Here is a 140,588-nt window from a genome sequence, read left to right as displayed (position 1 = left end):
GTAGGCAGCCAATGCCACCAACTGGCACAGGAGATACTCAACTTTTTTCCATTTTCCAATTCTATTCAGACTTTTCTGTCCCCAAATTCAGGGCCTTCTCTTGTGATTACAAATGTAATTACTCCCATTTCCCAAAGACAAGAGGTAGGCTATAGGTGAGTGGGTCATCAGAGTTAACTAAAGGTAAGGAAGGATAAAGCCTTCTAATGTCATCAGAACTCAAGTGAGCTCAACTCAACATCTACCTACAGTGGAGAGTTTTAAGGTCTTACTTTACACAGCTCAGTGTCCAGGTGCAGAAAAACAGATCATTTCAACTTAAAGAGAAGGACACACCCTGCAATTAATGCACACAGAATGCAAGGAACAAAACTTGAAGTCAGAGCTGCTGTATTACATTAGTTACAGTTTAAAAAGAATTTCCAATAGAACAATTACCTTTCCCATTCCTGAGCTGCTATGAATCATGGCACACTGCTCAACTGAGAGCTCTTTCTCTTCAGCCTTCTAGACAAGTTATAGACAGCGCTATCTGGTCCACCTAAACATGAGTCCAGATTTCGTGTATGTTTAAAAACAACAAAAATGAAACTCCTATACCCCCTTTTCACAGCTGTGGAAACAAGAGAGGTCTACAGAGTAAGAAACTACAGGTGTTGTTATGAGCCTCCAACAGCTCATTGATTTCTCCAGGCAAACTCTCCCGACTCTACCTTCCTCCACCATATGTAAACCAAACTGAAAAAACATACATACTTGCACACCTGTCTCCCTGATGCTCCGCCCATCAGGCATCTATTTTTAAGGAATCTGGGGTTAGAATGAGTCAAATGTTTTCTGCTTCTATTAGGGGCTAAAAGAAAATCTAAGTGGGTGGTCTACCCACGGGAGTGACTCAATCAACTAGAATGCAAGCCCTCCCAGAGTCTGAGCTCACTGTGGCTGAGATGGGGTGGCTCCCCCAGCCGTGACAGTGGGTCCTCCTGCCAAGGGACTCCTGTGACAAGGGATCCCAGCCGAAGACACCAGTCAGTTCCCTCTGCATCTTCAGGGCAGGGGCCTAGGTTCAAGAAGACTGAGCGTGATACTTCCCATAACACATACCCAAACTTAAAATACTTAAGTAGCTTTCCCTAAACATTCACATCACTGAAAACAAACTGTCCAACGTGGCAGTACCATTTATGTAAAACCCACTATCACTGCCCCACTGGAGGAAAAAACTCAAGCCTAACTTTTCCAAGGCAGGGCTGTAGAGTTACATAACAGGTCGGTTTCAGCAACAGGCAATGCAAGGAGGAAAAACAAAACGCAACCTGTCTCTCGAATAATCTCAGTAGTTATCGCGTATGAGCTTCTCCACTGGAGGAAAAAATTCCGTTTCTGCTCTGGGAGCTTCGACCCTCCCCTCTCCAGCGTCCCCGAGCCCGGGTAAATTTGAACCCGTGGCTCAACAGGCATGATTAGGGGGGGGGGGGAACCAGGGGGGGGGGGGGGGGCAGGGAGGACGAATCCGCCACAAGGGGAACGGGGCAGATCACCACCCCGGGAGCCGGCATGAGCAAGGCACGAACCCAGCAGGAGGGAAACCCGGAGAGAGATCACCTCCGACCTGGCCAGGGACAGACCGAGGGCAGGTCACCTCGGACACGCCCGGAAGGGACTTCGGGCTGGTGACCTAAGACGCGGCCTGAGATAGTCTTGAGCAAATCACCCGGACCGAACCAGAGCCGGACTCTAAACAGATCTACCTGGGCCCGGCTGAAGACCGAGAACCTAGGCAGGTTACTCCGGACCCGGCTGGAATGGGGGAACCCGGGGAAGGTCAGCCCGGGCCTGAGTGGAAGACCAGGGATAGGTTACTCCGGACCCAGCCAGAGTGTGGGACCCGGGGAAAGTTCCCGGGCGCCGAGGCCCGGCCCGGGCTTCCGGCGCCGCCATGTGCAGCTCACCTGCGCGTCCAGCTGTCCGGCCGCAGCTCCCGCGCCCGCGCCAACCGGGCCGCCCGCGCCACCTCCTCCGGGGCCGCCGGGGCCACCCGGGGGCGTCTGCGTCTGGCTAGGGAGAGTGAAGTCGGTGAACTCGAACTCTGAGCCCTGTGTGTCGGCGCCAAGCAGCTCGGCTTCCTCGGTGTCCAGGAAGGTGAGCGTCTGAGAACTGGGCCCGTACGCCTCCACGCTCATGGTGCCGCCGAGTAGGGCCCTCAGACCGGCTCCCCGCCGCACTCGAGCCCGCCGCCGCGCTGAGGCCTAGGCCGCAGGCTTCGAGCTGCTGCCGCCGCCGCGCCCACGCTCCTAAACCGGACTGAAACGCCTGCCGCGGCGCGAGCCGGGACAAAAGCCACGCGTGCCAAGGCGCCGCTGCCGCCGAGCCCCTCAGAGCCGCTTCTCCCCTCGGAGCCGCCCGCCGCTCGCAGCCCCCGGCAGGAACCGCCGCCGCCGCCGCCGCCGCCGCCACCGTCGTGCGCGTGCGCGAGCCCGACGCCGGCGAAGGTGCGCGTGTGCGAGCCCGACGCCGGCGCAGGCGCGCGCGCTCCTCGCGGACGCCTCCAACCGCGCCCGTACGCCCGCAGCCGAGTAGGCCGGCGGAACACCTAGCACGCACGCGCGGGGGGCGGGGCTTTTAACCGCCGTCTCGCCGGCCGCACGAGGACGTGGTCCCGCCCCAACCGCTGCTCAGTGGCGCCCGGCGGCGTGGCTGCGGTGGTTGCTTCCGTAGGGGCGGCGACTGTGCCTCGGCGTAATTGAGCACTATCTGGTTGATTTACAAAGGTGGTGTCGGAACACCCAGTTGAGGAGGCTTGGCAGGGACAATGTACCTCCATCTCTGAGAGAAGCTCCCTGCCTCAATTTCCCCATCTGTAAAATGGGGTTGCCTGGCACAGAACCAGTGCTCAGTATTTATTGCTTGAATAAAAGGAATGGGGATAGTCCTTAGTACGGAGCCTGGCTCAGGGTAATGGTGATTGCTGCTGCTTCCAACAATAATCATAATAATAATGTTAACTATTAATATAATAATTATATTAGCTATAATAACATGACATATTGTAATTATTAATTATAACTACATAACTTTTAATCTTACTATTCAGAGGCAGTATATAACAAAGTGATTGGGAGCACTTGTGCGGTGAAATTCAGACCTGGACACTTGCCAGCTGTGTGACTTTGTACACGTGACTTGTCCTCTCTGGCCTAGAATTTCCTTTAAGGAAATACTGTCCATTAAGATGGGATGAAGGGGGCATCTGGGTGGCTCAGTCGGTTAGGCCGTATGATTTCCACCCCAGGTCCTGATCCCTGGGACCTGGGATCCAGCCCAGTCTCCGGCTCTCTATTCAGTGGGGAGTCTGCTTCTCCCTCTCCATCTGCCATTCCTGGCTCCTGGTGTTCTTTCCCACTCACTCACTCTCTCAAATGGGTAAAATCTTAAAAAAAAAAAAAAAAAAAAAGTGGGATGAAGAGGGGCACCTGACTGGCTCAGTGAATGTCGCTTGTCACTCCATCTCCAGACTGTGAGTTCAAGCCCCATGTTGGGCGTAGAGATTGCTTAAAAATAGAATCTTAAAAAAATAATATTTTTAAAAATGGGATGTAGAATACATGAATTTATTCACTACCTTAAGTATTTATAAAGGAAAATTCCACATGGACAGAGGTTGGCTTTGTTCACATCACACACAGTCTTCCCCAAGGAGAGAATAATGCCACTGCACAGTAAGTGTTCAGTAAAAGTTTGTCCAAGTTCAGCTACTGATTTATGAACTTAACTCGAGGACTCAACTTCCTTTTTTATATAGCGACTCAGAGAACCTCCCCACCTCCGCTTCCCTTTTTGTAGCAAGATTCTGGGGCCCTCTAAATGCTTGAAGTCAGTTCACAGGGCTCCTGGGTTTGCACAGCTACACTAAAATTTCCTGACCCTATTTGGTTCCTCATTTTCCAATATTCCTGTCACTACATGATAAGCGGTTCCTTTTTCTTTCTTTACATCTTCTTCTGGCCTCTTACCATGCATTAAAATGTGGTAATATAGTAATTGAATAATTAGGTCCCCAGGAAGTCACAGTTTAAGAAGAAATTCCAACAAACCAATGGATGGTTTCAATAAAACACAAAGCCCTCTTTGGAAAATATTCAATTAGATTGATAGAAGCATTTAAACCCCACCTACTAACACCTATCAGTTTAAATGCCTCCTCCTCCCGTCCTTTGACCTAGCAATTCCACTTCTAGGAATTTCCTCCTTAATTTCTACATACAGTCACATTTGCAAAATGAAATTTTGGATAATACACTGAAACATTATTTAACATTTAAAAAGTTGATAATGGAGAAATTGTTGGCGGGGAAGACATAGACATATAAAAAAACAAATAGCAACAGGACAGCAATAAGCTCTTATCAGTAATTTCTTAAATGTAAATGGATTAAACTCTTCACATCAAAGGCAGTGATTGTCAGACGGCTTTTAAAAAAATGATCCAGGGGTGCCTGGGTGGCTCAGTGGGTTTAGCCTCTGCCTTCGGCTCAGGTCATGGTCTCAGGGTCCTGGGATCCAGCCCCGGATCGAGCCCCATGTTGGGCTCTCTGCTCTGCAGGGAGCCTGCTTCCCCTTCTCTCTCTGCCTACTTCTGATCTCTCTCTCTCTCTCAAATAAATAAATAAAATCTTTAAAAAAATGATCCAACTAGGGGTGCCTAGGTAGTTCAGTCAGTTAAGTGTTTGCCTTTGGCTTAGGTCATGATCTCAGGGTCCCTGCTTCTCCCTCTCCCTTTGCCCCTCCCCCTGCTCATGCTCTCTCTCTCAAATAAATAAAGTCTTTTTTTTTTAAGATTTTATTATTTATTTATCAGAGAGAGAGAGCACAGGCAGACAGAATGGCAGGCAGAGGCAGAGGGAGAAGCAGGCTCCCTGCTGAGCAACAAGCCCGATGCGGGACTCGATCCCAGGATGCTGGGATCATGACCCAAGCCGAAGGCAGCTGCTTAACCAACTGAGCCACCCAGGCGTCCCAATAAGGTCTTTTAAAAAAAATGGTCCAACTAGGGACGCCTGGGTGGCTCAGTTGGTTGGACGACTGCCTTCGGCTCAGGTCATGATCCCGGAGTCCCGGGATCGAGTCCCGCATCGGGCTCCCAGCTCCATGGGGAGTCTGCTTCTCCCTCTGACCTTCTCCTCGCTCATGCTCTCTCTCACTGTCTCTCTCTCAAATAAATAAATAAAATCTTTAAAAAAAAAAAAAATGGTCCAACTAGATGCTGTCTACAAGAGAGTCACTTTAGACTCAAAAACACAAATAGCTTGGGGCACCTGGGTGGCTGCCTTCAGTTCAGGTCATGATCCCGGGGTCCTGGGATCAAGTCCTGCATCAGGCTCTCTGCTCAGCAGGGAGCCTGCTTCCCCCTCTCTCTCTGCCTGTCTCTCTACCTACTTGTGATCTCTGTCTGTCAAATAAATAAATAAAATCTGAATATAAAAAAAAACACAAATAGCTTGAAAGTAGAGGGATAGAAAGAGATAGTCCATGCAAACAAAAACTAAAATAGAGCTGAATTGGCTATACTAATATCAGAAAAAATAAATGCAAGACAAAAATTGTTAAGACAGGGGCACCTGGGTGGCTCAGTGGGTTAAAGCCTCTGCTTTCAGCTCAGGTCATGATTCCAGGGTCCTGGGATCGAGCCCCGCATCGGGCTCTCTGCTTGGCGGGGAGCCTGCTTCCTCCTCTCTCTCTGCCTGCCTCTCTGCCTACTTGTGATCTCTCTCTGTCGAATAAATAAAATCTTTAAAAAAAAATTGTTAAGACAAAGAACATTATATAACAATAAATGTTTCAATGTATGGGATAAATAAATAAATGGGATAAAATCTAAAGGAGAAATAAACAATTTAACGTTAATTATAGTTTACAATAGAGAAAAGAAGTCAAAAACTTACCAGAGATCGGAATGTTAGAGTGGATTGCTGTTTAAGACCACCTTTAGAGGTTCCAGAGGACACAATTTTGTCTATGACTGTGAGAGGTGAATTTGTGGGAGCAGGGGTTGGGGAGAGCCCCAGCATCCTTGAGATGAGCTCTCTTATCACTCGTCTCTGTAGGCCAGAACTTAGAGTGGCAACTGTGGCCCCTGACTTGGGGAACCTAAATGTAAAGAGAGTAATTGGACTTTGGGGTGGTAGGGACCCGGTGGTGGCCCTCAATTACCAAAGACAAGGTAGGTGTGGTTACCATAACGGATAGCAGAGTCAAAGGAGCAATCAGAAAAGTCTGACCCACAGAATAGTGTGTGGTTTGGTCTAGTTGATCATGGTACTCTCACAGGTGAAATAGATGGGAAACTTACTAAATTCTTATTTGTTCTGTATAAGCAGAGGAACTCTAGATCCAGTGAACAAAAGTCTAACTTGAATCATAAAAACAGAGAGTCATAGCCCCTCAATCAACTTCTAGACGGACTTGAGTCAGTTCACAAACCTAAGTCCCTTGAATAAAAGGGAGGCAGGGTCACCTTGAGGAAAGACCCCAGTATACTACTGAAAATTTATACTATCAATCTTTTTCTCAGCCTCCCCCATGGGACCTATGGCCAGCCCTTTACCAGGGTTACTGTGCATTAGGGAAAAGGGAATAATCAGACTTCTCAGGGATTACTGGATGCTGGCTCTATTTATTTACTTACTTACTTACTTATTTTAAGATTTTATTTATTTGTCAGAGAGGGAGAGCACAAGCAGGGGGAGTGGCAGGCAGAGCAGGGAGGGGGAGAAGCAGGCTCCCCGCTGAGCAAGGAGTTCCATATGGGACTTGATCCCAGGACTCTGGGATCATGACCTGAGCCGAAGGCAGATGCTTAACCAACTGAGCCACCCAGGGATCCCTGGACACTGGTTCTAAACTGACACTAATTCCAGGAGACCCAAAACATCACTATTATCCGCCAGTCAGAGTCAGGCCTTCTGGAGGTGGGTCCAGGGGTCCCCAAACCCATCCTGTGGTTATTTCCCCAGTTCTGGAATACGGTTGGAATAAGTACACTTGGCAGAATCTTTCTATTGGTTCCCCGACCTGTGGAGTAAGGGTTATTATGGGGGGAGGGGGTATAGCAAAGGGAAAGCCACTAGAAATTCTTCCACCTAAGAAAATGGTAAACTGAAGAGACACTCTTGGAATTCCAGAGATCAGTGCTACAACCAAAGACTTAAAAGATGCAGGGGTGGGGATTCTCACTCTATTTCCATTCAACGCTTCTGTGAGGCTTGTGCAGAGGACGGATGGAGCTGGGGGCATGCTGATGGATTACTGCAAGCTCAACCAGGTGGTAACGCTAATTGCAACCGCTCTACCAATGTGGCTTCACTGCTGAAGCAAATGAACACACCCCTTGGTACCTGGTGGGCAGCTCTTGGGCAGGCAAATGTCTTTTTCTCCTATCCTATCCCTAAGGCCCACCAGAAGTAGTTTGCTTCCAGCTGGCAAAGCCAGCAGCAAACCTTCCTGGTCCTATCTCAGGGCTGTACCCACTCTCCAGCCTTTATGTCACAATTCAGGTATCAGGCATCCTTCCACGAGATACCACGCGGGGCCATGACATAAGTAGCCTTATGTTGATTGAGCCTAGCAAGGAAGGAGAAAATCCTCTAGGCTTATTGGCAAGACATTCACATACAGGAAGATGGGAAGTCAATCTGACAAAATTTCAGGGACCCTCTATCTCAATGGAATGTCTTTTTTTTTTAAGATTTTATTTATTCATCTGACAGACAGAGATCACAAGTAGGCAGAGAGGAAGGCGGGGGTGGAGGGGGAAAAGCAGGCTCCCCGCTGAGCAGAGAGCCCGATGCGGGGCTCGATCCCAGGACCCTGGGATCATGACCTGAGCCGAAGGCAGAGGCTTCAACCCACTGAGCCACTGAGGCACCCCTCTAAGTGGAATTTCTAGAGACCCGGCAGTGTGGGGAAATGCCAAGATACCCCTTCTAAGGCGAAGGTTAAGTTGTTGCATCTGTCCCCTACCACAACCGAAAAGGAAGCACAATGCTTAACGGGCCCTTTGATTTTGGAGACAACAGATCCCTCATTTGGGTGTGCTCCTCTGGCTTGTTTACTAGGTGACTCAAACAACCTAGCTCAAGTTTTGCCACTTGAGCCACGAGGCCGAGCAGTTACGATGGCGCTCAAAGTGGCCGTGGCTGGATGGAGAGCTGTAAGAGAATCACAGCACAGGCCCTTAGGATTTCGGTGCAAAGCCTGGCCCTCCTCTGCAGATAAGTCCCCTCCTTTCATGAAACAGCTCTAGGCCTGCTACTGGGCCTTAGTGATGACTGAATACTACACCACGAGCCACGAAGTTACCACGTGAACCAAGCTACCCACCATGAAGACGATATCGTCTGACACGGCAACCCAGAAAGGTGGATAGGTTTCACAGTAGCCCTCTACCATCAAAGGGACGTGGTGTATATACAAGATCTGGCCCAAGCAGATCCCAGAGGCTCAGGTAAGCCACATGAAGAAGTAAGCCACATGGGGAACCCCATGGTCCCCACGTGTCCTCTGCTGCCTTCTCTCTTCTGTATCTGTGGCCTCCTGTGAAGGTCATTATGACGGGCTCACAGAGGAAGCCATCTGAGGCCGGGATTCTATAATAGGCAGTCACCCTCGGAAGGGGACAACTGCAACACTACCATCCCTCTGGGGACATCCCAGAAGGGCAAGGGTGAAGGGAAGTGCTCCCAGCCAGCGGCGTTTCAAGCAATGCACTTAGTTGTTCATTTGCTTGGAAGGAGAAATGGCCAAACAGGGAACTTTATACTGATTTATGGGCTGTTGCGGATGGTTTGTTTGGACAGTCAGAGAATTGGAAGGAAGGCGATTGGAAAATTCATGACAAAGAAATCTGGGAAAGCGGTATGTGCATGGACCTCCCGGAATGGGGGTGTGTGTGTGAAGATATTTATGTCCTGAGTGAATGCTTACCAAAGAATGACCTCAGCAGAGGAGGGTTTTCAGTCAAGCGGATAGGATAATGGGTTCCATGGATTCCAGGCAGCCCCTCTCCCCAGCCACCCCTGCTATTGCCCAGTGGGCTCGTGAAACACGTGGCCATGCGGCAGGAATGGAGGTTATGCGTGCGCTCAGCAATATGGACTTCCACTCACCAAGGCTAGTCTGGCTGCAGCCATGGCTGGCTGCCATGTAGCCGAGACCCACATTGAGCCCTCAGTATGGCCCCATTCCGGGACATCATCAGCCAGCCACCTAGTGGTAGGTTGATTAAGGTGGTTCCATTATGGGAAGGATCCACCATCATAGTGTTCCCCACAGCGTTCCTTCAGGCCAAGGAACTTGCTTCCCTGCAAAGAAAGTGTAGCAAGGGACCCATGCATATGGAATTCACTGGTTTTCCCATGTTCCCCACCGCCCTGAAGCAGCTGGTTCAGTAGAGCAGTAGAAGAGCCATAGGAAGACTCAGGTACGGGTGGCACTACACTGTAGGACTGGGGCACGTTTCTCTGCTTGGGCTCAGAATCAGCGTTCAGTATCTGGGGCTGATTTCCCCCCAACCAGGTTCAAGGATCCAGGAATCAAGGATCTAGGAACTATTACCCCTAGTGACCCACTAGTGAAGTTTCTGCTTCCTGTCCCTGTGACTTCATGCTCTCCCAGCCTAAAGGTCTTCATTCCAAAGGGAGGAATGCGTAGATCAGGAGAAACAATGATCCCACTGAACTGGAAGTTAAGAGGGTCACCTGGCCACCCCAGATTCCTCATGCCTTGAAATTAATAGGCAAAGAAGGGAGTTATTGTGCCTGGAAGGGGTGACTGATCCTGGCCACCAAGGGGAAATGGCCAGCAACTAGCAATGCAGGTAAGAAGGAGCACGTCTGCTCTGGAATATGGGAGGTCCATGAAGTTATCTCTTCGAATTACCATACCCTTAGCATGACCATTAAGGTCAATAGAAAACTGCAACGCAATTCAGCCAGGACCGCTCATGGCCCAGACACTTCAGGAATCAAGATTTGGCTCACCCCATGAAGTAAAAAACTATGACCCCTCAGGAGCTTGCTGAGGGCAACGGGAATATGGAATGGGTGGTGGGAGAAGACAGTTAAAACCAGCTATGCCCATGAGACCAGTCTCAGAGAGGAGGACTAGAATGGGCATGAGTATTTCTTCCTTCTTTCGTTACGAAGGTGTGTGGATAATGTAAATAGCAAATAGCTTTGTTTCCTTCCTTCTTTGCTCCTCTTCTCATGTGACGTGATTGATATATTGACGTTATATCATAGCATTTAAGTGTTGTCAGTTTCACATCATAGTATTTAACCTACAGGATATCAAGGTCAAGAATAAACATCACCCACGTTCCCTTGCCTTCGTTCTGGAGAAAGGATTAGTGCATTTCTGGTTGTACTCAGAAGATTTGTATCATGTTAGGTGAAATTATGACCTTGTTAGTGTCTTTATTTGAAGATTAAATATGATTTAGGACATGTGTATGATTGCCCAGCTGAGAAGAGGTGGGCTTATGATAGTTAATTTTCTGTGTCAACTTCATTAGGTCACAGTACCCACGTGTTTGCTCAAACATTGTTTTAGATGTCTCCATGAAGGTATTTTTTAGATGAGATGAACTTAAATCAGCAGACTTTGAGAAAAGCAGATTCGTCTCCATAGTATGGGTGGGCCTTATCCAATCAGTTGAAGGAGTTAATAGAAAAAGATTGACCTCAAGAAAAAAGGAATTTTGCCAGGAAACTGCCTTTGGACTCAAAGTGCAACCTTCCCTGAGTCTCTAGCCTGGTGGTCTACCCAGAAGATGTTGAATTGGCCAAGTTTCTATAATCATGTGAGCCAGCTGTCTGAAATAAATTCTCAATCTCCCTCCTTTCTCCCTTGTTCCTTCTCCCTCTCCTGCTTCTCCTCTCTCTCACTTTCTGTTCTGTTGGTTCTATTTTTCTGGAGAATCTTGACTTTTGTACCATGATATGGGGGAAAATATTCTTTTCAGTAAATGATGCTGGGACGACTGGATATCCACAGGTAAAAGAGAGAAGAGAGAGAATTCAGAGCACCACCTCACATCATACACAAAAATTCATTCAGAATAGATCCAAGATTGAAATGGAAGAGCTAAAAACATTTAACTCTTATAAGAAAACACAGGGGCTAATCTGTGTGATCTTGAAATAGACAAAGGTTTCTTAGACATTGACAGTAAAAGCATCAGCAGCCAAAGGAAAACTAGACCACTGGACTTGATGAAAAGTGCCAATTTTTCTGTATCAAAGGACATATGAAGAAAGGGGAAAGATCATGAACAGCATGGGTTGAACCCCGAACCTCCAATGCAATGGTATTGGAGGTGGGGCCTTTGGGAGGTAGTGAGGGGTAGACAAGATCATGAGGGCGGGGCCCTTATGACAGGATTCGTGCCCTTATAAGAAGAGACACCAGAGCGTGTCGTCCCCCCTCCTGCCAGGCAAGGGCACAGCAAGAAGGTGGCCATCTATAAGCCACAAAGAGCTCTCACCAGGAACCGCATTGTCTGGCACCTTGGACTTGGACATCCAGCCCCCAGAACAGAGAGAAATGGATGTCTGGTGTTTAATCCCACCCCCTCAAAGTCTATAGGATTATAGCAGCTCAAGCAGATTAAGATAGGGCCCTTCTTGAAAATCAACGGATTGTGAATGTCAGGCTTGACTTCTTGATTCCCAATTCCATTTGTCTATGCTCATGCTAGTATCACTCCATCGTAATTACTGTGAGTGGGAGTGATTTCCAAAATCAGGAAGTATGAGTCCTCTGATTTTGTTCCTTTTTTTTTTTTTTTTTAAGGTTGTTTTCTGGAGGAAAACTGCCTGTTTGAGTCCTTTGTCCCTTTTAAATTGTCTTTTTATTATTGCCCAGAAGGAGTTCTTTCTATCTTCTGGATACAAGTCCCTATCAGATGTATGATTCGCGAATGTTTTCTCCCAATGCGTGGGTTGTCTTTTTCAGTTTCTGGAGGGTGTTATTTGCAGAACCAAAGTTTTAAATTGTGATCAAGTCCACCTTATCTGTTTTTCCTGTTATCACCTGGTGCTTTCAGGGTCATTTCTAAGCGAATGTTGCCTAATCCAAGGTCGCAGAGATTTGTTCCTGTGTACAGTGGGGGTCCAACTTCATTTTTTTGTGTGAGGATGTCCAGATGCCCCAGGACCATTTGTCAAAAAAATTGTTCTTCTGCATTGAATTGCGTTGGCACTCTTGTCAGTGTTTTTGCCATACAGTATTTGGAATGTACTCAGGCTAAAAAATTACTCCGTCTATCTGAAATTCAAAGTTACTCCAGGCACCCTGAGTTTGTATGTGCTGAATCTGGCAGCTCTATATGGGCATCCAGCGGGTAGAGGCAATGGATGCTGCTAGAAGTCCTACAACACACAGGGCAGTCTCCTCCCCTCTCCCACCCCAGGGAAATCTGGCCCCAAACGTCGAAAGCGCTGAGGTTGAGAGACCCCTCCCATGAAACAAACACGGGGATAGCATCACCTGACAACTGTCACCATGGGAAGTCTGAGAGTAGGTGGCCCATTTTCCAAGACCGGAGACTGAGGCTCAGAGCAGTGAAACACACTACATTGAATCCAACACTGGGAGAGAAGAGGGTGGGATTCACCTGGATACTCTTTTTTTTTTTTTTAACATTTTTATTCATTTATTTGACAGAGGGAGAGAGAGCATGCGCACAAGCAAGGGGAGAGGCAGGCAGAGGGAGAGGGAGAAGCAGGCTCCCTGCTGAGCACGGAACCAATTTAGGGCTCAATCCCAGGACCCTGGGATCATGACCTGAGCCAAAGGCAGACACTTAACAGACTGATCCACCCAGGCACCCCCATAAGAGCTTTCTAAGGATATCACATGGAAAGGATGAGAAAGAAAATAATGCTAGGTCTGGCCAAATTCTCATCACTAGAGGTTCTATGACCACTTTTGTTTACTTGGTTACTAGTCATTTTTTAAAAACCTAACAAGCCGTAATTACCATTTGCCTCCTATACTAGGTCGATTGGTGGTCCTCCAATCTGGAGGTTCAAGTCCTGACCCCTAGAACCTCCAGATGTGTCCTCATTTGGGAAAAGGGTCCTTGCAAATGTACTTAAGTGAAGGACCTCAAGAGGAGATCATCCTGGTGGGCTCTGAATCCCACGCCAGGTGTCCATGTAAGAGACAGAAGAGGAGACACACACACAGGGAGAAGGCCATGTGGACACAGGGAGAAGGCTGTGTGGACACAGAGGCAGAGTTTGGAGTGATACGGCTGCAAGTCAGAGAATGCCTGGAGCCCCCCCAGGCTGTAAGAGGCCAGTAAGCACCAGACAGAGTTTTTTGCTGGGAACATTGTCCCTCTGATGCCTTATTCCAGGCTCCAGAACTGTGAGAGAATAAATTCCTGGTGTGAAAGCCACCCAGTCTGTGGTGACGTGTTTCAGCAGCCCCAGCGAACTAAGACCCCTACCAAGTAGTGCTCACCTCGAACCCCCTGTTCAGCCCTTATGCTCTAATTTTTTTGTACCCCTATTTGATACTAAAGAGGCAAATAGAGGCACCTGAGTGGCTCAACCAGTTAAGCTTCTGACTTTTTTTTTTTTTTTAAGATTTTTTGTATTTATTTGTCAGAGAGAGAGAGCACAAGCAGGGTAGTGACAGGCAGAGGAAGAAGCAGGCTCCTCGCTGAGCAGGAAGCCCAATGGGAGGCTCGATCCCAGGACCCTGGATTCATGACCTGAGCTGAAGGCAGACGCTCAGCTGACTGAGCCACAGAGGCGTCCCAAGTGTCTGACTCTTGATCTTAGCTCAGGTCTTGATCTGAGTCGTGAATTCAAGTCCCATATTGGGCTCCACACTGGGCATGAAGCCTGCTTAGAAAAAGAAATGCGTATACATTTTTAGTTGGATTGTGTCTCACTTTATAAAGGTGCTCATGCTAGCCTGATCTTAGGGAGCTTTACTCCTCTTCACATGGTGGTTCTATGTCTGAGCTGTGGCCGCTTTGGTGCCTGGCCCTCGGGGTGCACTTCCGGATGGCTCTCTGACCTCCTTTCGGCTAGAGGTAGATTTCAGGTTTGCCCGGCTGCGGACACCTCCAACACAGCCAGCAACTCCTCTTGGGCAAATTGCAGGGCGTGTGAATATTCCACTCCAGGAGGAAGAACCAGCTGGCTTTCACAGGGCCAGCGCCGTAACACACACCAGCAATGCGTCCCCCACCATCGGTGAGACTCTCTCTGGGGAACCCCATTCCCACCACTCTGGGTGTTGTCTCCCTTGGTCAATTTTCCCAAACAACTGGAGGCAAAGTGGTATCTCGTGGAGATACCAGGTTATTCTGATGCACCTTTCTAGAAAAATTGAATTTATTTATTAAAAAAAAATTTTTTAAGATTTTATTTTATTTTATTTGACACAGAGAGAGAGAGATCACAAGCAGGCAGAGAGGCAGGCGGGGGGTGGGGGGGTGGGGAAGCAGGCTCCCTGCTGAGCAGAGAGCCTGATGCAGGACTCGATCCCAAGACCCTGAGATCATGACCTGAGCCGAAGGCAGAGGCTTTAACCCACTGAGCCACCCAGGTGACCCGAAAAATTGAATTTAAAAAAATTGAATTAAAAAAAAATTCTCGTGACATAAAAGGTAAGACATTGGCTAAAGTTAGGCAATTCAGCGGTATTTAGTACATTCACAATGTTGTGCAACCATCAGCTCTCTCTAGTTCCAGAACATTTTCATCACCTTAAAAGGAAACTTTCTACCTTTAATGCGACTTCCGAGCAAAACTAAGCCGCTGTCTTATGAGCATTTAATGTTTGTGTGTTTCTCCTATTTGGGAAACACCCAGAAGGTTTGTGTGCAGGAGATGGAGTTGTCCACAACTATAAAAGTAACTTATTCTTGACGTTGGGAAAGAAAAAAAAAAAATCGGACAAAACAGAAAAGTAGAATATAAAACCTCACACCCCAGAACACTGTGTCAACCGCTGTGAACTCCTACCTCCAGGATAACAGGAAAAAGCTGACATGAACAAGTGCTGGTGAGGACGGGGAGGGACCCGGACTCTCGTCCAGGCTGCTGGAAATGTAGAAGGGCCCAGCCGCTTGGAAGGGCAGCTTGGCAGTTTCTGCCCATGTTCATGGGGGACCTACCATGGAGCCAGGCTTTCCCCACCTTGGTGTTTCCTGGAGAGAAATGAAAGCAGGTGCCCATTGAGGGCCGGGTACAGGACTGCTCACAGCAGCTGTGTCTGTAATCGTTCCCTGCTGGAACAACCTGAGTGTCTATCATCAGGATGATGGATGAATCCATGGATGAAATACTTCTCAACATTGAAAAGGCGGAAGCTGGCAACTCCCTCGGGGATGTACCTCCAGGGCATTATGCTGAGTGAGAGAAGCCGGACCATCACTCAAGATTCCATTCATCTGCCGTGGTAGAAAGTGTATTGTAAGTGCAGAGTATTGCAAATGGACAGAAAACGGATCACAAGTTGTCCTAGGGGAGGTAAGAGGGAGGGATGAGAAAGGGCAGGAGGGAACATTCGGGAGTGATGACTGTGCTCACTATCTTTTTTTTTTTTTTTTTAAGATTTTATTTATTTATTTGACAGACAGAGATCACAAGTAGGCAGAGAGGCAGGCAGAGAGAGAGAGAGAGGAGGAAGCAGGCTCCCTGCCGAGCAGAGAGCCCGATGCGGGGCTCGATCCCAGGACCCTGGGATCATGACTTGAGCTGAAGACAGAGGCTTTAACCCACTGAGCCAACCAGGTGCCCCTGTGCTCACTATCTTAATCCTGGTGACAGTTTCATAGGTATAGATGTAAGTCAAATGTATAAATTATACACGTCAGGGGCACCTGGGTGGCTCAGTCGGTTAAGCCTGATTTCAGGGTCCCAGGATCGAGCCCAGCATGGAGCTCCCTGCTCAGTGGGGAGTCTGCATCTCCCTCTCCTTCTGCCCCTCTCCCAGCTCATGCTCACTTGCTCGTTCCTGCTCTCTGTGTCAAATAAATAAACAAAATCTTTTTTAAAAATTGTACACTTTAGCCACAGAGGAGAGCCTATTGATGAGTTTAGGTTAAGTAGAACAGGCCTGGATTCACATCCTTGCCCTGCCATTGGCTTGCTGTGTGACCTCTCTCAGATGTCTTGACCTCTCTGTGCCTCAACCGTGAAATGGGATTCGATGGTCCCCAACGACCCACAGTGTGTGACTTAGGGCAGTGTCTGGCTCACAGCCATCAAGCACTGGCTTATACAAATGCTCAGCTCTGCTTTGTTTTGTCTGTATTTTAACAATTCATCATTGAAACTAAAAAAAAAAAAAAAAAAAATCATTTCAGACCATACCAAAGTCCCACGGGGCTTCCACCACAGGAGTGTGTGTGTGTGTGTGAGCCCAGGCTGGATCCCAGATACTTCTTGGCCAATCCCAGGCCCATCCCACTTGGTGACTTTCACCCAGCTCAGGTTGCACTTCGGAATCCACCCACCAGTCCCGAATTCACAGCTTCGGCCCACATCCTGGTCCAGCCCCTCCTGAGTTTCCCTGCCAGCCTCCAAGTCCAGGAAACTGGAATTCTTCTCTTGTACCAAGAGAGGTCCCTCAAGGGTAAGCAGCGGCTGTGGCTGCTGCAGGAAAGTTTCACGACTTTGGAGAAAGGAGATTTAGGATCGGGAAGCTGCTTTCTCCCAGACCTGCCACCAGCCTTTTTGAAACCCCCTCTCTTGGGGTCCTGGCTCCCACAGAGGTGGCCCTCTCTCCCTGCCCTTGCTGAAATGAAGCTAGTTCCTGCAAACCTAGATCCCATGTAGGGTCCCCCCGCAAGAACAGTGGGCTCTTGTAGGTTTTTGTGGGCACCCCACTGTGGCCCCATTCTTGCTTCAAAGGAGCCCTTTGTGGAACATGACTGTGTGGCCGAGTCCCCGGCGACACTGGTGGGGAACAGAAAAAGAGGCATGTGTGTATGTTTCATAGTCCATCTCCTCTCTCTGAACGGCCCCTTTGAAGGTGATGATGGGTCACAGCAGGTCTTGCGTGGGAGGACAGTGTGTGGTCACCTTAATTCTAATTTGACCATACGTTGCTCTTTTGGGGGATGCACTGGGGTGTCTGGAGAGGTGGGTTTTGGTGTGGCCTCAAAGCTCTGGTTCCCACAGAGACTCAAGGCTCCTATTGTGGGTGGCAGGGCTCTGAGGAGGAAGGCAGCCCCGGGGGATCCCCTTCTATTCCCACAGCGGGCTGCATGCCAGGATGTATTTTGGGTGAAATTCCACCATGGCTATTTTTGAAGGTGCTAGGGTGGGAAACTGAGTAACGCCTTCTTAGAGGCCCCGAGCCCATGTCACTGTCCCCCATTCACAGAGAGCTGTGTGGCCTCTTCCAGCAGTGGGACAGACGAAAAGCAAAGTCCTTGGAAACCAGTAACCAGCATAGTGTGTCAGGAGGTGAAGAAAAGAATCAAAAAGAAAAACAGACCATGTCACACCCACTAGGAGGACCGTTGTCCAAAATGGAAAATAACAAGTGTTGTCAAAGATATGGGGATGTTGGAACCCTTGCGCACCGGCAGCCGGAGTGTAGAATGGGGCCAGCCGCTGTGGGAAGAAGTTTGGCGGTTCCTTAAATAGTTAAACATAGAATTATTTTACAACCCAGAAATCCCACTTCTGGGTGTGTACCCAAAATAAGTGAAAATAGGGGGCACCTGAGTGGCTCAGTGGGTTAAAGCCCCTGCTCTCGGCTCAGGTCATGATCCCTGGGTTCTGGGATCAAGCCCCACGTCCGGCTCTCTGCTCAGCGGGGAGCCTGCTTCCTCCTCTCTCTCTGCCTGCCTCTCTGCCTACTTGTGATCTCTGTCTGTCAAGTAAATTAAAAAAAAATAAGTGAAAATAGGGTCTTAATGAGATTCTTGTACATGTACGATAGCAGCAGCATCACCCAAAGGTTGAGAGAACCCAAGCTTCCATGAACAAAGGAGTGGATAAACAATGTGGTCCATGTGCATTTGGAATATTACTGAGCCATGAAAAAGAACAGAGCCCGGATACACATCACATCACGGATGAACCTAGAAAACATCCTGTGGAGGGAAAGAAGCCAGACACAAAAGGCCACATCGTGTGCGATTCCATGTATATGAAATGTCCAATACAGGCAAATCCATGGAGACAGAAAGCAGATACTGTGGGTCCCAAGGACTGGGGGAGGGGGATGGCAAGTGACAGCTAATGGGGCTGGGGCCTTTGTGTGGGACTGATAAAAATTACTCGAGGTGGCTCCATTGGTGGAGTGGTCAACTCTTGATTTTAGCTCAAGTCGTGATCTCAGGGTCATGAGATCAAGCCCGGTGTCCGCTTGAGATTCTCTCTCTCTCTGTCCCTGAGCCCCTCCCCTGCTTCTGTGCTCTCTTTCTCTCTCTCTAAAGTAAATAAATATGTCTTTTAAAAAATGATTTGAAAGCGGAGAGGTGATGGTTGCCACATCATTGCAATTGTACTAAATGCCCCTGAATCGTCTGTTTTCAAATGGTGAATTTCAGGTCATGTAAATGTCACCCCGATGAAAAGAGGACAAACAGTGCTGGGAGAATTGATGAGCCATTACCTGCAGGATATGCTGTCAGTGGGAAAATCAGCACACGCTGGGGCATGGGAAGTGTACCCTCAGGACCCTCACACGTACAATGATGGGAGACTCGGTAGACATGCATCTTTCCAGACATGGATGATGTCTGTGGAAGGAGCTTACATCCAGGCACCCCTAGAAGGGAGTAGATGTGCTAAGGGGTTTGGGGGGAGCGCTGCTGATGGAGGCTGGCCAGGCCATCAGACCATGCAAGTACCACCCCGAGAAGGAGGGGAGGAAGGGGGATGGGGAGAGGCTTGGGAGTGGGAGCCATGAGAAGGTCCAGGCCTGGTGGAAGGAGTCCTCCGATTGGGCCCTGCCAGATTTCAGTGTTGCTGTCTGTGGCTGGTGCGCTGGACACCTCCAGAGCAGTGGTAGCTGGATCACTGTTGTAAGTGGGGTGCCTGCTGCTGGCTTATGTGTCGCCCCTTTTCAACCTCATGACTGCTCTGTTCGTGAGCCTGTCATGTGACAAATGACAAGACAGCCAACGTCACCCGGCCACGTCGTGTGGTCTGTGTGGTGCTTCCAAGTCCCTTCATGGCGGGTGCCTTCTGGAGGACATCGCTGCTAAGATAAGAATCCTCATGCTTAGTCCAGCCCCGTTGGCCCACAGGTGCCTCTACCCCTGATCTCCTTGTCCATGTCCTTTTCCTTGCAGCCTTGGACCAGGCATCCCTGCGCACTCTCATTCAAGGTCACATCCCCTCCCGACAAAGTGGGGGGCCACAGTCTCCCTCATAGCTCTGCTTGTGGGGAAGGATGTCCGTCCACTGCCCTTCAGCCTCCCTTCCGACGACCCCCCACCGAGCCACGCAGGAGGGACAACGTGCCCTGAGTGTCGGGGTGCCAGATTTATCGGCACAGACAAACACACACCCCGATGACACACCAAGCTTTTTAAAAAGCACACCCAGAATTTGAATTTGAATGTCACAGAAGCAGCAACAAATTTCACTTACGGTTTTTAAAAAATGTGGTAAAATATACACAACAGAAAGTTTGCCATTTTAACCTTTTTTTTTTTTAAGATTATTTATTTATTTGACAGACAAAGATCACAAGTAGGCAGAGAGGCAGCAGAGAGAGGAGGAAGCAGGCTCCCCGCTGAGCAGAGAGCCCGATGCGGGGCTCGATCCCAGGACCCTGGGACCATGACCCGAGCCGAAGGCAGAGGCTTTAACCCACCGAGCCACCCAGGCGCCCCCATTTTAACCATTTTTAAAGGTGCATTTAGTAGTGGGGTTTTTTAAAGATTTTTTTTTTTTTTTTAATTTATGAGAGAAAGAGAGAGAGGGGGCAAGCATGAGCCGGGGAAGAGGCAGATGGAGAGGGAGAGGCTGAGCAGGGAGCCCGTCACGGAGCTCCATCCCTGGAGTCGGGGATCATAACCTGAGCCGAAGGCAGACACTTAACCGACTGAGCTATCTGGGTGCCTCTGCCTTTGGTGTTCCTGATGGCAGCCCCTGGATGGGGATGTAGATAGCTCATTGTAGTTTGGGTTTGCATTTCCCTAACGATTAGTCCTGTTGAGCAACAGACACATTTGGGATATAGTTATCCTTAAAAAATTCATTGTTGATCTGAATTCAAATTCAGATTGAGCGTCCTGTATTTTTGTTTCTTTTTTCATGGCGGTAAAGAACACACAATATAAACTTTGCCATTTTAACTATTTTTAGGCGGACAAATCCTTTGGCTTTTAGTACATTTACGATGTTACATAAACACCACTGCTATCTAGTTCCAGAACTTCCCCCTACCCCCAAACAGAATAGGCATCTGTATCTTATCTGGTGATCCTAGCTCCGGGGCAAAAACTATAAATGCATATTCTTGTCCATCTCATGGGAATGTGAACTATTTCTCATCCCTTTTCCTTTCTTTCCTTTTTCCCGCCATCCTTCTTTCTCACAGGAATGAACGAGAAAAGAATGTGTTCACCCAGCCAGCAGCCATGAGCCCCGGGCACAGGCCACGTAACAGGGATGAGCTCTGGCAAGGCTCCCCACAATGGCCCAGCAGCCGGATGCCGGCAGCTACTCGCTCGGGCCTGTGGGGGTTCACGGTCATTCTCAGGGGCCCAGCTAGTGTCTGCAGACGCTGACTGGAGGAGTCACTTAAGAGGTACAGGGAATCACGCCTCCATTCTTTAGGCCTTTGATGGTGGCCTCTTGGCCAGTGCCATAGCAGTTATCTTTTACTGCTCTGGCAGGAGTTGGGGGGCAGTTTCAGAGACCTCCTCCAGCCTTCCCCACTCTCATGCCCCAGGCCAGGAGCTCCATGGTCAGTGGAAGTTCCGCCAGCTCTCATCAGCTCTAATCGCACACTGGGAGCCCAGTGAGCCGGTCCGCTGTGAGCCCAACCTTCTCCAGGACTCTGTCCATTACCCGGACCCCCAGCTCTCCGTCTGCAGATGGCTATAGGGACTTGTTGGTCTCTGGGGATCCATGTCAACTCAGCCTCTGCATCTGACCGTCCTTGAAATGTCTGGGCACCCCCTTCTGTGGTGAACGGTGACTCGAGATCAGTACTGCACACAGGTCATCGTGGGGAAGGACCTGGGGATGTCATGACCACCTCTTTTGTTTGGCCCAGGCCTAAGAAACAGGCTCTTTATTGGAGCACCCGGCAGCAACACCCTACTCCTCTCTTCTTCCTTTCTCAGATTCTGGATGTCGATTAAGAGACACCTTCAGGGCGCCTGGGTGGCTCAGTGGGTTAAAGCCTCAGGTCATATCTCAGAGACCTGGGATTGAGCCCTGCATCGGACTCTCTGCTCAGCGGGGAGCATGCTTCCCTCTCTCTCTGCCTGCCTCTCTGCCTACGGTGATGTCTCTCTGTCAAATAAATAAATAAAATCGTTGAGAAAAAAAAAACAACAACAACAAAAAAAGAGACACCTTCAGTGGCCGCCTGTCCATCTCATCTGGAGAGACATTTGTTAACCCTGTTCACCATCCCCATGACTCAGTGGGGACTTGACCACCTTGCCTGGCATGGCAACCAGGTTCTCCCAGAGAGGGAACCACCAGGATTTGCGTATATCAAGAGACTTAGTGCAAGGAGCTGGCTCATGCAGTCTCGGGGGCTCACCAGTCCGAAATTCGCAGGGCTGGCAGGCAGCCCAGAGACCCAGATAGAAGCTGCTGCTGTCGTCACAGGCTGGCAGAGACTCTCCAGAACCAAACTCAAGCCCAGCTCCTCTGAACCCACTTCTCAGCTAGGCCTGAACCTTGGCTTCTAAAGACTCGGACAGAAATTAACATGGTGTCTCAAGGCTCAAGGCCACATCCCTAGGATGGCCCTAGCCCCTCTTAGAGTACCTGCCTGAGGAAAATCAAAGCTGCTCAAAGAACTGCCCATTTGAGGGCCCCGTTTCCCAGCCTCGGGGGCCAAACTTTAAGAAGCACCTGTTAGCGAACCCGGATGGGATCCACAAGGACCAAGCCCTCCTTCCTTCCAGATTTTTTGGTATTTGTTCACGTTCCCTGACTCTGAAGTCCCCCTTACCCACCTCCCCGTTCCCCCATTCTCCCTGTAAAACGCCCAACTGAGGTGGAGTTCACTACCCCCACCCGGGCCCTTTGCCTAATGCAATAGTCCGTTACTGACTCAAGTCTGTCCCGACATCAGCGAGGGTCTGGCTTTATCTTGGACGAGCTGGACCTTGTTCCTCCTGAGGAAAACCTCAGTTTTGCTCTCAAGGCCTTTCAGCTGACTGGAGGAGGCCCCCCCAATTACTGAGGGTCCAATGGCGTAGATGTTAATCACGTGCACAAAAAGAACTCCACGGCAACACCTGGGCTGGTGTTTAATAGTTGACCGGGCGTTAGGGCTCAGCCGCGTTGACATATAGAACTCTCCACGGCACTGTCTTAGGACAATCAAGAGCTCTGGCAGGACGGGTCCCCTCTTGTCCCCACTGGGTCCCCAGCGCCCGACAGGGACGGGTGCACAGTGGGAGAATAGCAGGTGTTTGTTGAGTGAACACACGATGGAAAATACATTAGCCCCTGGCTGTAGCCCAAGCCTCTGGGGACTTCACCCCAGTCTGGGGGACAGGCATGAAGGGGATTTTGCTCAGGTAAAGACACTCTGCAGAGCCCAGACCTCCAAGGAGGGCAGAAGAGGGCGGGTGGGGTCCGAGCCCCTCTGTAGAAGAAAGAACAGCATGACGAGGCCTTTCCACTCTGCGGTCAGACTCCTGGTCCCGAGAGCCATAAAACAGCCCTGCTTGGACTGGAAACATTTTCCTTTAATATGTTCCTGGAGGCGTTGGCAGAGCCTGTAAGGAAAATTCCAGGGGAATAAGGAGAGAGGTCTTCGGCAACCATTGAGGGCTGGGAGGTGCTGGCCAGACCTGCGGCTTTGGGGGGACCCAACTGTCTTGAGGGGAGGCTGAGGGAGCTGGGAAGGGCCGGGCAGCTGTCAGGGAGTTATCCGGGTCTGGAAGGATCCTGAGGACTGACAGACCTCCCTGAGCTTTGTGGTGGCGGGGATGGCGGGTGGCCTCACCGGCCGGAGACGGTTCTCCACAAGTATTAGTATAAAGCTGCCTCTGCCTGGAGACGGTCTCAGCGAGCATGAGCATGTTGAACCCACAGGGTGCTGAGGTCTGGGGAGAGAGCCTCCAAGGGCCCGGCACAGGTTAGGGGGGTATAGGTCTGCTCGGTCTTCTGCCCCCTGACCTCCTAGGGCTCCCCATTTCCCTGGGATGGAATCCAGGTGCTGTCATCACATCCAGCTCTGTCACCTGTCTCCCCTCATCCCATGTGGGGCGGGCACCCCCAAACCCAGTTCTGAGAACACTGCCTGTTCTCATCGGGGGCCTGCTACCCCAAGCACCCTCTGTGGCCTCGGACCTGGCTTATTCTTATCTCTCCTTCAGCTGGAACTTAGACGTCCCATTTCCCGGCCCCCCATGGCTGCCTGTGCACCCCTCATCACAGCCGCAACCATCCTGGCATGTACTGAGAGCAGTTCTTGGTTTTATTTATTTATTTATTTATTTATTTTTAAAGGATAATATTCTCTTTCTTTTTTTTTTTTTTTTAAAAATTTTTTTTTTTTTTTTTTTTAATTTGACAGAGATCACAAGTAGGCAGAGAGGCAGGCAGAGAGAGGAGGAAGCAGAGAGCTTGATGTGGGCTTGATCCCAGGATTCTGGGATCATGACTTGAGCCAAAGGCAGGGGCTTTAACCCACTGAGCCACCCAGGTGCTCCTCTTTTTTTTTTTTTTTTAAGATTTTATTTATTTATTTGACAGACAGAGATCACAAGCAGGCAGAGAGGCAGGCAGAGAGAAAGGGGGAAGCAGGCTCCCTGTTGAGCAGAGAGCCCGATGTGGGGCTCCATCCCAGGACCCTGAGATCATGACCCGAGGTGAAGGCGGGGTCTGAGCCCCTGAGCCACTGAGCCACCCAGGCACCTCCCAGCGGTTCTTGGTTTTAAATCCCAGGGTGTTGGCGGGGGAGGTCAGGGAGCCTTGGAAAGATAGATGTTTCTCAAATGTTGTCATTGGGACTGGTATGTCCTTTTGTCCCCAAGAAGACACAACCCCACCTATTACGTGCCAGGCACCATGGTATGCAAACATAGTTTATATTTGGATGAACACAAGAAGATGGTAATTCCAAAGGTTGGAGAGTATCGGAAGAAAGTGGGAGGTATTTCTGCTCAGGGGTTGTGAGAGGCCCCCTGAGGGGCTAACATTTCAGGTGAGACTTGAAGTTGGAGAGAAAGGTATCATGTTGATGTGGAGGATGAGCATTCCAGACAGAACGGATGACTCGTGGGGCCCTGGGGCAGGAAAGGGCTTGGGTGCTGGGCGGACATGGAGGAGGCTGGCGCAGCTGCAGCTCAGAGAGCAAGGGAGGAGGAGACAAGCCAGAGGGATGGGCTGAGGCCAGATCACATGGGGCTCTGTAAGCCACAGAGAGAAAGTGGGTTTTATTCTGAGAGGAATGGGGAGCCATGAAGGGTGGGAGAGGGAGGGGAACATAATCTGATTTATGATTTTGAGACATCCCCTGTGGCTGCCGTGGGGAGGAGGCTGGGGCCGGCATCCAGGCAGGAGTCGGGAGGGCAGAGACCAGGGCTGGCGGGCAGGAGAGGAGAAGTGGTTGAACTTGGATATTTTGGAAGCTGAGAGGACAAGAGCTATTGATGTACTGGATGGAGGGGGCCAGGGAGGAGTCTCAGACACCACCCAGGTCTCGGGCCGGGCGCTGAGTGAATGGTGGGGTCATTGCCTGAGACAGGAAGACTTGGAGGGATGACGTCAGGGACCAACAGCCCCACCTTGGCCTTGTGCTTGTGGTGTCTGGTTGGACCCATGTGCCTGGGCTAGGATGGCCAGGCTCCAGATGGAGCCATGGGTTCTACAGGCAAAGAGTGGCCTTTGGTGGCCGGGCCTGGATGGGGTCCACCAGAGAGAGACAGGCAGGGGGCATGGGCCAAGCCCTTGACGCCCAACTTTTGTGCAAGAGGCAGGGCCCACCCAGGTCCTTTTGTTCCAGCTGGAAACCAGGACCAAATCAAAAAGTCCAGATGTGGAGTTGGATGCGGTCCTGTGACCGTGCGGTTTGAGGAGGCCCAGCGGCCAGGCGTCCAGTGGGTCAGGACTCCGTGTGGCCTCGCTGGCCACCGCCCGGCCGGGTGGGGGGGGGTGCAGGACGGCTTCGGCTTTGAGTCTCTGGCTGCAACAAAGGTTAAAAAAATAATCACCAGCCCTGAGACCTGGCCCCTCCCAGCATCAACCCCAGCGCCGTGTGGAAAAACAGGTCCCGGGACCCCCGCCAGCCCACAGGCCTGAGACTTGCCCAGGGGCCCCCATTCAAGAGCAGAGACAGGGGTCAAGAGGGCATAAGACTGGATCCCAGTTTCTCTCTACCTGGGTGACTCAGTTTCCCATCTGGACAATGGGGCATTGCTCTAGAATCACATCATGCTCAAGTTCTCCTGAAGCACATACTGGGCCCCAAGCCCCCCACCCACTACCTACCCCCTCTCCCCAGGTGCCAAGGACTGGAATGTCAGACATGCCAAGGCTGGCTCGGCCCTCACAGCCTCCCAGGCAGGTGTGATGAAAGGCAGGATTCGCTGGACAAGGGCTGTCCCATCCCCGAGCCTTGGTTTTTCCATCTCTGTGATGGGGAGAGAAAGTTACCTCTGAGAGTCATCATTATCCTGTGTAAGCTGCTTCTTACAGGACCGTTTAATGACCCAGCTTGGAGCACCGGTGGTCCCAAATCCTCCAGGCCACAGGGGCAAGTTGATTGATTAAAATCGGGTCTTCTGGGGCGCCTGGATGGTTCAGTGGGTTAAAGCCTTTGCCTTCGGCTCAGGTCATGATCCCAGGGTCCTGGGATTGAGCCCTGCATTGGGCTCTCTGCTTGGCAGGGAGCCTGCTTCCTCCTTTCTCTGTCTCTGCCTGCCTCTCTGCCTACTTGCAATCTCTGTCTGTCAAATAAATAAATAAAATCTTTAAAAAAATAAAATAAAATCGGGTCTTCTGGGTCTTCAGTTAAGTATCTACCTTTGGCTCAGGTTATGATCCCAGGGTCCTGCCCCTCCCTCCACATGTGCTCTCTCTCAAATAAATAAGTAAAATCTTTTTTTAAAAAAGAAAAAGGTGGCTTGGTGGGTTGAGCCTCTGCCTTCGGCTCAGGTCTTGGGGTCCTGAGATCGAGCCCCGCATCGGGCTCTCTGCTCAGCTGGGAGCCTACTTCTCCCTCTACCTGCCTCTCTGCATACTTGTGATTTCTCTCTCTCTCTCTGTCAAATAATTAAATAAAATCTTAAAAAAAAAAAAAAGAAAGAAAGGAAGGAAGGAAGGAAGAAAGAAAGAAAGAAAAATGGGTGCCTGGGTGGCTCAGTTGGTTAAGCCACTGCCTTTGGCTCAGGTCGTGATCCCGGGGTTCTAGGATGGAATCCCACATTGGGCTCCCCGAGCCACGGGAAGTCTGCTTCTCCCTCTGACCTTCTCCTCTCTCATGCTCTCTCTCACTCTCTCTCTGTCTCAAATAAATAAAATCTTTAAAAGAAATAGAAAAGAGCTCTGGAAATGACTGCACAAAATGTGAACTTGATGCCATTTAAAAACGATTAAGTTGGTAAATTTTATGTTAGTGTTTTTTACTACAAAAAAAGCTGATTTTTTTTTTTTTTTTTTTTTTTTTTAAGGGAGAAAAGGCTTGAGTTTGGAATCAGATCCCCGCCTTGTTTACTGTGTGGCCTGAGCAAATGTCTTACCCTCTCTAGGCTTCTGTTTGTTCCCAACCTCCCTTCCCCCACCACGATCTGGGTCACCGTCACCACCCTGATCTTACAGATTCCCTTCAATTCTGCCGTTTCTGCCCACTTCAGCCCTTTGGGGCTTGAAGCAGGGCTGGGAGCAAGGGAGCTGAACATCACTTGTGCTACCTTGGAACTGGCGGTGAACTGGCGGTGGGGTGAGGAGGCCCCTCCTGTGGGCTCCTCCACTACCCGCCAGCCATTTGGAAATAACAGGCGGCGGTAGCAGCCGTTCTGGGCAAAGCCTGTTTCCTGTGATGTTCAAGGTTGCCTGGTACCCAGGAGAGGTCAAGAGGCCACCAGAGTAGGGAATGGCTTTGGCTGGGCCTGCAGCCGCCCCCAGTGGCACCCTTCCAGGGAAGCCTGGGTCAGAGCCGGGATCACCACCACGCTTCCCAAGGGCAGAGGGCAGCAAGAAGGGCCTCTCTTAGTGTTTGGAGACAGAGGGGAGGATGGGGGCTTGGCACGCTGCCAGAATCACCCCCATGAAAGCAGGTCGGAAGTAAGAGCCTGCGATCCGGAAAGCCCATTGGAGCCCAAGAATGACGGGTGGGGGAATCCAGTCTCTACCATTTGCCTACTCACAGTAACATCCAGGAGGGGCTCACTACCACCACGGGCCCCCACCCGCCCCACCCGGAGAGGCAGGCTCGGGCCAGAGCACGGTGATTGGTCCTGGGAGGGGCGTGGGACCTGAGCTGAACCAATGAGAGTCAGCCCCGAGATCTCGGCTGGGCCTATCAGGGGAAAGGCGCTCAGTTTCCTTTAGACCTTGGCTTGGAGAAATAGGCACCCGGAGGGGCTGGAAGAGAGCTGAGCGGGGAGATGAAAATCAGATTCCACCTCACACCCACTAGGATGGCCGTCATCACAAGCCGAAAACGAGTGTTGGCCGGGTGGCGGAGAAGCCGGAACCCTCCGGAAGTGCTGGAGAGAGTGTCCGTGGCGTGGCCACCGTGGAAAACAGGGTGGCAGTTCCTCAGAAAGACAATCCAGTTACAGGATTCAGGGATCTCTCCCGCCAGTTACATACTCCAGAGACCTGAAGACAGGTCTTCAGACGACACTTGGCGCCGACGCAATCACAGCATTCATTACGCACAATCGCAAAAGGGTAGGAACAACCCAGGTTGTTGAATGAATACGCGAAGTGAGTACGCGAAATGTGGTCCGTGCGTCCAGTAAAATGCTAGTTAGGCATGAAAAAGAACGGAACTCCTATACCATCGGCAATGGCAATGAACCTTGAGGACACGCTCCGTGAGGGAAGCCAGACGCGAAAGGACACATGTTGTACGACTCTGTTTATATGAAACATTTAGAACAGGGAAATCCATAGAGACAGAAAACAGATTAGTGATTGCCAGGGCGTGGAGGAGGGGATGGGGAATGCCTGCTAATGGGGACCAGGTTTCCTTTTTGGAGAAGAGGAACATGTTCTGAGACAGAAGGGATTCCTGCAGGGCATCACAAATGCACTAAAAACCACTGAATTGTACACTTTATAATTGTTGAAATGATAAATTTATGTCATGGGTATGTTACCACAAGGGTTTTTTTTTTTGGTGTTTTGTTTTTTGTTGTTGTTTTTTGTTTGTTTGTTTGTTTTAGGAAGAAGAATGGGGCACTGGGTGGCTCAGTTGATTAGGCATCTGCCTTCAGCTCTGCTCATGATCCTAGGGTCGTTGGATTGAGCCCTGCATCAGGCTCACTGCTCAATGGGGAGTCTGCTTCTCCTTCTCCCTCTGCTGCTCTCCCTGCTTGTTTTCTCTCTCTCTCTCTCTGTGTGTGTGTGAAATGAATAATTTTTTTTTAAATATATTTTTTTTAAAAGTAGTTTTTAAAAAAATGTTAAAAATAAAGGAAGAAGAAGACAGCTGATGGAGAGACACATATCCTGGAGGCTTCATTTGAGGATCTGGATCCAGCCATGCCTGAAGGCAACCCTGCAATTGGGGTAAGGCAGTAAGAGATGGGCATTCTCTCCCTATAACTTGGCATTTCTGAAATTCAGCTGAAGTTTGTTCTTGCCCATGCCCCCATTGTGTCAGCCTCACTGAAGGTCCTGGGGCCCTCAGGAGTGTCCAAACTTCACTCTTTGGCTCTCTGCTTTCCCATCTGTAAGATGGGGGTGGGGCAAGGTCCCGCTATGCTAGCAATACCAGGTCCCAGTATGCCCTCACTAGGATGATGTTTCATTGCCTATCACAGGCCTGTGAGCAAGGTGCTCTGAGCTCTGCAAAGGGAAGAAATTGCCATGACCCCTGTTCCCACCTTCCGTGCTGTGCCACCTTCAAGCAAACTGCCAGGGCCTCAGGAGGAAGGTGGCCAGGGCTCTGAGAAGCAGCCCAGCTGGGTGCTGATGAGCTCACGCTTAGCATCTGATCAGTTTGGGTTCCCGTCTTGGCTCTGGCCCTCTGTGATTCTGGGCCAACTGTCTTCCCTTCTGGGCCTCAGTTTCCCCTCTCCAATACAGACTGGTTGTTCTGGGTGTCAGGTGTGGGGTCTGCTGGGTGAGCAGTTGCCGTTTCAGGAGAGCTCATTAAGACCTGGATGTGTCTGGGCTAGGACTGCTGGCATGGGCAGAGCTGGGTGCTGGGGGGGGAGGAGCAGCTTACCAGTTTACTGCCCCCTCCCCCAAGGGGGATGCAGCCAGGATACATCCTCCCCTCCGTGCCTTGTTGCTATTGGCTTCTGAAAGGATATGGATGTAGAAGTAACTCGTTGATTCTCTTTCCACTTGCTGCTGAGCACTCAGCGTCCTGGCGCGCCCAGCCGGAGGCTGGAACTGTTTCCAGGCACCTGGAGAGCCTCACTTGGCCCTGGCACAGGGACTCACTGAGTGTTTGGCGGCTGGCAGGCTCCAGGAGTCGGCACATGGCATGGTCTTTCTCTCCTGTGGCTGTTCCAGAGGTGGGGGGTGGTAACCGCCTCATAGCTCCCGCAGCCTCCGGGAGCCTCCCTGGGCAGCTGGCAGGCGAGGGTATGGCCAAGAGGGCAGTTCTGCTGGACTCGGGGATGCCCCCGGGCCTTGTCTCCAGCCTCCCTGGGGCCCTGTGGCTTCTACCATCCTACAGCTCTGGGTCCCTACTGTCTAACAGCCGCGTGACCCCAGGTCCGCGGCTCTGTAAGACCATGGTCTCTTGGCTCTAGGATCCCACAGTCCTGTGGCTTTAGCATCCTGTGGTCCTCTGGCCCCACTGACCCGTGACACTATGACTTTGTCATTCCTAAGTTCTGTGTCTCTTTGTTCTGTGGTCTCGTGACTCTTGGATTCCGTGGAACTTCATGACTCTAGAAAAGAGTAAGTCATTCACACCAGTGGGAAATAGAGTCAGGAAGCCTCATGGGCTGGGTGTTGAGGGACCCCTCCCCAGCAACACGTGGACCAACAGCAACAGTGACATCACCCCTTTTGCAGAGGGCCCCGTGGACTTGTCCTCATCCCACAGCTCCCTCTCAAGACTCCCCTGATAGCTGCTGTGCTTTGGCCATTCCTGAACGGTTTCATTAAACACCTCCGTCTCGCTCTGTGGTGAAAGAATATGGACACATGGGCCAGAAAGCCTGGTCTGGCCTGAGGGAGTAAAGTTTAAATTAGGGTAAGTAGGGGTCAGCCTGGTAAAGAGCAGGAGGAAGAGTGCTCCAGGCAGAGGGCAGCCTGTGCAAAGGTCCTGACATGGGGAGGAGCTGAAAGGTAAGAGGCCCAGAGAGGCAGCCAGTGAGGCTGTGGTGAGGGCCTAACTATTCACTGCCCTTTGTCTCAGGCAGGGCAAAGAGGACAGAGAATGGGCAAAAAACAACCACCGTATGCCTCAACTTCATTCTCTCATTGACTCCGTATAGTGATCTCTGAATGGGGTTCCCATCTTGCCAGAGAGGCTCCCAGGGGGTCCAGCCAGCCAGCCAGCCAGCCACCGACCCACCTAACCACTCACTCATCCATTCATCTGCCCAACCACCCGACTGTCCATCCATCCACCTACCCAGCCATCCCATCTGTCTGCCTATCCATCATTTATCTATCCATCCATCCATCTATCCATCCATCCGTGACCCATCCATCTAGCCACTCATCCCCAAACCATCCGGCAATAGAAACATCCATGATCCATCTACCCATCCAGTCACGCATCCACTCATCATCCTTCCCATCTGTCCACCCAGCCAGCCAGCCATCCACCTCCTCACCTGCGGAGCCCAAACACGGCTCATGGCTCTGTCCCTGCACAGGGCTTCTATCACCACACCCTGCTCTGGGCTCCGGCCCTCCTCCCTACTCCAGTGCTCCTCACCTCTCTGCTCCAGCCACACCTGCCTTCTCAGTGAACCCCCAATGTATCAGACACTTCTGGGCTCTTGCCTTTGTCATGCCCTCTGCCTGGGCTGCTCATCAGCCAGAACCCATTCACCTGCCTTGGTCTTGGCACCAACGTCCCCCCACAGTGGCCTCCCTGACCCCTGGGCTTCGTTTCCTGCAGACCAGCCGGCTCCTCCTTCCGAGTGGCAAGCCCTCCATGCCACCGCGTGCACCTGCCCACCTTTGAGATCACGCACCTCGGGGCTGAGACGCCAAGACCACCTCCTTCCTGTGGGCCACAAGGCAAGGGGTCTGTATGGTGGATGAAATGGTCTGATTTCATCCCACTGATCGATAATGGTTTCTTTGGCACCCATTGTATGCCAGTCCTCCTACATTGGGGCTGAGGCTCCTCCCTGCCCAGAACCCTCCCTCCCCTAACTGGCCCATGCCCTGGTCTGGGCCTCTGCCTGCCAGGCCGCCGGTGGGTAAACACACCCCGCCCTCGGTCTCCCGCGCCATCCATCCCTGGCCTGAACAAGGGCCTCCTGTTAATGAGCTGGGGTGGGGGACGGGAGAGGGGCGGGAGGAGGGAGGAGGAGGAATCAGGGTTGGGGCCCTGGTTCCTGCGCTCTCTGCTGCCCACCCACCCATCCTCTGGACAGCTGCAGAAGTCTGGGTGGGAGACCCTCTCCCTATGGCCTTCGTGGGGAGGGGAGTGGGTGACTTCCTTCTCTGAGCATCCAGTGCCCAAACCGAGGCAACAGGCTGAACCTGCCTCTCTGAGCCTCAGTTTTCCCATCTGTAGAGTGGGGACGTTCATGAGTGTCCCCACGGAAAAGTGCTCAGTGCACTTCTCATGGACTAACTTATTCCGTTCTCCTGACACCCCTACGATGTGGGGGCTCTTGTCCCCATTTCATCTCAGTTTTTACTGCTCCTGTTAATGTGCCCCAAACTTTAGCCATTTCTGTGCTTCACTTTGTTTAACAGAGAGAGAACAAAACTTGTGTAGTTAGCCCCATAGACTGTCTGTCCCCCTGTACCACAGACACAGGCTGGTTTTCCTATTACCCCACAAAACTCTCCTTCAGTGTGAGAGGCAAGGAGAGAGGACCAGGGTGCTCATTCGCTCTGCCACAGTTATCTCTGGAAAATTCTAACTTCTTTCTCCCAAATCAGTTCCTGCTGAATGTCACATCGGACTGGGTCAATTCCAGTACTTTCTCCCTGGCAGCGACTCTTCAGTACAACTCACAAATGTTGGGAATTCGAAATTTCCATGATAATAAACTTTTGAAGGTGCCTCTGCTCCTCCCTCCAAAAAAGAAAAAAGAAGAAACCAAGGCACAGAGAAGTTAAGCAACCTGCCTCAGGCCCCACAGCAGAGCTGGGCTACGTGGCCCACGGCCCCCATATTGGAAAACAAGACCTTCATGCTTGTGCCCTGCTCCCCACCCCTGGGGTGGAGGTTGGGGGAGCAGAAAGGGGAAAGCCACACATGCGGTATGGCAAGGTTTTGAGCACTTGGCACTTGCCCAATAAAATTGTAGCCACTATATTTATTGTTATCTCCTTTCTTTTTTTTTTTTTTTTTTTTTTTTTTTTAAAGATTTTATTTATTTATTTGACAGACAGAGATCACAAGTAGGCAGAGAGGCAGGCAGAGAGAGAGAGGAGGAAGCAGGCTCCCTGCTGAACTGAGAGCCCGATGCGGGACTCGATCCCAGGACCCTGAGATCATGACCCGATCCGAAGGCAGCGGCTTAACCCACTGAGCCACTCAGGCGCCCCTTTTTTTTTTTTTTTTAAAGATTTTATTTATTTATTTGACAGAGAGAGATTACAAGTAGGCAGAGAGAGAGAGGAGGAAGCAGGCTCCCCGCTGAGCAGAGAGCCCGATGTGGGACTCGATCCCAGGAGCCTGAGATCACGACCTGAGCCGAAGGCAGCAGCTTAACCCACTGAGCCACCCAGGCACCCTGTTATCTCCTTTCTTTATCAGCACCTTCCTAGGACCGGACTGGGACAGGGTTGGGGCAGACGGAAAATGGGAGTGTGGGCGGGGCTTCCTGAAGTTCACAGCGTAAGTCACGATGGGTGTGCCTGACTCCAGTGTCTGGGTAGCACCCTGGCACCCGCTCCCATACCCTCAGCTACTTGGTCCTTCTGGGTCCGATGGGTCCGGTGGGGCCGTGCGAGGCAGGCTGGGTCGGGATCTCAGCTACGGATGCAGCCGTGGCCAAGTGGCCTCCCTCATGGCCCTGATGAATTCCCCAGACCCGGGGCCTGTGGCCGGGCCCGCCCAGGGCAGGGCAGCTGCCTTCCCGACATACTTTCCCTCTGGATTCATGAGGAGAGGCGGCTGGCTAAGCTGGGGGCGCCCACATGTCTCCTGGCCCAGCAAACCCCTGCCAGGAAGGGCCCCGGGGCCCCATCATCACACAGGCACCAGCCCCTCTGCCCTATCCTGGCCGGGGTCCCAGAACCACTGGGTCTGGCGTGATGGGAAGGGGAGCTGGCTGGGGCGGCCAGCCAAAGGCTCAGGCCAGGCAGTCCTGGGCAGCAGAATCTTCACAGCTAATGAGGTGCTTGGGCCAGCATTTCTTCTGTCTAGATTCTGGGGCCAAGGGCAATGGGGGTGTGTGTGAAGGCCTTAGGGGTCCTGCCTTCCCCAGTTCTAATTCCTGCTGTGTGACCTCGAGCTGTCTCGTCTCCTCTCTAAGGAAAATGTGAATAAGGACAATCGGAGGTATAAGTGACACAGGGTATACGTTCCATATGGCATAACAAGGCTAACGCAGGAGCCAGACATCCAGTACAGGTTAGCTCCTTCAATTCTCACCACCATGGTCTCTCGACCCCCATTTTACAAGTGAGGCAACTGAGGCACAGAGAGGTCATGCAACTTGCCCGAAGTCACACAGCAAGACTACGCCCTGCCAACATTTGAACCTAGACCATGTAGCCCCCAAGTCCGTTGTAAAGTACAGTGGGGGCAGGTATTACTATTAGTAATAATAATGATGTCCCAGCAATAATAAGGAATAAGAAGTGATCTGCTAATCCCAATAGGTAATCTCACAGTTCACCAGCCTCCTCTCTCAGCACCGAGGGATCCCCAGGCTGTGAGAGACAGAACCAAACAAACAATCCCAGTTCCCTGAGTCAGGCCATCCCAACCTTTTCTGCCAGGAATATTCTGCCAGGGGTCCCAGAAGGCTGTCATACAGGCACCAGCCCCTGAGCCTGGCCCAGGAAGAGCATGGAGGGCTTCATGGAAGAGGAGGCATTGGATCCTGGACTTGAAGGATGGAAGAAGGTCCTCGGGGTGATGGGGAACAGTATCTGCAAAGACCGGGGAGGACACCTAGAGTAAGTTATTCTGTAATGTGAGCAGTGTGGTGTTCTCAAGAGAAGTCACTGGTTGGAAGGAGGATTTCATGGTCCTTGAGATCCAGGAGGCAGGATCCTGAAACCAGACTGCTCATCTGGGCCTCTGTTGTCTGATCTGCAAACTGGGACATCCTCAGGACTTCTGTCTTTGCCATTCCCCCTGCTTGGAATGCTCTTCCCTGCATCTCCCCATGGCCTGGCCTTGAACAAGGCCACGTGCATCCAAGTCCCAGCCTCGTGTCCAGCCTGTGGCAGAGGCTGGCTTCCATGCACTCTTGTTTCAGCTGCATGAGGCACACGCAAGCCCACAGGTCCTGCTGGAGTTTGTGGTTTTCCCAAGAATTCCAGTGCTAGCCGGGAGCGGCCCCCAGGTGTGCTGAAAGCCAAGGAAAACAGGAGGTGAGCTCATGGCCCAGCCACAGGCAGCAGGCAAGGTGGGCACTGTCAGGGCACAGGCTTCACTAGAAATGCCCAGGTTGGGGCTGACTGCTCCCACTCAGTCTCCTCGCCAGACCCATCCCCTCTTACTTACTCTCTGTGGCTCCCTATTGCTCTAGAAAACAGCCCAGCTCCACACCACTGGTACTGCATCTCCTGAGCCCCAACATCTTTCCACCCTAAGATCATTCCTTCTAATGGACCATGCTCGTTTCTGTCACAGGGCCTTTGCATATTCTGTTCCTCTACCTGAATGCCTACCACCATTATTTATTTATTTATTTTGGCCTGGCCATGTCCTCCTCACCTTCCTGCTCCTGGTTTCATGTTCCCTCTTCCTCTGAAAAGCCTACCTAGATCCTCCCCACCCCACCCCACCCCAGGCTAGGTCAGGCACCTCACTGGAGCTCCCACTGTTGCCTGTGTATTGCTGTCGCAGCTCCACCCTCTTTGGGGGATAATGCAGCTGCCTCCCTACCAACCTGGGCTCCCCTAGAGGGAGGGGCCCTATCTGTCTTGTTCATCCTGTGTCAAGAGTCCAGCCTAGGTCATGACACATAGTAGATGCTCAGTGTGTGTTTGTGGAAGAAATAAATGTGTCTGAAATTTCTCTACCTCCAAGCCATAGGTGCTTCCTCTGCTGGAGCTGTCCTCACCTTCCCTCTGTTGATCTGAGTCCTTCCTTTCCTTCAGGTTTCCTTTCCACCTCCGGGAAGCCCTCAGTGACTTCTCTGAAGCCTTCTGGCTATGACCCTACTCTGACTTCATTCTTGCCCCTTGCAGGGGCCTTAGGCTAGCCACTTCCCCTTCCCAGCCTCTGTTTCCTGATCTATACAATAGAGACTTCGAGCAGTTGGAGGGTGGGGTGGAGAGGGTTAATCCCAGAAAGTCGAAGTGTTTTGTAGCTCAGGAGCTGGGAGGAACGATTTTCCTGATTAGCAGTAATTCTTATTTTTATTTCAGGCTGTTCCCACAGCAGCTGGAGCGGAGCTCGGAAGGTATGGCAAGGTCTCCACAAACAGAAGCCCTGGCCACCCCCCGCAGACCTCCTCCAGCTGGAGCCCTTGAATTTGTGCACTCCCCTGCTGAGGATGGATCTGCACACAGCCCATTACACAGATTGGGAAACTGAGTGGGCTCACCACCAGGCTGTCCCCCAGCACTCACCAGCCAGAGAACCACAGACAGAGAAGACCATAAAGCCGATCGGGGACCCACTTGCAACTCTCTAGACCTGGGCAGGGAACCCAAGAGTCCCCACTCTCACTTGAGCCCCCATTTTCCTGTTATAATGATAATCATCAACAATGAAACTTATTACCTCCATGGTACAGAGGAGGAAACTGAAGCACAGAGACGTCATTGGCCGCATTTTGAAGCAAGTGAGGAAGGAGTGGAGGGCCAGTCAGCCTGACTTAAAGCAGAGTCGGGGGGTGCAGGCCCTAGTCTTTAGCCTGCCTTGACTCTGTTTCCCCAAGTGTGAGCTGAGGGGAGCAGCCATAGGAATCGCCTGGTACTCAGCTATGTCCCAATCTTGGCATACAGCAGGCACTCAATAAATAAGTTAAAGAAGGCTAGAGGGTGGTCCCACCTGACGACCCGCGCCACCGATCTCTACACTCAGTTTCCCCCGTGACTCAGTTTCCCTGTCGTGTCCAGGTTCAGTAACACCGGGCGGGCCCTTGAACGCTGAGACTAGCGCCGTCTGTTTACCTTGCGGCTGGACTCTGGGCAGGGCCGCGGGTGGGCCGTCCCGGGAGCCGGCTGCGCCGCCGGGATAAATAGGCCCCGCGGGCCTCGTGGGCAGCAGAGAGCGAGCTGCAGTCCAGCTCCCCGCCGCCGCCATGGTTCCTGCCGCCGCCTGCGTTCTCTTTCTCTCCCTGGCTGCCCTCGGCGCATCGGGTCAGGGCCAGATACCACTAGGTAAGCCGCCCCTTCCCCACGCGTGGCCTCGACCCCTAACCATACCGGAGGACCCAAGAGGCCTGGGGTCGAGGCTCCTAGGGGCTCGGGGACTGTTCATCGGGACGTGCAGGACAGAGAAAGCAGGCAGCAGGGCGGACTTCAAGGAATGAGGGCGTCCCGGGTCCCTGCCGCGTTGCGGTGAGGATTGATGGTGGGGGGGGGGGGTCCCCAAACCCCCATGCCCCATCAGCGCCTCCTGTCGGCGCAGGTGGAGATCTGGGCCCGCAGATGCTTCGGGAACTTCAGGAGACCAACGCGGCGTTGCAGGACGTGCGGGAGCTGTTGCGGCAGCAGGTGCGGGCCAGGGTGGGGACACAGGGAGCGCGGAGGAGGGGAGAGGCTTGAAAGAGGAGCGTGGGGAGGAGGATAGGAGAAGCAGGTCCCGGTGGAGAGGGAGAGGGTTCTGGGTGCCAAGATCGGGGAAGAAGTTGTAGAAAGGGGGGAAAGGGGAGTCCCAGGGGTAGAAGTTTCCCCGGGAGAAGACAGGGGTTCGTGAGGGGTTGAAGGAAGTCCCTGGGAAAGAGGGGTGGAGCGGGGAGGATAGGGAGTACGGAGCGGGGGGGGGGGGCGGTGTGCAGGGGAGAGGGAGGATCCGAGGGTGGTGAGTGGGCCTGTGGAAAGGGAGTCTGGGGGAGGGGGAGGGGAGACCCAAGGGAGGAAGAGAAGGATGGGGCCCCGCTGACTACACTCCATCCTCCTGCACCGCAGGTCAAGGAGATCACGTTTCTGAAAAACACTGTGATGGAGTGTGATGCGTGCGGTGAGCGCCGCTGGGGCGGCAGAGACGTGGCAGGCGGGAGATGGAGAAGAGATGGGGAGACAAAGGCAGAGACAGCGAAGGAAAGACCGGGAGGAAAAGAGGAAGAGACAGAGAGAGACAGAGATGGAGAGACTGGACGAGGGATGGAGAGAGGCGAACAAGGAGCGGAGACAGAGATTATGGGAAGGGACACACGAAAAGAAGCAGAGGCCGTGCGAGAGATGCAGGGAGATGCAGAGACGCAGAGGGAGAAGCCGAAAACGGACGGGCGCCGAGATACAGTGACTGAGAAAATCTGGCGGGCGGGGAGCGTGGTCCGGGGCGGGGTCTTAGAGGGCCCAGGACGGGGCGTGGTCCCATAGACTCCGCCCCGGGGCGTGGCCCTGACCTGCCCTGTATCCCTGCCCGCAGGGATGCAGCCTGCGCGCACACCGGGTCTGAGCGTGCGGCCCCTATCCCAGTGCGCGCCCGGCTTCTGCTACCCCGGCGTGGTCTGCACTCAGACCTCAAGCGGCGCGCGCTGTGGACCTTGTCCCGCGGGATTCACTGGCAATGGCTCGCACTGCGTGGACGTCAACGAGGTGCGCTCGCCCCCCCCGCCCCCCACCGCCCGGACGATCCCCCTAACGCCTGCCTCCGCAAATACCCACCTCCCCAGCAATCTCCTCCCCAGCTGAGGGTTCTCACCCAGAGGACCCCTTCACCTCTGGGGGCGCAAGTCCAGACGACCTTGCCGGCAGGGGGCCCTCACACCGACCGGTTCCCTCACCACCAGTGACGCCGGTCCCGCCAAACCCCTCTGTGGCCAGTGACGCCCGCCCCGACCACTCTCCTACCTCCGAGAGTGGTCCGCCCCAACGACCCCCCTCACCTCCCGGGCTCACAAGCCCCAACGGCCCTTGCACCACCGCGAGGCCCCCGCCGGGACGACGCTTCCACCGCCGGGCACGCACGCCCCGACGACCACTTCCCCCTTCTGCTGGGGACGCCCGCCCTCGCAATTCCTTCCCCCATCCTTCAACACCCAGCTCATCTGCTCCCGGGAACAGCCCCCTCCAGGCACTCCCCTCTCCCCGCCAGGTCGCTCCCCTGGCCCCATCAAGGCAAAGTCGTGTCTGACCGCTGGGACGATGGCCTCTGCCCCACAGGGCACCCCCGACCCCAAGTGCTGGCTGATGGTCCCTGAATTTTCTAAGTTTAAGCCCAAAAGATCCTGAGGCTCCGCTCTCGAGGGGGCCCACCACCTGCATCTTCTGACCCTACGTGGCTCTTCCTCCCCCAGTGCAACGCCCATCCCTGCTTCCCTCGCGTCCGCTGCATCAACACCAGCCCGGGCTTCCGCTGCGAGGCTTGCCCGCCGGGGTACAGCGGCCGGGCTCACGAGGGCGTGGGGCTGGCCTTCGCCAAGGCCAACAAGCAGGTGAGGGCCCTGGAGGGGTGGACTCCAGGAGGGAATGGGGGATTCGTTTTGTTTAATAAACTGGTCCTACAGTCTTGCGGCCATTTTCCTGCCTCGCTTCAGCGGGAAGGGGTGGGGGTCCGGGGCCTGGGGGACTGATGGGGGAAGGGTCCTCATCAGGATGGTTGAGGTTGGGGGAGGAATAAAGGGGAGACGTAGGATGCAGAGGAGACATGAACTGGAAGGGAGGTCTGAGGGTTTTGTGCGTGTGGGCGGTGACCTCTGCGCTCCCTGCCATCCAGGTTTGCACGGACATTAACGAGTGTGAGACCGGGCAGCATAACTGTGTCCCCAACTCCGTGTGTGTCAACACCCGGGTAAGGCCCGGGAGGAGTGGATAGGATCGAAACACGGGGTGGGTGCGAAGTGGCAGGCAGCCCAAGCTCACTGCCCGCCGTCCGGGCCCAGGGCTCCTTCCAGTGCGGCCCTTGCCAGCCTGGCTTCGTGGGCGACCAGACATCTGGCTGCAAGCGGCGCTCAGAACGCTTCTGCCCCGACGGCACGCCCAGCCCGTGCCACGAGAAAGCCGACTGCATTCTGGAACGCGATGGCTCGCGATCGTGCGTGGTGAGTGCAGGGGGGCAGGGAGGGGTGTGGCGTGGGTATGCAGGAGTGAGGCGGGGTGGCTATCACGCCGGGGCACCTACTCACTATCCCACCCGCAGTGCGTCGTTGGCTGGGCGGGCAACGGGCTCCTCTGCGGCAGAGACACGGATTTGGACGGCTTCCCAGACGAGAAGCTTCGCTGCTCAGAACGCCAGTGCCGTAAGGTGGGCGGGGTCTGAAAGGCGTGAAATGGACGATGGTGGGCGGGGTTCCCCGACCACGCCCCTCATGCCGGCTGTGCCCGCCCCTAGGACAACTGTGTGACGGTGCCCAACTCAGGGCAAGAGGACGTTGATCGCGACGGCATTGGAGACGCCTGTGATCCGGATGCCGATGGGGACGGGGTCCTCAATGAGCAGGTGGGGCCAACGTCGAGTCCTAGGCAAGGCTGTTGGGGGTGTGTGTGTCTTGGGTGAGGGAAGCGGCCTCAGAAGGTGTGGCTACGGGGGCTCAGGAGGGATGGGGCGTCTCTGCGGAGGAGGGGGGTCCTCGGAGATGGGCTGGACAGGGGAGTGACATTTGCCCCTCCAGGCCTATCCCCCCTCCTTAACCGGCCCTGTTCCCCAGGACAACTGTAAGCTGGTGCGGAATCCAGACCAGCGCAATGCAGATGGCGACAAGTGGGGTGATGCTTGCGACAACTGCCGGTCCCAGAAGAACGACGACCAAAAGGACACAGATCAGGATGGCAAAGGCGACGCCTGCGACGACGACATCGACGGCGATCGTGAGCGCTGCAGCAGGGGGAGGGGCTGGCACCGAGGGCTGGCAGGGCTTGCCTGAGGGCGGGGCTCCGCTAGTTTTGGAAGCAGCAGCGGGTGAGCCTGTCCTGCGGTCCAGGGACGGTGGACTGTGCTCTGGTGGGCAGAGAAAATGCAACCCGGGACACAACGCAGAGGGTGAAAGGCAGGAACATTTGGAGGAGGGGGAGGTGGGCCCTTTGTCAGATGCTGCCGGGAATAAGTAGAACAGGGACGCGAACTTGGGGTTTAGGGCCAGGGACATGCCAGTTTTACACCTGGCACCCTAAGTGTCTTCACACTCAGGGTGCATTCACAGTACCAGTGGAGGGTGCCCCTGAGCTTCCCCTGTGAAAGCCTGTTCCCTGACCCCCTGTCCATCATTAAGTCTCTGAGACGTGGGTCCCTGCAGGAGCACTTGTATCTACTGAAGAGGTGTGCTTTGCATCTGCCTTCCTGGTCAGCCTGGCCCCGCCCCCATCTTGGGATCCTGTGCTGTACCCCCGCTTCTCGCAGGGATCCGAAATACGGTGGACAACTGCCCAAGGGTGCCCAACTCAGACCAGAAGGACAGAGATGGTGATGGTGTAGGGGATGCCTGTGACAACTGTCCCCAGAAAAGCAACCCAGACCAGGTGAGCACAGGCCACACCCCAGCGGAGTCAGATCCCTGAGATGAGCTCCACGCTAGTTAAGGAGACTGAACTCTAGTCTAAGTATGGTGGTGGTGGGTTGTTCCGTGGGGTCAGGATGACTTTGGCTCTGGAACTGGGGGTGGGTGGGAGGCTTCTGAATTTTCCTGCCCTGATTTTGGACTCCTGCATTCTTCCTCCCCAGAGGGATGTAGACCACGACTTTGTGGGAGACGCTTGTGACAGCGACCAAGACCAGTAAGGAAACCATCTGGGGTGGGAGTGGGACCGACGGTGGGCGGCCCTGACCCAGCACTCTGGGAAATCTCACTTTGTGTCCCACCCACCAATTTTAGGGATGGGGATGGGCACCAGGACTCACGGGACAACTGCCCTACAGTACCAAATAGTGCCCAGCAGGACTCGGACCACGATGGCCAGGGTGATGCCTGTGACGAGGATGACGACAACGACGGAGTCCCTGACAGTCGGGACAACTGTCGCCTGGTGCCCAACCCAAACCAGGAAGACGCAGACCGTAAGGCAGAGGGCACAGGCCCCCTGTGGTGGGATTGCGGCTGGTGTGGGGACCTTGGCAGGTGTGGGCGTGGCTAGGTCTTGGGCGGGGCTGCCGCTGACCCCACCGTCCGGGTCTTTCAGGGGACGGAGTGGGCGACGCGTGCCAGGGCGATTTCGACGCGGACAAGGTGGTGGACAAGATCGATGTGTGTCCGGAGAACGCCGAGGTCACCCTCACCGACTTCCGGGCCTTCCAGACCGTCGTACTGGACCCCGAGGGTGACGCGCAGATAGATCCCAACTGGGTGGTGCTCAACCAGGTTGGGACCTGGCCCTGGCAGAAGGCGATGGGAGAGGGTTCTAAGCTGGGGGCGGGGGAACCGAGGGCCCCCGCGGCCAGCCTGAGGCCCTTCTTCCTTTGACCCCTTCAGGGTATGGAGATAGTGCAGACGATGAACAGCGATCCTGGCCTGGCTGTGGGTGAGACACGGAGAAGGGCAAGGCGGTGCCGCGAGCGGAGTAGAGGGTGGGGTCAGAGGAGGGCGGTGCGGGGGCGGGGCTGAACTCAGGAAAGGCGGAGCCAGGTTGGGACTGGGCTCAGGGGCCAGACAGCTCTGGACTCTGAACGAGCATGGTCCTCGGCGGTTGGGGCAGGCTTAGGGGAGTGGTCATGGCTGGTCTTGGGGAGTGGGGACCCGGGTCTAGGAGGCGAGTGGAAATCCAGGGTGTGGGGGGGGTGACAGGGCGCCGGTTTAGGTAGGGCTGGGTGGGGGCAGGGCTAGCGTCCCGGAGCCCCACCGCTCCCCTCTCTTTGCCCAGGTTACACGGCCTTCAATGGAGTGGACTTCGAAGGCACATTCCACGTGAACACGGTCACGGATGACGACTACGCAGGCTTCATCTTTGGCTACCAGGACAGCTCCAGCTTTTATGTGGTTATGTGGAAGCAGATGGAGCAGACATACTGGCAGGCCAATCCCTTCCGGGCGGTGGCTGAACCTGGCATTCAGCTTAAGGTGTCTGTGGCCCTACCTGACCTCTAGGTCCCTGTGGTCCTTCCTTAGGAGGCCCCAAGTCCTTCGCTGGACTCCCAAAGCCTTTGCAGCCCCCCAGCATCATTCTATGGATCTCAGAGTCCTCCCAGACCTCCTCTGGATTCCCACAGGCTGATCACACACTCCCTGAGGTCCCCCAGTCTGCCTTTAGGCCCCCAAACCTACTCATGGAGCCTAAACTTTCTCTCAGATTCCAAATCCTCCTGCAGAACCTCTAGACCCCAGTATATCACAAAACCCTGCAGTAAATCCCCCAAATCCTCCAGCCCCCAGTTAATCCCATGGACACCCAAGACTTTCTGTAGGTCACTAAGTCTTCTTGCAGACCCTTCCAAATCCTTTCAGAGCCCAAACCTGTCCATGGACTCCCACATCCTCTCATGAGATCCTGGACCATTCCTGCCCCCTGTATCCCACCTATGAATCTCCACGTGACCCTCAAGAAAGCTTTCTTGCTGGTCTCCCATCCAGGAACCCTAAGCCCCCACCCCCACCCCACTGCCAAGACTTGCAGCTCCCCACCTGTTCTGGCAGGCAGGGTTCTGGGGGTCTCCAGTAGCTGGTGCGGTCTCTGACTCTGTTCCCCCATTGCTGGGCTCCGCAGGCTGTGAAGTCCTCCACAGGCCCTGGGGAACAGTTGCGGAATGCACTCTGGCACACTGGGGACACAGCATCCCAGGTGCGGCTGCTGTGGAAGGACCCCCGCAACGTGGGTTGGAAGGACAAGACATCCTACCGCTGGTTCCTGCAGCACCGGCCCCAAGTGGGCTACATCAGGTGGGGTCCCCACCCCTTGCTGGTGGACCAGGAGTCCCTTGCTCTGTCCTGGCTCCTGGAGGTTCAGGGGGCCTCAGTCCCCTGATCTGTAAAATGGGAATGATATGCGCCATTAGATTCACTGTGTCTGGCTCAGGGACATGGCACACATCCTAAGATCCAGGGCACAGCAGATCATCAGATAGAAGGTGGGGTCCCACTCACTCTGTTCTTGGTTCCCACTCCGCATGGCCAGCAAGTCCGGGCATTCTGCTTTAGCAGGTGCTGTATCCATCCTCTCACACCGAGAAACAGGCTCAGCTCAGCAGCCCCACCTGCCCTAAATGTGGCCCAGGCACGGGGGAGGCACAGGGCCCCCCACCCTGGGATAGGAGGGGACCCATCTTCCAAGGCAGACGCCAAGGCCTCAGAAGGGAGGGCCTAGCCCAGGACCCTGACTCACCAGCCCGTCCTCCTCACAGGGTGCGGTTCTACGAGGGCCCTGAGCTGGTGGCCGACAGCAACGTGGTCCTGGACACAACCATGCGGGGTGGCCGCCTGGGGGTCTTTTGCTTCTCCCAAGAGAACATCATCTGGGCCAATCTGCGCTACCGATGCAACGGTGAGGGGCGCGTCCTGCCGGGGAGGGTGTGGCGCTCACCCTGCCCAAGCTCATCTCTCCTCACTTGCTTGCCCTTTCTCTGCAGATACCATCCCAGAGGACTACGAGACTCAGAGGCTGCTGCAGGCCTAGGGATGGGGAGTGGCGACCCACTGCTGGAAGATGGCCACCCTCGTGGCTGCCCTCGCTGCGACAAGCAGGGAACTCGACACACAGCTCCAAGGGGTGGCTGTCCTAGAGGGGCTCAGGGAGGACAGAATAAAGTGTGGGCGGTGGAGTGGCTGGCTGCTGGGTCTGCTGTGGGGAGATGGTGGCGGGGGCCTCAGAGGGAGTGCTGGGACAGGGACCCCCAAACCCAGGCCTGTGGCTGACTCCCTTCCTGACTGGTTAGGGCCCGATGACCCAACTAGGGGTGTCCAACCCTGACGGGGGAGGACACAGGCCTGCTGCGGCACCCCACCCACTTGAAGTCACGGGCTTCCATCTCCACCATGGAGTGCCTGCCCCAGGATGATGGGGTGGGGGTCCTTCCCCTTTCAGATATTAGCCCTGACTAGCTGGCTAGGGGTGGCTCATGTCTGTGTGTCCATATTCATGTGTGTGTTTTGTGTGTGTGGGGGGGTGCCTGTGTGTGGCTCCCAACCTGGCCTGTCTGACTGGGCCCAGGCTCTGTCCCTGGTGTGGGGGGGAAGAGCAGGAAAAAAGGGGAGGAGGCAGAGACGAAAACATTGGATTTTTATTATGTTTCATTACAAAGGATGCAAAGGTACAAAGACAAAAGCGTCCACGCCAGAAGGGATGGGCAGGGGCCGGCCGAGTGCGCCCTGAGCCGCCCGCCCCCACCCGCCGTGGGCACCCAACCCACGGCCCATGGGACATCCACAGCAGAGTGTACATGCTGGGGGCGGGGGAGAGCCAGCCTGCGGACAGAGGAACAGAGGCGGAGCAGAGCTCGGAGGGCGGTTTGCATATATCAGTGGGCCCGCCCGGCCCCCTGGGGGACACTCTCCTAAAGTGGGGCACAGTGGGACAGGTGGACCTTGGCTGCCAAAGCCCTCCTCTCAGGGCCTGGTGGCAAAGGCCACGGCTATGTCCACCTGTCCCGAGTGGGCAAGAGGTCAGAAGTGGTGGGCTAGGATGGGCTGGGCATTAACGGCCCCCGAGCTCCAGAACCCTGCTAAATGGGGGCGATGCCACTCCCCTACAAGTACTGCCTGTCAGTGGCATCCTAGGGACAGGATGTGGAGGGCTGGCCGAGAGACAGAAGGCAGAGGGAACTGTCTGGAGCCAGCAACGCTCTCATGTCTAGCCCCTATCCCTGACCCTGCCAGGGAGGAGCCGGAGGCCCTAAGACCCATGGGTCTGAGCCAGTGACAGGAGGGAAGCTGAGGCCTGGGTCACAAGGGTCTTTTTAGCATTACCCGTGGCCCACCCCAATACCTCTAAGAGTACTCCAGTGCTCAGGCCTGGGGGTTCAGGTCACCCCACCTCCCTCCTGGGGAGAGGCCACTTCGGAGAGAACGGGTCTGTGGCCAGTTGCCTGCGGCACAGGAAGGGTAATGAGAGGTGCCTGGGCCCCACCCAACCGGGAACCCTGGAGACCAAAGATCAAGAGAAACCAAGGACAGAGTCAGCTCCAGCCAGGCAGGGCCTGATGGGGGAATGATTCAGGAACCCCCAGGAGGTGGGGCAGCAACAGACCCCACAGCCTACTCACCCTAGGCAGGCCTCCAGCAGTGGGGGAAGCACACAGTACGCCCCTCCCCCTCCCCCCAACAGCTCTTCAAGCCAAGTGGGACTGGCTCTGATGGCCAGAGCTCCCTTCCCTGCAGTGGCACCTGCAGGAACAATGGGCCAAGACCAGGGGTACAAGGTACCCTTGACCTTGCAGCTCCCACACTCTACCCCCACACTGAGAACCTCTGTGGCCTTTGACCTGGGGCTCCATCAGATCCCAGGGAAGGTGATGGGTGCTGCTGCTGCTTTGTCAGGACCGGGGCAGGGGGTGGAAGGCCTCCCAATACCAACAGGCCTTACCACACCCAGCCTGTACCCAGGAGTGGGGATGCCTTCTTTGGAAATGCACAAAACCCAGAATCCAGCTGGGGGTGGGAGTCTGGAAGGATGTTTGGTTATGAACCAGCTCAGGGTTGGCTGAGATGTGGAGGTCTGGGGAGGGGGGAGCATTTCCACGTGTCCTCAGCTCCACTGAGGGCCCCTCTAAGGACAGTCCCTTACAGGGGCTCACCAGGTCCAGGATGCTGGATGGGGGTAGGCAACCCAGTTCCCCACAGCCCGGGCATTGGCTCCCATCCTGCCTGACCAGGCCACAGCTAGCACCTGGCACACAGCCCACAAACCAGACCGCCACCCCAAGACATCTGGATGGACGTGGAGCCTTCTCACCCTTCATGCGGGGGGTCTCCTCGTGCTGGACACCCATCCTTGCCTGCCCCACTATGACGCATGGGCCTTGCAACAGGGCCCACCCAGCGAGGCACTCTCTGGGGAGCTCAGCCACCCAAAGAAATCAGGCCAAAACACAGACATCAGAACCCCTTTTCCCAGCCCACCAAGCCCCAAAAGAGACAAGAAAAGACCTGCAAAGGCAGGACCCCTGCCCTCAAGGCACAAGCCCGGGGCAGGCAGGTGGCTCAGAAGCCCAAAGGGAGATCTGCATGGAGGTGTGTCTGGGGAAAGGGCCACAAACACACATGGATGCCCTTCCCTTAGGCCTAGCTGCTCCCAGGGAGTCCTCTGGAGTGCAGTGGCAGGGGAGACTGGACTTACGCCATTTAGGGCACCTTCCGCTCTGGTTTGTCCCCCAGAGGAGAGCATACACAGTTCTTGAATCTATCAGCTGAGGTCCCTAAATTTTGTGGAAGGGTCAACCTGCCTCCTGAACTTTCCGCTGAGTGTCTCAGGGCTCCTTGCCCCAAGGGACTGGCACCCCCCAACCCTTCCTGCCCAGAAGAGCATTGGGAGGAAGCCGGGGGGTATGAGGAGAACAAGGAGGGGGTCACAGTAGGTCCTGAAGAGCACTGCCTGTCTTCCCCCGGAAAGGACTCAGTGGGGATGGAGGTTGGCATGGATACCTGTCACAGGGAATATGGTCCCAACAAGACCCCTTCTCCTCCCCCACATGAGTCCTGGACACTGTGGGGGTGACTCTGATGGGTGTGTGTTGAGGGGACAGGGGCAGAAGCCCTCTTCTCTGGAGGACACAGAGGGGCTGATCCCAGGCTCTACTTTGACCCACAAGCCTCCCTGGGGGTAAACAACTCACTGTCCTGGGAGCTTGGGGGACAGAGGGTAAACTGAGGGAGGTGGGAACACACTGTTCAGCTTGTTCCCAGGGCAGAAGGTCACACAGCTGAAGGGACTAAAATCGAGAGCACTCAGCAGGGGGGGGGGGGGGGGGGGGGGGGGGGGGGGGGGGGGGTGGTGCAGCAGCAGAGGGACAGACTGGCTTGGCCTCTGACTTCACGCGGGCTGAGCATCCAGGCCTGTCCCAAGCGCATGAGCGAGGACACAGGCGGCGGGTCTATGTACAATATTCAGGGGCCCCGGCCCACCCCTCTCGGCGCAGCTCGCCTGAAATCACAGTATTTCACATCACAAGTCAAAGGGCTGGTTCCCTTAGGCTGTCCTGTTTCAGGAAATCTTGGCAATTCAAGAATACTTAGTAGAGAAGCAATATTTACGAAATAAGCAAAATCCCCCGCTACAACCTCAGGAGGCCTGCCCAGGCCCAGGCAGGGGTGTGAACCCTTTTGAGGACACAGGGATGCCTGGCCACTGGCTCCTGGCTGGGACCCCCTCCCTCGGAAAACTGCACCTACGCCCCTCCTGGGCGAAAGTGGCCATGTAAATACAATGTCTCCCATGCCCCCCAAGCCAAGGGGCTGTCGGACACGGACCGCAGGGGTGGACGTCCACCCTCTCCTGCCCACCTGTGCTGAGAGCCAGGCGCCGAGCAGGTGGGAAGTACGGGCGGACAAGGCTCCCTCACGGGGGTCCCCAATGCCTTGTTTTGAAAATTGCATCCAGGAAGGTTGCTTGTAGTTTTATTAAGGCCATTTTTAAAAAAGTTCTACACACAAGTCTAATGGTAATCAAACTCTTCTATGTACATGTAGTTTTTTCTTTAAAAAAAAAAAAAAAGAAGAAGAAGAAGAAAAAGTCTCACTCTTTGCTCCCAGCCCCTGCCTTGGTAAGAGGCTGGGCCCCCGACCTGGACAGACCAACCCTGTGTCCCCCAGCCCAGACGCGGGCAGCAGGGGTTAACTGACTGAGGACGGGGTCTTCTCACGCCTGGGGCTGCCCAGTTGCTTGGCCAGATGCTAATGGCCTGGCCGAGGGAAGAGAGGGAGGGATATGACTAGGATGGAATCTGGCTCCCGCGAGGACAGAGCCGAGGGCTCAAAAGACCTAGAGACAGTGGCTGGGACACCACAGAGAAATGCACCGAGCAGAAGGTGCCAGCCCAGCCTGCAGGCCGCAGAGCCAGCCAGCGCTCAAGGTGCAGCTTTGGAGGGACTGAGACAGCAGTTCCGATCCCAGGGCAGCTGACAGAAAAGAAAGACAGCCCTGTCACCCCCTCCCAGGCCCAGGGACAGTCCCCAGTACGGTGGCTGTGCCCCAAGGGTCACCTCAGCCTCCCTGAAGGCCGCCCCTACAACACACACTGCTCTTGGCCTCCGGAGCCAGCCCTGATGGGAGGAGCCCTGACAGGGGTGGCTGGAAGGGAAGAATGTCAGCCAGTTCTCCGGGCTGAGCGGGGCGAGAGGGCAGCCCCATCCCTGGTGGGGGGGGGGGGTGGTGAGGGGAGGCAGAGGGGCTGCTGCTGCCGCCAGCCTCAGAGTCTGGGTCTAGTCCTTCCTGAGGAGCGGCAGGCACCTTGAGGACGACCAGGCAGGGGTGGGCCTTCGAGGGACCCTTAATAAAAGCCGTGGCTCCTTCCTGGAAGTCTGTCATGTGGCTGGAGGGGAGGCATCCCCGGCCACCTGGAGCTTCTGCCAGGGACCCCAGCAGGCCCCAGCTGCCCTCACTCAGCCTTAGCTCAAGTGGCCGGAGACTCAGCTCAGGCCCGGCAGGCCGCAGGCCGCGTCCGGTTAGCTTAAAAAATATGTAACATGGGATTTCCGGAATAAAAACATGCTCTCAGGAAAGTACTGGATTGAAGGAGTCAGCTACTCCTCTACAACCAAAGTGTAAATACAAACCGAAAGAAACAAACAAAAACACAACAAAACCCGCCCTGGCAGTCCCCACCCCACCCCGCTCTTTAAACAACAGTAACAGTGACCACGGTACAGAGAAGAAAAGATGAGAACGAGTTGAGAGATGAAAACAACCCCCAGAAACACGCGTGGTCCCCACATGCACCCCCCAGCTGGCCCCTCCATCCCGGCCAGGGGCTTCATTTTTGGGGCAAAGGCGGCCGCAGAGGGACCTGGCTGGGGGCGGGCAAAGCGGGAGCGCGGGTCCCAGGAAGATTTAGCTGCTTGCCATGCTCTGTTCACACCTTTGATATTCTACCTCCGTGGGACGGAGCATAGCATTCTCTGAATGTGCTCAGAAATATAAAAGACAGCAGTCAAAATAGTGTTTATTTCATGTTGTGTCTGCCCCTCTCTGGCACCTTCTCCCTTTGGCAGGGTGGGGCTGGCTCGCTACCTAACCTCGGGCTGGGGGTGGCGGGCGGGTTGGGATGGGGGGACCAGGAACGAAGGAAGGCAGTGAGAGCTGGACAAACAGTCGGAAAATGCACCTCAGCCCACCGCCGCCGTGGACCACAGCGCCCCCTCCAGGCCGGCGGCCCTGCCCAACACGTTTTCCGCATCTTACAGGGGGACGGCTCATGGCCCAGGGTAAGGGTCGAGAGAGCACGCGCAGGGAGGGTCCGCGGGGGTGACACGCGGCCTCCCGAGGGAGGTGGACAGCTGGGGGGTGGGACGGGCGGGTGGGCAGGGAGCGCTTGGCGGCATTGCAAGCTCAGAATCACAAGCTCGGCCGTTTGCGAAGGACGGAGCGCGGCCGTCCCTGGGCTCAGGGAGACGCCGTCGGGACCACTGACCGGCGGGGTGATGGAGCCGGGGGCTGGGCGGCGACGTGCCGGGTGTGCAGCTCACAGACGGTCCATCCGGAAGGTGTCCTCGGTGGCCGGGTCGGCCAGGACCATGTCAGGGTCGTTGAGCATGTGCAGTCCGTCCAGGGTCAGGGGGTCAATCTTGAGTTCGTCCAGGGGGAACTGGTTGTCGGAGTCGAAGCTGACGTCACCGACCCCTGCCAGTGTGCTGGTCAGTTCTTTAGACAGGCTGGGAGGGGACTCTCCCGTCACTGGGGGTGGGGTGGGGGGGCACAGGACAAAAGTCTCAGCACAGCCCTGACTCTCTGTTCCACACCCTGTGCCTCCATGACTCCCTGTCAATGTTCAGGGAAGAGGGGCTTGGGCCACCCCAGGGTACTTACATGGGGGTTGGCCCTCTGGGGGTTACACTGGTGACAACTAGGGGGATTCTGTGTTGTCACGAGTGGGGAGCAGGGATACTGCTCAGCACCTCAGAATGCACGGTGAGCCGCACCACCCCCAGAGAAAGATCCAGCCCCACATACTGGCAGTGCCAAGGCTGCGAAGCCCTGGGCTGGGTCCTCTTCCGCTCTGCCAGGCTCTGCCAGGATGTCGCCTTCACATGCATCCCTGACAAGTAGCCTGGGGTGTGTGTGAATTCCCACCCACTCCCCAAAGAGCCAGTCAACCCTGGGCTCTCTCCTTTACTTGCAGTGCCACCTTAGGCCTTAGTCTCCCAATCTGAGACATGGGTATGAAAATTCTAGTCTTTCTGGGCCACTGGGGCAATCACAGGGGCCTAAGCCTCCTCACGCATCGGAAGCTACTGTTCCCAGAGCACCTGCTGCGGACCGCTGCCTGCACCCCCAAGGTAGGCAGGAAGCACCATGGCGTGGGGGGGGGGGGGGGGGTGGCTTTGGCATGGACTCCTCCATCCTGGAGATGTCAGTGGGACCACCAGGGGGTGTCACTCTCAATCAGACAGTGCTGGCTTATAAGATAATGCTTCTTTCGGTAAAATCCAGAACCCACAGGGTAGGGCGGGGGCAGCAAAGGGTCTGGGTTCTCTGTTGCACGGAGCAGGGACCTGTTTACATATACTTCGCTCGGGCTGCTCATTGCAGTGTCGGGCAGTTGCAGGTATGTTGGCTGCATGGCAAGAGCCCTGCCGGGCAGGGCCCATCCCCATTACCTGTGACCCTAGTACACTCAGCTAATGGGGCAGAGGGACCCGGGCAGAGGACACAGGGCGGGGTGAGTGACCGGCTCTGTCCTGTCCTTGCTCTGAGCACGGGACACAGGAAGCCTGGTCCAGTGTGCAGTGTGTCCCCCAGGGCCCATTCCACACAGTCCAGCAACAGGTCAAGATCAGTGGGGTCTGACTCCCTTTGGCCTGGTCATGGCATGGCTCATCCTGCAGGGCAGGGACATCTCTCCTGGGGATGAGGCCCTTTGCAGCTGCCAGGCCCAATCGAGGCACTGTGCCCAAGAGTAGCCCTCCCCAGCCCCAGGATGCCACAGCCAGGGGCGCCTCACCTGTGAGGATGATGTTGGGGATGCTGCTGTGGCTGGGGTAGCCAAGCTGCTGCGTGTCCGGCAGGCTCCCATGGCTACCCGTGAGGCCCATCATGGCCGCCTGCGAATAGTTCAGCGTCGAGCCCGGGCTGTACAGGCTGCTGGAGCTGATGGCATTCTCCATCATGTTGAACTGCTCCAGCTGGGGGGTGGAAGCACACAGGCATGAGGCCGGCCCTGCTGAGGCCCTGCCTGCTGCTGGCTGGTCCGTTCTGCAGCCGGCAGCCGCCGGGACCAGCTCCTCAGGGGGATGCCCAGTGCCTATGCCCAGAGGGCTTGTTGACTAGGAGACCGGTCTAGGGTCTCCCCCTCCTCCATCTCTGACCCTTCCCGGGCCTGTCCACACACTGCCCCTTCAGGGCTTGCTGGATGGATGGATTGATGGAAGGATGGATGGGTGAGTGACCTGCTCCAGTAAGCGACCAACCCTTCTCATGCCCACATGCCCTTGACCCTGCTTCCACGCAAAGCCAGCTCCACCTCCCGGGCAAACCCACATGCACGGCCCACGCTGAGGCGATGCTACAGCAGCTGCCTGTCCCTGTTTGCTGCCCTCCCCCCGCCCCCTGCTGTTGGCCTCATCCTGTGGGCGTGGCACAAGCGCCCGGGGAGGCCAAGCCAAGCCACCCCCTCCAAGGCCTGGAGACAGGAGGGAGCCTTAGGAGCGAAGCTCACGCCCGAGGGGCGGGCGGGGTCCGGGTGAGCGTCTGCTGTGGGCGCTGTGACCCGGGCACCCGCTCACCTGGTGGGACAGAGCATTGGCCTGCCTGGCCGCCATCTGCTGCTCATAGTACGAGTCCCCAAACACGCTGCCCAAGGTGGAGGAGTGCTGCAGACAGAAGAAAGGCCTGCTGTCATCATGGTCCCCAAAACCAGGTCGGGGGCTGCCGGGATGGGGGGCCTCCCACAGGCTGCTTGTGCCCATAGGGAAGCCCCTGGAACCTCCTGGAGGGCACTCAGGAAAAAGGAGGTTGAGCAACTTTCACACGCCTCCTGGGAGAGAGCCCACACCTTCCAGGAAGGAGAGGTGCCCCCCATCTCAGGATGCCTCTTTCCACCGCCTGCTCCTGGAGGGCCTCTCTACCCCAAGAGCCAAGGCACCATCCCCATCTCCTCTGCTTGAGCCCAAGTACGGGTGACCCTGTTGCCATCGGATAGAGGACAGGGGGCCCACAGGGATCAGGAAACCCCCCCAACAAGTTCCAGAGGAAAACACGTGGGGGGCCAAGGAGGGAGGTGTTTTGAATTTCAGGATGGGCAGTGCACTTGGTGACCCTTGTCAGGCCCCCAGGGAGACATGGGACATGATGGCAGGCCAGATACACGTGGACAGGACGGGTATACGGAGCCAGATGCTGGCTGAGCGAGCACAGGACAGTTACACGGAAAGCCCCCTGCCCGGCTATCTCCCCCTGACTGCTGCCTGGGGGACCCCAGGGCCCATAGGTGGGCAGGGAGCCCACCTCCTGCTCTTCCAAGGCCAGCCGGGGGCCAGGTCTGCTGCTGGGAGAAGAGCGGGGGACTGGGGACCCTCACAGGCAGTAGAGACAACAGGACAGGAGCTGGGAGCCCCTGCCTACTCCCATGATGCCAGCGAGAGATGGCAGGATAGAGCCTGGTGGAATGTGCAAGGGAGGGACAGTGTGGCCAGACCTCACCCGCGGCACCAGGCCTCAGGAAACACATCCGCAGCCCAGACCCAACTCTGCTTCCTCCTTGGTGAGTGAGCTGAGAGCAGAAAGAAAAACAGCCCATGTGGCAAAAAAGCCCACTTTGCCCTAAATACAGCCAGCTTCAGGTTTGGAAAAGGGAGCTGCAAGGTTGTGGCTGGGTTTCCCCATAAAGGAGACCTGCTTCCTGTCCTGGGTTATCTGTGTCTATGGGTTATCTCTGTGTATCTCCACGGCCTTGGCCTCAAAGGGGCGGCCACAAGCAGGGCACCCAGGCTAAGGTTTCTTTTGTGAAGTTGCCATTAGACTTTGCCAGAAGGGTCCACTCAGAGTGGAAGGGAGGAACACAGTACCGAAGGCCAGCTGCCTAAGGGCCAGGGTATGGTCAGACAGATAGAACGTGTACCTGAGAGGCTGGGGAGGTTGTGGATGGGAGGTCCTGGCCCATAGGGCCACCGAATGCAACATAGAGCCCCAGCTGCAGTGCGAAGCCAGGCCTGGCCTCCACCCAGCACAGTCTGCCCCCCAGCGAGCCTCTGGGCCATCTTAAGCCCAGGTCTGGTTGAGTCCGGACAACCTGAAAGCCCTCACAGCCTCTTAAGCGGCCCACCTCCCTCGCCAGCACCCAGTGAATGGATGGACAGACTGACAGACACACAGACGTGGGCTTGACGAGATGACAACACACTTCCTGCCTAGGATAGACAAACCCACTTTGGTCTACGCAAACCTCTCCCAAGAGATCCGCTCCACCCTTAAATTCCTGTCCTGCTTCCTATGTAAAAAGGGACATGAGTCAAGGTCCAGCCCCAGGAACAGGCGGCACCTGCTCCTTCCCCTGCCTGGACTTGCTTCTCCCTTCCCTCAGCATCCTGTGACACCATGAGACCCGACAAGACACTTTTCGGGAGCCACAGAACTGAGAGCCCACATGGATGGGTCTAGAGCTGGCAGACACCAGGCCGACCTCTGGCTTCTCTGAGCTCACTAATACCCTGCCCACCTGGCTGTGGAGCAAGAAGCTGTACACCGATGGTCCCAGCAGGAGCCCTCCTATGGCAGATTGGACCATGAGGGCAGCCTTCCTGAACAGGACACCCACAATCTCAACACAGGGCCCAATTTGGGTATATTTCTGGGAACTGGGGATATGGGGACAGAAGGGCATGTCCCCTGGAGCCCGACATTATTCTTGCATGGTCCTGCCTGGTAGGACAGCTCCTCTCCCTTCTTTAGCAGGGAAGGAAAGTCCTATTGCCCTCTAGGCCAAGAATGAGGCTTGAGCCTCGGGCACTGCCCTATGGCAGCAGCTCTTGGGAGTCTCTCAGCTTGGTGACATTTTGCAGATGGAGTGGCAGGGTCCTGAGGAGGCTCTGCAGCATGGAAATTTCGAGCCCAGATGAAATTCTGTGGGCACCTCTTCTCCTCTGGTGGAATGTTCCAGATGGAATTCGGCCACGGGTTGAAAGCGGCACCAAGGCAAATTCTGAGGAACCCAGGGGGCGGTATGTGTGCATATACGTGCATCAGAAACTGGGGTCCAATGGTGTTGGGCGGAAAGCCAAGTCTGATGATGTGGTCAAGCCCTTCCACTGCCTGAGAAAGCCTCAGTCTCCTCATCTGTTGAGACGGGGACAGAAGGCCCTGAGAGGCTGCACTACCACTCAGAGAAGCTTCCTGTGAGGACCCGCCTTCCAGCGAGGCAGACAGGAGAACCTGAGTCGGGGCCCCACCCACAGGCCAGCTGTCACCTCAGCTACTCCCCCCAAAGTGGGAGGAGAACACCCCCCCCCCCAACTGAGAGCCTCGTGTGGGCAGGTGCGGGGGGCGGGGACACGGGTGCACGGGTGCAGGGGCTGTGGGACACATGCTCTGAGCCACACATGGAGGTGTCCCTGCCTGCCAGGCAAGGGACCAGGGTGGGGCCAATACTGAGATCACTAATGCGAGTGAGGAGCCTGCCACCTCTAGGCGAGGGTCTCCGCAGAGGCCACAGAGACACAGAGGGAATGTGGCAGCTCCTGGGCTGGGCCAGGGGAGGCGTGCAGGGCCTTCTGCTCCCGGCCCCACCCGACTGGACGAGATGGGATGGAATGAGGCGCGCGCAGCACAGAAGGCAGGGGGATCGATGCTGGGGCTGGAGTGCAGGCCGCTGGGAGAGGGGAGGCGGCGTCCCTTACTTGCGGGGAGCTCCCCGGGGAGAAGCCTTGATTGGAGACAGGCGAGGTGGGAGACTGGTTGGCCGGGGAGCCGGCGCTAGCGCGGTACTGCTGCAGGGCCGGCGCCTGTGACGACAGACAGGTCAGGACGCGCGAGGGGCCCCAGGCCTGGTGTCCTAGGATTGGCTGCTCCCCACTGGCCACCCCCACCAAAGACGGCCCCCTCCACCTGGCAGGGGAGCACCTGCCAGAAGTGTGGGTCCCTGAACCCAGTCTGAGCCTGGCACCTTTTGGGGCTCCAGGGGTGTGGTGTCAAGAGAATCCAGCTTCCTGGAATCACACTGGAGGGCTGTGGGAGGGGCACAGTGGGCTCCAGAGCACCCACATGAACGCAACCTACACCCACATATTGTGCACACTGCCACACGTGTGTACAAACACACCCACACTCAGCAGGGCACAGGAGGCCCAGGGCAGGGCAGGGAGGTGCTGCCTTGCCTGCCGACTCCGGGCAGCACCCTCGGCTCTCTGAGCTCCAGCCCTGGGCGCGGGCACGTCCTGCCCACCTTGAGGGCTGGTGGAACTGACAGCAAAGGCCATCTGGGGCACACTGCAGGACAGCCAGCACTGGGAAGTCTCGATCAGCAGCGTCACTGGAGACAAGCCTGATGAGTATGCTGTCCTGAGACCTCCACGGGGTAGCAACCTCCTCACCTGAAGGAGTGGGGGTGGTGTAGGGGGTGGCTTGGCTTCTCCCCAGGGACAGGATGGGCGGCATTGGGAACCTGGATTTAGGCCCTGCTCTGTTCCCAGTCTAGCCAGGACATGCTGTGTGCCTTTGGACAGGCTGCCTGACTTCTCCGGGCCTGTTGTTCACTGAGACCCAGAGGACCAGCCCAGGGCCCCATAAGCACTCGGTCTCCATTTCCTCAGTGGCCCATTCCAAGTAGTCTGGGACAGGGGTGGAGCATGAGGGGAGGGGCGGCACGGGGGCTCAGTTAACAGGGATCAGTGCTGGAAGCACTAGCATGGTCACTTGGCAATGACTGGCCCGGGCCTTTTCAGGGTTGAAAAGAGGAAAATGTCCAGAGGGACATTCTCCTTATTTGGCTGAGTCAGCACAAACCCAAGGAAGTGGCCACCAGAGCCCCTCCCCCAAGGAAGTCAGGAAGTCCCTGGTGAAGGTGCCTGGGTGCAGATGTGCTGGCCTGCAAGACTGGGGTGGTGATATCTGTGCCCCTGGCCCAGACACCCATGCCTCCCTTGTCTGCCCAGCTTAGAAGTGAGGCACCACTCAGGGAATGAGGTGCCCCCAGGCAGGCTCCACCATCAGGACTGCTCCCATACCAGCTGTGTGTCTGACAAAGGAAAGGCTTGCACACTTTCCTGGCCGGGGACCCCTAGGGTCTGCCCTATGAGGGGTCAGAGCAGCTTGGAAACAGGTCTCCATTCAACCAGGCTGCCCAACTCGGGGGGGTCTAGTCTTTGCAGAGCACAAGATAGTCTGAAGACATTTATCTTGGGGTTGACAGCCAATGGCCTGAGTGGAGAGGGCTTGCTGTACCCCAAATGTGGTCCCTATTCCTTGGATATGGCCAAAGATTAGCCCCTTGACACCAGGGCAAAAGCCAGAACAAGAAGCTTTGGGGGTGCAGAGGTCAAAACCTAGCACCCATTTCCCTGAGCCCAGACCCAGGCCCAGGCCCGTGGGCTACCCTGCACCTCTGGGCCCCTGCACCATGCTGCTTAAACCACAGGGGAGCTTTATCCCTTCTCCTCCAAGTTCCCCCTGTGCCTCAGGCTCCCAGAATCTGTCCCCAGGCCCTAAGAGCTCTGCGTCCTCCCCGCCTCCAAGGAGCCATTTCAGGTGGGAAAGCTTGAAGCACTGGGCTTCAAGGACCATGGAGGGGGAGCCTTGGCAGCCAGACACAGGTGGCCCATCTCGAGTGAAGTTTGGGTCAAATGATCCCTGCTTGTATCTCAGCCTCCCCATCTATACACATGAGATGACGACCTCAGCCCAGCAGTATCTGCTTCAGCCCTGACCCCTGGCCAAGTTGGCCTTGAAGTGGAACCTTGAGGAAGCTTCAGCCAGATGCCTGAGTGTCTCTGGGTCTTGGGAGCCCAGTGGGGGCCCCCACAGCCTCTGGGATACTCCTACATGAGCCCCCCCAACCGCCCCAGCAAGGCCCCTCAAAACCCCATCCTGGGCTTACCGAGGTAATGTCGATCCCCATTGGTGGCTGGCCTGGGTTCTCTGGGGGGGACTGGGGGAGAGAGGACGGTACCGTGACCGTGAGTGGGGGCAGCTGGGGCCCCCGTGTCAAGCTGGCACTTGGCATCAGGGGGCCGCCTGGGGGGAGGCCGACGGGCACCTGCGGGGGTGGCGGGGGTGGCTGCTGTTGGGACGCGGGTGGCGGCGGTGGAGGGGGCTGGGGCTGCGGCGGCGGCGGCTGCTGGGAGCCTGCTTGGGTGAAGAAGGCGTAGGGCAGCTGCTGCTCCAGAGACAGGGCATCCATGGCCACAGCCTGGGGGAAGAGGAGGGCATCAGGGGGGAGGCCACGAGACAGGAGGGGCCAGGCTGGGAATACCTGGTCCCTGGGAACACCCCATGCTTGACATGCTCACCAAAGATGTCACAGGTAAACAAAGGGACATCCAGAGCCTGGACTGGGAAAGCACAGGCTGAGAGAGGGCAGACCTTGCCCAGGGTCACAGAGGGTTAGGCTACAGCTGGATGGGGCCTGGACTTCTAATCCAGCTGTAAGTGCTCTGCTCCCAATGAGCCTTTCCTCCAGCTGTGCCCCACACGGAAAGGTGGGCACCCCCTTCTGTACCTACTCAGGCTCAGAAGGTCCCTGGTGGGTGACCCTGTTGGGACCCCTCTCACTCTGGAGAGCTTTTTCTGTATCTTTACTTAACAAACTTCTATTGCTTTACTCAATCAAAAAACAAAACAAAACAAAACACCAAAAATATTATCTTTCAGGGATTAAAAAAATGGACAAATTCCTAGAAAAACACAAACTATCAAACTTATTCAAGAAAAAAATGGAAAATCTGAATAGACCTACACCAAGAAAGGAGACTAAATCAATAATCAAAAACCTCCCAAGGGAAGATATTTGCAAATGACATATCTGATAAAGGGTTAGTTTCCGAAACACAGGAAGAATTTACAAAACTCAACACCCAAGAAATGAATAATCTAATTAAAAAATGGGCGGAAGACATGAATAGACATTTTTCCAAAAAAGACATAGAGATGACAACTGACACGTTAAAAGACGCTCAACATCACTCACCATCAAGGAAATGCAAATCACAGCTACAGTGAGGTATCACCTCACCCCTGTGACGATGGCTAAAGTCAATGACACAAGCAGCAACAGGGGTTGGTGAGGACGTGGAGAGGGGAGCCCTGCACTGTTGGTGGGGATGCAAACTGGGGCAGCCACCATGGAAAACAGTGTGGAGGTTTCTCAGGAAGTTCAAAACAGAGCTACCCTACCATCCAGCAACTGCACTACTAGGGATTTACCCAAAGATACACCAAAACACTTATTCAAAGGGATACATGCACCCCAGTGCTTATGGCAGTATTACCTACAAGAGCTGAATCATGGAAGCAGCTCGAGTGTCCACTGATTGATAAATGGGTAAAGGAGGTGTGGTATATAAACAATGGAATATTATTCGGCCATTAAAAAAAGTTGAAATCTTGCCATTTGCAACAACATGGGTGGACCTAGAGACTGTAATGCTAAGCGAAATTAGTCAAATCAGAGAAAGACAAATACCCCATGATCTCACTCATCCGTGTAATTTAAGAAACAGAACAAGCAAGCAAGAGAGAGAAAGAGAGAGCCAGACAGACAAACCAAGAAAACAGACTCCACTACAGACAATAAGCTACTGGTTACCAGAGGTGGAGGTAGGTGGGGGAATGGGAGAAACAGGTGACGGGGATTAAGGAGGCACGTGTTGTGATGGGCACAGGGTGATGTGTGGAAGTGATGAATCACTGTACTGCACACTTGAAACGACTACAACACGGTATGCTACCTAACTGGAATTTAAATGAAAACTTCAAAAAGAAAAACCCTCCCCATAAGGATAAGCTCAGACCAGTGGCTTTGCTGGTGAATTCTACTAAATATTTAAAGAGTTTACAACACCAGTGCTTTTCAAACACTTCCCCCACCCCAAAAAGGAAAAAACAGATGAAGAGGGAACACTTCCTAACTTGTTTTGTGGGCATAAACTAAGTAAAAAAGAATCAAATTGCTGAAATCAAAAATGAAAGTGGGAATATTACTATAGACTTAAGAAAAGTGATTATGAGTGCTATGAATGATCGTATGCCAGCACAATGGATAACCTAGATGAAAGGTTATCCTTTCATCCTAAACACACACGAGCTACCAAAAAAGCAAATGAAACAAAATTACGGTAAACTGAAACAAAAAACAAAACAAACAAAAAGCTTTCTAGGGGTGCCTGGGTGGCTCAGTTGGTTAAGCGTCTGCTTTCGACTAGGGTCGTGATCCCGGAAGTTCTGGGATCGAGTCCTGCATCGAGCTCCTTCCTCGGCAGGGAGCCTGCTTCTCCCTCTGTTTGCCGCTCCCCACTGCTTGTGTGTGCTCCCTCTGACAAATACATAAATAAAATCTTTAAAAAAATGTTTAACAAAATAACTCTAAACTTTTATTTCAGAGAATTTCAACTAGATCCTCAAGGGAAAGTAGCACAATGAAGAATGCTCAGTCACACGAATCCGCCCGTGACAGGTATGGGAGGTTCCAGGACAAGAAAACACACACAGAAAACACACAGGCCAGAAAACACTCCCATTTCCGTGTGTTTGAAAATCTTACAAACAGCCAAAAGCATTGGGAACCTTTGTCTTCAGGAGTCTATGACCCCCAGGGAGGATGGGGAGGTCTCCCAGAGAGGTAGAGCTGGCCACACCTCCCCCACCCCACCAGGCCCTCACACCTGAGTGATGGGTGACAGCTGGGAGAGGGTGGATGACACCTGCTGGGCCTGCTGCCTCCTCGCCTCTGTGTTCAGGGACAACGGGCTGACGCCAGCCGGGCGGTGCTGCGGTGAGGAGCCTGGTGTGCTCATCCCTGAAAGGGAGGACAGGAGAGAAGGGCGGGCATGACTCTAGCCTCCAGAGGGCCGCTCAAACACCACGATCACTGCTAAGAACAGCCCAATCAATCAGACAAAATCTACTGTGTCCTTATCACCAAACCCAGGGTGCCCCCTCCAAGGCCCCAGACTAGTGTGGGCTCTGTTCTCCTTCCTGACCTATCCCCATGTTGGTCAACACTCTCCCACTGATCCTACCATCCCTCCAAGAGGGGTGTGATCCACAGGCCCTGCCAATCAGCACTTCCCTGCTTCTGGACCACATGATTGGCTCCCAGATGGACATGTTACCAGACTGGCCCAATGAGAGCCTGCCCTGGGACTTTTGATGAACTCTAAGGAGTGACATCTGGAGCTGTGTAGGAAGGGGCATCACATGGCTGCAAGTGGAAGAGCCAGCAGGAGAATCAGGTGCTGAGGGGTAGAGGCAGCACCTGAGCCCTGCATCCGGCCTAACTGGAGCTTCCTGGTTTGGGGAGATAATCAGTGCCCTTTTTTGCCTACACTGGCTTGGGGGTGGGTTAGCTTCAAGAAAGCTGCTCCTGGGTGTGCCTGGGTGGCTCAGTCAGTTAAGCGTCTGCCTTTGGCTCAGGTCATGCATGATCCCAGGATCCTAGGATCTGGCCCAAGTCAGGCTCCCTGCTCAGCTGGGAGTCTGCTTCTCCCTCTGCCCCCGCTTCCCTCCCTGGCTAGTGTGTGTGCGCTTGCTCTCAAATAAATAAAATACCTAAAAAGAAAAAGAAAAAAGAAAGCTGGTCCTGTCCAGAGGCTGCAGTTTCTCTAAAGCCCCATGCTCTCCTTATCCTCCTCCAACAAAACTGTACCTTCCTATAACTGCTCCTTTGGCCCCTCCCCCCACACCTCTCCACCTTCTGTGCTCCCCATGCTGAACCACCAGTCCTGCTGGAAACTCAATCACTCTCTACCTTCTTACAATACCTACGTTCCTGATTGAGCTCCGTCAGGAAGGCTCCGTGTTGAACTTTCCCTCACCCTGCGCCCCTCCCCCAGCAATCCTATCCCTGGATGCGTCTGTCATGAAGGAGCTGAGGTCAAGTTCAGTGTGGCAGCAGTTGGGGCCTGCCCCATCCTGGGGCACTGTGCCAGGGAGGCAACAGGCCTCCTGATGATGCCTAGGAGAGCCCTGGGGGCTTGGCTTGATCTCCCAGACTTGGTGTCCTTATCCTTGAGATGGAGATGGTAACAGCCACCCTCAAGAGTTCACTGTGAGGCTCCTGGTGAGGCTGAGAGCAAGCTCAGAAGACAGTCCAGCCTGCAGTTAAGGCCAATGCAGGGGCCTGACTCACCCAGGGTGGCTGGGCCCAACCTGCCAAGGGCATCAGATCAACCTGGTTCCAGCAGGTGAGAGAGCGGGCTCCCAGGTCAGTGGGAGCACACCCAGCATGCACCGAGGGGAGAGGATGGGCAGCCTTCCCTCTACCCCAGGAGGCTGCTCACTGTGCAAGGCAAGCCTGGTCACGCCTGCACTTCCCCTCAGTCGCCCTGGCAGCTCCACTCAGCCGTGCATCGCAGGAGGGCCTGGCACCTCGGAGGGCTCCTAAGGCAGAGCCCCAGTTTCCAGGTTATGCACAGACCTTGGGCCCCAGAATTATGCTGCTGCACGCACAGCATGGACAGGAAGCCTGAGTAGGCAGAGTCCAGGAGATATCTGGTAGGAAGACATTCAGATCAGGCCCACAGGCTGCTCCTTCTCTGAGCATCCACGGCCCTTATGTCCCCAGGCTGAGAACACACTACACCCAGGGAGCAGTGATGTCAGGACCCAGTAGCAGCAGAAGCAAAGGCCAGGAGAGACAGGGTCAGGGGAGCAACAGGGGCTGGGGGCAAACCGGACCATCTCAAGGCACAGAACCTCGACCCACCACTGCTGGGCCTTCCAATTCTTCAAGAGAAGCCAGAAATCCCAAGTCTTAACATGTACTTAGTCCTGATTTTTACATGTTGATTCAGACATCACGCACGCAACCACAGGCCAGACAAAATACACTGGCAGGCTGCATCTGTGCTTGCGCTGCCAGCCTCTGTCTATCCAGAATACAAGGGGGTTTTTAATCCTCTGCTGGGCTGCAGGGTGAGCTCCTGGTCTCACACTGGGAGGGCCACCACCCTGGGAGAGGCCAGTTGGGCCAGGAGGGTGGACAGACGCCTTGCTGTTGAATTCCTTTTGGCAACCTGGATCACCTTTGGGAAAAGGAGTGAGGCCAGCTGGAAGGGAAGTCTGGGGCGGGCAGGGAGAGCTGCCAGGGGAGGGCAAGCCAGGTGGCAGGGGCCCAGCCTCAGGCACGCAAGCCTTGTGTGCGGGGCCGGCAGGCCTCGGAGCTGTGCCAGGAAGGAGGACCCGGGCCTGCCCTCCTCCGGGTTCTGGCCGACGACCAGGAAAACGACCTCAGCAAATATTCAAGAGGACGAGAGGGGCCGCTGTCTCCCTGGCGGCGGACACCTCCCATTTTTCTTTGAGGGGCTCACGTTCTGACTGGCGGGTGGGCTAGTGGGGGGGGGTGATCTCCACGTGTGCCAGGGGCCGGCGGCTCGGCCTGATTTAAAATGCGCCCAGAAAGTGAAGCCCCTGCCAGGCGAGCTGCTCGAGCGGCAGGTTCGCAAACAACCGAACACATGTCAGACATTACTGGGCTGACGCTCCCAGCCAGGCGGGCCAGGGTCTGGGCCCCACACTCGGGGTCTGCGCTTGTTCCCGCGTCTATGGCTTTCACATGTGTTGTGTTTTCCTGTGCTTGTTTAGACTCGGCGTGGGCCGGAGGTGCACAGCTCCCGGGCGGGTGCTGGGGGCTGCCAAGGACCCTCTGGAGGAGGGGGTAGTGCTCTAGAGGCCACGGTGAGACGTGAGGAGAAAGACGGGGGGCCAGGAAACAGCGGTATCTGCACAAGGGGCCCCCCACCGGCATCCCCAGAGCCAACCTTCTGATTTCTTGCTTCGTGCAGGCCTGTGTGGGTGCTGCCTGCCCACCCACCTCTCAGGAGGCCGTCAGTCCCAGGCTCTCCTGTATTTGCTCATTTTGTCTTCTAGGCCTTCCTGGGGCTGGGGGGAGTACAGCAGGGGCTAGTGCCCTCTGCCTAGTGGCTGAACCTGGGTGGGCACGGGGCCAGGGGTGCACAAGCAGGAACAAAGCCTCAGTGTTAGGCCAGGGTCTTGCTCCCCTTTGTACTGTGCCAGCTTCTATGTTCTTGTCTAGAATCCTAGGAACACCTACATTATTCTTGGCACCCCTGCCCTGACTTTTGCCCCATCAGCACCAAAGCCAGGAATGACTCTAGGCTCCTCAAGTCCTCTGCTCCCCATACTGACCCAGCTCCCAAGCCAGCCAACTTCACCTGGAAGTCTCTCTAGAACGTCTGATGGGGCCCTGCCCTGGCACTGCCACCCCTCCCGATAGCCCGTTCTCCCTGCGGAGCCAGAAGGGCTGTAGCAGATGTGAACTGGAGCACGTGGTTCTCCCAGACGAAACCCCGCATGGTGCTGCCCATCACACCTGGGGCAGAGGTGTGACACGCAGATGGATGGGATGAGCACTGGCTTCCAGGCGGGACAGAGGGCACAGCAACGTTGTGCTCGCACTGGCTGCCAAGTCCTGACATGTGCGGACTCACAGAGGGGTCCCCCCATAGCCCATCCTGCCTGTCCCGCCACAAGGCTGTTGGGGCTGCCTTATCTCCTCCCTGGATGCAAACCCACACATCCCACAGTCCACATGGGTGCAGAATGACAGCAGGAACTTGGGGACAGCGGAGTCTTAGTGGGGACACAGGAGAGCTCGGCCTGAGCAAAGGAGTGACTCAAGAGCAACAGGTGAATGCAGAAAAGCAGTGCCGAGTGAGACCGGGGATAAGGCTGTGTGGGCAGGGGACCAAGATGGCTCACCAAGAAGAGGAGGTATAAGTGGGGATGGAGTGGGTGAGGGGCTCTGCAGCCACCTGGAGGAAGAGGAGGACTGTGGGAGAGGGGCAGCATGTGTCAAGGCCCTGCTTGGCTGGACAGAAGATGGTGTAGGCAACAGAGGTAGGGGTGGGGGCGGAGACCAAGTTGGAGGGTGAACTGGACTTCCTAGGCCCCAGGGGTCTCGGGTTTTCATTGGGAGGTAGATGAGGACCCGTGCAAGGTGCTGAGCAGACAAGAGTCACAAAGGGATTCTGGGTAAGAAGAGGATGGGGTTCGGATGGAGGGCAGACAGGTGGAGGCCATGCAAGGTGGAGGAGCTCCAGGTTGGGCTGGGTCCTTAATGGTGGGGCTAAGGGGATGCATCCACAGGTCAGGGCAGGCAAGAGAAGAAGGCAAGCCACTGGGAAACAGAGCTGCTCATCCCTAGGGGAGGAGCACTAGGGCAGCACCGGAAGCTATGAGGAAGGTGATGGGCCCATGGGATGTCCCCATGGACATGGCCTGGGCTGGAGTGTCCCAAGCAGGGGACACCGTCAGCCACTGGGCAAGAGGGAGTGTGGACGGAGCAGGTCAGGCCTGGTACCGTCCCTCCATGAAGAGTTGAGGACAAGGAGAGGCAGGGGAAAAGCCCGGTATACCCCACAAGTGAAACCCTTGGGGGCTCCCCTCCTAGAATGTTCTGGACTCACCCAGTTTCCCCTCAGAACCACTGTCTGATCCCTGGGGACACTGGGAGTTTTCCCACCTCCAGGTTGTGTGCCCTCCACCTGGGATGCCTTCCCAGGCAGTACTGGGAAATGCCCAGCCCCTGGGATAGGTTCTAGCTCCCACCTGGTACCCGGCATTCTGGAGGGCACCTTGCCAAATCATCATTCCGCTAGTTGCTGCGCTCTGCCGGGGAAGGCAATCCTGCCCCCGCCTGGCCTGGCCTTACCCTGGCTGGCGCCGCCGATGCCCAGATGAGTCAGGTTGGCTGCGAGGTTGCCGGTGCTGCTGGAGCTGCTGAGCGCGGGGAAGGTGGGCTCCTCAGGGTCCAGCGGGGTCGGGAGGGGGGAGGGGAAGTGTATGTTGGTCAGGTCGGGCAGGGAGCCCCCTGTGTTGTGGGTGGCAGGGATCAGGGCTGTAGTGTTTTCCTGGTCAGCGGATGGAAAGATGCTGGGGGGAAGGCCAGACAGAGGGGGGGAGGTGAGCTCTCGCCCCGGCCCATTCTCCCCCAAGAGCTGTGGTGGGGGGTGAGGGGGTGGGTGGGGGGAGACTGGCCCAAAAACATCAGGAGGCAGAGAATGGTACCCTGGGATCAGGTGCTGCCATGTTTGGCCCACACCTCCAGTGGGACCTTGGGAAACAACCTATCTACGCAGGAGAGGGGGCTGGGGTGAGGGTCCTCCTGGCCCGGGACAGGCTGGGGCTGACAAGCGCGCCAGCTGAGGCTGAGTGGAGGCGAGAGAGGGCTCAGTCCCTGCATGCAGGGACGGGAAGGAGGGCCCCTTCTTCCCCCACCCAGTGAGGGTTGTTAGACAGCCGCCAGCGCGGGGCAGTCCTCTTATAGGACTTGTAGCCTCCTGAGCAGACGGGAAGCCCGGGGTTCATCGGAGCAGCCCCACCAGCCCTGGGCATGCAGGGAGAGCCCTGCTGACACTTACTTGATCCCGGGGACCTCGCAGGACTTGGGCCTGGACCCCGCCTGAAAGAAAAGACAATAGAGGATGAGCGGGCCTCCTCACGCACCGTGGCTCCTTGGGGCGCAGCTGACCATGCCAGCAAGAGGGGAAGTTTATAAGGTCCCACGATGTCTCACAAACCAGAACTAGGCAGCCTCAAAGCCAAGGGGCCTGTCCTGGACGTGTGCAGGGGCAAAAGCAAGAGTCATACGCAGAGGAGTCTCTACCGCTCCCACCACCAGCACCTGCCCTTGGGGGCAACAGGCACATCCTAGCCTAGCTCCGCCTGCCCCTAAGGTGGGGGCAGCGGACAGAGGTGACGAGGTCCCTTGTCAGAACAGACATTTGAGGGAGAACGTGCCTTGTCTACTCTACACCTGAAAACCCCAGGGCCATGCCACAGGGGTCAGACACCAGCTCAGCGATGGCACCACTGGAAACCCAGGCGCCCAAGGCTGGTCCCCCATTCCATTCCTAGATCAGAGCGGTAGAGCTCCTGGGGAGAGCGGGACAGCACAACAAACACACAGAGGGTGCTGCCCACGCCCCTAATGGACTCACTTACCAGTGGTCCCCCAGTTCTGGCTCTCACAGGGACCCATGGAGCCCACGTCCCACCACCTGAGGACGAAGGTCGAAGACTCTGGCTGCCCTGTGGGCTGGGGAGGAGTCCCAGGGAAAGCCCGCTGGCAGCAAGGCCCTGGTTTCTCGCCCTCGAGCTGGGGCCACTAGGTCACCTGAGAACTACAGGCTCTAGGCAGAGATCCTAGACTCTCATTCAAGGACAAAGGAGAGAACTCTTCAGACAGCAGCAGACGTGACTGGACAGAGCCCCGAGTGCTGATGTGAGGGCTCCAGCTGTGTCACATTCCCTAATTCCCCATCCGCCTCAAAGGCCCTCAGGCTGATGTGTTCTTTGGGGATTATCAGCTAGAAGAAGGTGGGTGCACTAGTGGGGGCCTGGGCTGGCAGCCTCTATGCGCAGGCCCAGCATGTATGGGGTGGGGGGAGGCTGGGGGCAGGTGGCGGGGGTGTGCCAGCAGTGATTGGGGATCCTGAGGGGTGGTGTGCGACCAGGAGGGTTAAGCCTCTGCAGAGTATGCCAGAGGAACGGGTTTCTACTTGGCCATGGGTTCCTTAATTCTGTGAGTAAACACTCGCTTCATTACCGGATTTTTGCAAAGCATGAAGACAATGACTTTCTAAAGAATCTTTTCAAAAGCATTCCCATGAACATTATGGAGATAACAGCAGATTTCTAAACAGTATTAAAAACTCACCCATCATTGCCTGCCCCCCCCAACGCCACCCCACTCCCAGTGACTCCAATGGAATCCCTTTGCCGACATCCTTCAGAACGCATCTGCGCACGAGGCAGTTAAAAGCTGGGCCACGATGTTGAGGTCTGCTACCCTCTCCGCACGCCCAGGATGTCAAGTGTGTTTCCACCGACACTCGCCGCTTTCGCTTGAGGGCTCAGTGGCACACTGAACACTCGGAAGGATCCTGATGTCTGTCCTTACCCACCTCTCTGCAACCACAATTCTGTCGGGGTTGGTAGAATTCTTTTTGAGTTATTTTCTTCCCTGAACATGTCAAAAATCACACGTGTTCTCTATCTAAAACTGGAAGATGTAGACAGGGATAAGGGCTGCCGGTGGCGCCCACACCTGCCACTGGAGAGGACACTGCCCCCCTCCCCGCCCCCACACCGTGCACATCTCCCCAGGCATCTGTGTGTAGACGGTGTATCTGGGAGATACGCTGGTTCTGTTCCAGACCCACCCCAATAAGATAAGTATCACAGCGAAGTAAGACAAGTGAATTTTTTGGTTTCCTGGTGCATATAAAAGTTATGTTCACCCTCTCCTGCAGTGGTTAAGTATGTGACAGCACTATATCTGAAAAAACTTATGAAAAAAAAAAAAAAAACCAAACTTATGTACCTTAATTAAATATGCTGAGCATTTATCTGAGCTTTCAGCGAGTTGTAATCATGAATCAAACATCACACAACAAATACAGTGACGAGAACAGGGGTACCCGGGGGGCTCAATTGGTTAAAACGCACCTGCCTTCAGCTCAGATCCAGCATCCTGCTCAGCACGGAGTCTGCTTTTCTCTCTTTCTCCCTCTGCCCCTCCTCACCATCCATTCCCCCCATCTCTCTCTCTCTGTCTCTCTAATAGATTAAAAAAAATCTGGGACGCCTGGGTGGCTCAGTCAGCTAAGCCGCCGCCTTTGGCTCAGGTCATGATCCCAGGGTCCTGGGATCCAGTCCCGCATCGGGCTCCTTCCTCAGTGGGGAGCCTGCTTCTCTCCCTGCCTCTGCCTGCCACTCTGCCTGCTTGTGTTCTCCCTCTCTTTGACAAATAAAAAAATAAAATCTTTTTTTGAAAAATCTTTAAAAATAATAATGAAAACACGTGAACTACCATGAGAATTACCAGAATGTGACCCAGAGACACAAAGTGAGAAAATTGCTGTTGGAAAAATGGTGCCGATGTTCTTGTTCAACACAAGGTTGCCACAAACCTTCCACTGGTAAAAAAAAACACAGCACAGTAAAGAAAAGTGCAATAAAATGAGGTGTGCCTGTCCATTTCTAAGTGTTGTACACCTTTCCAAATAGCTTTATCCCGTTCTTTCCACACAACAGTATTATAAGAAGCATCACTCATGCCTCCAAAATTCCATCAGAAATCCTAACTCCAGGGGCGAATGGTGGCTCAGTCGGTTAAACGTCCTATTCTTTCTTTTTTTAAGATTTATTTATTTTTAAGAGAGGGGGTGCCTGGGTTGCTCAGTGGGTTAAGCCTCTGCCTTTGGCTCAGGTCATAATCTCAGGGTCCTGGAATCAAGCCCTGCATCAGGCTCCCTGCTCAGTGTGAAGCCTGATTCTCCCTTTCCCACTCCCTCTGCTCTCACTGTCATTCTCTCTCTGTCAAATAGATAGATAAAATCTTTAAAAAAAAAAAAAAAAGAAAGAAAGAAAGAAAAAGAAAAAAACAGAGAGAGAGAGAGAGGGAAAGAGAACATGAGCAGGGAGATGAGAGGGAGAAGCAGACTCCTCAGCTAAGCAGGGAGCCTGACACGGGGCTCAATCCCTGGCCCCTGGTATTGAGACCTGAGCCAAAGGCAGTCACTTAACAGACTGAGCCACCTAGGCATCCCTAATGTCTGACTCCAGGTCTTGATCTCAGGGTCATAAGTTCAAGCCCTGCACTGGGCTCCATGCTGGGCAGGGAGCCTACTTAAAAAACAAAATCTCTACTCCACATATGTGGAACTTTCCACAAGGGACAAAGGATAATTTCATTATAAATCCCCTACTGTTGAACATTCAGGTTGTTTCCAGTTTATTCCAAAAGCTCTAACACGCCTTTGAGGAACACATCGGTTTGCTCATTTGTCACCTCCCTACGATTCCCTGAAGGGGATGAGCAATTCATGTTGCTTCCCCATTCACCACAACTTGACCAGCAATGGGTTTTAGTTCTTTTTTTTTTTAATATTCAAAATAGCTCTCTTTTTAAGTGTACCTTGTTCTATGCAAATTCTTTGAAATCTGTATTCATGGCACAAATTCTATCTTACCGCTAGACATTTTATAGGTTGAACTTCAGAAATTTGTTTCTGGACCTGGAAATAATACAGAAATCCCAACTCAATTGGAAATTCCAAGTAGACTTTGTAATCTAATAAACGTTGTAGTTACTGTGCAGATGAATAAAAGTTTTAAGGATGACCATCAACATTTATAAACATTGATGATGACCCAATACTAGGGGTTAGTAGGAACATCACAGGCTCAGAATTAGGAGGTACAAGTTCTAAACCCTGAGTATCTTCATAGCCTTGGACAAGTCACTTAACCTCCATAGCTTTGACTTTTTTTTTTTTTTTTTTATAAAAATTTTTTTTTTTTTTTTTAGAGAGAGAAAACACAAATAGATAGAGAGGCAGGGAGAGAGAGAGAGAGAGAAGCAGGCTCTCCGCTGAGCAGAGAGCCCGATGCGGGACTCGATCCCAGGACTCTGAGATCATGACCTGAGCCGAAGGCAGCGGCTTAACCCACTGAGCCACCCAGGCGCCCCTGACTTTTTTTTTTTTGAGCTATAGCAGACCTATAACATTGTATTAGTTTCAGGTCACACGATGGTTCGCTAGCTGTATGTACTGTGAAGTGGTCACCACAGTAAGTCTAGTTCACAGCCAATACCATACACAGAAATCCGGAATGCTTCATGAATTTGCACGTCATTCTTGGGCACTCTGGGCATTTTTGGGGAGCGGCCACGCTGAGCTCTGAACCACTGCACTTTTAGTACACACTCCACTATGGCAAACATGGGTTTTCATTTTTCACCGCTTCTGCCAGCCTGACAGGTCTGCCATTCATGTTAAAAGGGCCTATATGACTGGTCAAATCTGTGTGAAGGTTACACTTGAGGGAAGGCAAAACTTCCCCAATAGGCTAATTCTCCACCTTGGGCCAGGCTACACTTAAAAAAAAGATCAAGAAGGAAAATCATTTCTAAAAGCCCTTAGGACTCTCTTACCTTCTTGGTGTCCCATGCTTGCTTAGAAAGATTCTTATCTGTCTCCGACGTGGTCTCCTCCATTCCTGGAACTGTTAATAGTAAGACTGGGGGTGGGGTGGGGAGAGAAGGATGATCACAACCTTTTCACTCTGAAGCTATGTGGCACCAAGGGGGGAGCTGCCCCGACATATACAATCATGACTGTGACACCAGTGTAACCGCCCCAACAGTAACTTCTGGGGACTGCACTCAAGTACAAAAAATGGTTTCATGCAAGGCAAGAGGAAGGACAGTTAAAAAAAATAAATAAGTGGGGGTGCCTGGGTGGCTCAGTCAGGTGACGGTCTGGCTCAGGTCATGATCTCATGATCTCAGTCATGGGATACAGCCCCACATCTGGCTCTGTACTCAGTGGGGAGTCTGCTTGGGATTCTCTATCCCCCTCTCCTTCTGCCCCCCCCCCCGCTTAAGCATGAGCATGCTCTCTCTCTCTCTCTCAAATAGGTAAATCTAGTAAATAAATAAATAAATAAATAAATAAATAAATAAATAAACTAGAGACCCTGTGACTTAAAAAGAAATGAAAATAGGAGCTCTGGAGCTGAGGACATGTATTACTTCTGCCTCCCATGGGACTGATACAGGCTTTGGAGGTCTCAGGCTGCAGAGAACAGCAGAGAAATTCTTCCAGACTCTTGCCCCACCTGCCACCTTGTGGTCACCTGTCTCCCAGCCCATGATGCTCAGTGTCAGCCTGAGGTTGACTGATCCACTCATTGTAGCTGCAGCCTCGCAAATTAGTTGCAATGCCAGCCAGCCCCACAGGAGGAGAGGAGGGGAGGAAAGGTCTGAGGGACTGGATGGGCATCATTTAAGGCCCTGGAACCAGCTATGCCTGAAGGCCCCTTTCTTTGGACCTTTTGGTTAAGGTGAGATTAAACATTTTCTTTATGAGACCCAGTTTCTTTATGCCTCTTGGAGGTTCAGTCTTTCGCTTGCAATAGAGCTACACTGAACACAGCCAGATGGGTCACCTCCTCCTCCTTCAAACCCAAAGAGAGCAGCTGTGACGGGTGGGAGGGCAGCCAGGCTAACTCCTCACCCTGTCACTGCTTGGGTCCCTTCCAGAGAAACGGGAGCAGGTGACATGTCTCCCCTCTCTCCACCCCGAGGACAGCTGGACTCTGCACTATCAAGGGCCCCTGCATTGCAACTCCCTTCCATGGTCACAGAGTCCCAAGGGATAATGACATTTGCCTTGGAAAGCCTACCTTGAAAGTCTCACTTTCCTGGGGAGCCCATCAAGGAGACGGCCCCCTCAGAATGGCTCCTAACATTGGGAACAGGAGGGCAGCATCTGGCGCCCTGTTCTCTTCACCCCCAGGACACCTGGAATTCCTGCTTTCAGTACGGAGCCCATTCTTTCTGCAATCTCACCTTCACTGTCTGATGAGCGGGGATCCCGGGACGATGGCACATGCAAAGACCCCCGCCCCTCAAGGGGTGAAGATCTGCTTGATAATCCTCATTCTACCAGCAGAATCTCCCTTGTATGTTCACACATTCACACAGTGCAATGCTACCCAAAAAACTGGGAAGTGTTCGGACCTTAACGGCATGTGATTAACTGGGCAGATCAAGCCTGGGTGGGGATTCTTGCAGCCTCACAGCACTGTGCTCCCCTCTCTGGGCAACACTGCCCAATTTTTAAGATGGCATGCACCCTCCCAGAAGATCCCAGGGACACTGTCCCTGTGCCCAGCTCTGGGGAGGGGCTGAGGGCCTGGGTACAGATCTGCCCTAGCTACTGGTACACAGAGCCCAGAGAGGAGAGTAGGGAAGAGGTGGGAAAGGACTGGCCCCATTTCAACCCACAGGAGGCAGAATGGGCCCAGAGACTGTGAACCAGGAGGGTTCTGAGCTGCAGAGCCAGGAAGTGGTACAGCATGAAGCCCTGACTTGAACTGCACCTAAAGCAGACATCTAGGTCTAGACTGCTTGGTCATGAGCTGATAAATGCCTCCTTTTGGTGGGGCTGGCTGTCCTCTACAACCAAAAGAACTGGCAAGGCCCGCATACTGTATGGCCATGCCCTGAATCCATGAATGGAAGCCAATGAGTCTTTGCAGGGGCAGTTTTCTCCGCCCAGAAAACTCCTATGCACTCCTCAAAACCCAACTCAAGCAGCACCATTTCTGAACATGTTCAAGCCTCTCCCCTTGTCCCATACCACCCACTGACTCTTCCCTGGCAGGTCTCTCCACCTATAAGCTTGTGACCTCTGGGAGCCCACGTGCCTGCTAATACCTCTTTTCTGGTGTGCGTCCTGGGACCCGCCTGTGAAGGGCTCTGGTTGGGTGGGTGTCATTGTGCTCTGGTGCAGGGCAGAGTCAGAATTGGTCCTGAGAAGAAGAGAGAGACAGTGAGGCTTGGCCCCAACGGGGATAAAGGGATAGTCCTGGCCCCACTCTATCCAAGATATGCTCATGGGACAGGGTGAGAATGGTGAGTGGTATTTGGGAGCTGTTAAACCTGCATAAAACCACAGGCACACTTTTCTCAAAAGAACCACAGCAGTGACCCTGATTTTCATCTACAAAGACTGCTGAAGACAAAAAGCTACAGTAGAAATGCCCCTCCATTCCCACCAGCCCCTCCCCACTACCACCCTTCTGTGGGCTTCTCAGCTTTGAGGGAAACACTGGTGCCTTCCTCCTGAAACTCTCTGGAGAAGGGGCCCCACGGTCCCACAATGGCCCAGCTCTGGGAGTACAAGGCCCAGCCCATCACTGTGTCCCCTTCTGGTGACAAACACCAGTGGGCAACTGTGCCACCCCAGGATGCTCAGTTGCAAACCAGGTGTAATAAGCAAAAAGGAGAGGCAGCAATAGGAGGCTCAGAGAACAACCCAGAAAGAATGCAGCCCCTGGGGAGGGGGTGTGGCATGAGAGCTGCTAGCTCTGCCTTCTGCACCAGGGATGGGGTAACTCAGTGTACTCCCAGCTGCATATGCCTGGAGGGATGGTCCCCAGAAGAGCCCCTTGGGTACCCAGAAAACTGTGGGCACCCAAGGGGAGCTGGGCAGGTCCAGCCACACGGCTGGCAATCTGGGGATGAAAGAGCAGCATGAATCCAAAAGGGACATCCTAGCTACAGAGAGTGACATGGAGGAAACTCAGTTCAAGGAGAAGAGCAGTTTACAAAGGATTGGGCCAGCTGACCTCTGACCCTGGGGCCATACAAGCAATGAGAAGCTGGTCCGGATCCCGGCTCCCCCCCAATCAGCTGTGTGTCCTTGAGTAAGTCTCCTGACCTCTCTGTGCTCACTTTCCTTATATCTAAAACGTGGAGAATAAAAGCACCGACTCCACAAAGCTCCACAAAGCTCTGTGCATTTTGTATCAGTTAATAACTATGATGGTTAAAACTGATATACGATACATGCCCAGGAGTTTAATTACATTACTGAATGATACATCATATAAATTATATTTCATACATACACATGGGTTTTTTTAAATAACTTTCAGTCTTCGGTGAAATCACCTACATATTTTTTTATGTGTGGTAAAATAAATATAACATACAATTTACCATTTTAACCATTTTTAAGTATACACTTCCATGATATAAGCATATTCACACTGGTGCACAATCATCCCACTATTTGCTGTGGGCATTAACACTAACTATATTATTGTTATTCTAAATCTTTGTAGATGATGGCACTATAGACTTTTTCCCCCTTCTAGGTACACTTATGTGTATTCCTAAACTTCTGCTAATAAATATAGAATACTTATATAATCACATTTTCAGTGACTGTTCAGCAATATGAGAAACCACTCATAATATAACATTAAATGGAAAAAGGCAAGTTACAAGACTAAATATCCAACCTAATCGCAACTCTGTCTATAAAAGAAAAAAAAAAGTCATGGAAAAAGAAAAAAAATCCCTGGAAGACTCCAAAGCTATGACCTTGGTATTACAAGGATAGAGCTGATTTCTAGAAACTTCTGAAGACTTCTTAGCTTTGTCATTTTAAAGTAACTGCATATTGGTTTTCCAAGCACAAGCATGATGTAAGTTTGTTTTTGTTTCCAACAAGAGGGCTGAGGGCCGGTTCTGGGTCACTGACCTTCTCCAGCTGGTGTCCGCGGGCGGCGAGAGGTACACGGTGCCGTACGGGCAGCTGTCCGCTTGAGTGTGAGTTAAGGGGACAGCACTGTTGGCTCAGGCCCCACCCCAAGCCCCAGGAACCTCGTGGCCAGGCTGCTGGGAGCCTGCAAACAGCTGGGGCTGCAGGGCGGGGACCTTTCCTGCCTGGCTGCGAGCAGCCCCCGGGGTTCGGCCCTGTCCACCTAGCACTCAGCACTCACCCCCTGCAAGCACACGTGCGGGCTGCGCCCCTTCCAAGAGGGGCCTCGGCTGAGAAACTGGGGCCCGTGGGGGGCAGTGGGGAGTTTCATTCAGCTGACCTGGGTCTTGACTCTTAATTCTAGGCTGACAGGGTGGCTCCTGGGGCCCGAGGGCTCTGTCTGGGGCCTAGCTGGTCGGGCTGCCCCAGCCACGGAAATGAGAAGTGGGAAATGACAGGCTTCTCTGTTCTCAAATGCTTGGGGTGGGGGGTGCATGTCCCAAGAGCAGCCGCTCAGACTCTGGTGATGGGGGGAGGGGTGTGTGCTGGCTGGCCAAGCACCAAGGGGCGGCCAAGTCTGGAGGTGGGGGAGAAACTCTTGATGATCTCTGTTTGGCCAAGGTGCAGAGGAGAATTCTGTCTTCAGATGGAGCCTCCCTTGGATATGTCTGGGTCTGGTTCAGACCCCCCTCGGCTCGGCTGCCTCGGCTGGGCTGCCCTCTGCACGGCCCCAACATGTGGACACCCTGTCACAGTCTTTCTGGGTTCCACTGCCCAGCCAGGTGTCCAACACAGTGTGGGTCCGACCTTACCTTCCCCAACCCTCTCCGCAGCCTGCACACCCCAGCAGCCCGGGGCCTCAGTCCCATGGGCCCCGGCCCTAGCCCAAGGCCCTTTGGCTAGCCACACCGCTTCTGCCAGGGTTGCCCCACAAGTGCACCCTCCCCAGGGCTGCCCGGAGCCCCGGAGCACAGGGGGAGCCCTTATTCAGCTCAGTCAGCTAGACTCCGGGTCCTGCAGTCACCAGTAGCCCCCCTCCCGTCCTCCGGGTAAAAGATATCTGCCGTCCGTGTTTGTCCACTGACAAGGGCCGGCGATGTGGCGAGCCCAGCCGGCCACGCTCTCGGTACACTCTGTCCACCAGCCCGTGGTGCCGGGTGGTTCGGCTGGTGTCCAGGCCCGAGGACTGGAAGGGTGTCTGGGCGAGGCGGGGTGGGGAGGTGGGGAGAAGGAGACCAGAAAAGAGAGAGAAACCCAAACAGTTATCAGCCATGGCCTGAGACCCAACCCAGCTCTGCCCCCAGAATGTGACCACAGGGCCCCCCAATCCTGAGTTACCCTTTGTCACCATTCTATAGCCCAGACAGGCTTCCTCCTACAGCCAGGGCCCCCAGCCTCTGAGTGCTGCCGGGGTAGGGGCGAGCTGGGGATCCTGGGCGCCGGGCGGCAGGCGTGCAGTGCGGCTGGCATGCACGGGCCAGGCAGGGCAGCGCAAGCTTGGGGCCCGGTGCCGGCTGGGGTGCCAGGGGTGCAGACGGCCCAAGCGCCCCCCAGCCTCGCCAGGTGCAGACAGGCCTCTGCCTTCTCTCTCTGGGCCTGGCTGGCCTCCTCTCCCCACCTACGTCATCCCTGGAGGGGCCTGCCAAAAGACAGCCCCCAGGGCTTCCAGCTGAGGACGTCAAGGGGCCCACCTGGCCAAGTGCTGACTCCCCAGAGGCTCCTAACTGAGCCCTGGCCGGTCTTGATTGAGATGAGCTCCCCACACCCTCCCCCACCACCTCATCCCTCCACCATGGGAGCCAAGTGCAAGCACTTTCCAGAGCCCTGGCCCGAGGCTGGGCCGGAAGGGGCTTCCTTCCAGCACCTGGGGCTGGCACGAGGCCTCCAGCCAGACCTTGCTCCCTCTCCTAGCTCCATGCCCCTGGGGCCCCTGGGAGTCTGCTCCCTGCCTGCCCTGGGGCTCTGGACCCCTCAGGCCCCTTGCCATCTGACTGGGGTGAGACTGGCAACCTTAGCCAGCTCTGGAGGCAGCCAGTACCCCCGCCCCGCCATCTGGCCCTCGAGCCCTTCTGCCTTCTCTGGGCAGTCAGGCAAAAGCAATTTCCTTCCGGAAGACTGTCACTGGCTAGAAACACTGCTCTTCCCTACCCGTCCGAACGCCTGGGCCAGTGTTCAGGGCTGACAGCTCTCCCTGGAGTCTGGGGCCCCCTGTTTCTCCCTGACCCAGAAAGAATCCTGCCAGCTTGGGTCTTTCTGCACTTTTGCCTCCGAAAGGCCTTGGGCCTGGAGACTTCAGAGACTGAGGGAAGGTGGGAACCTTGCCATCCAGGCACAAACAACGGAGGGCAGGGGCTGCTCATCACCTCCCAGAGACGCCTAGAAGGCTGGGGGGAAAACCAAGGCAGCTGAAGCAGAGCCAGAGGCAGAGAGAAGCTCGGGCCCGGCCACAGCCCGGCTCACCAGGCCGCACCTGGGACCCACACACACACATGTGCATGTGTCACAGGGACGAACCATGCAGCATTGATGCCCATGCTCGGATCCTCCAGGCGGGGGCCTCGCCCTCGTGACGCAACCACGCACGCTCCCCCACACAGGGCAGGGGAAGGTGCAGCGTGGGTCCACTTCTTTTGGCAGACAGGACACTTCCCACCAGGCCACTGGGGTAGCCACACAGGGATACCCAGCACCCGCACACGTGCCAGGGACGCCAAGGCCTCAGCCCAGGGGCTCATTTACCAGAGAGACAGGAGCCGCCGCCAGGGCCTCCCCCAGATATCCGCTGGGCTGAAAATGCAAAGAACCGAGACTTTGAGACACTCCTGCCTCGTCCGGCCCCCCAGCGGGATGCCCAACAGGCCCCAGTGCACCCTTGGCCCAAGGAGGCTCTATGCCGGCACTAGCCATGGCCGTACTCGGGGGCTGCCCAGAGAGATGCTCCCCTTGAGGGAGAGGGAGATGGGGGAAACAGAGGAAGGGGAGAGGCAGGAAGAGGGGAGAAAAACACAAACTAGGAAGGGCCTTGACAAAGAGGTCAGACTCGTGGAGCACACTCAGGATCGGCACAACGGCCCCATGTGTCTGCTCCTGCAAGGGGGCCCTCTGAGGAGGGCCATGCTCCGAGAAGCCCGGGGGACATAGGGCTGAGCCAGGTGTACCCCGAGCCAGCTTAGGGGACCCCAGGCCAGTGCCCTGCTGCATTCCAGCAGTAGTGTGGGAGGAGGAGAAACTGGGGAGTGACTCAGGTGGGTGGGGTTAGGACTAAGCTCCATGCGGGACAGGCTGGGCTCCACCTGGCCTGTCAACACATGGATAGACATGGCTATTTCTGAGGCCCTGTCCCAACAAAGGGGCAGGTGTGTGGCCGTCTGGTGGACCTGTCCCTACAGAGCCCAGACAAGCTAGGGGTGGCCCCAGCTCCGGGCCCCGCTCCCAGGCCCACCTCACCCCTGCTTCCATCTGCAGACCAGGGTCAGGGCACAGTCTGGGGTAAGAGGCCAGTCCTGCACCCAGGTGGTGGGCCTTATCTCTCATTATTTATGATAAGGACGTGCACGGCGGCTGTGTGGCCTGCGGGAGCCGTGTTGTGTGCGTCCCTGCCAAGAAACGTTTGCAGACAAGTGGGGTCAGGCCACAGGGCCTCCTTCTGAGAATTGCTGGGCTTGCGGATTAGTGAGGCAGGATGGAGCCAAGCCCCAGAGGCCCCGAGCGGTTCCCGATGCCGCACAGCCGGCCAACAGGTGTAGCGGCTGCCGAAACGCTCTTGGGCCAGACCACAGCCTCGCTGCGGGCTCTGCTGACAGAGGACAGGCAGGGGGATCCAGGGAAGGCCTGGCCAAGCTGTCCCAGGGACAGGAAAAGAGTAGGTGGGGGCGGGGGAGGCGAGCTGCACCAATTATTTGGTGACCCCAGCTCTCCGCAGCAGCCGACACACATGCTGGCTCGCTCCCTCTGTGGCCAGGGTGGGGCCTGGATACAATGTGCACCAGGTGGGAGGCTGTAGTGGGCAAGGGCTCACCTGGAAGGGCAGATCCACGGTGCCACTCCCGATCTGGTTCACGTTGGGCAGGGACCCACCGTAGTACTGGCCCCGGCTTGGGCCCAGCTGCAGGTACTGAGACTTCTGGAGCTGGAGCTGTAAGAGAAGCTGGCAGCTGCAACGCAGGCCCGACGCCTTCCTGAGCACATCATGAAGAGTGCCACCCCAGGGGGGCGCCCAGAAAGGTACCAAGCGATGGGGATGATGGCACCAGTCACAGAGGGTATGGGACCCTGTGACTCACATACTCAAAAGAGCCCCATGTCTCTCCACCCCAAAGAGCAGAACCAGAAACCCACAGTGCCCCCAGGCAGCTCTCCCCAGGCAAGGCAGCAGGCCCTGAGGGGGCTGCCTCCATGAACTCGGGGAGCCTTGCTGGTTCCCGTGCATCGTTTGTGAACGAGCAAGACAGTATCAGATAGACCTGGAGCCCAGAGCCCGTGGAGAAGGCCCCTCACCCACGCAGGGGAGCCATTTCTTTCCACAGCTAAAGACTGTGTTCCCGGGGCAGAGGCCAGACATCAGAAGCTGACACCAGGACACACGAGGAATTGTCTTTCCAATGGCCTGAAGCAGAGGGGCTGGCTCAGAAGCCCAGGGCTACCTTTCAAAGCACAGGGTGTATGATCCCACCAGCCACACACATGGGGCAAGCAGGGCGGCCATATCCCGCCCAAGTGGTAAGGGGTCCTGCCCAAGCCCCCAGACTCCTTCTGCCTCTCTTGCTGGCCTCCCTGGAGCTGGGCGCAGCGGAGGGCCTTCATCTGGGATGGCTGGATGCCTGCATGGGCCTCCCCCCGTCATTCACATAAGGATCTGTCCCACTGGGCCACACCTAAGACCCAGGAGCCCAGCTCTCTGACTGGCCGGCTGCCTTGAGGTGAGGCTGGGACCTCTCCTTCTCTCCCTCGAATAGCTGATTCCACTTTCCTGGGTCCCTGGTGTAGTCAGCACCACTCGTGACCTGCAGGGCTGATGGTCCACGACACCTGTCCTGCTCCCTTGGGAGGCAGGCGTCGTGTCCGAGAGGTGGTGGCCAGGCACTCAGGGAGGGTGGGCGTCCGCTCTGGCCCTGGCCAGGGCGGTTGCTAGGGTCGATACTGTGTACACAACAAGGCCGGCTCACGTTCCCTCACAAACAGCTCCTGGCAGCGCTCCGTGAGCTGGCTGCCCGCGCCGCCCCACTCTCCCACGCCGGCCCCTGCTTCCTGGGGGGGCCCAGGATACTGGAGGGGGAAGTGAGACTCGGGAACTGGCTGCCTGCCCAGTAGAGTACCTCACCCAGGTAAACAGCTGTTTCCTGTGAGCGACAGTGGAGTCAGGAGGGAGACTGACCCCATTCCATCCTTCGCGGGTGGTTCTTGGGGTCTGCGGGGCCCAGCCCAGGATCGGTCTCCAATGGCTAGAGACCTCACTGTAAATACCCCACTGTGTCCCTCCTACCCTATAGTCATGAGAGATGAAATAGGCCAGCCTCCGGCCACAGGCAGGGGGAGACCAAGCAGGGTAGGGCCCTCACCCCTGCCTGGGCACGAGTCACCTCAGACCCAAGACACCCACAGGCTTGTGTCTGAGGCTTGTGACAGAAGCCTGCCTTGCAGCCAACCCTCAAGAACCATGTGCCCCACCCCCCCACTGCCCTTCATGGCCTCGGTTTCCCCCTCCATTAGTCCAGAAGTGGGTAGGGACGCCTGGCATGTGGCACATGAAGTGCTTACAAAACAAGTATTTTTGTCAGAGGCTGAACTGCCAGCTCAGGGAGCCCCAGCATCCTGCCCAAGCGCTCCACAGAGCCGCCATGTTCCAGGCCAGAGAGAGCCTGGTGTTGGGGATGATCTATAGGACCGGGGACTGACAGGAAGCCCACGCTCGCACACTGCTGGGACACCAGCCCTCCCAGGCCCCACCTCTGCCCCCTTCTTTCTAGCAACGACCTCCCACCCGCCTCCCTGTTTTGCTCCAGGACTGTCAGGCTTTGGAGCACAGCCTCTGGGTTTGGAGTGGGAGGTGTGTGGGGCCCTGCACTTCTTTGGGGCACCTGGTGCCTGTCCCCCACAAGAAAGTGTCCACCTGGCCTGGAGAGGTCTGGTCTTTGTCCCCAGTGCCTGAGAGGTGGAAGCCCTCTGGACATTCTGCCTGACAAGACTCTCTTTGTCTGCCTGCACTCTCAGGCCACACTGGGTGGTCTATGCCAACAGTGTGATTTAGGGGAGGGGTCTTGGGCCACGTGGAATCAGCTCGCCCCCTGTAGGGCTAGAGAGGCAGTCAGCCAGGTCCATGTAAGTCCCAGTAAAAAGCCAGGACCCCGAAGCTCAGGGAGCATCCCTGGATGGCAATACACCATGTGTGTGGCCACAAGGGGTGCTGGGAGAACTGAAAGCTGTCCACACGACTCCACAGACGGGGGACACCCGGAAGCTCATGCACAGAACTCTTCAGGACGCCACCCAGACACCCCTTCCCTTTGCCGTTGAAACCTGTGTCCTTTCGCTTGTAATAAACCCTAAGTGTGAGCATTTAACAGCTTCCGCGAATCCTGTGTCCCTCAAGTGACCTGCTGACCTGAGTGTGATCTTGGGGCTCCCCCCCAATGTTGCAGGAGCTGACTGCCCTCCCAGCCTTGGCCAGGAAGTCCCAGAAGCTGGGAAATGAGGTGAGAAGATGCCAGCTGGGGCCCTGCCCAAGAACCTGCTGCCTGGGAAGGAAGGACAGCAGAATGACATCACGAGGCAGGACCTGATGAGCTAAAGGTTGAAGCTCGAGCCTCTCGCTATTGCCAAGCCACAGCCCCTTGTGCATCCTTCCAGCCAGCAGTCCTCACTCTGTGTCCCCCCCAAATGGCACTTGCCCTTAGTGGGGCACAAGCCTCGCCAACAGAGCTCCATAAACCCAGCATCCAAGCCAGGGCATGTCACTCAGCAGCACCTGCTCGTGGAACAAATACACGTGTGCACACCTGAGTAAGGGAATGACTGAATACCGCTGTTCCTGCTCTCGAGGGCCGACATTCACAAGCCAGGTAACAGGCCCATTTGGAGACCACACAAGCGCCTATCAGAAGGCCCACATGGCTCCCAATACAGTTAGAGGTTCAAGGTCAAACAGGGCTTGGATGCCTCTCTCCCCCAACATCCCCCACACCCACATGGATGTTGGAAAGGGCAGTGCAGATGGGAAAGCGAGGCCCACATGAGGCCATCACGTGCTGGAGGCCAGGTGCTAGAAGAGGAGACCTGCATCTCTCAGGGCTCCCCCTTGCTTGCGGCCTGTGGTCCGATAGCCTGGGGCAGGAGTCTGCGCCTCCCGACTATGAGAGTGGCCTCCACTCCAGATTCAGAGGGCCTGGGCTGAGGGTGGGTGAGTGCCTCATTTCCCATGCTTGTACCTAAACTTCCTGCCTTCTGCTCTCCCCACCCCTTGGCTCCAAAGCACCCTGAGTCTGTGCACCCCCAGGGCCTTGGCCTGTGACAGCCCCCGCTTCCATGCCCATCCCACAGGGGCCTCCCTGACATCCCACCCAGGGAGCAGCCCCTCCAAGTCACTATCACATCAGCCTCCAGCTTGGTTTGTGTTGTTCTTTTTTTTTTTTTTTTTTTTTTTAAGATTTTATTTATTTATTTGACAGACAGAGATCACAAGTAGGCAGAGAGGCAGGCAGAGAGAGAGGAGGAAGCAGGCTCCCCGCTGAGCAGAGAGCCCAACGTGGGACTCAATCCCAGGACCCTGAGATCACGACCCGAGCCGAAGGCAGTGGCCTAACCCACTGAGCCACCCAGGTGCCCCAGTTTGTGTTGTTCTTAATAAAGTTTTCATCGCAGAGGTTTTAGAGTTATAGAAAAACTGCAAAGACTGTTCTGCAACACCTCTCCCTAAAGCCACCCTCCTGCCTTACTGGGACAAAATTAGGGAAGTGGAGGTAGGCTGGCATCCCTGGCTGACCCAGACCCACTCGTGTGAAGCCTCCAGTGGGTCTCATCAGGTTTGCTGTACTGGGACCCTGTCCACCATCTCCATCCGGGCCCCACCAAATAGTGGGGACTCAAGACTCACAGTGTGCTGGTCACACTGTGTCCAGCACAGGACTGTGCGTGGTCACAGAACCCCCATAAATAGTATCACGTGTCTGCCTTACCTCCCATAAGCCTGCCGCAGGCTCAAATCTTTCCAGAACAACATGTGCAGTCCCTGCCTCTCAAACCCCCTTGCTCTCAGGTCTGAACTGACTGGGCAATGGGCAGCAGGCCCTGGGGTCAGAGGTATCTGATCCACGATGGATGGCCTAGAAGCCCAGCACAGACCCTGGCCATCCTGCACTCAACAACTCCCCACCCCAAGCGTTACAGATGGCACCACGAGTGTCCCTGAGTCCCCGCCACGGCTCCTTCTCAGATTTAAAGTATCAACAATAGTCCTACCACCTTCAGCGTCCCAGGGCTACCGTAACAAATGACCACAAACAGCATGGCTTAAAACAGTAAGAATTTACTCTCTCACGGTTCAGGAGATGGAAATTCAAAATCAAGGTGTGGGCACGGTTGGTTCCTTCCTTCTTGAAACTCTGAGGGAGAGTCTGTCCCAGGCCTGTCCCAGTTTCTGGTGGCTCCAGGGTTCCTGGGGTTGTGGCCATATCTCTTCAGTCTCCACCTCCATCCCCACGTGACCTTCCCCCATTGTGTGCCTCAAATCTCCCTCTCCTTTCTCTTATAATAGCTGTCACTGGATTCAGGATCCCCCCCACCCCCCGCCAATCAAGAATGATCTCATCCTGAGCTGTCTACCTACATCTGCAAAGACCCACCTGCCAATAAGGGCACATTCCCAGGTCCTGGGGTAAACACATGGACAGAGGTTTTGGAGGGATACAATTCAACCAAGACAGGCCTTTTTTTTTTTTTTCCCCAAAGATTTCATTTATTTATTTGACAGAGAGAAATCACAAATAGGCAGAGAGGCAGGCAGAGAGAGGGGGGAAGCAGGCTCCCCGCCGAGCAGAGAGCCGGATGTGGGACTCGATCCCAGGACCCTGAGATCATGACCTGAGCCAAAGGCAGAGGCTCCAACTCACTCAGCCACCTAGGCGCCCAAGACAGGCCTTTTGAGAGCAGCACCAGCACACGCCACTTTCCAGATGGGAAAAGCAAGACTTACTGGGCAAGGGAACTGCCTAAGACTGTTAGCCACCCAGCTTGGGAGTGGCTGAGCAGGGCACAGACTTCACTTCTGGAACTTGACCCCTGCGTGACCCCGCAGACTAGGAGGCAGCTGGACCAGAGAGTGTCAGAGGCCATGTGGCATTAAGGATAAGAGCACACCTGCTCCCCAGGGAGCCTCCTGTCAGAGCATCGCTCTGAGGACAAGTCTACCACACTGATGCCATCAACACAAGTCTCTCCATACAAAGCCGCTTGGGTTTCTGCCCCAGCCCGAGGACCCTTGTTTCCAGACAGGGCATCCCCACTTCTTGACACAGCCCAGGCCTAGACCACCTCCCTCCACTATCCCACACAAAGTCCCCTCCCCTGTCCCAACCTGACACCAGCCCTAAGTAAACAGCAGCTTCTCCAGCCTCTTCCAGCCCCACCTTGCTGATCCTCTAGCACAGTGCACATCCCCCACCTCTATGCCCACAGCCTCTGCTGGCCCGCTGGACACATCCCCCACTTGCTGGTATCTCCAGCAAGGCAGAGGGGAAGCCACAAGGCTGGGCAATGGGGGCCGGTGGCCCTGGAAAGGCCTGGTGTGACAAACACCCACACTTCTCCAGGGCAGCCCCCCAGGACCCTGCGCAGGGTGCAGCAACATCCCTACCTGCCAGCCCCGCCCAGTCCTCACTCTCTAGATGAAGCTGCCCTTGGCTTTCCCCATTCCCCCCCCACCCCACCCAGCAATCGCCATGGCAACTGGCTGGCCTTCTAATGAGATTAAGGGGAACAGACCTGCTGAAGGCTGAGCTCTATCCTCCGCAAAGCCAAGGCCAGCGTGGGGGCCATGCTACAGAGGCCCAGAGAGGAGCTGTGTGCTCCAAATGGACCTTGATTCCACCCCCGCCACCACCAAAAAAGGCGTGCATGATCTGGCCCTCTGCTCTCCACCACTAGAGCAAGTCGCTGCCTCGGGGTGCTCACGCTGGCACCCCTCCCCCACTGGGTCACGCCAATGCCGTGTACCTACACAGGATCCCCTGCTCCACAGCTCAGTGTCCAAACCCACTGGACTCAGGTCCTTCTCCTCTAATCTGTCAGCCCCACAAGGACCCTGGCACAATGGAGGGGCCTGGCATCCACAGGGGGAACCTCTGTCAGGACAAACACACAAGTGTAGGACGTACTGAGGTGTACTGTGAGTCCCAAGCAGGGACCACTTTTCTCCCACAACCACATAGGACTACCTGGACGCCCTCCCCACCGTTAGTAAAATGAGGCCCAAGGGAGAAGGGCCATTGCCCAAGTGCAGAGGCAAAGATCCACCTGGGAGAGGAAGGCAGAGTAAACACTCTCTGGAGAACATTGAGCACCTGGGGCTCTGAGGGAGACAGCTGGGCATGCACAGGTACCCAACCAGGAAGGTCCGTGATGGCTTTTTCTGTCCTTCTCAACTTATTCATCGAAGTAAGAGTCACATAACAGAAAAGCGCACCCTTTCCGCGTGTACGGTTCAGTGGCACACAGTACGCATGCAGTGTTAGTTGCAACCATCCCCTCTGTCCAGGTCCAGAACATTTCCAGCACCCCAAAAGGAGACCCCATTCCCATCAATAGCCCCATCCCCCTGCCCCTGGCAACCACCACCTTGCCTTCAGTCTCTACAGATCTGCCTGTTCTAAACATGTCATCTAAATGGAATCACATGTGACCCTTTATGACAGGCTTCTCTTACACAGCACGACTTTTTTTGTTGTTTTGTTTTGTTTTCTTAAAGTAATCTCCACACCCAACATGGGGCTCGAACTCATCACCCCAAGATCAAGAGTCACGTACTCTACCGCCTGAGCCAACCAGGTGCTCCTCTCTCAGAACCACGTTTTTAAGGTTTATCCACATTGTAGCACGTGTCGGGTATCTGCTCCTTTTTGTGGCTGAATAATACTCTATCATAGGGCTGGACCACATTTTGCTTACCAGTTCAGCTGCTGATGGACATTTGGGCTGGTTCTGCCCTTTGGCAATGGTGACCAGTGCTGCTGTGACGGAAAAGGCAAGTACCAGTATCTGTTTGAGTCCCTGTCCTCAAATCTCTGGGTAAACGGCTAGGAGTGAATGAGGGAATGAACTGCCCAGCATGGAGCCCAATGCAGGACTCGAACTTGCCACCCTGAGACCAACACCAGAGCTGAGATCAAGAGTTGGATGCTTCACCAACTGAGCCACCCAGGCGTCCCTGTTATTGTTTTACCGTCATATCTAAAAACCCATCACCCCTGAGCCGGGGAGGCTCAGTCGGCGAAGCATCTGCCTTCTGCTCAGGTCATAATCCCGGGGTCCTGGGATTGAGCCCCACATTAGGCTCCCTGCTCAGCGGGGAGCCTGCTTCTCCCTCTGCCTGCTCCCGCTGCTTGTGCTCTCTCTCTCTCTGACAAGTAAGTAAAATCTTAAAAAAATAAAAACCCATCTCCTCAGCTAAGTCTGGGCTGATTCACACCTATGTTTCCTTCCAGGAGCTTTCCAGATCTCAGAGTCAGCTCTTTGGTACACTGTGAGTTAATTCTGAAGTCCCTCGCTGCCCCAGTCCCCCCTCACTGGCGGGACCCGCCCCCCCCCCCCCCCCCCGCCCCCCCCCGCCCCCCCCCCGGGGGGGCCCCCCCCCCCCCCCCCCCGCTGGCAGCCTGAGAGGGCTCTGCTGGGAGGAGCACCCGGCTGACCCCGCGGAAGCGTGCTGGTACGCTGGAGTGGCTCATCTAGCGTCCGCTGAGCGCGGGAGGGAATACTGAATGAATGAGGGAATGAATGAAAGCGTCACAGGCGTGTGGCCGAGCGTGGATTCCAGGCTGAGTCACCCCTGCCCCCGGCCCCCCGGCCGACTGAGACACTCCCCAGCTGCCTCCTCACTCGTTCCCAAAGTGTAAATACAGAACCAGATACACAAACACCGAGTGTGCCTCGGAATGCCTTTAATCAGGCTCCGTTGCCGCTGCCAAATTCCCAGCCCCGGCTGAATCAGAGGGTCCTCTGTGAGCACGTTCTGCTTCCCTTGTTGGTGGCGGCTGTTGAGCACAGACGTTCCGGCTGGGATGTGTGAAGGGTCCCTCGGGGCCTGAGCATAGCACAGCTGGCTCACGGGGGCCTCTTTCCCTGTGAACGAGACCCCGGCCCTGCCAGCCGGCTGCAAGCCAAACCTGGGTGGGGACTTGCAGCAGCTCTGGGACGGGGAGACACAGCTTCACCTCCATTTTACAAGGGGGGGAACTGAAACACTGAGGGACTACAGGCTTGCCCTGAGGTCACTCGGTGACAGGAGGGGGCCTCAGTTACAATCCAGGGACTTTCTCCAGCGAGGCCCACAAGGTCCTTTCAAATGCTCTGCTTTCTGCCTCTGGGCCCCTGCACCCAACTCATTCTTTTTCTGGAAACTTCCATGGAGTTCCTTCTCATCATTTAGGTTTCAGCTCAAACATCACCTCCTTAAGAAGCGCTCCTCAACCCCCTCCTTCTAAAATAACCCTCTGTATTCATTCTGGCCGCCCCAACAAAATGCCACAGACTGGGCGGCTTGAACGACACTTACTTCTCCAATTCCGGAAGCTAGAAGTCCGAGACCAGGGTGCTGTCCCTGTAAGAGCCCTCCTGCCGGCTTGCAGAAAGCCACCTTCTCCGTGTCCTCATGTGGCCTTTCCGGGTGGTGCATGCGGGTGGAGAGGATGCTCTCTCCTGGCTCTCCCTCTTCTCATAAGGATGCCTGTCCTAGCAGATCAGGACCCCACTCTTATGACCCCAATGCACCCTAGTCACCTCCTCCGCACAGACCCTGTCTCCACACACCGGCACGCTGGTGATTAAGGCTTCCACGTAGGAATCTGGGGGACATGCTTCAGTGCACGACACCCTCTCACAGATATGCTGCCTGCCGGTGTCTGTCTGGCAGGCTGGCCTGTCCTCACAGGCCCCTATGATCACCTCAGGGATCAGAGCCTACCTCCAGGTAGTGACCCCTGGAATGGGAAACCTCAGGCTGAGTCCTCTGGGAACACTCCTTGCTAGCCAGTCCCAGACAAAGCCCGGGGACCCCGGAAGTATCCCAGCAGGAGCCCCCAGGATGCAGGGTGCGGCGGCCTATGAGGTGCCCAGAGCCTGGCCCTGGAGAGCCCCAGGGTCAGTGACGTGAGAATGACAAACAGCGCATGCTCCGGACTAGCGAGCCATGATGGTGGGAAATCAGGAGCACCACTGCCCCAATATAAAATGACGCTGCTACTCGCCTGGGCTATGGGCTGGCGCGGGGGGAGAGTACCCAGAGAGCAGCTCAGGTGGCTGCAAGGGTGTGTGACAGAGCAGGAACAGCCTGAGGTGGATCAGCTCAGCCCCTGCACTGGGCTGGCCAGTGTCCCCCAGATTCACACCCAAGCAGATCCTCAGAATGGGACCTTGTCTGGAAAGAGAGTTTTTGCAAATGAAATTAGTTAAGACTCTTGAGATGAGATCATCCTGGTTTTAAAAAGGTTCCTAAACCCTAATTACCATTGTCCTTATAAGAAGGGGACACAGAGGGGCACCTGGTTGGCTCAGTCGGTAGAGCACGTCACTCAGACTTGGGGTGGTAAGTTCGATCCCCACATTGGGTGTGGAGATTACTTAAAAAAAAAAACACTCTTTAAAATGATAAGAGGACACAGAGACACAAAAAAGGCCACGTGAAGATGGAGGCAGAGATCGGGGTGATGTAGCCACAAGACAAGAAACTGCAAAGGTTACTGGAAGCCTCAAGAAACTGGGAGAGAGGCCTGGGACAGATCCCCCTGCAGAAGCCCCAGAAGGATCCAATGCTGCCCACACCCCGACCTCTGACTTCTGTTGTCTGGAACTGCGAGAGAACAGATTTCTGTCATTTTAGGCCTCCCAGCTGACGGTTCCTTGCTGTGGCAGCCCCAGGAAATGAACACCTGCAGAGCAGAGTCCATGGGGGTCCAGGGGGAGGCAGGGCCACTCAGAGCCAAGCTTGGGGCAAGAGGGGACCCGAAAATTAAACAGTTGGGGAAAGCCGACCATGGGGACCCACAAAGAATAAGCTAGGAAGGGACCAGGCAGAGGGAACAGCAGGGGCAGAAGTGAAGGCCCAGGGAGAGAGGGAGGACAGACAAGGCCAGGTCAGCTCTGATGGGCATGCACTGCGGAGGGGCAGGCTGGGCAGTGCTGGGCCCAGACCAGGGCAGCACGAGGGACAGTGACTCCGGGGCTGGAAACACCACAGTGGGCTCACCAGCCAAGGGAGTCTCGGCACATCAGCAGCAGCGAGAGGGCCCATCCCCAAAACACACCTCCCTGTTAGGTCATGGGAGACTCCATCCATGACCTCATGCCAACCCCAGCCCCAGGTCCCCGGGGACTGCAAGAGGTGGAGTGAGAAGAATGTGGGGTATCACGTTCTGGCTCATGGGCCTCCCGCCGGCGTGAGGGCACCACAGCCTACAGGCCTGGGGTGGGATCTGGTGAGCTGGGGCCTGGGCGGCACGACCCCTCCCATTCCCTCACCCACATACTGATTGCAGGGTCGCAACACATCGTCATTGGACCCCATGGGGCTACGCACAGCAGGCCAGGGGGGGTCTAGCATTCACTCACCCGCCTCTGCACTGTATAAGCCCAGGCAGGCCCGGAGGAGGCGTGAGGGCCCCAAGTGGGAGATGGGGCAGTACTTGATAGGGTCCATACGTGGCTCAAAAGCAAAGCCCAGCACCACCAGCACAGCCAACAACAGATGCAGGCCGCCTTCTGCTGTCATCTGCTGGAGGCCACGGACAACCCACACTGCTCCGGCGGCTTTTCACATTCCCCTATCTGCTCCCCCTAGTTCCACGTCACGGTGGCCATGGAAGAGGAAGCCGACTGGCCCACAGGGGACAGGGTGACCAACACTCGAGAGGCACCCCACCCCCCAACGATCTGAGTGCCGGTTCCCACAGCATAGCCGAGCATGTTCGCTGCTGGCCAGCGTCCCCTGAGACAGGCAGCTGGCCCCGGCACACATCAAGGCCCCGTCCAAAGGTCCTGGGGCAGCTGGCTTCACCTGTGACTTCTGGAAGCTCTCCCAGCCTCGGCGAGAGGCTCTGGGGAGGCCACAGGGCTGGAGGACTCATGGCCAGGAGGCCTCAAGAAGGAGGCAAATGGCATCAAGTCAACTTCTAAAGACCAGGCTTAAACAAGTCACTTCGAGCTGCTGGTTATGACTACGTCCTAGTGTGATTTGCTTTCGGGAGACGATAAGATCTAGATCACTGATATTTTTAAGTCCAAACCATTTGGACCCTGCAGCTCTTTCCGGGTTTTGCTCCCCCACCACCCATTCTACACAGCTAATCACCCATTCTACACAGCTAATCAAGCTGAAAAAGCCTGGGAATAAAGTGCGGGACAAAGCCAATCAAGTTCCTCGCCTCATAACAAAAACAAAGAGCCAGAAAGAGGGAGAGGGGTGAGCACAGGGTGGGCGGCAGGGCGCTGGGAAACGGGAGCTTCTCCAAGGGCAGGGATCCTGACCCCAGAGGCTCTCTGTCCACTCCCACTCTTGGGCACTCAACAAGTTTCCTGGGGCTGCCGTGACAGAAGACCACACTTCACAGGGATTCAAACAACAGGAATGTATTCCCTCAGCAGGCCAGAGGCCAGACAACTGAAATCAAGGTGTGGCAGGGCTGGACCCTTCCAGAGGCCTGTGGGAGAATCTATCCAGGCCTCTCTCCTGGCTTCTGGAGGCTATCAGCAGTTCCGTGGTATCCCTGGGCTTGTGGACGCCTCATTCTGACCCATACCTCTACATTCACACAGCCTTCTGCCTGTGTGTCTCTGTGCTGCCTTCTTGTAAGGACACCAGTCTCTGGACTAAGGTCTTGCCCTACTCTAGGTCGACCTCACACTGACTTGATGACATCTGAAAGACCTTATTTCCAAAAAGGTCTCATTTGCAGGTTCTGGTTGGATACAAATTTGGGGGGCAGGGGACACTCTTCAACCCATCATAGTCACCCCATCCTGTGTTGCCACGGACCTCCTGCCAAGAACCTCCCACGACGGCAGCACCCTCTGGCTCAAGCCCCCGGGTTTCTCCTGCAGCCAATCCTTGGGCCTCTCGGGCAGTGCCCATCCCTCCTGAGCCTCCGTTTCTTCCACTGGTCAGCGGAGGGTAGAGGGGTAAAGGTGGGTGGCATGTGGACCCACCTAGCACCCATTAGCCACTGCAGATAACTGGGACCCTGCCAGACAGGTGGCCGGCAGCTTCTGGAGAGTCATTTGGCAGGGTCTGTAGGGAGCCTGAACAACGTTCCTGCCCTCTGACCCAGTAATTCCACTTCTGGGAAGCTCTCCTGAGGGAGATCATCCAAAATGCGGATTTATGCACAAAGATGTTCCTGCACCATCAGTCCTCAGAGCAAGGAGCTAAACTGTGCTGCAGGACCTAGCCAGGCCAGGGCGGAGCCTCCACTCAGGAGAAGAGACGACATACGCCTCCATGGAGGGAAGGCCCCCTCTGCAAAGATCCGTCCCTGCAGGCACAGGCAGCCCTAGGGTAAGGCCAGGCCACTCCCTTTCCAGGGATGTCCCCAAGTGGGCTAGACACTGGAGTTGGGGGGGATTGAAGGTGGGGGAGCAGGGTGGCCAGCAGCCCCATAAATGCCCCTTGGGACAGGAGAGGAATTCTCCAGAACACAGGAAGGGCTGTGGAGAACCATATAACTGGAGTGACCAAGGCCACCTGAGCTCAAAGGAGGGCCCAACGCTCCATGTTACCCCCTCCAGGCCAGAGGCTGACATGAACCTGAACACAGGCCAGTGCAATGATCTGGACAGTGAGGGGTTCTGTGAGAATGGGGAGGGCTCCCCAAAGACCCTGGGGAGGGACAGCCCACTTGGATGGTGCTGGGGAAGGGGGATGCTCAGGGTGCAGACACCCCACAGAGTTGGTTTTTTGTTTTTTAAGATTTTATTATTTATTTGACAGAGAGAGACACAGCAAGAGAGGGAACACAAGCAGGGAGAGTGGGAGAGGGAGAAGCAGGCTTCCCACCGAGCAGGGTGCCTGATGGCAGGGCTCGAGCCCAGGACCCCGGGATCCTGACCTGAACAGAAGGCAGATGCTTAATTAAGACTGAGCCACCCAGGTGCCCCATGAGGCCCCACAGAGTTTAGAAAGGAGATTCCCCCTACTCAGGCCAAGGGGTCAGGGGAGTGGCAGGTGTGTGATCCCACATATGGACAGCAGGTCACAGACATCACCCTGGTATACTCAAGACACAGGGGCCTCCCCAGCTCCAGAGAGGCCCCTCCAAAAAGGGCATGAGGTTGGGAGGGGCAGGTAACCATGGTGAGGCAAACGGGGTGGGGGATGGGCAGGCAACAGGGTTGGAAGCCCCTAAACTGACAAAGTCAAGAACACAGTAACAGCAAGATCCAGCATGTGTCTCCCCGTCACGGGGGTGTCACTGAAGCACTCAAGGTGGGTCAACTCAGGTACGTGCAGTGGGTTCACGCGAGCCCTGGAAAACTCATGTCCCCATCCTCACCCCGGAACCTGTGACTGACCTTATTTAGAAACAAGGTCTTTGCAGATGTAAATTAAGATAAGTATATTAGAAAGAAGAAATCTTCCTGTGTTTGCCGGGTGGGTCCTCAATCCAAAGACAAGTGTCCTTATAAGGATGCACAGGGACAAGGCCATGTGGAGATGGAAGCAGAGACTGGGCTCACACAGTACAAGCCAGGAACTACCAGCATCCCCAGGAGCTGTAAGAGACCCGGAAGTATCCTCCTCCAGAGCCCTCGAGATGGCGTGGCCCTGTGACACACTGACTTCAGATATCTGGCCTCCAGATGGTGGGATAACAAACTTCTGCTGTTGTAGCAGAAGTCCCTCGTTATAGCAGCCCTGAGACACGCACAGGCATGGTGCCCCTAAGCCAGGACACGGGCTGCCATCTCCCCTGCCCAGGGGAAGCTGAGGCCAGGTGGGTAGGCCCTGAAGCCCAACCTCATACCAGGAAACCCAACCCCCCCAAACACAGACAGCACCTCGTTAGCTCTTCCTTTTAACGTGAACATGAAATTGACATCCCACAAGCACAAAAAACAACATACCTCCGCCCCAGCCCGAGACCTAACGGCTGTCACTGTCACGTCGTCTTGGCCTCCACAAAGAGGGGGCCCCGAGGAGGCTGCCAGTGACCTGTGTTTGCACCACACTTCCCTCCACATGATGCGGGAGGTCACGACTGTTGACGCACTGACTCATGTCTGGCCTTCCAGGGGCTCTGAGGCAATGGCGGCCAGCGGGCAACCCTCTCCGTCCATCTGGGCCCTGCAGCCCTCCTGCTTAGAAAACTCCCCCTTCCCTCTGGCTTAGAAGGGTTCATGGCTCTTTAGGCATCCCCACCCCCAAAGGGCCCCAAAGCAGGAAACACCAAACAGATAAGCACATGCCCTAGAGTTCCCCACAGGGTCCCCCAGCCAGCAGGCACCAAGCCCATTGCTGGGAACGCCGCCCTGAAGCGGCCACAGCCACAAACATCTGACATGTTAAACTGTGTCACGTTAAAACTGTCATGTTAAACTGGAGTGTGGTGGTGCTACATGTCCCGAGGCTGGGCGGCCCCATGGCCCCACGGCCCCACAGTGCTCTGTTCCTGCTGGCCTTAGGAGGACGGACACTCACCCTTCCCAGGGCCTCTCGCATCCACACCTGGCTCCCAGGTACTTCCTGAGCACTGGCTTCAGGGGCAGGAACACCAGGGCAGACAGGGACAGATATGGTGGGGAGGCTGAAGGTCAGGGGTAAATAAACGTATAACCTGTAGATGGGCCATTCACAACGGCCAAGGTGGGGAAACAACCCCACGATGAAGGTGTAACTAAAATGCGACCCATCTGTACAGTGGAACATCATTCAGCCATAAAAAGGAGGAAACCTCGGACACAAACTACAACATGGACAAACCTTGGGAACTTTATGCTGAGTGAGAGAAGCCAGACCCAAAAGACCACACCATGTGTGATTCCACGTATACAAAATGTCCAGCATAGGCAAATCCACAGAGCCAGAAAGCAGATATGTGTGTGCCAGGGGCTAAGAGCAAAGAGGTGGGGAGTGAGAGTGACTGCTCAGGGGGACAGGTCTTTCTTTGGGATTGATGAAAATGTTCTGGAATGAGACAGACAGCCTGACGGCAACTGTGAATACACTGAATGCCACTGAACTGTTCACTTAAAAATGGTGAATTTTAGGACTCCTGGGGGGCTCAGTCGGTAGAGCGTCTGACTCTTGGTTTCAGCTCAGGTCATGACCTCGGGCTCCTGGGATCAAGCCCCCACGTCAGGCTCCACGCTCGGCAGGGGGGCAGGGATGTGGGTGGCAGTCTGCTTGAGATTCTCTTGCCCTCCGCCCCTCCCCCACTACATGCCTGCCTTCTTCCTCTAAAATAAAGGAGATGAATCTCCAAAAAATATATGATAAATTTGATCTTTTTTAAAAAAATACTTTATTTATTTATTTGACAGAGAGAGATCACAAGCAGGCAGAGAGAGAGGAGGAAGCAGGCTCCCTGCCGAGCAGAGAGCCCTATGAAGGGCTCGATCCCAGGACCCTGGGATCATGACCTGCATCAGACAGGGAACCTACTTCCCCCTCTCTCCCAGTCTGCTGCTCTGCCTACATGTGATCTCTCTCCCTCTCTGTCAAATAGATAAATAAAATCTTTAAAAAATTAAATTAAATTAAAATAAGCATTGGGGGCTCTTGGCAATCCTTGGTGCTTCTTGGCTTGTGGATGCCCTCACAGCAACCTCCACCTCTGTCCTCACGTGGCCTTAGAAGGACACAAGTTCATTGGATTCAGTGCTCGCCCTACTCCAGATGATCTCATCTCCAAATATTTAACTTAGTCACATCTCCAAAGATCCTTTTTCTAAAGTGGGTCTCGGCCACATATTCTGGGACTTAGGACCCAGACACAGATGTCTGGGGGATACCATGCAACCTGCTCCACCAGGGTTGCTGTAAGACTGACGGGGAGCAAGGGGTGTCCGGTGTGCACATGGCCTGTGTCCGTGCCCAGCCCTGGCCTGCCAGTCCCTGGCCAAGTATCACAGCCCAGTTTGTAATCATTTGGGCTCAGTTTCCCATCTGCAACACAGGGCTCTCCGGTAAGACTGAGTGCACAGATGATTCTCCCACAGGAAGCGTCACGTGGTGACCAGGATGCAGTAAGCCTGTGCACAGACATCAGGGGCCCACAGTGCTTGTCCACAAAACCCATGGCTCTGGGACCAGACAGCAGAGACCCCACCCACATTTGGCTAAGCCTCTGGCCTCAGTGTGACCCAGGTAACCCCCATGTACTTGAATGTAAGGCAGGTATGTCGCCGTACCTCTCCGTGGGCCTCACTGAGGGCCAGGGGACCCACCCAGTGGAGGATCCGTTGTGGGATGAACTGCGTCGCCCCAAAATCTACATCCATGTCCTGACCACCCTGTTCCTGGGAATGTGACTTTATTTGGAGACTGAAGATGACATTAGTTAAGACAAGAGCATACTGGAGTAGGACATGCCCTGATCCCCTGACTGGTGTCTTATTGAGAAGGAGCAGACAGAGACGCACAGACACGGAGAGGACCACACGGAGACGGAGGCAGAGACTGGGTGACACAGCCATAAGCCGAGGAATGCCAGAGCCTCCAGAAGCTGCAAGGGAGCAAGGAAGGAATCTCTCCCAGGGAGCCTCTGGAGGGAGCACAGCCCTGCCGACCACCTGATTTTGGACCTCTGGCCTCCAGAACTGTGAGAGAATCAGTTTCCAGTGTTTAAGCCCCCCACTTTGTGGTTATTTATTACAGTGGCCCCAGGACACTAAGAATGTCCACGAGACCCCACACGTACATGTGTGCGGTACATAGAAGAGAGCGAGAGAAAACTTAAAACCTGTCCTTTCTCCGCCTTGACTCTGAACACAGCCCGAAGGTGCACGCAGCTTCTGGAGCAAGCGAGTACACGTCTCTATTTGTAGCTGAGGGAACAGATCCTTCGCAGTTTAATTTTAAATCTTGTCACCAATTGGATAACACATATCACCAGCCGGAACGCTGGCCACTAGAAACAGGGGCTGCCTCCCAGTGAGTGGCCCCCCAGCCGGCCGAGGCAGGGAGCCAGACGGGGATGCTGCCGCCAGAGCGGGTCCCACACCTCCCCCGGCCCGGCCCACCTGGAAAAAAGCAGGCTGTGACAGGTGCATGACCGGCCTCGGGGAGGAGGGTCCCAGAGGTGACATGGAAGTCAGCCTTTCCCCTGCCAGGCGGGCAGCGCCTACCAGCCTCCCCTATCCCAGGTACCGCAGGGCGGTCTGCCAGCAGCAGCCGCGGGCTGATACCAAACAAATGATTTTTGAAAACGGCACCCACATGCTGACACATAGCCTTGCTGGGGTTCTGGGAGGAAACCACCTCCTGCGAGCAGTTCCTTCAATGCTGCCTCCCCCCAGATGGCTGGCAGGGGCCATGGGAAGATAAGACAAAAGCGAGATGCCCTCATTACCACGGGCCCAAAATAGCTTTATGCTCCATTTTTTAGACATAGCACAACTATGGAGTTACATAATAACAACGAAAGCCATTTTGTGGTCTGGAAGGCAGGATCCTGAAGGCCACCCAGACCCCCTCTGTACCCCCTGGATACCTGTCTTGCCCCAAGCCCCCCCAAGACCCCAAATACCCAGGGGCAGCACCCACTGCAGGTAAGGGGACGGAGCAGGGTCGGCCCTCCAGCTGCCTCACTGCCCTCAGACCACAAGCTCAGCCTCGTGAACCATACAGAACCATGTGTGGCTCAGGTAGCTGGACAGGCGACATGGCAGAGAGACCATGAAGAGGTGAGGCCGGAGGGCTTGCCAGGATGGGCTGGGGTGAAGCCTGAGCACTGCCCTGAGGAAGTAAAGGGCTGGCAGGGGAACACCGAGGGGTCTACTCAGGCCCCCTTCTCCCAGCAACTTAACCTCCAGGGCCACGTGCGACTCACCCCTGGTCCCAGCCCGTGTCATCTCACACCGGGACACCCACACCACCTCCTTCCCAGTTCTCCTGTCCGAAGCCTTCTTCCCTGCACACCGCTGCCAGGAACGCTTCCTCTCCTTTTCTTGATTAATGAAGTTCAAACCAGGGGCACCTGGGTGGCTCAGTGGGTTAAAGCCTCTGCCTTCGGCTCAGGTCATGATCCCAGGGTCCTGGGATCGAGCCCCACATCAGGCTCTTTGCTCAGCAGGGAGCCTGCTTCCCTTCCTCTCTCTGCCTGCCTCTCTGCCTACTTGTAATCTCCGTAAAATAAATAAATAAAATCTTTAAAAAAAAAAGTGAAGTACAAACCACATCACACTCCTGTTTTAAACACACCAGTAGGTTGCCACCCTACTTAAAATAAAACCCGACCCCGGTTTCGCAGCTCCTGAACACATTAAACAGAGTTACCACACAACACAGCAACTCCACTCCTCAGCACACACCCCAACAAAACGAAGACTAACAGCTACACCCACACTTGCACACCCAGGTTCCCAGCGGCCAGAAAGGTGGGAAGAGCCCAAGGGTCTGCCGCCAGATGAATGGATAAACAGAACAGAGGGCATCCACAGGATGGAATTATTCAGCCATAAACAGGAACGAAGCCCGGACACATGCTACAACCCAGAAGAACCTCAAAAACCCCATGCCCAGTGAGAGAAGCCAGTCACAAAAGACCACATGGTTCATGATTCCATGCATGTGAAATGTCCAGAACAGACATGTCCGCAGACACAGAAAGCAGATCACCAGGTGCCGGGTGCTGAAGGAGTGGGGCAGGGAGTGTCTGCTCGTGGGGATGGGGTTTCCTTCCTAGGGTCACGGAAATATTTCAGAATGAGATGATGGTGTCAGCTGTACAACACTGTGAATGTCCTAAGTGGCATTTGGCTGTTCATCTGAAATGGCTAATTTTATGTTCTCTCAAAGTCACCTCAATAATAAATAGATGACTGATGAAAATCAAACCAGACCCCATTACCATGCTGGCCGAGCCTTGCCATCTTGGCCCTTGCTCCCTGTTCCACCTACCGGGTCTTCCTCCTGCTCCAGGAGATGGCCAAGTCCCTCGCCCTTGGGACCTCTGTCTGTGCCGGCCCCTCCACCTGCCCAGCTCTGGGATGGCTGTGTCCCAGCCTGGGGCTGGCACACCGAGCCCCCTCCTCCAAGAAGCCTTGCCTCATCCCCAAGCCTCATCAGCTCCCTACCTCCGTCCCCGGGTGCTGGAGGACAGGAGCAGTGTCACAGCTGCCTGGGGTAGCATGGGGGTTGCCCCTGAGGACAGGAAGGCCTGGCCCCTTGGCTCTGCCAGCGCACAGTGGTTCTGCCCCTGCATGCGGGGTACGGTGGCAACCCTGATCCTCTTCACGGACCCCTGAGAGGACTGAAGCTGGGCTTGACCCCGAGGACTGCCATCTGGAAGCTATTAATGCACCCAAGACAGAGAACCTGGAAGAGAGAGACCTTGTCCTGAGCTCCACACACCCTGGACGCCCCGTAAACTAGAAGACCCCCTGGGAGCGAGTGCCAGGTCAGAGGACACCCTCCTCGGCCCTTGACTGAAGCCCACTTGGATGCCCACTCCCTAATGCAGCAGCCCTCTTTCCTGCCCCACCTCACGCTTGTCAGGATCCTCCTGGAGCCCCCAAATTCATGCCTCCCACCCAGCGCCTGCATGCTCCTGAGGAGACTGTACAGACAGCCCGGGCGAGCATATGTTCACACTCTTCCTCACATGTGTATGCACAGAAGCACGCATGCGCACCCAGGCATACACACCAACACAAACGTGTTCATACACACCCAGCTGCCGAAGGCATACATGCAGACACAAGTGCACACTACTTATCCACACTCTCCTGTGTGCACACTTGTTCACAAATGCGCATGCTCGCTCACTTATGCACGCTGACCTGTGCACACCTTCCTGTTGTCCCCTGGGACACAGTCCCCCGACTCGTTCCCACACCTGCTCTAGTGCCAGGCCCTGCCACCCCCAGCCATCACCTGCTCCCACTGCTACCCACCGGGTCTGAGCCCCAGCACCTCTGGCTCCAAAAATGCAAAAGTCTCCCGCCTGGGCACCTGAATCAACTCCACAGTCCCCAACCCCTTCTGCAGGTGGCAACCAGAGTCTTGCCCAACTGCCTACCTGAGCAGAGGGCCTCTCCTCACTGGGCCCTCTGACCCCCACTTCCCGAGGAGCCTCTACCAGCACAGGCCCTGCTCCCCCCGACCACACTTACCCCGGGCTCCACAGAAGCTGCATGCCAGCACTACCTCCAACAAGGATCCTTGGGCCAAGGTCCCCTCCTTGGGCTGCAGGATGGGGGGGGCACGGCTGTTGTGCACCCCCGTGGAATCCTCAGAGCCCCCAAGACTTCTTCCCGCCTGCAGCCCAGTGTGGGGCCTGCCCAGAGCATCGAGCCCTCTCTGCGGCCCCCCGCATCTCACAGCATGCATGCCCTGGGCTAGAACCGCAGGGATGCACGGGGCAGCCCCGCACCACAGCAAAGCGGGAGCCACGCTGGGCAGGAGCACCAACCGCGGCAAGCCCGGCTAAGGAAGACGAGCCGGCGCCAAGCAGGGCAGGCATGCTAACTCCTCGGCCAAGATGAACCGCAAGACCCAGGACAACTCAGAAAGATGCCAGACCTGGGGGTCCACCTGCACATGGGCAAACAGCACTCCCTTCTGGGCTCTGAAAGTTCCGTGACAAAGGCAGAGTGTGATGCCAGTGCACCGAGGAGTGTGGTGGAGTGGGAAGAAAGGGGTGTCCGTGGAGGGTGTCAGGCGGTCGAGGGGGATGCTCTACCCCGAGCTGGGCTCCGAGGCTTCACCGTGCTGTTGCCTCATTCACAGAGCTCCTGTTGCTGGCTGAATTATGTCCCCCCAAAAAGATATGTCCAAATCCTAACCACTGGACAGGGGAATGTGACTTTGAAAATGGGGTTATCTGCAGATGTGATCAAGTTAAGCAAGGCCACTCTGGAGTGGGGTGGGCACTAACCCGATGATGGGTGTCCTTCTGAGATGATGGGACAGAGACACACCAGGGAAGGCAGATGCCACAGTGATGCGGCCACAGGCTGAGGACGATGGGAACCGCAAGAAGCTGCAAGAGGTCAAGGAAGTCTCCTCCCCCAGGGCTCCTGGAAGGAATGAGGGAGCCTGGCAACACCTTAATTTCAGACTGCTTGCCTCCAGGATATGAGACAATAAATTCTTGTCGTTTTAAGTTACTCAGTTTGTGGTCATTTGCTGCGGCAGCCCCTAGGCACTAAAACACACAATACCAGAACCTTGGGAATATTCCCAGAAGAACCTCCCCAAGACTGCCCTCAGGCCATGCGCCCCAGAGCCCAGGGGGAGCAACAGGGGCCCTCAGAGGCACTGAAGGAGGGCAAGAAAGGTGCAAGCAACAGGATCTGGCCGGGGGATGGAGGCCCCTGAGGTCATCACCAGCCCTAGGACGGCAGATGGGGGGTAACAATGCCCCAGTCCTGCCATCCTGCAATACTGAAAACTCCGCAGAAACCCTTCTGGTGAGCACGGCACAGGCCCACCAGGAGACACATCTGATCAGTGGACAGAAGGCTGCCCTGGTCTGTTCTCAGAGCATCGCTTTGTTGCAAATATATCCCCAGGTCCACACTGGGAGGCTGCTCAGACTCCACTGAGGGGGCTCCCTCATGTCGGCATACTAAGCCACCTTCCTGAAAATGGAACCGATGTGATATCTGGTGCCCTCGTGACCCCCTGCTTCAGACGGCCTGCCTGGCATCGTGGCATAGGCTGCAAGCCGATGGGGGTGCTATGTGGGCCCTGGCCAGCACCCTCACTCCGAGGCCCCTGGGCAGGCCCCCGTGCACAGACAGGAAGCCAGCACAGGCTGCTCACGGGGACCACGTGGCTGCTATTTTCAAAGTGGTTTTCACACTCACACGCCCTCCCGCTAGGGCAGAGAATGGACTGCATGGATCTGGAGCACAGCTGGGTTGGGGACTCAAGGGCAGCCATGGCATAAGCACCCAGGAGCGACCCCTGCGCACACAAAGGGTTTCCCCACTCCGATCCATGCCCTGAGTGTGCTGCGTCACATCCCTAGGCCTTCACTTCCTAGCACACACGGGATATTCCAAATGCACCAGGGCAGGAATCCCAACCTTCATCGATTCCTTGGATGCTGAGCTAAGACCAACCAGCAGTGAGCTTTACAATTACAGGGCCATGAGCAAATGCCACAAACCTCAACAATGTAAAGTAGTAACACACCCAATAAAATCAGGAGCACGTGGGGAGGGCAGGTGGAAGACCCAGAAGGGGGCTGAGAGCTCCAGCTCCCAAGCAGGGGTGCAGCCAGGGGCATGGAAGAAGTGGTGTGCAGACCTGTACCCTGGGGCAAATCAGACATTATATGTTAATTTTAAAAAATAATAAAGATAAAACAAAATAAAATTTTAAAAAATTTTAAAAAATAAGGTGTTTACAGATCTGCTCTCGGGAGATGACCTGGTAGGTCCTCAAAAAGTGAAACACAGAATTACCATAAGACCCAGCAATTCCACTTCTGGGTATAGACCCCAAAGAACTCAGGTGTTCAGACAAAAACTTATACACACACATTCACAGCAGCACTCGTCACAATCACCAAGCAGTGGAAACAACCCCAAAGCCCACCGATGGGTGAATGGACAGATAAGATGTGGTTCATCCTCATAGTGGAATATTACTAAGCCATAAAAAGGAGTGATGAAGCACGGCCTCATGCTACAACGTGGGGGAGCCTCAGAAATATCACACTGAGAGAAGCCAGATGCAAAAGGCCACAGATCGTACAATCGCGTTTACATGAAATGTCCAGAACACATGAACCCATAGCGACGGCCAGTGGTGCCAAGGGGCTGCAGGAGGGGCCGTGACTCCTCAGGGGGCTGGGGCTTCCTGCAGGGGTGATAAAACTGCTCTGGGAGCACAGAGGTGGTGCTGGCACAACATTGTGAATGTACTAAATGCCACTAAATTGCTTGCTAAAAAAATGATGACTTTTGTTAAGTGAATTTTGCCACACACACACAAAAGTACGAAGAAGAGATGAATAGCCTTCCCAACATTCTGGCCAAGAGCAAAGTGCATGTCAGCATGAAGGTGAGCAGCAGGCAGGGCCCAGAGTATCTCATCCCCAGCCTGTGCCTTTGGGACAGAAGCATGGGTAGGGGACTGTCCCAAGGACAGCGTCCCTGCCCTCAGAGCGGTGTCATCTAACTGGAAAGCCACTGTGGCCCCGTGTGTGTACCCAGAGGAAGCCCATGGCCTGCAAGAGGGCCTGGGCCATGTGGCTCCTTGTCCACAGCACACTCCCTCTGTGGGAAGCCCAGGAATGGGGGACCCACAAGGCACCCATCCCTGGAGTCACACAGCCACCTGTCCATTGCAACCCAGACGCCCTCAGGGTCCACTGGCCCACATCAGAGCCTACCTACCACCTGGCAGGCAGGAGCACGGTGGCTGCAGCTGCGGCCTTCCTGAGGTCTGAGAAGCATTTTAAAGAATGCGAACTGGTGGCCAACTTTAAAAGAAAAAAGAATTTTTTTTTTTTAAATTAACTTAAACACCAGAATTGCTGGCTTCTCCTGAAGCACCAGAAGTGCCAACAACTCAGGGCCTGGATTCCCGGCTGGTGAATTTTCATCGGTCAGTGCAGGGCCAGGCATAAAGGCATCATGGGTCCCCTTGTACCCCACACCCAACCCCAGGCTTCAAGAGGGTCGGCACAGCCTGAGGTCACCCTGCTGGCTGCAGACCCGGGGCCTCCGAGCCCAGCTCATCCCTGCTGCCCTCACTCCAGCTCGGCAGCTGCGTGGCCTGACCCAAGGCCTAGAGGGAGGAAGCCCCCACCCCACCCCAAGAAGCAGGCCAACTGGGACGGGAAGGTGCAGAGCTAGGATGCTGCATGTGGGCCAAGCAAGGCCCGGAATGCAGGTCTCACCCTGAGCCAAAACCCCAAAGAAATCCACTGCTGCCTGCTCAGCATTTAACCATTAGCAGCCCAGGCGTGAGTGAATGCTGAGAGGCCTGTAGAGCAAGCACTGGGGCAGGGTACGGCAGTGGTAAAAGCAGAGGGGTCGGCAGCCAGGCCTACCTGAGGCTTGCTCAAGAGCCGGAGGTTCCAGGAGGGCAGCCCGCACTACACCCCTATCCAAAGCACCCACCTGAGGGAACGCCCCAACACAGCCCAGAAGCCCAGCGACTCACACTGGCTCCTGGCTTTGCCCTCCAGCAGTCCCTGAACATCCTGCCTGTCTGAACCAGCAGGCAGGGCCAGTCCCTTCCAGGGAGGGTCCAAAGGGCACTGCCTAGGGTCAGCAGGACGGGAGGCCTGGGCAGGCAGCTGGAAACAGAGGGAATCTGTTCCAAAGGTGCTGGAAAGGAGGCTGGCAGAGGAAGCCAGCAGCCCTGTAGTGTCTGAGGACAAGCTCTACCCACTCACGAGCTTGCCCCCAAGCACAAAGCACAAACAGGTCCTGCTGTGCTCTAGGCAGAGAGACTAGAGAAAAAGGAAGGAGCCTGAGGATTTCCAAGTAAGAGGGCCTGTGCCGAAAACAAGCAGGAAATAGGAGGGGGAAGCAGGGGGGAGCAGGCAGGTGGCCAAGGAGGTGACACTGGAGCTGGGAAGAGGACTCTAGGCAGGAGGCCCAGAGAGTGCAAAGGCCCTGGGGTCAGAATGAGCACGATGGGGGGAGGACCAGCATGGAGGGGACAAGGGGGCCAGGCCGCCCACCAGTAAACAAGGAGGCTGGGGCAGGGGGAGGCTCAGAGCCTCATGGGACCCTCACTCTGAATATGATGAGAATCCACTGGAAAGATTTAAGGCAAAGTGACCTGAGCCACCTTCCCTTGCACAGGGTCCTCCGTGCCAGGAGGAGCTGGACTGAGGGGCCCGGGTGAGGTAGGCAATGTGGGAGAGGGTGGTTCATTCTTGGTAAATGGACACAGGGCAGATCAGGAGGGGACCCCTGACTCTAGTACCTTCCAGGATAGGGCCCAATGGGACATCTGGTTTATCAGCTTCTGTCCGGATACAAGGAAGACTGCCCAGGGCAGGAAGAACCTGAAGACACCTTTCCCAGGGGCTAAGTGCTCCTAGGATGCACCGTGGATGGATTTATAGCTTCCCAAAGGGTCCCACGAGGGTGTCCACAGGCAGGTCGGCTCACCCAACTCCTGTCCACAGCTTCTCGTGGATACAGCCCCTGGCCAGACACTCTGTCTGTCCCTTTCTCGCCCCCATGTAGGCGCGGGACAGCCTTCCTCCTGATGTCTCTCTCCTTCATGTCCAGTGTGGCTACTTGAGAATCACGAAAGGTGCCACAGCTGTCCTTGCTTCCCATCACCCTACCTGTTCCCTGCACCAGCACCTGTGCCCCGCACCATAGGGTTCCCGCCACCACCCTTGGGATGAAGTCCATCATGCCTGAGGGAACATGAGAACAAGCTGGGGAACTCCCAGGACCATCCCCTTGGGCCCGCCTTCTAACGCACATGCCCCCCATGCCAAGCCTCCGCAGCTCCTGTGCCCCTACAAGGTGCACCTTCCTCCTACCCACTATGCACATACTCGGGAACCACTGTGCTCGATGTGGCTGTCCGCATGCACCACCCGGCACCAACTGCTCCAGGAGCAGCTGCAGTCCCGCACCTCCCAGCACCAGCAGGCTCCAAGCAGGTACTGGTTACACATCCGTTCACCGGCGAAGCCTCTCCAGCCTGGCACCCATGGCTGCCCTCACAAGAGGATCCCCTCCCACTCCTCACCCCATGGCTCCTCCTCTGGCCTGTGCCTTGTGGTCCCCCCCAACCCCTTCAAATGTGACTCTGCAAGGGCTCAGGCCTCTGTGTCCCTCATGTGCCACCCCTCCTAGGGAGGCCTTTTAATGCCAAGTTGGCCAGCAGCTCCCGAGTGGGACCTGGCCCTGCCCTTGGAATGCCCCCTGATGCTCAGAGGAACCTCTTCTATCCCAGCAGCCCACTGACCAGGCTTGTCTCCTCCTGAATCCTCCACTCCACCCTCCTGTTCCTCCCAGCCCTGGCAGATGGCACCACAACCTACCTGTGCTGCAGCCCGTACCCCCATCGGGCCTCACGCCCTCACTAGCCTGGCAGGCACCTCTCACAGCTCCTGAGCTCCCCAGGACCCCGTGCCTCCCACACCTGGTCTCTTGTTCCCCCCACCAACCAGTCTTTTCTCAAGCTCTTCCTAAAACCCAAAGCTAATTTGAGTCTCCCCTTCTGTACCACATCAGCTAGCTTCTGGATAGTGCCCAAGCTCCCCACCTTGGCTCTTAGAAGGGCCCTTCCAGATCTGACTCCCACCCCTCACTCCTCTCTCACCACTTGCCCCCTCCAGAGGTTCGTCTTATGCCACAGTCAGGCCTCAGACAGCCCCTCTTCAAGCATCTGTGCCTCCATACACATCATTCCTCCTCTTTCTAATGACCCTTCCCCGCCTTACCCCTCTCGTGTCCCACCACAGAGCTCTCCTCTTCCAGGCAGCCCTCCCAGCTCGGCCCCACCCTCCCATAGCCTGTTCTTGCCTCTAAGTCAGTGGCTCCCTGAGCCAGTCCACAGACACCACCTCCTCCTCAGAGCACCAACCCATGCAGGTCCAGTCCTAAGGGCTCCTCATGCGCTGACAGAGCTGACCCCGTCCACAAGCACATCTGAGGACTGGCGATGGGCAACCTGACAGGACCCAGATATATGCTTGCCACGGTCACACAGCCGGATGGAGGAGAACAGGGCTTCATAATGTTAGGATGACAACACAGCCCAAAGCAATCTACAGAGTCAGTGCGATCCCTATCAAAATCCCAGCAATGATTTTTGCAGAAACAGAAAAGGCTACCATAAAACTCATATGAAATCTCAAAGGACCCTGAACGGCCAAGACAATCTTTACAAAAGAAGAAAGTTGGCAGACTCACACTTCCTGATTTCTAAACTTACTACAAAGCTACAGTAACAAAGACAGTGTGGTACTGGCATAAAAACAGACCTAGAAACCAATGGAATAGAAAGCCCAGAAATAAACCCTTGTATGCATGGTCAAATGATTTTTGACTAGGGTGCCAAGATCATTCAAGAGAGAAAGGACAGTCTTTTCAACGAGGTGCTGGGAAAAATGGATCTCCACATGCGATGAATAAAGTTGGACTCACACCTTATTCCATATATAAAAATCAACATGGATCAAAGACTGAGAGCTAAAACTATAAAACTCAGAAGAAAAAAAGAGGAAAAGCTTAATAATATTAGATTTGGCAGTGACTTCTTGGCTATAAAACCAAAAGCACACTCAACAAAAGAAAAAATATATAAATTGGACTTTACCAAAATTAAAACCATTTGTGCTATGAAGGACACAACGGACACAGAGTAAAGGCCCTGTTCTCAAGGAACGCGAGAAAATATTTGCAGATCGTACACTGGATAAGGGATTGATATCCAGCATGTGTCCAGAACTCGACAACAAAAAACAAATTCAAAAACGGGCCAAAGACTTGAATAGACATTTCTCCAAATAAGATCTACAAATGGCCAACATGCACACAAAAAGATGCTCAATGTCACTCAACATTAGGGAAATGCACACTAAAACAAAATGGGAACCACCTCACAGCCACAGGGATTTGATACCAAAAACAAAACAGAACAAAACAAAACAAAAAAAACCACCATGGGGCGCCTGGGTGGCTCAGTGGGTTAAAGCCTCTGCCTTCAGCTCAGGTCATGATCCCAGGGTCCTGGGATCGAGTCCCGCATCTGGCTCTCTGCTCAGCAGGGAGCCTGCTTCCTCCTCTCTCTCTGCCTGCCTCTCTGCCTACTTGCGATCTCTCTCTGTCAAATAAATAAATAAAATCTTAAAAAAACCCCAAAAAAACAAAAAACAAAAAACCCACCATAAAAGGACAAGCATTGGTGAGGCTGTGAAGAGACTGGAACCTTTGTGCATTGCTGGTGGGAATGTGAAACGGCACAACCACTGTGGAAACCATTCCAGCGATTCCTCACAAAATTAACCAGCAATCCCGCCTCTGCGTATACACCCCCAAAATGGAAGCAGGGATTCGTACCCCCATGTTCACAGCACCATTATCTGAAAGAGACAAAGAAGTGCCCAGATGAATGAGGAATGGATGAATCAAATGTGATGCATACATGTAATGGAGTATTATTCAACCCTGAAAGGAAATTCTGACACACGTTACAACATAGACACGCACTGCAATATTGAGGACATTATGCTGACTGGAATACGCCAGTCACAAAAAGACAAATCCTATGAGTCCATTTCTAGGAGTGTGGTCAAATTTATAGAGCTAGAAAAGCGGAATAGCAGGCACCAGGTGCAGGGCGAGAAGGGATGGGGAGTTAGCGTTTAACAGCAAAGAGTTCCCTCTGAAGACCTAGAGATGGACGGCGGGGATGGTACCACCACAGTAAGAATGTGTTTAATGCCCAAGAGCCACACACGTACTTTCTTTCTTTCTTTCTTTCTTTTTAAGATCTGCGAGTGAGAGAGAGAGAGATAGTGCACATGCATGAGTGGGGACAGGGAGCGTGGGACAAAGGGAGAGGGAGAGAGAGAATCCCAGGCAGACTCCCCACGGAGCACAGAGCCCAACGCAGGGCTCGACCTCACAACCCTAAGATCATGACCCGAGCCAAAATCAAGAGCTGGATGCTTAACCAATTGAGCCACCCAGGTGCCCCAAACCACACATTTAAAAACGAGTAAGGGGCGCCTGGGTGGCTTAGTTGTTAAGTGTTTGCCTTCAGCTCAGGTCATGATCCCAGGGTCCTGAGATCGAGCCCCACATCAGTCTCCTTGCTCAGCGGGAAGCCTGCTTGTCCCTTTGCCACTCCCCCTTGTGTTCCCTCTCTTGCTGTGTCTCTGTCAAATAAATAAATAAAATCTTTTTTAAAAAAATGAGTAAGATGATAAATTTTATGTACATTTTTTACCACAATTTGAGGAAAGGAAAAATATAAAAAGAAAATTAGCACTGTGGGATTCCTGCCCAAAACATACCACCTCAGCTCAATTGCAAGAAAACATCAGACAAACCACCCTGAACAACAAAGAGATTGAGCAGTTCTCATGCAGGGATGGAAGGTCACGGGTGACACGGAAACCCTGAGCAATGGTCGTGGGTTGGAGACCAAGGAGACATGATGACCAAACATGACACGGGAGCCTGGATGGGATCCTGGGCCAGAGAAAAGTCACTGTGGGACGTCTGGGGGAAATCCAAACGCAGTCCGGAGCCTAGTCAATAGAAGAGTGCCACCACTGTCCTCGTTTGACCAGCCCATGCTGGTCACGTGACATGTTCAAGGGCGGGAGTGAGGAGGTATGGACACGGTCTGTACTCCTCTCTGAAATCGAAAACTATCTCAAAAGGAAAAATGAATGGCGTGCCTGGGTGGCTCAGTCAGTTGAGCGTCTGCCTTCGGCTCAGGTCATGATCCCAGGGTCCTCGGATGGAGTCCCACATCGGGATCCTTGCTCCGCAGGGAGTCTGCTTTTCCCTCTGCCCCTCTCCCAACTCTTGTGCACGCTCTCTCTAATAAATAAATAAAAATCTTTTAAAAAAGGAAAGGAAAAAAGAAAAAAATGAAGAGAAATGAATACACTCACTGCCCAGCCCCCAAATGAAACCAAGCAAATGGTTCCTAAGCCACGTCGTGGAATCTGTCACATGTCAAGCCACGGCATATGGGTCCAAAGGGTAAGACCCTGCCCTCACAATGCCCCACAGAGCACCCTGATGCCAGCTAGGCAAGGAGTCAAGCACTTGGTGTAGGCATGTCCTAAGCTGTGCAACTCTACTGATGGGAAACTGAGGCACTGAGAAGTGTAGTCATTTGAGGGAAGTCCACAGAGGCAGGGCTGGAGCCAGAGGAAGCCACTTGGCCAGCCACTGGGGTGACAGGGCAGGGCCATGGGCAGGCTCTTAGGGCACAAGTGGCCCCCAGTAGGGCCCGGCTGTGGACTCCCAGGGCTTCCCCCACCCCTGCATGTGCTGAGCCAGCAGTGAGGGAATTAGCATCTCCTCGCCACCTGCAGGCAAAGACTGAGGCTGCTGGGCCTACAAATCACTCCCTGGGCTCCACATTGATTCTGTGATGATTTAATGAGCCACTCCCGTCCTAATTACAGCTATCAAACCCTGCCTGCCTGGGAGGACAGAAGGGACTGAGGAAGCACGCTGCTCACAGGTGCACAAGGACCCACAGAAGACGGCCACAGGAGCCTGCTCCTTCAGTTCCTTGAGAACCACTGAACTTACCAAGAGACGCTTTTTAGCCAGGCTGGGACGTGCTCTGCTTCCCCCTGTCCCCGGCTATCCAGCCCCCCAGCCCGAGGACTGGTTGGCCCTGCAGAGCCAGCCCCGGGCACTGTGCCTGGCTGGGCCGACACTTCCTCCCTGAGATTTCCAGGCAAATGACCAGCTGGCACGCACCCACCCACCCTCTGTGCCCAGGTGAGCTGTGTCAGATGCACAGAAGAAAGGGGAAGTGCTTTGGGTTTTGTTTTCAACTTTCATCGAAGTTTTGAAACATAATTTCTTTTTTTTTTTTTAATTAAAAAAAAAAAAAAAAGGTGTGGCACAGAGCTCCCCTGCAAGCCCAGCAGGCAGGGAAGGCAGCTTCGGGAGTTCTCAGGGGACTCCACCGCTTGACAGGGGAGTCCTGGGCAGTCAGGGAGGGACCACAGAGCTCTGAGGCTGTGGCTGGGAATGGGTGCTGGTCCACTGAACAGCTGACAGGAATCTGTCCTTCAAAGCAGAGACTCACTCCTCTGGACAGATGCCACACACCCCCTTTTGGGGGAAAACACTGTGACCAGTGGGGTGTCAGGTTGGGACCACAAGACAAAGAGGAATTTCGCGTATGAAATTCGGACTCCAGGTCTTGACTGCAAAAATGCCTTTCCTGGGACGCCTGGGTGGCTCAGTTGGTTAAGCAGCTGCCTTCGGCTCAGGTCATGATCCCAGCGTCCTGGGATCGAGTCCCACATCGGGCTCCTTGCTCGGCAGCGAGCCTGCTTCTCCCTCTGCCTCTGCCTGCCATTCTGTCTGCCTGTGCTTGCTCTCTCACCCTCTCTCTCTCTGATAAATAAATAAAATCTTAAAAAAAAAAAAAAATGCCTTTCCTCAGGCCAGGAGCCACCAGAGCACAAAATCGAAACTATATAATATAAACTGCTCCCATCACCTTCCTGGAGAATCAGATTCCTGATTCTAGGATGAAAGAACATCTCCCAGGTCAGCAAGTCCTGGTCTGTAATGAATTCAACGCCCATGATCTCGGGGTGGGGGGGGGAGACCCCTATCCCAGCCCCCTCTTGGGTCCCCTGAACCACCCATATGGCCAGAAGGATCTTTGCTAAACCGACATCTTGTATCAGAGCTCTGCTTAAAACCTTCCCAGAGCAGCCCACTACCAGACCCTGATCACTGACCAGGGCCCAGGAGCAATCCATTCACTGAGCTCGGTCAGGTCAGGCTCTCCCCCATGACAAGCTTCACACTCTTAATCTCCATGGCTCATCCTCATCTCCTGGGTTCAGCCCAAACGTCACCTCCCCCAAAAGGTCCCCATCCCATTTCACTCTCTTAGAGCCATGACTTCAGGGCTGAGGACCAGCTGGCCACTGTTTCCTTTGACTTGTTCTGCAAGGCCTTTCCAGGACAAAGCACAGGGTAGGTGCTCAATAAATACTGAATGATGATCTCAGGATCCTGGGATCAAGCCCCACATCAGGCTCCCTACTCAGCAGGAAGTCTGCTTCTCCTTCTGCCTGTCCCTCTGCCTCTCACTCATGTGTGTGCTCTCTCTCTCAAATTAATAAAATTCCTAAAAATAAGTAAATTCTGACTGAACAAATGGACTTTCCAGTCCAAATTCTGGTCACTGCAGGGAGACCTCACTGGACAATCCTGATGCTTCTTACTCTCCATCCCAGGGCACCACCGCTGCCCCAGGGCCACTGGCCCCAAGCCCATATGGGTCTGCAGTCCATGCCATAACATACCATGCCTGGTCAATACTCACACTTTCTCCCTGAAGTTGTTCAGCCAAACTGAAGCTCCAGTAAGACCACCATGCACCCCACCAGGCTCCTGGCCCCTCAGCACCGTGGATGTGTTCCCAGACGGTGAAGAGGAACACACATCACACTCCTGCTACATAAGATGGGGAAGCCTGACTGTGTGATGGGAAACTGGCCCTTTTAAAGGACACTTGCACCTGAGCAATTCCAGAATGAACTGGAGACAGGCCGGCCTTCAGGGAGGTCTCAGTTCAGTGTCTGCTTAGCACCTGCTGAATGCCCACTATGCGCCTACTGTGTGTCTGCTGAGTATATCCTGTGTGCCTGCCAAATGTCTGCCAAATGCTTGCCGAGTACATGCTGTGCGCCTGCCGGACGCTTGCAGAGTACACACTGTGCACCAGCCGGACGCTTGCCTAGCACACGCTCTGCCTGCCGGATGCAGAGTATACTCTGCGGCCCTGCTGATTGCTTGCCGAGTACACGCTGCACATCTGCCAGACGCTTGCCCAGTACGCGCTGCGGCGCGCCTGCCATACGCTTGCCCAGTACGCGCTGCGCCTGCCGAATGCTGAGCATACTTTGCGCGCCTGCCGATTGCGTTCCGAGTACACTCTGCACACCTGTTGAATGCTTGCTGAGTACACTCTGCGTGCCTGCCCAATGCTTGCCGAGTACACGCTGCACGCCCGCCAGACGCTTGCCGAGTACACTATGCATGCCTGCCGAATGCTGAGTACACGCTGCGCGCCTGCCCAACGCTTGCCGAGTACACGCTGCGCTCCCGCCGAACGCTTGCCGAGTACACGCTGCGCTCCCGCCCAACACTTGCCGAGTACACGCTGCGCTCCCGCCCAACGCTTGCCGAGTACACACTGCGCCTTCCAAGTGTTTGCGAGTACACTCTGCGCACCTGCCGAAAGCCTGCCGAATAGGCTCTGCGCACCTGCCGGACGCCTGCTGAGTACACTCTGAGTGCCTGCCGGGTGCCTGCCGAGTACATGCTGAGCCTACCGAACACCTGCTGAGTACACTCTGCACACCTGCCGAACGCTTGCCGAGTACACACTGTGTGCCTGCTGAATGCTTGCTGAGTACACACTGTATGCAGGCTAACTGCCTGCTGACTGTAAGCTGTGTGCTCACCCGCAGTGCACCGTGTGCCTGCTGCCAAGAGCTACCGAGCACCCGCTAAGCACACACACACACAGTGTGCCTATCAGAGGAGTGCCCACTGAGCGCCACCATGTGTTCACTGTGCACACACCTCCAGAATCTCAGCAGCAGCAGCGACCACGCAGTGAGCATCTCCCCGCTGGCCCCATTCTGGATGTGCCACGCAATAACCTAAATCTGATCTCAGTCCGACCAGACCAAGACCACTGGAACCCCTGCTTCACAGAGAGGGAGCAGAGCACAGAGAAAGCTCAGCCAGGTCTAAACTCACCTGCAAGGAAGCAAGGAGAAGCCCAGCAGCCGTGGCCCTGGGAGGGGGGCACAGTTGCTACAGAATCCCCCCAGACTTTCTGCACTCCCTTTCCATTTGGCAAATAAATATGGACTCTCTCTGTGTCCTTGGCTCAAAAGGCAGGCCGTGGCTTCCTTGTTTGTGCACCTGGACCCCCATCCAGCTAGCAGCACCGGGCCACACCCAGCCAGGGCAAGCCACCCACCTCTGCCCCAGGATGGGGCTGGATGTGGTAGCAGGAGGCAGGGCAGGGAGTCAGAAACAGCCCAGCCAGGACCAGGGGCCATTCCATCCCACAGGCTCCAAGGCCCAGCGGGACTCTCCCCCGCACCCCTTTCTCTCTGGTTCCCCCACCACAGCCAGAGAGCCTCCACCCTGCCCTCCTTCCTCTCACCTCCTGATTAACTCTGTCATCATTAACAGCTAAGTATCTCAAATCAGCCCTCTCTTTGCCCCACTGCCCACCCCAAGCTGCTCTATGCCCCCTCCCCGCCATGGGGCAAAAGGACACACAGGTGGGGCCATGCTGGGTGCATGCATCCATGAGGACAAATGTTAACAATTGTCTGGTTTGCGAAAAACCAGGGATAACCTCCATGATCCTCAACAGATGGATGTGAATGGAAGTTCAGCATACAACAGGGTCCTCTGCACCTACATGAAGAGAAATATGAGCCCCGGATTCAGACATGGGTTCAAAGGGAGCCCCTCTGCACAGGGAGCCAATCACTCCTCCCACTCGTTTCTCATCTGTGCAACAGGAGAAGCAGCAGGCTTCCTCATGGGTTACTACAACAACCCACTGGGCATATGGACACAGGCTCTAGCAAGTCTGGCTCCTGCCTCTCCCTGCATCTTTGTGTCACTCATGTTACCATCCTGCTAGAACATTCCATGGCTCCCCATGGCCCACACACAGGGTCTGGCCCAGGGTCCTCCACCACCTGCCCCGCCTCCCTCCCAGCTGCTCTGCCCATGCTGCCTATGCTGCCTATGCTCCCCGAGCGCAGGGTTTCAGGAGCCCGGCAGGCTCTGCTCCACCCTGACCAGCTGACAAAGTCCCAGAGCAGCATGAGAAGAGCGAAAACACACAGAAGACTCAGGTCAAATCCCAGCTCACCTGTCTCTAGTGCTGTGACATTCCCCAAGCCTCAGTTTCCCCCTCTATAAACCAGGGAGAAGACCATCAGCTGCCCAGGGGTGTTATTACCTGTCACTAGGCTTCACACTTGTAGTTTCTGGATGTGGGGCCTCGACCCGGCCCCTACGCACCTGCACAATCCCAGCACACTGGGGGCTGCAAGAGCAGGGTTGCCCAACCTGGGCACCACAGATGCCTGGGGCTGCATCCTTCTCTGGGTTGGGACTGTCCAGGGTACTGCGGAGTGCTGAGCAGCATCTCCAGACTCCACCCCCCACAAGCCAACAGCATCCTCCCAGCCCAAGTCAGGACAACCTCAAATGTCCCCAATGTTGCCAAAAGCCCCTGGAGGCAGAACAGGCCGGGGTGAGCCCTCCCTGTGCCATTTGTCTCTGATGCTTCCCTGGTACTGCGTTCAGGCCAGTCTCTCCCCAGGGATCCCACCCCTGACATCAGCATGGCATTTTCCAGAGGGTCCCATTTAAAAAGAAATCACCAGCACCACGGTCTCTTAATCCTGACCACTGAGGTACCTGTACCTCGTCTCATGGAACAGCACCAGAAGGAGCCCCAGACCCCTGAGCTAAGACCAAAAAGCCCCCAGCACAGAAAAGCAGCAGAAAAGGGCTGATGTGGGAACACCTGGGTGGTTCAGTTGGTTAAGCAGCTGCCTTCAGCTCAGGTCATGATCCTAGGGTCCTAGGATCGAGTCCCACATTGGGATCCTCACTCAAGAGGGAGCCTGCTTCTCCCTCTGTGTGCTCTGCCTGCTATTCCCCCTGCTTTTGCCCATGCTCTCTCGCTCTCTGTTTAAATAAATAAATGAAATCTTTAAAAAAAAAAAAAAAAAGAAAGAAAGAAGAAAGAAAAGCACTGATGTGCACCCTTCCACAGCTCTTGCAATGGCCCAGCTCTAACCCAGAGAAATCTAATTAATCCCAACCAGGACCAAAAGGTCCAAACCAAAGACAAGAGTCACCTTGCACTGTCTCCCGGGCCAGCTTTAGGACCAGTGACAGTGGAACACCTTCCTTGGCTCTACTGACCGACAAATACCACTGTGCCACCAAGCAAGGGCCAGGCAGCTGGTTCACACCCCCAACCAAGGCCGACACTCTCCCTCTGCGTGGCACAGCCCTGGTGACCACAGGGCAGAGGACTGCCAGCAAGGCCTGTGTGGCAGGCTCTTCGAGCCCCCACTCAGAATTCAGGCTCCCCCCGGATCTGGATCTGCAGAAGCAGAATCGTGGGTGAGCCCAGGAGTTTGCATCCTTTATCTCATAGGTGGTTTAGAGGCCCCCAAAGTGACAGAACCACCACCCACCATCTTCCCAACCTTCCCTGTTGCTCTAAGTCAGAAGGTCTCAAGCTGTGGGCCAGACCCATTGTCCTGGTGCCCGCAAACCTTCCACAAATCTCCAGATGGGAAATATTTTAGCCTCTGCAGGCCATGTGGTCTCTGTCAAAATGACTCAACTCTGCCATAGATAAGGCATAAACGAACGGGCATGGCCACATTCTAATAAAGCTTTATTTACAAAAACAAGAATAGTCACTCAACTCCGGATTAGTGGGGTTAGAAATCAATTCAGTGAGTTCCCACTAGCATTCTATGTTACACAGAAGGGAACGGATTTTATCAAATTTCCCCCCACGGATGGGGAGGCAGGACTCCTTGGAGAAAGTTATTTCGATTTCATGTTTGTTGCTGGGTGCTTGGATGCCATGAAATAGTAATTTCTAACCCTGTCACCTGGGTCACAGTCAAGAAAGTGAGAAGGCATCTTCAGGACTAAGCCCTCTGTTCCCATGCCTGTCTCTCAGCCCCCTGCCCCTGAACCTCGCCCAGCAAGTGTTTGCTTGAGCCCCTGTTTTCACATCATGGGGACATGCTCAGGACAGGAACTGCCCTGAATATGGTTTCACTAGGCAGTGCGCAGAGGTGGGGCCTACCTGCTCTGAGGAATCCAGGAGGCCTTCCTGGAGCTGTAGTGTATATGGAACCAGGGGTGTCTGGGACTAGGTGTGAGTTTTGGGAGGGGTTCTCTGCATAGGACCTCAGGCTGGTGGGGGACACTCAAAAGTCACCTGTGGGAAGCACGCATGGAAAGGCTGGGAAAGTGCTGGGACTCCCATGCAAAGCCTCCTTCCAAACAACACCTTAGGAGCTTGTCTCTTGCGGGCTGTGGAGAACTGGAACACCCAGTCTGATCTAGGCAGTGACTTTCAGAGGGAGAAGAGCCACACACGAAGGGGCATGTGATGCACCCCAGAGCCACCACCTCTGCGACAACAATAGTCAATGGCAAGAAATATGTATGCCTGGGTCATAGCACGAACATGCGCTTAGCGGCAGAAACAACCACATCTCAGAGAAATCAAGGCCCAAGTGAGACCACATGTGCTCTGGCAAGCAACAGAAGGTTCCAGTCTGTGGTTTTAAGTCCTTGTTTTAGACACATTGTGTGTGATGGTCTTGGGGCTGAGCACCAACTCTATCTCTTCACAGCTAGGATACCACTCTAGGCCTCAGTTTCCCCATCTGTATGGTGAGGAAGACAACACTTCCTCTATGAGGGGGGCTGGGCATCAAGAATCAGGAGACTGGGGCACCTGGATGGCTCAGTGGGTTAAAGCCTCTGCCTTCAGCTCGGTCATGATCCCAGGGTCCTGGGATCGAGCCACATCGGGCTCTCTGCTCAGCAGGGAACCTGCTTCCTCCTTTCTCTGCCTGCCTCTCTGCCTACTTATGATCTCTGTCAAATAAATAAATAAAATCTTAAAAAAAAAAAAAAAAAAAAGAATCAGGGGACTTAGTGAAGGGCACATGGTGCCAGGCAGGGATCAGGAACCAAGAGGGCTAACTTGACCCACTGCCTTAGGATAAACCTTCATCTCGCCCCTGGGCCTTGCTCCTAGAATCATCCCTCTGGCTTAATCACCCTTGGCTCGGGGCCAGCAATGGGGTGAGGGTCCCCAGTTCCTGACAATAGATGAATGAAGGGTCCCCTCTACGCCTCAATGGTAAAGGCCACACGACCTGTATGACCAGCCCAGAGAAGGACAGATGTGTGCATCTGCAGATAAGCCCGAGGCCCACTGTCCTGAGATGGTTTCAACAAGGCACCCAGACTCTGCCTTAGCCCAGCGAGAGAGCAACCTGGGGCCACCGTCACAAAGGACCACAAACTGAGCAATATAAAACAAAAGGACTTTATTCTGTCACAGTTCTGGAGACCAGACTTCTCAACTCCAGATCTGGGCAGGGCCGCATTCCTCCCAAGGCTCTAGGGGAGGATCTTTTTTGGTCTCTTCCAGCTTCTGGGGGCTCCTGGCATCCTTGGCTCATGGGAGCATCACTCTGGTCTCTGCCTCCATCATCACCATCATGTGGCCTTCTCCTGAGCGTGCCTATGTGTCCACTTTTTACGAGAACACCAGTCACAAGATTCAGGACCACCATAAATCCAGGATGAACTCATCCCAAGATCCTTACCCGAATTTCATCTACAGAGACATCTTTTCTAAATGTCATAGCCACAGTTTCTGGGGGTCTGGACACGGACAAATCTCTTGAGAGGCCCCCATTCTATTCAACCCGATCCTCGGCGTGCAGCTCACAACCTGGAGAGCACTGAGCCTGCTGGGGCTTTCTGGGGGCGGGAGATGGCTCACTCCAGCCTCTCAAACAGAGCAGCTCGGGGAGCCCTGCGTGCGTGTGTGTTGAGGCTGCAGATGGCACCAGACACTTGAAGCAGCCGGCACAGAGGCAAACAGTGCCAAAGCCAGGACTGGGGCCAGGACTGGGGGCGGCCTTCACGCTCAGCGAACCCGAGCCACCGCTGCGCTCTGCCTGCCGCCCAGGGACCCGTTTTCCTCCCGCCTGTGCAGAGCCACCCCCGTAGCAGGGTAGGGCCGGGAGAACACCCTCCTTCAGTGCAGCCATAACTGGCAGCCCCAGCGGGGCCACCACGGACTGCTTTGCTCTGCGTGTGGGCTTTTTCTGGCCCAGGGGCCACTCCCTGTAATGCTTAGTGATCGGTCACACACAGAGCCTGCTGTGTCCTGAGCCCCCACCAGGCAGGTGACACACCCCATACTCCTTCCCCTCACTCCCCTACAGGAGATCTACCTGCACATCCGGGCGGCTCTGCTGCCGAAATATCACCCAAAGCCCCTGACCCTTGTTTCCACCACAAACACCTCCCTGTTCAAGCCTGCTCCCCGATCCCAAACCTGGGTGCCACAGCAGCCTCTCGCTGTCTGCCTGCTTTCCCTCTTACCCCTGTCCCGTTCGGCCCATAGCCACCTTCGTGAGACATGAAGAGTCCTCAGATGGTTAAATGGACAGTGACCCTATGACCTGGCACCTGTCATGTGACCTCCGCTCCCTGGTCCACACTCAAGGGAGAAGAAGGGCTGCAGCCACACAAGCTCCCGGGCGCGGAAGTCCGTGGCAGGGATAGTCACAATCACAATGCTCAAAGGTGGAAACAACCCAAACGTCCACTGGTGGATAAACGCGTATAAGGAACATGGCAGGGCCACAAAAAGCAGTAATATGCAGCCTTAAACAGGAAATGACGCATGTGCCCAGCACCGTGAATGTACTCATTGCCACGGAACTATCCACTTAAAAACAGTAAAGGTGGTGAATTTTTTTTTTTTTAAGATTTTATTTATTTATTAGACAGAGAGAGATCACAAGTAGGCAGAGAGGCAGGAGGGGGAGAGGAGGAAGCAGGCTCCCCGCTGAGCAGAGAGCCCGATGCGGGGCTCAATCCCAGGACCCTGGGATCATGACCTGAGCCGAAGGCAGCGGCTTAACTCACTGAGCCACCCAGGCGCCCCGAAGGTGGTAAATTTTATGATCTATATGTTTTACCACAATTTACTTTTACAAAGAATGAAGGCCTGACACACCCTACAGTGTGGATGGACCTCAAAGACCTTGTGCTGAGTGAGAAGCCAGCCACAAGAGGCCTCGTGGTTCACGATTCCACATATTTAAAATGCCCGGAATGCACAAATCCAGAGACAGAAAACAGATGAGTGGGTGCCCAGGGCGGGGGGAGAGGGCATGGGGCCTCCTTTCGGAGTGATGGAAGCACTTCAAAGTTGACTGGTGATGGTTATACACCTCTGTGGACATGCTAAAAACCACTGAATGGTACACTTTCGGTGCACAAACTGACTATATGGGGAAATATATCTCTAAAGCAAAAGATCAAGCCATTCACCATCACAAACCTTCCCGGGGCCCCTCCCTCGGTGAAATCCAGGGCTCGCCAAGCCACGCCAACCTCACCTTGACTCTCACTCTCTCTACGTGCCAGCCTCACTGTCTTCTGATCTGTCCTCAATCTCGCCAAGCCTTTCCCACTTTAGGGCCTCTGTGCCTGCCTGTCCCTCACCTGGGACATTTTTCCCCCATGTTGGGTGGCTGCATCTCACTGTCGGGGTGTCAACCTTCCACCCCGGCCAGTCCCCACATGTCACTCTGTCGCTTCTGAGAACATCCATTTTATTCATTTGCAGCAATTCTCTCCTGTCCCCCCTAAAACCACCCTGGCTCCCCAAGACCAAGGCCCTCACGTGCCTCTGATGCTGCTGTTTCCCCAGCACCCAACATGGTCCCTGGCCAGTCCCTGATATGTGCTGCCCCACCTTGCAGGTCAAGATGCTAAAGCCCAGAGAGCTTGCAAGACCTGCCCAAAGTCACACAGCAGAGCACCACAGCCCTCCCTGCACCTCCGGCAGCCCCCCCAAGTCTGAGGACAAGAATGTAATACTCCCGCACTGACCCTTCTACCCTGCAACCTCAAAGTGGTCTCACTGACATCACAACTCATCCACACACCTGACCTGGTCCTTAGGGTCCCTGCCCCTGGGTAAGGTCACAGGAAGGATTTTTGCATCAGGCTGCACTACCGCTGGCTTTCACGTGGTAATGGCATGCCTATCACCACCCAGGACTATAGATTGACACTCAGGCATGCTGTCCTAAAGAATTCAGGGGAAGGAGGAGGTACAGAATCAGTCGCATCCCACCTGTTCTCAGGTATGGGCAACACTCTGGCGTCTATCACAGGGGAAGGCTGCACCCACAGGAGGGCGGGAGGGGAGCCTGCATCCCGTGGATTCTCTCCCCCGCACCAGGCACTGCGGATGTGCCACTCATCACACGCAACAGCCCAAAGGGCCTGGAGAGAGCTTGCCCATCCTGCTACCAGGTGTGGGAAAAGCCACCAGCCAATCCAAGATGGCCCAGCCATCCAGGTGAGTGCAGAGCTTTGAACTCTAGCTGCCCAGGTGCAAAGCTTGTATCCCCGCACCCCCAACATTTCCTCCAAACTGAAGGGTTTTTAGCCTCAGCACTGCTGACATTTGGGCCCACATCCTTCTCTGCGGTAGGGGCCATCCGGGAATTGTGGGGTGTTGAGCAGCATCCCTATTCTCTACCCACCAGATGCCAGGAGCACCCCACCCCCAGACAAGACAACCAAAATGTCTCCAGACACTGCCTAATGTCCCTGCAGGACAGAATCACCCCCTAGTACAGAATACTGCTCTGTCTCACAAGATCCCGTGTTAGCTCACCTCTGCCCAGGGCTCACGCCCAACTCCCAGTGTAAAGGAAGGTGACAGGGAGGAAAGAGACAAAAAATGGTTACCAGGACCAAAAGAATGACTGTCCACATATCTTACAAATCTTTTCTAACACCATCAATAGATGACACGTAAGCAAATGTGCTCCCTGCGTTCAAGGGAGTATTACTTGGCCATCAAAAGCAATGAAGTTCTCTGATACCCGCTCCAATGTGGATGAACCTGAAAAATATTATGCTGAGTGAAGAGAAGCCAGACAGAAAAGGCCACATGTTGTAGGATCCCATGTATATGAAATGTCCAGAATAGGTAAATCCATAAAGACAGAAAGCAGATTGGTGGTTGCCAGGGGCTGAGGGAAGGAGGAATGGGGAGTGACTGCACATGAGGATGGGATTTCTTTCGAGGGTGATGACAGTGTTCTGGAATTAGACACTGGTGATACTTGCACAAGTCTTAAAATACACTAAAAACCACTAATTTTTACACTTTCAACAGGTGAATTTTACAGTACACAAACTAGATCTCAATAAAGCTGTTATTTTAATGAAACCTTTTAAAAAACAGTAATACATTTCCAACCTCAATGCAGAAACCAGACCTCCAGTCATGAAAACAGCCATCAACCTAGTATGACCCTCTTCTTCCTGTCATACTACATACACTGACTGCATGAGACAAGATAAAGTGGACATTCTTGCCCTCCACAGCGCTGACTTATGGGGACACTCAAGGTGCTTGCTTGCTTTCATTGATTCATTTACCGGCCATCTCTTCCTCTACATGCTAACCAAGAACATAAGCTGCTGGGGCAAGTACCTGGTCAATGGTAAGCACCCCATCAATATGAACAAAATAAATCCACAGAAATGAAGATACGGATTCTAGCCTATGTGGTCATGATCTCACAGAGAAACTAGGTGCTAATTAGAAAAGAATATGACTGGAAAATTCCACCTGAAGAATCAGAGACTGAGGCTCATGTCACAGAGGTACATCGGCCTGGGACAGTCGGATCAGAGGCCAAATCCAGAAACCAGACATATGGGTGTCTGCAGCTCCCATTCAAACCCTTCCCAAGACCTCAGGATGCAGGACAGCAGGGAGGGTCTCACCACTCTGCAGGAATGCAGCAGAGACTTACTGTCACCTGCGCAAAGCATGCTCTTCTCTTTGACACACAAGGAAGGACCTGCTAGACAGACTTGACAAAAGAGAGTACTGAGGAGCTTGGGACCTCAGTGGACTCATGTGGCCAGAGAGCTGGGCCCAGGAGAAGAGCCAAGCTTCCAACTCCTCTCAGGGCCCACAGTAGCTTCCCAGGTGAGATGAGCAGGTAACTGGGTCTGCCCCTGCACGCCAAACACAGCAAGCAACTTGAGGAAGAACTGTCCCTCCACTCTGGTCCTGAGCGGCCAGGAGCCATCCGTGGCCAGCTGTCCCTTGTCTCAGTGGGAGGAACACAACCTGGTCCCCACCATATGGGCTACATGAGGAAGGGGTAGCTGTCTCCACTCCAAGCTCCAGGATGAGCACAATCTGTCTTCCTGACCACCCTCAGGTCCCCACAGAAGAGGGCACCAAAACTTTCCTTCAGATAATCCGAAAGGGAGAAATACCTACCCTACCTCAAGTCTACAGATTACAAATGAAGATACCTATCCTTCCTCTAACACCCAGGGAGTGGAGGTACAGGTGACAAAGATGTAGAGACACCCGTCCCTTCAGGTAGCAATGATGTGAGGACAGCTGTTCCCCTCAGGTCGCAATGATGTGGGGACACTTTCCCCGCATTAGGTACCAACGATGTGGGAACATCTATCGCCCCCTGCCCAGGTAACAATGATGCTTGCAAGCAGCTCCCAGTTCATACACCTCACGGTGCCATCCTGTCTCCCCTAGTAGCACTGATATGGAGGCATCTGACCCCCTCAGGTAGCAAGGATGTAGGGACACCTGTCCCTCCTCAGGTAACAAGGATGTGGTGGCACCTACTCCCTCCAGATAGTAATGAGGTAGAGGCCACTGTCCGCTCCAAATAATAATGATATAGTGACACCTATCCCAGCCTCCAGGTAGCAATGATGTGGGGGCACCTGAACCCTTTCAGATATCGGTGATGTGGGGGGCACCTGTCCCGCCCACGATGCCCGGGGCGGAGGGACACCTGTACCCTCAGGCTGTGCCAAGCCCCGCCCAGCCGCGCGCGCCCCGCCCCCGCCGCGCGCCCCCCGCCCCGTGCACACGCCGGACACGCGCCCCCTCCCTCCCTTCCTTCCCGGCCCCGAAGGGTCGGGGCAGACAGCCCCCTTACCCGCGCGGCCCGCGTCAGGCTCAGGTCCTTCATGACCTCCTCGAAGGCCGCTGTCTCCTCTGCCTGCTTCTGGTTGTGCAGCGCGATCTTCTCGCTGAATTTCCGCGGATTGTTCGAAGTCGCCATCTTCTCGCCGCCACCTCCTCCTCCTCCTCCTCCACCTCCTCACACCCCCCCCCACTCGCCAGTGCCACCGCGCAAGCGCCGGCCGGGCCCGCGGGCGGCGGGCAGTGCGCAGGCGCCTTGGTGTTCGTGAGTGCGGCGCAGGCGTACGGGAGCGGCGCGCGGCGCGGGGGCGACAGCGCATGCGCACGCCCTAGCGGCGCGCTGGGGTACAACAGAAGAGGCGGGGTTGAGGAGAGGCTGGAAAAAAAAGACTAGGGTTTGAGCACATGCGTAGTGAGTAGACTCCTGGCCCGCTGGACAGCGGCCGCCCGGCTGTTGGGCAAACGTGGTTCGCGGGCGGGCTGGGACGCTGGAGCCCCCAAGGAGACCGCCGGACCCAAAACCTTCCAGTTTACAAGGATGGGGCCAGCAACCCACAAGGACAGGTAGCACCCCGATGCTGAGCTGGGGCTCGGACTAGTTTAGCTTTGAGACCATTTCAGGGAGATGCTCATTCATGCATTCATTCATTCAACCATATTTATTGAGCGCCTGTATGTGCCAGGCACAGTGGGGGAAAGGCGTGAGCAAGCAGACGTGCTCCCTGACCTGACGGGGTGCGCAGTTAGGGAGGGGGACAAACACAACCAACCAAAAAATGACCCAAGAACATTTCTGATGGAAATAATTGTGATGTGGAAAGTAAAACTAGGGGCACCTGCGTGGCTCAGTAGGTTAAGCCTCTGCCTTTGGCTCAGGTCATGATCCCAGGTTCCTCTGATCAAGGCCCACATCACGCTCCCTAGAGCCGGAGACTGCTTCTCCCTCCTCTTCTGCCTGCTTCCCCCTCTGCCTATGCTGTGTGTGTGTCTTTGTGTGTGTCAAATAAATAAAATATTTTTTAGAAAGAAAACTAGTAATGACTGGCAGAGTTTATTTTTTTAAGATTTTATTTATTTGACAGATAGAGTACAAGCAGGGGGAGCAGCAGAGGAAGAGGGAGAAGCAGGCTCCCTGCTTAGCAAGGAACCTGATGTGGGGATTGATCCCAGGATCCCAGGATCATGACCTGAGCCAAAGGCAGATGCTTAACCAACTGAGCCACCCAGATGCCCCTGGACTGGCAGGACATCGATGATAGGGAGGCTCAGGGCCACTACTGTCAGGGAAGTGGGGGGGGGTGGTATTTGAGCTGAGGCCTGAACCTTGTCAGCAGCCCCCACGGTCCCAAATCCCAGGCATCATCTTTAACACCTTGCTTTCCCCATCACCTTACTTGACCAGTTTCTATTTTCTGGATCCTTAAGGCAGAAGGACCACAGGTTTGCCATGGGGTGCTATAGGAAAGGTCCAGAAACCCCACCTAGACTAGATCCAGCCCTGAAAAGGGTAGCAGGGTCTTCCCAGTGGCAGGAGGTTGACCAGGGGAAATAAAAAACTTCTGACATCTAGCTGTTCCCTCCCACATCTAACTGTTCCTTCCCAAGTGGAGGAACCATGACCACCAATATCAAAGGTTTATTTTCAGAAGGCTCCAGGGATTTCCAGGCACAGACAGGGTGGGAGCCAAGAGGGGCAGCTAGGGAATAGTGGAAAACCTCTAATTAAACAAAAAGCACACTAGAAGGAAGGAAAGAAAGATAGATTCATTTTTTTAAAACATACTTCTTACTAGGGTAAGGGATGGCTGGAGGGGTTGCTGGTGGTGATCATAGAGGGATCACCAGTATTTTCTGAACATGCTTTTATTCACACTTTACAACTATTTGCTGAAATGTCCATATTAAGTATATATATATTTTTTAATTGGATTGTCTTGGGCACTACTATTACTTTATCCTTTTTTGTTCTAATGGTTTTGAGTCCTTTTGTGGTCTTTTTTTTTTTTAAGATTTTTATTTATTTATTTGACAGACAGAGATCACAAGTAAGCAGAGAGGCAGGCAGAGAGAGGAGGAAGCAGGCTCCCCACCAAGCAGAAAGCCAGATGTGGGGCTCGATCCCAGAACCCTGGGATCATGACCTGAGCCGAAGGCAGAGGCTTTAACCCACTGAGCCACCCAGGTACCCCCTTTTGTGGTCTTCTAACCTTTTTGACTAACAAGCATCTGCCCTCCTCTTTTGGGTGCCAACAACCAATTGCCCTTCAGGGAACATTCTGCAATTTTCAGTCCATGATATGTAGATCGCATGGGCTTCATTACCCTCTCTCCCCACAAACACGCCTTCCCAAGTTGAAAGTCTTTACCAATCATCAGGGCCCATTGCTTTGCTTTCACGATTGGCTAGGGCAGGCATGTGGTTCTGTTTGCCCAGTGAGATGCAATTCTGGAATTTTTGCTTAAACCACTGGAAAGAGAAGCGCCTTTTTGCTTGGATGGCTGGTTTGAAGGATAACACAAATTTGCAGTGCCAGATGTCACTAGGTAAGAGAGATGTCCCAAGAGTGTGACCGTACACAGAGAGAAAGAAGCAAAGTTACAGAGACACTGAGCTCCTGGGTCCAGCCATACCTGAAGCTGAACCCTCCTGGATTTTCAGTTATACGAGCCAATAATTTATTCTCTCTTTTGCTGGAGTTGGCTTGAGATCTATTTTCTGTCTCTAGCATTAAGACCACAGCTTCTGGGTGCCTGGGTGGCTCAGTGGGTTAAGCTGCTGCCTTCGGCTCAGGTCATGATCTCAGGGTCCTGGGATCGAGCCCCGCATCGGGCTTTCTGCTCAGCAGGGAGTCTGCTTCCTCCTCTCTCTCTCTGCCTGCCTCTCTGCCTACTTGTGATCTCTGTCTGTCAAATAAATAAATAAAATCTTTAAAAAAAAAAAAAAAAAAGACCACAGCTTCTGGGAGTCAGGTGCAGAGCTGGGCATTCTACAAATACGACTTCCAGTTCCAGCCACCATCCTATAAGATTAGAGAGGAAATAGAGACAGAGCAGGAATGGCAGCTGCCTGTACCAAGTTAAGTGCCAGAGCCAGGACTAGACCTCAGGTCTGACAGCAGAGCTTGGCTTCCTTCTCCACACTGGGTTTTGTAAGGTTTAAATGCTGCTAATACATGTCAGGTGCCTGGCTCACAAGTGCTCAGAAATTGCTGGTTACCCTTATCACTTACATATGCCTGCACTAAGCCAGTTTCTGGGCAGAGAAAACAAAAAAGATTTGGTAGTAGCAGGGGTTATCAGGTCACCGAACTGGGCCATGCCTGCAGCGCAGAGGTGAAGAGCCAGTGCTCACCCTACTCACTCCCATTCACCCCACACCCAGGCAGTAACCCAATCTGTCCTAAACCCTGGTGATGAGTCAGAGGAAGCTGTGAGCCTGCTTATTGTGCAATGGCCGGACAGTGACCCAAGCCCTCCTCCCGCTCCATTGACCCCCAGTCCCAAGGAAGGCGAGGCTGAAGTGTCTGGTGACCAGGGCAGAACCCAACCCTGACTGTTTTTGGTTCTTCACTCATCAAAGAAAGCTGCTAACGCTAGTGTGTCCTGGCCTGGCTTCTCGGAGCAGCCCATAGTCTCTGTAAATCAGGGTGGATCTCGTGCTCCCCATCACACTTAGGAAAAAATCCACACTTCTACTGTCAACTCAGGAGGCCCTCATCCCCTTTCCGCCTCCCTGGCCTCTCATTCCAGCCAGTCCAACCTCCTTGCTGTACCACCTCCAGATCTCAGCATGCACTGCTGCCTCTGCTAACTGCTTTTGCATCGTGGCACCTTCCACCTTCTCATCTTTCAGGTCTTTCTTCTGAGAGACCCTCCCTGAGGGCCTAACGGAAATCTGTCCCTGTGTGTGTCTCATGACCTGGGAACATCCCACTCTCTGAAGGCAGCTGTTTCCAGGATCCTGTCTGCACCCTGCTAGACCAACTGAGACCAGAAGCTGAAAGTATGTTCACCCTACCCAAACATTCCTGGGCTTAAGTTCCCTGTCTGAGGCACAAAGGACAGAGACATACCAATTCCTTAGTCTTAAGGCTTATTCTTTATCCCTTGAAGGTTCTGTGTACTTTAAGCCTCATTTTTAAAAATAGATTTATTTATTTGAGAGAGATAGAGAGAGAGAGAGAGCGCACAAGAAGACTCCCTGCTAAGCTCGGAGCCTGATACAGGAGCTCGATCTCACAACCCATGAGATCATGACCTGAGCCAAAATTACGAGTTGGACGCTCAACCCGACTGCGCCACACAGGCGCCCCTAAGCCTCATTTTATACTTGCCTATTCATTTTGTTTTTCTGGGTCCCCAGAGCTAACAGAAAAGTAGGCACAGAGGGAGAGTTAGGAAGTGTTTGTTAAGTGAATAATTTTCTGCCTGGAAAACTCCTATTCATCCCTCAAAACCCACCTCAAATGCCCCCACGTCCAGAAAGTCCATCCCGAACCCTAAGGAGAGCTGTGTTCCTCCCTCTAGGGTCACCCAGTCCTGAGTCCTTCTCCAGCCAATCCTGACCCAAAGGGTCTGAGAGGGTCCAATTGTTGACTAGTTCCACTTTAATTACATAGCACATCCAAGTGTGAGCTAAGAAGTGAGTCCTTTTAAGCCACTTTCTGCTGCATGCAGGATACGGTTTTCTATCCTCTGCTTCATAGTTCTGCCTAGCTTCCTTTGTTCCTGGCCAGCTTCCCCAGCATCAGCTCCCACTCTTCCCTTTCTCGTGTCCACAACTCCAGCCTGGCTGCATTCAGCCACAGGCTCTCTCCCTGCCTAGAAGGCCTTTCCTCTGCATCCAGACTATCGCACTCCTCAGCATAAAGCTTCTAAATACATCCTAAATTAAAACCTAAACTCCTGGGCCACCTGGCTGGCTCTGTCAGAGGAGCACACGACTCTTGGTCTTGGGGTCATAGATGTTACTTGAATAAATCTTTAAAAATAATAATAATAAAATAAACCTAGGGATGCCTGTGTGGCTCATTCGGTTGGGCGTCTGCCTTCACCTCAGGTCATGATCCCAGGGTCCTGGGATTGAGTCCCATGTTGGGTTCCCTACTCGTTGGGGAGCCTGCTTCTCCTCTGTCTGCTGCTCCCCCTGCTTGTGCGCATGCTCTCTCTCTCTCCTTGACAAATAAATCTTTAAAATAAATAAATAAAATCTTCTAAAAAATAAAATAAAATAAACCTAAACTCCTGAGCATTCCTTTGTGGTCCCGCCCTTACCAATTCTCCACCTGTGTGACAAAAGAAAAGTGACTTCACCTCTCTGAGCCAGGATGTCTGGTATTAAATGAGAACAGTGGTACTCCTTCTTGCAGGCTCTTGGGAAGATTAAATAGATAAAGCATGTAAAACACTTAGCTCAGCGCCTGCTTCCTTGCAAGCATTCAATAACTGTTAGGGAAGAAAACCCTACCTCGAGATGTTAGTTTTCGTGCCTTGCTTTTCTGCACTGCCTTATATGGAATCTTAGTCAATCCGGGGTACCCACATTGCATAGAGGTGAATTCGGGCCATTGGAGCGGGAAGGCAAAGAGGAAAACCATCCAGGGCCCGTCTTTGACTTCCAAACCAGGCCCTCGTCAAAGTTTTGAAAAGGCGAAGCAAGAGCCAGGTTTGATTATGAAGCAAAAGGGGAGAACCTGAAGCAAGCCAGAAATGGCCAGGCATGGAACGCACCCTTTACTATAGAATAGGAAGGGGTTTGCTGAGGACCGAGGCCCCTTATCCCCCCATCCCAGGTTGAGTGTAGGTTAAAGGGGGAACAGGGTGGGGCTGCCAAAGAGGGTAACAAGAAGCTGGAACTAAGGGGACAGGGAACCAGGGAACAGCTTTATGGGATGGCGGGACAGGAGCAGAGTCAACAGTCCACTGGCTCCCTAGAAACCACCCATGCTGAGGGGATGTCTGGGGTAGGCATTCCAATGACACCGTGTTGCCTGAGACTTGGACACGCTCCAACTGAACTCCCCACACAGACCCCTTCCCTGCAGCCCAAAAGCCCAGGACACTTAGAGCCACAACCTACATTACAGAAAAGGGGTCAGCCACCAGGGGGTAGATTGGCTGCAGGAGTCATGGAGCTGGCTTTTCTTTTTGGTGGCCCAGTGTCTGAGTCCCCTTCCAAGTCTGGGGAGTCCTCACAGTGTCAAATAGGCCCCACTAACAAGCCTCAAAGCCTCTGGTATGACTGATCAAATGATGGGCCTCTGTCCCCCTTTGTTCCTGTGTCCCGGCCTTTGCAACACTCCTATGCAGGTCTACCTTCTTAAGTTTGAAGATACGTCCCCAGCCCTGATTCTGGACTTGACCCTGTCATCTGCTTTGGCCAAAGGCATACAGGCAGAAGAGACAGCACATGTTTCCCAATTGGGACCTTGGAAGACTCACGTGATTCCACTTGTCCTCTGGTAGCACTGTAGAGCATGCTGGCCAGCTGCTAGTCCAAGGCTGTGGGACAGGTGGGTCTGAGACTCCTGGCTACTCCACCCGGAGTAGAGAGCATGCCCAGCCGAGGGCAGCCCAGAACAAGCCCCCTCCAGCTCAGTCACAGACACATGAGAAACAAACATCCGTTTTTGCATGCCATTGAGACATGGGGCTGTTTGTTACCCAGTAGTGGCAGCTAACACACTTTAGATCGTCCTTTTCCCCACTCTCTGGGCAGCTACAGCATTGATACAGGATGTGGGCTAGGCCAACAGGATATTTGCACTCAGAGCAAGTGGTGCAAAGAAGCAGCATCGAGATGGGCATCTGGTTTTTAGGGGAAGCTGTGGCTGAGTGCCAAGGGCAGGTGGCAGTGCTAATTGAGGCATCTGGAGTCCATGGTGATGGCAAAAGTGTCCACGCCAACCAGTTCCCCGGCATGATTTCAGCTGATCGCCCTGGCTGCCTCGCCCCCTACGTTTCTACTGTTTTCTGAGCCTGGTTTTCCAGCCTTCCTGCCTCTTTTGTAAGGAAATGAACAGCCTTCCAATGCACATTTTTGCCATTTAAATCAGCCTGAGGCAGTTTCTGTTGCTTGCAATAAAAACCCTGGTTTATATAAGATGGGCAATCCCAGCATGTTACATTTATAATTTTGAAACTGAGTTACAAGTATCAGAATATCTGACCACTAGTATCTTCAGCAACACAGGCATTGTGATTTCCCATAAAAAGGAGTCTGGCAGTCAGAGGTTTCCAGGGTGGGACAGGTGGCCCTGTGATTTTGGGGCTTTGGGAGGCGGCATCTCTACACCTCACTTAACTTGCTCCTCATGGCCACAAGATGGCTGCAGAAGCTCCTGGCATCGTGTCCTCACAGGAAGCAGTAAGGGAGAGAAGGGGGCAATAAGGCCTCTCTCTTGTCCAGAAACCCCCACCCCAGACCTCCCCTTAAAGCTTGCTGGCCAGATCTGGGAAACGCCCAAATCAAAAACAACCCCGGCAAAAGGCGTTGCCAAGAATGGCTCAGCCAAATCCTAAATTAACCCCCGAGGCTGGGCACGCTGCTGCTGGCACCAAATCAGGGCTCTATTGGCAAGGAAGGAGAAATGGCTGCCGGGATGGCAATAACCAGGGTCAGCCACAAGATGTAAGCTGGGGCCTTGCTGTAGGCAGGAGTATGGCTTCATGGCCCTCTTGCTTGTGGGGTCCACAGGCAGATGGTACCCACAGACCATGGAGTGGATGAAGCTCTGCTCCCACCTCCCCAGCCCAGGACCTCTCGCTTGTGTGGTAAACATTCGGACCGTGCCTCCAAGGCCAGATGCCCCTAATAAAACCCATGCACCGAGTCTGCACCATGAGAAGCAAAATCTCCAGGGCCTGTGGGAACACAGGAGAAGGAGCTACGTTCTCGGAGACAAAGCCAGGGGCAGGTTTCCAAGCTGGCCAGGTCCGGGGCAGATTCCCACCTCACACAGCTCCCCAGAGGCCCCCTTGGCCTCTCTTGCTGCGAGGCCCCAGAAGTCACATTTGGCCTGCCTCTAGCGGGCCTGAATCCCACCGTCCCCGGAGACAGTGTTTTCCCACAGCCCGAGCCCAGGTGTGGAGGGAGGCTCCTGCCGGCTGCATCCAGGGCCTTGGTGGGGAAGCAGGCCATCTGGAAGCAGACGGGCTTTCCCAAGTTCAGTCCCTACATGCAGTGGCTGGCCATTCATGGCCCCAGCGCCCAGGATGGAAGGTAAAGGGAGGAGATGAGGTGACAGGCTCGAGACCCCTTCAGGGTGCTCTGCAGAGAGGCCCAGGCTGGTCCAAGGGTGAGTGTGTGTTTGTGTGAGCAAGCACGTGAGCATGTCGTTGGGCATATGAGCAAGGCTCTGTGTGAGCACCAGTTGTGACCATGTGAGTGTGCATGTCACAGTGCGTGAGTGCAGGTGTTCTTGTGAGCTTACGCCTGTGCGTGCATTTGTATAAGCATGTGTGTGCAAAGGCATGTTCCGCCTTTCTCTGAAGGACACAAACGTTCACAAAGTGAAGATTCAAGCCAGTTTCTGCTAAATTAAAAACAGCTTTTTCGTGTTTAAAGTTTACAATACGAAAAATAATTTTCCTTTCTTCCGGCGGGGGGGGGGGGGGCGGTGAAGAGGGAGGGGCAGGGGGCCCCTGAGAACATTCCATGAACCAGCCCAGACGGTTATGCACAATCGACCCGGTTAGATACGGCAGAGCCCCCCCGAACCCCACCCCCCGCGCCGGCACCCCTGCCAGCTCATTGGGGACAAGATGTTCTGAGGTGTGAGCTGATCTGGGGGGACTTGCAGCTGGCAAAAGATTCTCACTGCCCCCCTGAAGGGGCCATGCCTCTAGCAGGGAAGGGTTCTCCTTGGGGGAGCTCAGGTTGGGGGGGGGGGGGATGAAAAGGGACTGGAATGTTCTGGTAAGTCCCCAAGGGCTCCTGCTTTCGTTTCAATGCCCCTGGCAGCATGGGCTCCTTCCCGGTTCCCAACCAAGTTTTTATTTAAACGCTGCCCCCCACCCACACATCCAGCCTTCCTCTGGGGCCCCGATAGCCGCTGTACAGGAGCACCAGGCCTGAGGGTGTGCTTTGAGGGTGACCCTGAACACCTCGCCTCTCAGAAAGCTGTCTGTGAACAGGAGGCTTTCTCCACCAACATACAGCCCAGTTCGCGGCGAGGCCAGCCACGGGAGCAGGGGTTGGGGGCAATTCACAGAGCTCTTACGCCCATATGGAATGGTGATGACTTCGTGTTTCTTTTAGGACCTGCCCTGTGTCTCCCCCACCATGCCCTCCAGGGAGAGGGGCTCCCCAGCTCCCCCATCTCACACCCCAGGACTGAGCAGATGGAGACAACCTGCCAGGAGCTGGGGGCTGTCTGGTGGCAAGGGGCCAAGCCACCAGGCCCATGGAACAACCTGGAGAGAGTCTCTCCAAAGGCCACCCAGCCCAGGACAGATTTGCCCTCTGTCTTCCAGGCACCCAGTAGGAGTTCTGGCCATACCTCTCACTGCCCCACACCCCTGAGCCAAAGGCCAGCCCCCCTTCCTGCTCCCCCACAATGCTAGAAAAGGGCAAAGAGGGGAGGGGAGCCCCTAACCACATAGAGGACATGAGGAATCTGTGACCCATCAGGCCCCACAAGCTCAGCACTGGGCCTGCTCCATCTTTTCACCAAAACATTTTTATTAAATGAAGGAAAATACTAGGAGACAACATCTGCTAAGATAGGAGGTTAATTCTTTACACGGTGAGTGGGTCACAGAGACTCAACATCAATCGTGCATTAGCAGCAAGAGACACTTTAAGTTGCCCCGAGGGTACAAATCCCATTTATAAGACAGTAATGCCGGTGTCTTAAAAAAGCAAAACAGAACCCTCCCACCCAAAAAAATAATAATAATAAAAATGAACAGCTTTAGAGCTTTGATACCGAAACAGATGTGGCCAGAGATGTCGCGAAGCCCTTAAAAGAACAGGCCACACCACTCCCCTGACTTCCCTTGCTGAGGGGGCCCAGGCAGGCCTAGAGGCACGACAACCAGCACACAGGACAAGGCAGGAGTGGAGGGCTGGAGAAAGGGAGGGAAATAAAAAGTATGAGACCTGTAGGAATGCAGACACACTGAGTTCTAAAGCAGGTGTCCCCCTTGAACCAGGGGGCAAGGATGGGAACAGGGCCATCTCAGCCCGTTCCTCCTCAAGGACCCACGAGACACCCAGCGCCAAATGGAAGGCTGGACAATTGTGATGACCGTCTCTGAGAGCTGGGCATGTTTTTTCCTTCTGAAAGTGGACAACCGCACATACCAAAGGTATTGGGACTGAGACAGGCATGGAGACAAATGAGAAACTCCTCCAAGGCCACCCTCCCACCCACCCTAGCAGCCTGGACTTGTTGGAGGCAGAAACGTGCCCACCCTTGAGGTCAACCCTGAGCTGGGTGCTTCCCTGCCACCTCACCAGCTCCTGGACGTCCATATGTTAGAGTTTGGGGGTGGTGTTTATTTTAAAAAATAGATGGTGCAAGAAACTTGGGAGTGGGGCAGGGCGCAAACCAGGGATTTGGGGATCAATGTTAAGGAGCTCGTATCCAAATGTCTGAGGCCCCCAAGCTGGGAGAGGAGAGAAGTGGGGCAAAGCCATAAAACCACATCTCAAAGGAGACCCTGATTCCCTCCCTGAGCGGGGACATGGGGCAGGTAAAGAAACCTCCTCAAGTGTGACTCTGCTGCCACAACACGTCAGCCTCATCGCTGGCAGCCTCCCTCAGTGGGCACAAAGCCAGGATCTGCTCTGGGAAAGAAGGAGGGACCCCAGGAGGGGGCCTTATCAATGCAGCAGGCCCCAAGGCGTCAGCCCCCACCACGTCAGCCACAGCGGTAGCAGGGGTGGTTCTGTGGCTCTCGGCCCCAGTGTGCGCTCAGCACACCCCTTACAGAGACAGCCTGAGGCTGGCCCGGCTCCCAGGGGTGCCAGGAGCTACCTCCTGGTCCCTGACCGGGGCAGCAGGACAGGGGCACAAGCGATGCCTGCGAAGGACTCTGGGAAGTGCAGGTCGCGCTCCCACTCATCCGTCTCCGTGTTGTACACCTGCACGATGCCCGTGACGTTGTTGAGGCGCCAGTTGTAGCCCCCGACGATATAGATCTTCCTATCCAGTAGGCAGCAGCCAGCCTCCGACTGGCCGGCCCGCATGGGGCTCACACTGGTCCACTGGTCCGTCTCAGGCACGTAGTACTCCACCGCCAGCACGTCAAAGCAGCGGTCAACGTGGTCCATGCGGCCCCCAAGGGCATAGATGCGGCCGCCGGCCCCCACCATGGCATGGAGCACGCGGGGCTCACTCATGGGTGCCTTGAACTCCCACTGGTCGGTGGCAGGGTCGTAGCAGTGCAGCGCCTTCTTGTCCTCTACGGAGATACCGTAGCCTCCGGAGATGTAGAGGCGGCCCCCCGCCGAGGCACCTGCGTGGCCCCAGGTGCGGCGCTTCAGAGAGCAGGCGTAGCCCCACTCGTTGCGCCGCGGGCAGTACCGCTCCACCGAGGCCAGGCTGCCCGCCCGGTTGCGGCCACCCGTGGCATACACCATGCCACACAGCACGTTCAGCTGAAACTGGATGCGGCTCTCCTGCATGGCCTGAAGGCGCAGCCAGCGGTTCCGGTGCGGGTCATAGCGGTAGCAGGCATCCACCGCGCCCTCGCCGCTGCGGTACTGCAGGTGCTGGCCCCCGGCCACGTACACAAAGTTGTCGAGGACGGCCACGCACGTGTGGCTGCAGCCCACCTCCATCTCGGTGAGTTCCCGGAAGTGGCGGGCACCCGGCTCAGGCAGCTGGTACACCTTGCTGCTCACAGAGCGGTCACTGTCGGTGTAGGGCGTGCCCCCAAAGGCCACCAGGGAGGGCACGTCGGAGCGCACAACCGTGCGTGGGGACTGCATCTCATGCTGCCGGAAGGGTAGCACCTGGTAGTTGAAGGCCTCCAGCAGGTACTGCCGGCACAGCACGTCCTCCACCATGATGTCCAGCGTCTGCACGCTGTCCACCAGGTCCGACGAGCGCATGAGCGGGAAGCGGATGTGGCAGAGCACATGGCTGGCGCGCGGCCGCCGGGCCGGGTCGTGTTGCAGCCAGCGGACCGCCGCATGGAACAGGTCGATCTCTGCACAGCTCTGCAGCCGATTGCTTTGCAGGAAGAAGACGAGGCGCTCCAGCGGGAGGTGCAGGAAGTCCTCCTCCTCTGCGATCTGCAGGAAGTGCTGGAAGGTGAAGGCATCCACGGACTCCTTGAGCGAGGCCAGGCTGAAGGTGGTGGCCATGTGGCCGATGTTCAGGCAGGTCTCTACACTCATGGCGGCCTTAAGGAACTCCTCGCACAGCTCCACCACGGGCAGCATCTGCAGGAACACGGCCGCACCCAGCACATCCTGCACGCAGTCCAGGTCTAGCGTCACCTCGGCACTATAGGCAAAGTCGATGATGTGCCGTAGGCCACGGGCGGACACACCCTTCAGCTCGATGATGTCCTGGCTCGCCTCCCTCATGCCACCCGTGAACATGGCCCTGAAGTTCAGAAACACAGCACGTGGGCTCGGGGTTGACAAGGGGGCCTCATGGCCACCCAGGAATAGACTGGCCCCTGGACACCACGAGCAGGGCACAGCCAACCAGGGGAAAGAGGCCAGATGCTCATTAAAGACATGTAGAAAAGAAAAGGATTTTTAATCCACCCAAGCCATGTGTCTTCCTACAAACAGCAGCTCCCCCCTTGGCCCCTCTGTGTGGGGGTACGTCCAGCCTACCCAGAGGTGTGGAAGACTGGCTCAGAGGGAGGGGGCTGGGGGGCCACTCATGGCGGGGCAGGTACAGGAGGGCAGGAAAAGGCCAAACGTTGATTTTGGCCATGAGGCAAGTGCCACCCCCACCTTGGCACCCAGCCCTGTTAAGACCACACATACAGCAGGCTCAGGAGAGGGTGGGGACCCCAAGAACACTGTGCACCATGGTTATCCTGACCTCAGGAGGTGAGGTGAGGTCAGGTGAGGCCAGCCCCTCACCAACACCAGCAGACACATGTGGGCATGTGTCTCCACCACCCCAGCCCAAGTCTCATTCCCATCACCCACAGATGGGGAAGGGATGAGGGTCCCCAGGTCAGAGCACCTACTAGGAGGCCCCACCAGGGTCACTGTCATCTCTAGAGAGAGGCCCAGACAGGAAAGCCCTCCGAGAATGGCCTACAGGAGCCCTATTTCACTGTGAGACATCCCCCAACCCCAGGGAGTGAGTGACACTAGCTGTCAGCCTTTCTGTCCTGCTCTGGCAAGTGGTGTTAATGATGTGAGCACCAGTGCGAGAAACAGGACCTGGGTCACAGCACCCCCTGGCTTTTGGGGGAGCCCCAACAGGAAGAGGGGCAAGAACCCCAACACCCTCTGGGAGTGCATAAGAGGTTTCTATCATGGGGCAAGCACATATTGTGATGGCTGACCCAGGAGAAGGAACCTCCCTCATCCATTCATCCAACAGATGCCTGTTCCCCAGTCACACACTCAGTGTGGCCTGGGCTCAGGTCCCAGAGTGGGGACAGCTGAGCTGGATGCTGCTGTGGGGCCGCCAACTAACAACTGCCCAACACTCTGAGCAACGGCACCATGGAGCCTTCTAGGAGCAGCACTTGGGCAGCCCCTCGGACCCTGCCCCTTCTTGTCCCCATGAGTCCCATCAGCCCATCGAAGGCAGAGGCAGCCACGGCGACGGGAGGGAGCTTTGCCTTTTAAGGCCTCGCTGGCTGCAGTGCCAGCGCAGAGGAGCCTTTAAAGGGCATTTCTGGCTGGGCCGGCCCACCCGTCCCCAAATCCAGAATAAAAATAGACACGGCGCCCCAGATGGCTTGGCTGCTCCAGCTCCCCAGAACAGCCTTGTTGAGCCTGGGGGGCGGGCAGCTGGGGGGCGCAGCAGGCAAGCCGTCCCAGCCTTGCCACCCTAGCCTCGAGGACCATGCAGCCCTCGGAACGCACCTAAGCTGGGGCTCTGCGAGACAGTCTGAAGGGTCGCCCCAGCCACCACTGGCAAAGCAGGGTCAGAAAGCCACCCCTAGGACAGCACCCCAGCTCTCTCTGGCAGGGTCACAGCCTGGCAGGAGGAACTGGCCAGCTGGTCACTGAGGAAATGAGGGAGACTGTCCTCAGCCCATGACAGTCCCCAGCTGGTGAGAACGGCCCTAGTCCTGCTCTAAGGGGCCCTCACTCCCCCACACAGCCCAGCACAGGGAAGGGGATTTTAGGAAAGGGCTCTCGCAGCAGACTGACCAGTACACCCAGGAAGGCCTCACCTGTTGTGAAGGGACTACGATACAGCCTGGCATGCATGGGGACCCCCATCTGGGCGTCCTTCCTATGACTCAGCCTGAGTACAGGAACCTATGGAGGCAGAGACTTGTGTCTGATTTGTCTTTGCTGGATCCCCACGGGCCAAGCACAGGGCCTGGTACACACAGGTGTCAAGTAAAGACAGAATGAAAACAAGGTCAAGCCCTGCTATTCCCCCAGGGCAGAAGCAGCTAATTGGGTACCAGGGGCCACCTCTAGCCCCCAGGCATGTTCTGCTTGCCTATACCATGTCCCCCAAAAGTCTGAGAAAGTTATAAACCTAGAAAAAGCTTCAGATTTACTGAATATGTGACCAACACCAGCCACATTCCCTCACAGCCATCCTGGCTGGCTGGCCGGCTGGTGCTGAGGTCACTCCCTCTTAGCTGGGGGGGACACTCTCCAGCCCCCGAGACCTGGGCTCACCTGAAGTAGTCGCTGCAGGCGGCCAGGACCACCTTGTGTGCGTGGAAGGTCTCTCTGTTGATGGTGAGTACAACGTCCAGCAGTTGGCCCTGGGCACGGAGGGCAGCAAGGCCCTGCAGGAGGCTGGTGCTATGGCCGGGCGCTGAGAAGGTGCACTTGAGAGCTCCATTTTTGTCAGCCATGCTGTAGGAGAGCAGATGTGGGGGCTGAGCTCAGAGGCCTGAGGTCTGTCTAATCTCTGCCCAGTGACACTGGGCTGGCCCACCTGGGCTCTGAAGCTGCCCCAGGCACAGGCAAAATCACCAGAACTGGCCCTGGAGAAGCAGACACAAAACCGGGGTCTCCATCTCATTAGCCACCTGCCTGGCAACTGGCCTTGGCAAGGGACATCACCTCTCTGGCTTCCATTTGCCACCTGTGAAAAGGCCAGGGTTTCTCCTAGGATCTGAGGAGGCTCTAATGCCCATTTTGGTTTTTAATTGAGCTAGGATTCATGTCACATTGAATTCATAGTTTTATTTTTTTTTTAAGATTTTATTTATTTGACAGACAGAGATCACAAGTAGGCAGAGAAGCAGGCAGAGAGAGAAAAGAGGAGGAAGCAGGCTCCCTGCTGAGCAGAGAGCCCGATGTGGGGCTTGATCCCAGGACCCTGGGATCATGACCTGAGCCAAAGGCAGAGGCTTTAACCCACTAAGCCACCCAGGCACCCCATGACTTTATCGTTTTAAAGTGAACAGTTCAGTGACGTTTAGTACATACACAACATTGCGCAACCACCACCTCTAGCTAGTTCCAGAAAATCTTCATCCCCTCAAAATAAGACCCCATCCCCATCAGCAGTCTCTCCTCACCCCCCCTCCACCAGCCCCTCGCAACCACCAATCTGTCTTCTGTCTCTGGATTTGCTTCTCCTGGACACTTTGCATAAATGGAGTCAGGTACTGTGTGGCCTTTCGCATGGGGTTTCTCTCGCTCAGAATGTCACAAGGTTCACCCATGTTGTCGTGTCATCCTTCTCATGGCTCAGTAATATTCCATAGTGTGAACAGACCAAGTCTCCGTGTCACATCACTGCCCCCCCCATGCCCTAGCAAGCCGCCCCCGAGGGCAAAGCCCTTGTCCGTCCCCTGCAGGGGGTGAAGGTGGGATTAAGATGCTGGCACGGAGCCCCAGTGTGGCTGTGGAGGAGGAACCTACAGCTTCCAGGGCAGCTCTGGTCCCCAGGGTCGGGGGTGGGGTGGTTCACAGGCCAAGAGAGGCCAACCGCCTTGGAGGCCCAGCTACTTGGCCACCTGCCCAGTGAGCCCCTTGTGCTCCAATGAGCACCCCAGGGGAGGGCAGCCACACAACCACAAAGTCATTTTCCAAAGACTTTGGCTCTGGGGTCTACTTGACTGTCTAATGGAAGCGAAAAGCCCATTGGTCCTACCTCCCAAGGATAAGGACACAATAAGTAACTTGTAAGCCCAGAGCTGTAAGACCACACAGCCGGATTTGAACCCAGGCTCAGGATGGGACAGAGTGGGTGGGATCTCCCTATCTGTCATGGCCAATGAAGCGGGCAGGGGGTGAGTCTCAGCAAATTGTGGGGAAGCCACAAAACCAAGAATATCTACCCTAAGAGGATGGGTTTGCCTATGGGGGTAGTTCAATGCGGGGATGGGGACAAGTTAAACAGAGATTGCTGTGCCTCAAAATAATCGTTCAGGATGCAAAGGTCTTCTTAGAACAAACAATGAACTTTAAAAAAAGAGAAGAGGTGGAAACAGCCCAAATGTCCACCAAAGGGTAAATGGGTAAACACAGTGTGGTCATCCACACAACGGAATAGTCCTCAGTCATAAAAAGGAATGAAGCTGATTCATGCTACAACGTGAATGAACCTCAAAAACATCACATTGAGTGAACGAAGCCAGTCACGCGAGGGCGTAAACTGTACGATTCCTTTTATATGAAATGTCCCAAACAAGCAAATCCACAGAGACAGAAAGCAGATTCGTGGTTGCTGGGCTACAGGAGGCGGGTGGGGAGTGACAGCTAATGGGCACAGGGTCTCTTCTGGGGGTGAGGGAAATGTTCTGGAACTAGATAGAGATGATGTGTGCACAACACTGTAAATGCACGAAATGCCACTGAATTGTTCATTTTGAAATGGTAGATTTTATGTTATGTGAATTTCACATCAGATTAAATAAATAAGACTAAACAAAAGGGTATCTGAGCTTTCTTAGGTCTGCATAAAACCCTGCCATGGCCATCCACCATGGCCCTCGCCCCCTCACAGTATATGAGGACTTCTATTCCCCCCTTGCCCTGCTCACCCCCACATCCCCTCCCCTCCAGCACCACTGTCCCCTCTGCTGTTTTGTCTTGAAAAACTGGTTGACTATATTAAAGAATGAATGGTTTATGGGGCCCTATTACATCACTTCACCCCCCCGAACACAACAGGAGGGAACAATGCCATCACCTCTAGGGTCAGGCCACTGTGGGGTCAAGAACCCCCACCAGGACTCTCCCAGCCCATCCCTCACCCACTCCAGGCCAAGGCCAAGTACTCTGCTCTCTCCCCACGGCTTCCAGCTCTCTGGAACTTGGTTTCCCATTCCTGGGACTGACGCCTGCCCACAAATGAGGGCCAGGAATGTGGGCACTGGTCTTTCCAAGAAAGCAGGAGAAAGAAGCCTCCTCAGCCCTCACTGTCCAGCAGCTCCCAAAACAATATTAGGGACAGAAGAGCTGATGCCAAACAC

General features: G+C 54.8%; 4 protein-coding genes across 12 annotated transcripts in view; 1 reads left to right on the top strand and 3 right to left on the bottom strand.

The window, feature by feature from the left end:
- Positions 1-2,459, bottom strand: part of UPF1 (UPF1 RNA helicase and ATPase) — a 37,698-nt gene extending 35,239 nt beyond the window's left edge. For both annotated transcript variants that reach the window (XM_059389471.1, XM_059389473.1), the window contains exon 1: positions 1,953-2,459. In XM_059389471.1, coding sequence (XP_059245454.1) covers positions 1,953-2,183 — 231 coding nt within the window. In that variant the 5' untranslated portion in view covers positions 2,184-2,459. The remainder of the gene's footprint in view (positions 1-1,952) is intronic.
- A 34,390-nt stretch (positions 2,460-36,849) lies between these two features.
- COMP (cartilage oligomeric matrix protein) lies at positions 36,850-44,492 on the top strand. Of its 2 annotated transcripts, XM_059387796.1 has the most exons (19): positions 36,850-37,031; positions 37,282-37,367; positions 37,782-37,833; positions 38,245-38,414; positions 39,116-39,253; positions 39,535-39,609; positions 39,701-39,859; positions 39,958-40,062; positions 40,150-40,257; positions 40,466-40,625; positions 41,155-41,273; positions 41,476-41,528; positions 41,627-41,808; positions 41,931-42,109; positions 42,221-42,269; positions 42,609-42,805; positions 43,449-43,621; positions 44,083-44,222; positions 44,308-44,492. In XM_059387796.1, exons 1-19 carry the CDS (start codon positions 36,953-36,955, stop codon positions 44,352-44,354), a joined length of 2,271 nt encoding a protein of 756 aa, XP_059243779.1. In that variant the 5' UTR covers positions 36,850-36,952; the 3' UTR covers positions 44,355-44,492. The 2 variants fall into 2 exon arrangements, with proteins under 2 accessions (XP_059243779.1, XP_059243780.1); XM_059387797.1 differs by lacking the exon at positions 36,850-37,031 and having other exon boundaries at positions 37,256-37,367.
- A 443-nt stretch (positions 44,493-44,935) lies between these two features.
- On the bottom strand, positions 44,936-123,221 carry CRTC1 (CREB regulated transcription coactivator 1). Of its 7 annotated transcripts, none has more exons than XM_059389463.1 (16): positions 123,052-123,221; positions 79,137-79,253; positions 77,858-77,905; positions 76,179-76,316; positions 75,119-75,180; positions 73,285-73,379; positions 70,996-71,081; positions 66,416-66,456; positions 65,707-65,927; positions 60,698-60,831; positions 57,916-58,227; positions 55,721-55,825; positions 53,524-53,598; positions 52,613-52,699; positions 51,832-52,012; positions 44,936-50,564 (listed from the first exon to the last, which is right to left on the bottom strand). In XM_059389463.1, exons 1-16 carry the CDS (start codon positions 123,175-123,177, stop codon positions 50,353-50,355), a joined length of 2,040 nt encoding a protein of 679 aa, XP_059245446.1. In that variant the 5' UTR covers positions 123,178-123,221; the 3' UTR covers positions 44,936-50,352. The 7 variants fall into 7 exon arrangements, with proteins under 7 accessions (XP_059245446.1, XP_059245450.1, XP_059245448.1 ...); XM_059389467.1 differs by having other exon boundaries at positions 57,916-57,966; XM_059389465.1 differs by lacking the exon at positions 53,524-53,598.
- Positions 123,222-132,696: 9,475 nt separating this feature from the next.
- KLHL26 (kelch like family member 26) overlaps positions 132,697-140,588 on the bottom strand; it is a 28,395-nt gene continuing 20,503 nt past the window's right edge. Inside the window, exons 2-3 of the mRNA XM_059389470.1 lie at positions 137,833-138,015; positions 132,697-135,598 (exon numbers count right to left, since the gene is read on the bottom strand). Coding sequence (XP_059245453.1) covers positions 134,017-135,598; positions 137,833-138,015 — 1,765 coding nt within the window. The 3' untranslated portion in view covers positions 132,697-134,016. The remainder of the gene's footprint in view (positions 135,599-137,832; positions 138,016-140,588) is intronic.

The sequence above is a fragment of the Mustela nigripes genome, chromosome 2 (assembly GCF_022355385.1).
Source record: "Mustela nigripes isolate SB6536 chromosome 2, MUSNIG.SB6536, whole genome shotgun sequence".
In the NCBI taxonomy this organism is placed as follows: Eukaryota; Metazoa; Chordata; class Mammalia; order Carnivora; family Mustelidae; genus Mustela; species Mustela nigripes.
Note: the sequence above shows the minus strand (reverse complement) of the source record. Positions and strands in the feature narration are given on the sequence as shown.

What these genes read in the sequence shown, in the direction of transcription:
- COMP (XM_059387796.1), top strand. Translation starts at nt 36,953, where the DNA reads ATGGTTCCTGCCGCCGCCTGCGTTCTCTTTCTCTCCCTGGCTGCCCTC. An exon ending in CAGAACGCCAGTGCCGTAAG is followed by an intron (nt 40,063 to 40,149) that starts GTGGGCGGGGTC and finishes GCCCGCCCCTAG; the next exon opens with GACAACTGTGTGACGGTGCC. An exon ending in CGATCCTGGCCTGGCTGTGG is followed by an intron (nt 42,270 to 42,608) that starts GTGAGACACGGA and finishes CTCTTTGCCCAG; the next exon opens with GTTACACGGCCTTCAATGGA.
- CRTC1 (XM_059389463.1), bottom strand. Translation starts at nt 123,177, where the DNA reads ATGGCGACTTCGAACAATCCGCGGAAATTCAGCGAGAAGATCGCGCTG. An exon ending in GGACGCACACCAGAAAAGAG is followed by an intron (nt 71,082 to 73,284) that starts GTATTAGCAGGC and finishes CCCCACCCCCAG; the next exon opens with TCTTACTATTAACAGTTCCA. An exon ending in TGCGAGGTCCCCGGGATCAA is followed by an intron (nt 65,928 to 66,415) that starts GTAAGTGTCAGC and finishes CCTTCCCCCCAG; the next exon opens with CATCTTTCCATCCGCTGACC.